General features: G+C 41.2%; 13 protein-coding genes across 24 annotated transcripts; 6 read left to right on the forward strand and 7 right to left on the reverse strand.

Moving 5' to 3' along the window:
- Positions 1–5002: 5002 nt before the first annotated feature.
- Positions 5003–18865, forward strand: mrtfbb (myocardin related transcription factor Bb). 5 transcript variants are annotated; one of them, XM_079366994.1, is made up of 13 exons: positions 5003–5252; positions 8725–8790; positions 11215–11270; positions 11365–11440; positions 11676–11834; positions 12679–12854; positions 13104–13235; positions 14121–14368; positions 15581–15719; positions 15820–16662; positions 17075–17206; positions 17300–17360; positions 17476–18865. In XM_079366994.1, the coding sequence occupies exons 1-13, from the start codon at positions 5153–5155 to the stop codon at positions 17910–17912; spliced, it is 2625 nt and encodes an 874-aa protein (XP_079223120.1). In that variant the 5' UTR covers positions 5003–5152; the 3' UTR covers positions 17913–18865. The 5 variants fall into 5 exon arrangements, with proteins under 5 accessions (XP_079223120.1, XP_079223118.1, XP_079223119.1 ...); XM_079366992.1 differs by having other exon boundaries at positions 5004–5252; positions 13101–13235; XM_079366993.1 differs by having other exon boundaries at positions 5004–5252; positions 13101–13235; positions 15584–15719.
- Positions 18866–20838: 1973 nt separating this feature from the next.
- LOC306837753 (uncharacterized protein) lies at positions 20839–24438 on the reverse strand. Of its 2 annotated transcripts, XM_079365512.1 has the most exons (7): positions 24104–24438; positions 23842–23888; positions 22509–22668; positions 22163–22297; positions 21993–22085; positions 21547–21694; positions 20839–21414 (listed from the first exon to the last, which is right to left on the reverse strand). In XM_079365512.1, the coding sequence occupies exons 3-7, from the start codon at positions 22648–22650 to the stop codon at positions 21306–21308; spliced, it is 627 nt and encodes a 208-aa protein (XP_079221638.1). In that variant the 5' UTR covers positions 22651–22668; positions 23842–23888; positions 24104–24438; the 3' UTR covers positions 20839–21305. The 2 variants fall into 2 exon arrangements, with proteins under 2 accessions (XP_079221638.1, XP_079221637.1); XM_079365511.1 differs by having other exon boundaries at positions 23842–24438.
- Positions 24439–24571: 133 nt separating this feature from the next.
- snrnp25 (small nuclear ribonucleoprotein 25) lies at positions 24572–26270 on the reverse strand. The gene is made up of 5 exons (XM_079365515.1): positions 25709–26270; positions 25277–25367; positions 24980–25085; positions 24808–24882; positions 24572–24707 (listed from the first exon to the last, which is right to left on the reverse strand). The coding sequence occupies exons 1-5, from the start codon at positions 25934–25936 to the stop codon at positions 24650–24652; spliced, it is 558 nt and encodes a 185-aa protein (XP_079221641.1). The 5' UTR covers positions 25937–26270; the 3' UTR covers positions 24572–24649.
- A 108-nt stretch (positions 26271–26378) lies between these two features.
- Positions 26379–28688, forward strand: polr3k (polymerase (RNA) III (DNA directed) polypeptide K). Its single transcript, XM_079365516.1, has 3 exons — positions 26379–26584; positions 26710–26797; positions 27185–28688. The coding sequence occupies exons 1-3, from the start codon at positions 26474–26476 to the stop codon at positions 27310–27312; spliced, it is 327 nt and encodes a 108-aa protein (XP_079221642.1). The 5' UTR covers positions 26379–26473; the 3' UTR covers positions 27313–28688.
- Positions 27550–33823, reverse strand: cdip1 (cell death-inducing p53 target 1). Of its 2 annotated transcripts, none has more exons than XM_079365513.1 (5): positions 33710–33823; positions 31628–31772; positions 31253–31399; positions 30756–31032; positions 27550–29483 (listed from the first exon to the last, which is right to left on the reverse strand). In XM_079365513.1, the coding sequence occupies exons 2-5, from the start codon at positions 31701–31703 to the stop codon at positions 29372–29374; spliced, it is 612 nt and encodes a 203-aa protein (XP_079221639.1). In that variant the 5' UTR covers positions 31704–31772; positions 33710–33823; the 3' UTR covers positions 27550–29371. The 2 variants fall into 2 exon arrangements, with proteins under 2 accessions (XP_079221639.1, XP_079221640.1); XM_079365514.1 differs by lacking the exon at positions 33710–33823 and adding an exon at positions 31955–31977.
- Positions 33824–35230: 1407 nt separating this feature from the next.
- On the forward strand, positions 35231–43206 carry mgrn1b (mahogunin, ring finger 1b). Of its 3 annotated transcripts, XM_079366218.1 has the most exons (17): positions 35231–35596; positions 36471–36589; positions 37228–37316; positions 37411–37557; positions 37950–38067; positions 38186–38252; positions 38371–38414; positions 38507–38554; positions 38761–38829; positions 38952–39111; positions 39223–39332; positions 39475–39689; positions 40344–40455; positions 40567–40612; positions 40698–40802; positions 41069–41114; positions 41314–43206. In XM_079366218.1, the coding sequence occupies exons 1-16, from the start codon at positions 35509–35511 to the stop codon at positions 41107–41109; spliced, it is 1578 nt and encodes a 525-aa protein (XP_079222344.1). In that variant the 5' UTR covers positions 35231–35508; the 3' UTR covers positions 41110–41114; positions 41314–43206. The 3 variants fall into 3 exon arrangements, with proteins under 3 accessions (XP_079222344.1, XP_079222343.1, XP_079222345.1); XM_079366217.1 differs by lacking the exon at positions 41069–41114; XM_079366219.1 differs by lacking the exon at positions 41314–43206 and having other exon boundaries at positions 41069–41290.
- Positions 43207–45357: 2151 nt separating this feature from the next.
- On the forward strand, positions 45358–47508 carry aanat2 (arylalkylamine N-acetyltransferase 2). The gene is made up of 3 exons (XM_079365873.1): positions 45358–46000; positions 46258–46412; positions 46536–47508. Exons 1-3 carry the CDS (start codon positions 45835–45837, stop codon positions 46839–46841), a joined length of 627 nt encoding a protein of 208 aa, XP_079221999.1. The 5' UTR covers positions 45358–45834; the 3' UTR covers positions 46842–47508.
- Positions 47509–47668: 160 nt separating this feature from the next.
- On the reverse strand, positions 47669–77960 carry rhbdf1a (rhomboid 5 homolog 1a). Of its 3 annotated transcripts, none has more exons than XM_079365915.1 (19): positions 77372–77960; positions 57368–57512; positions 57109–57248; positions 56498–56602; positions 54434–54647; positions 53963–54169; positions 53676–53798; positions 53399–53562; positions 53022–53273; positions 52681–52792; positions 52518–52592; positions 51818–51979; positions 51617–51717; positions 51472–51535; positions 51088–51182; positions 50869–50944; positions 50568–50668; positions 49051–49204; positions 47669–48789 (listed from the first exon to the last, which is right to left on the reverse strand). In XM_079365915.1, exons 2-19 carry the CDS (start codon positions 57482–57484, stop codon positions 48370–48372), a joined length of 2682 nt encoding a protein of 893 aa, XP_079222041.1. In that variant the 5' UTR covers positions 57485–57512; positions 77372–77960; the 3' UTR covers positions 47669–48369. The 3 variants fall into 3 exon arrangements, with proteins under 3 accessions (XP_079222041.1, XP_079222040.1, XP_079222042.1); XM_079365914.1 differs by having other exon boundaries at positions 56498–56605; positions 77372–77959; XM_079365916.1 differs by lacking the exon at positions 56498–56602 and having other exon boundaries at positions 77372–77959.
- Positions 77961–83468: 5508 nt separating this feature from the next.
- mpg (N-methylpurine DNA glycosylase) lies at positions 83469–86004 on the forward strand. Its single transcript, XM_079367171.1, has 4 exons — positions 83469–83489; positions 83796–84053; positions 84406–84610; positions 84799–86004. The coding sequence occupies exons 2-4, from the start codon at positions 83817–83819 to the stop codon at positions 85245–85247; spliced, it is 891 nt and encodes a 296-aa protein (XP_079223297.1). The 5' UTR covers positions 83469–83489; positions 83796–83816; the 3' UTR covers positions 85248–86004.
- Positions 86005–86036: 32 nt separating this feature from the next.
- On the reverse strand, positions 86037–97716 carry nprl3 (NPR3-like, GATOR1 complex subunit). Of its 2 annotated transcripts, XM_079367169.1 has the most exons (14): positions 97272–97716; positions 96591–96660; positions 93744–93782; positions 92815–92947; positions 91692–91766; positions 90374–90527; positions 90135–90213; positions 89907–90044; positions 89046–89202; positions 88650–88756; positions 88192–88321; positions 87381–87570; positions 87099–87291; positions 86037–86232 (listed from the first exon to the last, which is right to left on the reverse strand). In XM_079367169.1, exons 1-14 carry the CDS (start codon positions 97465–97467, stop codon positions 86067–86069), a joined length of 1827 nt encoding a protein of 608 aa, XP_079223295.1. In that variant the 5' UTR covers positions 97468–97716; the 3' UTR covers positions 86037–86066. The 2 variants fall into 2 exon arrangements, with proteins under 2 accessions (XP_079223295.1, XP_079223296.1); XM_079367170.1 differs by lacking the exon at positions 93744–93782.
- A 2682-nt stretch (positions 97717–100398) lies between these two features.
- Positions 100399–101123, forward strand: LOC306838531 (hemoglobin subunit beta-like). The gene is made up of 3 exons (XM_079366739.1): positions 100399–100499; positions 100604–100826; positions 100898–101123. The coding sequence occupies exons 1-3, from the start codon at positions 100408–100410 to the stop codon at positions 101024–101026; spliced, it is 444 nt and encodes a 147-aa protein (XP_079222865.1). The 5' UTR covers positions 100399–100407; the 3' UTR covers positions 101027–101123.
- Positions 101124–102391: 1268 nt separating this feature from the next.
- On the reverse strand, positions 102392–112653 carry LOC306838054 (hemoglobin subunit alpha-1). Its single transcript, XM_079365998.1, has 4 exons — positions 112498–112653; positions 103016–103254; positions 102734–102941; positions 102392–102614 (listed from the first exon to the last, which is right to left on the reverse strand). The coding sequence occupies exons 2-4, from the start codon at positions 103111–103113 to the stop codon at positions 102486–102488; spliced, it is 435 nt and encodes a 144-aa protein (XP_079222124.1). The 5' UTR covers positions 103114–103254; positions 112498–112653; the 3' UTR covers positions 102392–102485.
- Positions 112654–115100: 2447 nt separating this feature from the next.
- Positions 115101–135209, reverse strand: col1a1a (collagen, type I, alpha 1a). Its single transcript, XM_079367265.1, has 49 exons — positions 134689–135209; positions 132447–132638; positions 132007–132029; positions 131627–131662; positions 130250–130342; positions 128833–128901; positions 128687–128731; positions 128324–128377; positions 128181–128234; positions 128018–128071; positions 127861–127914; positions 127712–127765; positions 126767–126811; positions 126582–126635; positions 126439–126483; positions 126178–126231; positions 125416–125514; positions 125246–125290; positions 124961–125059; positions 124698–124751; positions 124499–124606; positions 124082–124135; positions 123846–123944; positions 123696–123749; positions 123520–123618; positions 123361–123414; positions 123200–123253; positions 122982–123089; positions 122846–122890; positions 122315–122413; positions 122115–122222; positions 121630–121791; positions 121460–121513; positions 121229–121336; positions 120690–120743; positions 120545–120598; positions 120293–120454; positions 119984–120091; positions 119776–119883; positions 119607–119660; positions 118965–119072; positions 118784–118837; positions 118572–118679; positions 118431–118484; positions 118207–118314; positions 117778–118057; positions 117456–117646; positions 117037–117279; positions 115101–116696 (listed from the first exon to the last, which is right to left on the reverse strand). The coding sequence occupies exons 1-49, from the start codon at positions 134768–134770 to the stop codon at positions 116550–116552; spliced, it is 4344 nt and encodes a 1447-aa protein (XP_079223391.1). The 5' UTR covers positions 134771–135209; the 3' UTR covers positions 115101–116549.
- Positions 135210–138172: the final 2963 nt, after the last annotated feature.

The following is a 138172-nucleotide window of genomic DNA, read 5'->3' on the forward strand; positions in this document are numbered from 1 at the left end:
ATAGTTATGGTAATGCAGGCCATTAAGGTTTCCTTGTTACTTGTATTTTAAGGAAATGAACATATTTCACAAGCCTCAGCTTCTCCATTAATTGTGGTAAATATTTACTGATTGCTTATCTTGGTGTTCTACTGTAGTTAGTAAAACTGGCAGTAACATTGTATTCCCATTTCAAAACGTGGGAAGGAATGGGTTTGATTACCCATGATCCGGTCTAAATTATCATAGTTTTAGCGTGCTGACGCTTTGTGCCTAAATGTAATTACAGTGTGCCTTTGCACTACTCGAAGCATGTTTGCTTTTTGGTAAGTGTGTGCAATTAGTTGTTTTTGGTGATGATGTAAATGTGGCCAGAGCTGCCACAAGGCCTGCCTTTTATAGCCTCTTGAGGCAGCTGCTTGTAGCATAGCTTCAAAGAGAACTGGAGGCCTACAGGGATTTCCTTCTGGCTTTCCCACCATCTGCACAGGCCCATGTGGGATGTGTGATGGTAGTGAGTGTTGTTGAGACTTTCCTGTGAAAATGAACGCACCATTTTTACTGCAACATCTTTCATCACATCCAATTTGTCTTACCACGTGATCTTAAATCATGTACGCGTTAAAGCTTTGTCCATGTACAAGCTGATGTTGAGGCTTCAGACAGCATAGGGAACTATTAGACTTACCTGCCATCACTTCAACACATTCCTCGTTTCATTGTTCTGGACTAAACTTTGATCAAGGTGTTATATGATACACCTCCATGTTATGAAGCTATGGCAGACACCCAGACTTCTCACTCTAACTTTACTCGAAAGCTTATTATGCAATGTCACCGTATAACAACCCTGCAATGAATCATCTACCAACACCTGATACGTGTTAGTATATGATCAGAACAGTGTGATTAAGATATTCATAGTTTGATCAAACTCAACAGCCTTCTTAAGTGTTCCAGCTCAGCAACGTGCTTGCTAAACTCAAATCAATCTTTTTCAGTCAGACTTCTTGGCTCTGAGTAAAAAATGAGTTGTGTTTTATGGAAAGAGCTTTGTGCTTTGCATACCTGCACTCAGGTTACATCTTACCCAGAATTTAGGATTTGACCTGGAACCACGCCACTGAGAAACCACAAGGATTTTTTTTTATTTATTTTTTTTTATCGGAAATGTCTACGTATGTGAGCTTAAAGGGGCTGCACCTTTATCAACGTGGACCTGGACCTAATTACAGCATGCCCATCAGCAGATTGGAATGAGCTCAAGCGTTGTTGAACAACAGTGTGTTTCTTCTTTTACAGTATGTGATGGAAGTAGAGTGCACTGAAAAAGTGGAATAACCAAAGTTTGACACTTTTCAGAGCTGCAAGTAAAATATGCAAGCATGATTTCGTAATTTTAAGTGATTGTACTAGTTTACTGCCCTCACTTGGGACTCATCCTTAATGAGTGCTTTGATGTCAGAAAAACAAAAAAAATGTAATCCTGGGAAAACGGCGTGTGGATTTTGTCCCTGAAGAATACTTGAGCTCTGCGGGTCAAAAGTGTAATGAGGTTGTAATGATCAGTGACATGTTTAGACTATGTTTCTCACCAGAACAACATAAAGACAGAACAGCAACATGTCGACTCGTGATGGGATTTAGTTTGTACCACAGAGATGGTCATTTTTATCCTCCAATGCACAAAGGAAATATACAAGAGTCAATTTCATTACCATTATTAAAAAAACAAATGTTTTGTTCATGATGCCTTTGATCGTAAAGCTCATAATATAGTGTAAAATGTAAGTTTTCTGCCGTAGACATTAGGTTTTTGTCACTCAGACAATCTGCAATTTGAAGTCAGTTTAAATCTGATATGACGTGGTCTTGTTATGTCGAGTACAAGTTGCTGTAAACATGTGCTGTATCATGTCTTTTATAGCTACTGTACACCGCTTGATTACTGCAGATCTCTGTGGGTGTGCATGCATATTCTAAATTCAATTCATCATTGTCAAGAAACCATGCAACAAAGCTTGTTTCTCACTGGAAAATCATTACATCACTATGTTAAAGATGAGGATGGCGTTGTCCACCCAAGAGGAAATCTTCATCTTCTAATTACAGAGATTGTCATCTCGAAAGGGAGGCCCAGACGGAAACTGTAATATTTGGCTCTGTGTCACAGAAACTACTCATCCCAATGACACTACGCCTAAGGTTCTCACATGTAAATATTATACAGAACATAGAATAGATCATAGGGTGTCATATACAGTAATAAGATAAATACACAATTTATATTCCCTTAAATCAAAACTACAAGATCTCTCAGATGAAACTGAACTAACATGAGAATCTGATATCTCTGTATTCCCATACATTATTTTATATAGAGTATTCACATCTATGTTTCGATCTTCAATAAACTCCTAGACACAAATTAAAGACAAACAATAAATGATGTTGTAATATCATTCTATATTTCTTCTCTCCCCAAAGAAGCTCAGGTCTGGTTTCACTGATGTCACTGAGGGCCCTAAAGATCCAGCCCTCGACAGCCCAGCTGCCTGAACAAGTGCAAGATCGGTGAGCGGAGCAAAAGTGGGGCCGAGCCAGTGACCAAAACATCAGAGTTTGGTAACTCTGTATGTTGACCATTTAAGAGCAAGTCTGCTCTGAGAAAACAAACTCTCTTTCAATGACTTCTTAGTGGAGTGAAGTCAGGAATTTGATCAGAATTGCTTTTGGAAGCCAACATAATCACAGTAACTGAAATCAAAGTTTCTGCTCGAGAACATCGTGTATTATCAGGAACACAATCTTTCCATATTACAACATTACAATGTTTTGCCCTTGAATCAATATTACAAGTATTTATAGATGTGAATTATTTTGGACTTGATAGCTTCATGATGCAGGATTTTACAGCTATAATTGTTTGGTTCTCAGTGAGTTAAGAATCCATTCTAAAAAATGGGTTAAAATAAATTAATATAAAATTACATAATGAGGATTAGGCCTACGTATTTACAGGCATTTAGAAATGGTATCCATTTAACATTTGTTTCTGTTTTAACATGTCACAAAATGAATATTGAAATAATTTCACTTATGAGCAGCTCAGTTTTGTGAACTGTTGGGTTACACTTTTCTTCTGAAGTAATAAGTGGCATTATTTATTAAGAATAGTTAGAAAAGTTTAGGGTGTAGGTGAAATTAGATGAGCGCCACAATGCTTGACAGTAGTGAGAAACTTCAGTTCAGGTCAAAGGAACTCAGGTGTGTTTGTGAATTTAATTTATTTTATTTTTTTTGAGCCTGATTATTAAGTTGTTATGTGTCATATGGATGTCATTGATGGTTGATGATCACACAAATCTAAGTCTTGCAATCGGATGCTAGTGCAAAATAAACAACTAAGACCATTTTGAAGAGGGTTTCGGTGTTGAGAAAGACAGATCAGCCACAGAAAGCTATGATAACAGTCAGATATGTCATATACATGAAAGCAGTGACCACAAAGCAGCTCATCTAACCACTAAATGATAGTAAAAGACATTTTTGACATTTTTTGTCTGTTTCTACCTTTTCTTAAACTCTCATCATTACCGTCATCACTTTGGTTGGGTTACATGAACAGTTGTGTGCTGGTTTCTTTTGTGTGCTGAACACAAAAGAAACCAGATACATATAAGCCAGCAGTGTAGTGAATCATTTTTGTCACAACATTGTGAACAGAACAACAGGCGTAAAATAAACTCTTGTCCTTGGTGAGACATTTCAGACGAAGTGGTTTGTTGTGAAATCATAGAACTTGGTGTCTTCTACAGCGCAAATATGCATCATGAATTAAACACTTGTGAATGTGAACGCGTATGTTTTCGCTTTCTTTTTAAGTGAGTAATCATGAAGTGAACAGAGAACGAGAAACAGCTGGCCAGGAAGCACATGAATGTAACACTATAATGAGGGTGATAATCACTAAGCTTAAACTGTTCATAATCACAGCCAATGCAGGGAATTTGATGTAGTGCTAAACAGTTGATGGATTTCAAATGTTAGTCGTTTAATTAAAGTCAAGAATTTTTTTTTTCAATATGTTATTTTCAGAATAAAACACATCTGGAAACCTTGTGGTTTAAGCCAGCCAATCAGACTTTTAAAACGATGAGAAACAGCTTATCCTGATTATAGGACCAAACAGGTGTATAAGACATTCATAAAATCTGTTGTTTGTATCTGTGTCCAACTCTTACAAAATGTGAAAAGAATTTAGATTTTTTTTCTTTCTTTCACAAACGCTGTGACATGGGGAAAGAGGTTTTTGTTTTTTTTCCTATCCACGCCAGCTACTCTCCTGTATTTTTACAGTCTGGCTCAACATTGTTCAATCCCAGCAGGGTGCTGTTGTAACACATTGTGCCTTATTTTACCAGTCTTATTTACTTTATCAGCATTATGTTTTTTTATGTCCCATGCTGTTCGACACAAGTATTTCTGAATCCTGCAAGTGATCAGTATTCCCCGAGAGCACAGCTTGTTGCCTCGTCTTGACTTGTCACTAACATCTTTTGATTACTGTGAGGTTTGCATTTTATATAAGTTGGTCTATAGAGCTGTGGTGAACCAAGATCAAACTGTCATTGGTTGCTAAAATGAATGTTTCTATAATGAAAAACAATATGAATCATTTAAAAAAAACATTTAAAAAAAACTTGGAACTATTCGTGAAAAAAATGTTTTTTCAAGATAAGCCTTTATGTCCCTAGGGACCCACTGTGTTTGTGCTTGTCTTTGTTATTTAGTGCTACAAAAATTCTGGAGAAAAAAAAAAAGACTGTTGGAAATGTTTCTCATGGAGAATTCCCCACAGCTTGTTTTGATCAACTTTATATTGTTAACCAGTCTAGGATTTGCTCCCTTGCTGAGAAAAATGTCAGCAGCTCCTGTGGGTTTTGAGCCATATAGCATGATGAGTCCCCTGACCTAGCGAGGGTTAAAATGAGCAGCGCTGTGTTCCCTCCTCCTGATATTGACTGAGCACACACACACACTTTCTCTGCTTAGGCAAGCACACAGCCAGAGAGAAGAGGAGGGACTGTTTGCAGCCACGAGAGCCAGCTGACGTTCGCTGGGTCTTTACTCACCCCCCGACTCCTCCGTTCTCCTCTGGCCTCATCACTCCATGGGACTCCAGACCTGGCTGCCCAGCAAACCGCCTCTGTCCTCTATGGCCTGCCTTGATGTGGAGACCCCTTCCATCTACAGGGGTAAATTCAAATCAGGTGCTTTAATTTTGTGTTGTCTCATGATTTATCGGTCGTTTGTTTATCCTTGTCTTGTTTGATTACCTTTGTAGAGTTTTGTCAAACTTTTCCTGATGCTGGCAGAAGTGGTGTGTGTGTGTGTGTGTGTGTGGGGGGGGGGGGGGGGGGGAGTGACGTAAATACAGCCATATTAAATGACAAGGCAGCAGTAAAGCTCATCACAATGACTCATGGCAAAGCATCCACATGACAGAAGAAACTATTGTTTTCTAATAGATCATAAATCAAACTTGCCTTAAAGAACATGACGAAAGTGTCTACAAGGGACAAATGATATTACTCATCCTTTTACAATACTTACAACGTTGTTCCTGTATAAGACTTTAGTATTATTTAGTAGTACAGGCTCTATCTGTTCCTAAATGATAAGTTATTAACACCATGCTGCTAGTTAAAGAATTACGCTAAAACATTACAGTAAAAGCTTGTTGTGTGAAGGCAGGTAAAACTTACTTACACGTTGACATTAAGGACGCATCCATATAACTTATTTGTTTTAAGAAGATGCAAAGAAACACTCAAAGGATAAACTTGTATTTCATTGGATATGTATTCTGTCCATTCATTTATTGTAGGGCCATCATGCAGAATGTGTAACACTGTCATGATCTAGTATGTCATTAAGTCAATATTTATAACCTGACTAAATATAACTTTTCAACCAGCCATGTTCATGTTTGCCAACACAGAGTGGGAGGACACACCCACTCTTGGGGAAGCTATACCTCATGCGTTTTCTCATCACTTGAAATCTGGATCGTCATCTGGAAGTCAGGCCCTATACTTGTCTTGTGGTTGGGGGGTGGTGGGGTGTTGCAAAAAACGTTGAACTTGAGAGTGATTGTGACCACCCATATGAGCTTTTTACCTTCAATTAGCCTCTATCGTCAGGGATTCGATGATTATCAACAAACTCATATATTTAGGGATATATATTTAGGTAACAGTGAGTAATAGTGTAGTCTTTTAGAGAATGTAATAAACTGTTTTATACTCACTTTGCCCCTCTGCCACACAATGACAACAGATGATTTTTCAGTTGTTTAATAAATAGTCAGTCTTTAAACCCTTTAATAATTAAATGTAATTAAAGTATTCTCAACTGAATTCAGTCAGACTTTTTTGATAGTCTTTAGGGAAAAGTCTCTGAATCTGATACTGTACATAGATACTTTTACAAATGAACCTATTGTGAAAGAATATAATCCTTTTTTTTGTCTCTATTTCGTTATAAGGGTCTCCTCTTTTGCAAAAATAAGATTCTGTTTGGAGTATATGATGTTTTAACAGTTAGGTCAACATCTCCAAGCCTCAATCTGTTCCTAAACTTATTTCAGATTTGTCTGGGCAACAAGAATCTGTAGCCACACCAAACATTTTTTTTTTTGGTAATGTTTCCAAAAAGAGAGAGAGGGAGAAAAGAGTCCAGTAAAAAAAAAAAAAAAATCTGATGGGAGACCTCCAGGGATGATTTGCTGAGAACAACATGGGTCTGAGATTAGAGATTACATCAGTGGGCAGGGATTTCAGCCAAACCCTCTCTCTCTTTTTCTCTCTCTCTTCATCTGCACAACCTCTGTTTACGCTCTGCTGGTGAGCAGGAGAGCAGAGCCAGTTTGCATCATGGGAAGGTTAGCCAGGGTTCAGGGTAAGCACTTGATGACACAAAGTGAGGAAGACCCCCAGACTTGAGGTTGACCCCCCTCCCCCCAAACTCTGGTGCTTAAAGTAAACAAGGGAAAGGCAGCTTTTGGAGATATTGATTTGCAGCAATTAACCACTGAATTATCTTCACTATTGCATTTTTTCCCAATTCACAGTGGATAGGAAAATTGAGGGAAGGTAATGCCCATTTTTTAACAATCTTCTGGTATGATCTCTCTCAGGCTGCCCACCCCTCCCTCCCACCTCTTGGCAAGGGTTTCTAATAGGAATCACAGCAGGCAGAGCAGGCACACTGTGTTCTGGCTGCTTTGAGAGTAGACACGGCCTCCCACCCTTTGCCTCGGCACTTGTCACTCTACATTCCCTTTACCAACCAGTGGAAGCCCATGAACGTCCCCTCGTCCCTTCATACAACTGAAGATCCCACCCCCTTAACTACCCCCCAAATTTCATGGTTCCCAGGCCTTGTTCTCACAGCTGCCCAGTTTATTTTTGCTAGGGTGAGTCACAGAGGCCTGTTCAGACGCAGTGCCTTTCCCAGGAGAGTCAAGCAGGTCTGCGTTTGAGTGTGTGTGTATCTAAGTGGGAGTAGCTGTTTCCCCTGAGCCATTTAGTAAGTCTAGCTGAGGCGACTTGTTTTACAACTGTACAGTGGTGACAATATGAGCCTAATGCGCCTCACACTACGACCTAATTTGTCAAAGTCAAGCATGACTGTCCTCTTAAGACTATTAATGTATTGGTGTAAAATAACATGTCCACCTTACTTGTTTATACAGACCTCTACATGTTTAAACCAAAATCTTCCTGCAGTTTATGATGATGGGAAACAAAAGACAAAAAACTCTCCACATATGAATGCATGTAAAACTTGCATAAAAGATTTAAAACGGGGAGTATTGTCATTTCTTGACATTTCTAAACACCAAGGAAGATTTAAAGCTGCAGAGGAGCTTACATTTTGTGTTGATTTTGGCACGCCCTATGAAAAAAGTGGTGCCAAATACCTTCGCTAATCGTCTTCTGTATCTATAAATAGTGCTTTCTGACAAAATGAATATCTTCCCGCTCACGTTTAACGGTCATATGTGATACTCTCCTGTGAATCCTTTGCTGTGAAAAGCCTCCAAATGTAGCTGTTTTTTTTAAGCGTTCTGTTGATTGCCTCATCTGTCACCCACCCTACAGCAGCATTTCAGGCATATAAAATAACTTGATTATAACTTGATTATAAATAATCAATTTTCTCAATGATGACCTTGTTTGTTTTTGTTGCTCTTAAAGAGGCACCAGTATTATGTTGAGTCTGTTTCATAACCATCTACAAACTCCTTAAAGGAACTTTAAACGTTTGAAAAAAAACGCTGTAGTAGAATCAGACACCAATTGCTTTTGCTACCTAAAAGTTTTGATCACTATCCTGCCTGAAATACCTCTATAATTATTTGTTTTTGAACTTTTTCCTTTGTAATTGCATCCCATGCAGAGACATTGACTCTTTTGGGAAGGCTTCCCAGCTCTGTTTATTATAAATGTTGTAAAACTTGTGGCACTGAGTAAGAACTGGACAGGAAGTAAATAGGATGTCTGTGGTGGTGGTCAGGGGTTTACTGTAGAGCCCTTGAGGTAGCGTATTGATTGTCGAATAATAAGTGCTCTGTTTTGTTTAAAGGCAGGCATGTTGGTTCACTGCTGACTCAGTGGACTTGGCTTCGATTGGCAGAAGCCTAACTCTGACCTCTGTGTCTCTTCTACACTCTCACAGTCCTCCAGCTCTGTCTGCAGCAGAGGAGGACCCGGGAGCAGCTTGTGGAGCAAGGCATCATGCCCCGTGAGTATTCATGTCCTACAGTAAAACTTCGTTCTTTTAGACAGTCAAAGAGTGGTCAGCACCCACATTAATAAGAAAGGTTAACAGGAAATAAACAAACGCATTTTGTCCCCCCTAAATTACTTTAAACTTTTCTTCGTCTTACACTCAATGACATGTAGCTTTAACCTAGTGTGTCATCTTCTTAATGGCTAAATGAGATGTCATTTAAAACATTTGACACAGACAAGAAACAGTTAAACACTGGTATTTTATATACCGTACTTTATGACTATACACTTAAGGGTTAAAGGGATATTTCACCCGTTAAAACATGACTCTGTACTGACATTGAGTCATACATGTGTATTAGAAATGTGAAATAATTTTTTGAAGTTGGTGTCTTCTTGACCGAAAAATGAGCAGAAACTGTCTTTTTGGTTCCAATGGATGAACGACAACAACACTCATAATGCACAGCACTGCAGGCTACTCCCACTGTACTGTAGCTGTGGTGCTCTACAGACATTTACTTCTGGAAATTTCTGGCAGAAAATGGACTCTATGTCTGTGTCCATAGGCAAACAGGGACAACACCGACACTATCTGGTTGCCACAGCTCGAGCCGGCTCGGGCTTCTCGTCCTCACAGCCGCTGACAGGCAGAGGCTACCTCGCCGCTATATTGCGGCTCGTAGAGATAGCCACAAACATCCGATTCAAGCACAAGAACTTAAAAATCCCCTTCAGTCTTATCAGTTTGAAGTTGAAACATACTTTTCTTGTCATTCTCTGTTCTTATCAGCTTTCTCCTTAGATCCTGTTAGCGTAGCTTCCTTTTCGAGGAGTGAGGTTACGCCCACTGATCTGTGATAAGTCTGCAGCTTTAATGGGTCAAAAACATGACAAACCATGTAGGTTAACCTTTGCTAACCAAAACAGCCTCTGGTGACTTAAAATGATGATTGGTACGTCATCGGAGGCTCCATATTAGAAAACAAATACGAAGCTCAGAAGAATTTGAAGACAGGATGCACGACCATTCAAAAGTACTACCAGTGTTATAAAGCCTAATGCAAATAATTAAAGATTTAAAGATTATAATTGGTATGATGTTAATGATATTTAAGAGGGGTAGTTTTATTTTATAGAATTATTTAATTGGCAAAATAACACAAAGCATGGTATTATAATGAAATCAGTAAATAAAAATAAAAAAAGATTGAACACAGATCAACCATCAAGCAGCTCCTCATTGAAACCATCCATCTATTTGATGTGACAAAAGTGGAACAAACTCAGCCTCCCTGCTACATTACATAAAAGATGGGCTTAATCTGAGACAGAATCACGCTGATATCTGGAAAGGGAGACAAAGAAAGCGACAGAGGTCTTTCTTCTTGTCCTGCACTTCCCTGAGACGCCCCCTACTGCTGCCACTCTTTCAGCTCCTCTCATGGCTTCACACCAGCCCATGAGTCAGTGACTGAGCCTTCACGGTAAGTCAGTCCTCCCCTTCTGTGGCCTGCTACTCCCACTCTTTCAGGCTTATGCGAGGTATGCAGTGAGGTTTAGGTGAGGAGCAGGAATGTTTTGTCACACCCCCGCCCACCCCCAAAAAGAAGAGAAAAAAAAGCCTGTGTGTCCTTAAACCAAACAGTGCTCGTCATAGCAGAGGTGACTGGTCGGTGAGCCAGACTCGTATAAAGCTGAGTGAGTTAATTCTGCAAGATCCAAGGAAATCTGCCCTGAACAATCTCTCTGCTTGAGTCAGTCAAGCTGCCACTTCCTGGCTGACTCCTGCTCAATAATGTTAAACTCACACAGAATAGCAAAGTCAAAAACATGAAGCATGATGTGAAAAATGGATAACACTGTACTCAAGAATAGCTTAGTTTGACATTTTATATTTCACTTTTCACTATCCTTTTATCCTCTAACTTCTTTTTTTTTTTTTTAAGATACAATTTTAGCCTTAATTGGATGGGACAACTGAAGAGAGACAGGAAATGCTGGGTAGAGAGAGTGGGGGGTGACATGTAGCGAAGAGTCAAGGTCGGATTCAAACCCAAGGTCGCACCGCAACGAGTCCTAAAGCAACATGGGGCACACAACATAAACACTATACTAGCACGCCTCTCCCCTGACCTGTTGAATAGTTCACTACATCTAATACTTAAGAATATAAGACATTTGCTTCTTCATGACAAAGAGATTGAAATTGTTTAAATACCAAGAGGACATGATGATGAAGTTCATCACACCGTATAAACATCCAGCTGCTAAATTATCTACAGGAATGTAGCCTTGTTCTTTTAAAGAAAGTATTTGTTAACTTCCAAAGGCTTCTCGAAAAATTACATCAGAAGCAGTGTTTACAGTAGAAAGTAGTTCACACATGATACCGTTTTTGACGCTTGGACTTTGTTGATTCCCCTTTTCACAGCTCTGAAATCTCCTGCTGTCTTTCATGAACAGATCCGTAGCCTGGAAAGAGCCAGGGTAAGATGTCAGATATCATTGTCATAATGCAGCCCACCCCCCCAAAAAAAAGAAAAAAAAAATGTACAGTAACTTTCATTGATTTATTTCTCAGACGGGGAATTTTCTAAAGCACAAACTCTGCAGCAGACCTGAGCGCTCTCAGCTGGTCCGAATGCACATCCTACAAGGTAATCATCCTCCTGTGTGTTCTCGCTACATTAGAGACATGAATAAAGAGCTAATTTATCTAATCATCCTTCCTGTTTAAATTTGTTTAACAAAGTCAGAGCCAGACAAATGTCTGAGGATGACATATCTATGTGAGGTTCAGCATAGGCGGCAGTGAGTCACTGTGACAAAGCCGTTCAGAGGCTGACTGACGCTGACTGGATCACAGATAATGATCCTCTGTGTGTTTATCAGAGACACAGGCTCAACCCTCCCTGCAGGCCACGCAGATGAAGCTGAAGAGGGTAAGACTAGCTGATGATCTCAATGAGAAGATCTCACAGCGGCCCGGGCCCATGGAGCTTGTGGAGAAGAACATCCTGCCTGTTGACCCTGCAGAAGAGGTCATCAATGGTATACATGCACGTCAACACGACTACATCCTCATAGTCAGGAGGAGACCCAAGCCATTCATCTTTTCTTTTTCTTTTTTTCAGCTCACAGTTCTCCACTTACCACTACAGTCAAAGCAACTCCAGTTAGCGTTGTAGCCTATCAGGAACATTGTCGAGTCCATATTAATGCAAATCCACTCACACGTGTTTAAAGAATCATGATGATCCATTTTTTTCTCTATATCTGTAGTTTTATGTGAAATATTAAAACATGTGATTATCCACCAGAGAACAAAAACAACATCTTATTACAAAATGCAAACAAGCTACATTACATTGAGAATTTGGTTAAAGGGATACTTCACCCATTTGCATGAAGCTGTGTATCATTAGAAACATGGTGAGGGTTGCATTCATGACCATTCAACACTACTACCATGTTTCTAATGACACACAGCTTCATGTAAATGGGTGAAGTATCCCTTTAACATTATTTGCTTAGCATTAGTTAGCATTGTCTTTATTAGCATGCAGACGTGTGCGTGTAGTTTAGAGACTCATTGTTTCTAAGCCCAGTTTAACAGAGCCAAGGGAGTGACAGTAGACTCTGAAGTCATGTTAATACAGTAGCTCACCGTGTATGTGTTTGTTTACAGTATGCCTTGTCGACATTGACTTTTGTAAAGGATCAGAAATTAAAAGCTACAGTTTGAATTTTAAAAAATCCATCAGGTTGCCGGGGGTAAAAAAACAACACACGTAAAATAATGTGAAACTGAACAGTGTTTACACTGTTTTTATTCCAACAGATTCAACAAATCACCAATTGTAATCTGGACTAAAGCGTTTCTTTTGTCCCGCAGGTGGTGAGACAAAAAAGCAGCCAGATATTTACAACTTTGATGAGGAAAGCAGTGATGCCTTATCACCCAAACAGCCCGACAGCCAGCTATCTCCCCGCTCCACCTGCACCTCACCAAGGGAGTCCGAGGCAACTGAGGCCACTTCTAGCTTATCTCAGTTAAACTCTTGTACGCAGGTAATAGCAATACCTTGAACCATTATAGCTACATTCATAAAATAATCTCAACGCAAAATCTCCACCTACGCCGAGCCAGTTAAACTCGGTTTCTTTAAATCCTTTTGGGTTTATGTACCTGATTTTGATTGTCAGTTTAGGTCCTTATCTGCTCTTACATGGGATGATGCTAAACAGGCAAAGCGGCTTCACTCTTCTCACTGACCCTGATCATGTGGATTCTTTCCTTTTCTCTGTTTTTGACAGCAGGCCGTACCATCTAACTCACCATCACGATCAGATGGAGTCAACCTTGTCTCCACCAATGAGCAACTAGTATCTACACCTCAGCCAATAAACTCTAGTTCCCCTTCGACCACACCAGGGTCAGTTCTTGTGAAGGTAAGCTGCAGATGGTTTTTTTTTTTTTTTTTCTAATGCTTCAAATTTGACATTTAATGTGAGCAGAAGCAATTTGTCATTTGAAAAAGTGAGATCATTTAACATTTAACATCATTTAAGTCTTTTTTTACCTTCTAGTTTATAACCAGGTAGGAAGCCATTAGTCTCAAGTGCTGCGCTCTTTGTCGATCTGATTTATAGACTGCCTTACTATGTTGCCTACCTTGGAAATGTGCACCCACATTTCTTTAAAGACAAATTGCATGTGTACAATTTCCCAAGTCAGACCCAACACAGCGAACAAAACCATTCACTGTCATTTCACTAGAACCTTTGATTTGAATCTGTGCCAGCCAGTTTTTGGGAAAAATAAAAGTTTTTTCTAATTAAGGCCGAGAACAATATGTCAAAAATTAACATAGTGGGTTAAAGAAATAACTGAGGCCGTTATTATATTTCACTGCTCCTCTGGGAATAAGATGAACCCTCCCTTCCTTGCAAAAGGAAAGACAAATGAGTTTGACAAATTGGAGGGTGTGTGTGCGCTTGCTTCACTGAACTTTGGTTTCTTGTTTCTTAGCTAGAACCCGCAGCTTTTATGCCAAGCTGTATTCATGTGCATCCTGTAACTGCAGGTGGTAGAACAATAAGGCTCCTATTTCCACTACCTGTTTCCTCATCCTGCAGTTATCATCAGGTGTCAGAACAGTGCTCCACCTTAATGCTTCTAGCTATCAAGACCTGTTCCAACTCAGATTTGTTGGTACTGGCGATGCTGACGTTACTTCTTGATACACTGGACTGTGATCAAACACAAGGCTCGAAACTCCCCCAGATGGTCCTCTCATGGTTTTATATTCTCCTTTTCTGTGTTGTGTTCTGCAGCAAAGCCTTCCAAAGCTGCCCAGTGAGAAAAGCCGCAGTAAGAGGAGCAAAGAGTCCAAACCACGGGTGAAAAAGTTAAAATACCATCAGTACATTCCCCCAGACCAGAAGCAGGAGCTCAGTGAAGCGCCGATGGATTCAGCTTATGCCCGCCTTTTGCAGCAGCAGCAGCAGTTTCTGCAGCTCCAGATCTTAAGCCAGCAACAGCAGCAGTACAACTATCAGACTGTCCCGTCTGCCACCCTTAAGTACGGCTCCATTTTGAAGCAAAGACACACCTTTCACACACACACACACACACACACACACACACACAGATAGGATGAGCTCACAACCACATATAGGTTGATGACTTGGTGTTGAGTTCAATAATAATAATAATAATTTGTGTAATAATTATATTAACGCTCTCAAATCATGCTAATTTTAAACTGGATTAAATGCTACAATTCAACATTTGATCACATGTTAATTAGATGTTCATAAAAAAAGCTAAAAGCCACTACAAAAAGAAAAACACTAAAAAAGATCAAATTATCCAAAAAAAATGTTAGGCTTTTATTTTGAAGCTTTACTTTACATGCTGTTGAACTCAACTCTGTTTTTATTTTGAAACGAAGTAAGGACTAAGTTTGAGAGAACGCTACAACATTAACAGAGCGACGGAAACAGGAACTCATTACAGAACTAAATGAAAAGCTAAAAGGTAAAAAAGTGAAACGTATGATGTCATGAGGCGGACATTACTCGTCAGCTGAGCTGCCTGACACTTTTTTTTAAAGTGAAATGAGACATTTAAAGATGCAGTAATGTTGTTCTTTAGCCTCTTTGACTACAGGGCCATGGTGCTCCTAAAGGGACAAAATAACAGGGGATTAGTGAACGCAGTCAATTCAGAACTTAATTCATCACGATTAACTACTTAATATATTACCAGTTTTACTGTTTTTTGGAGCTGCTGTTACACTCAAATTTTTCCCATTGGGGGCTCAGTAGAGTTTATCCTTATCCTTAATGCTGACAGCTATTACTTTAATATATCCTACTTCTGAAACATGCTCAACTGCTCTTCTGTTCATTATGTTTTACTTGTTAAGCTCTAATTTGTTTTTGTCTCTAAATATATGATTTATGTCCAAGTCTGTAAGAACATTAAGAGCTGTAGGAATCTTTGACATGGGCATTAAACAGACACTGATTTTGATTAGTTCTGAAAAGGACACTAGTTGCCTAATTTAATAGTAACAATATTTTATTTTTGGACATCAATATATAAAGTTCATACTTGGCTTTGGATAGAGTAATAACTTTTATACCGCAGCTGCTGTTTGTCTCGAATATTTAACAGTTCGCTGCCCACGGCTTCCTGCACAGAAGCTTTTGCCAATGAAAAATGAATAGTAGTCCCCTCTAGACTCCTCTTTTATCTGTACTCCCTTTTTCTTCCCATTTTGTTACAGCAGAGCAACAACTGAACTGCAAACCAGCTGTTCCTCGGTTGTCGTGAGCACAAACGCTGCATCGACCCCTGTGCAGCCTTGGAACACTCAGACAAACCGCAGGCCGGATTATTTACCATCTAATTTGGACGAGATGAAGGTGACCTGTTGCCGCCTCACAGAGTCACTATGTGCATGCGGCAGAGGAGAACACGCTCCACTTTGGAAAGTTTGTTTGTAATAGTGTCTTTTCTTTTCAGGTTGCTGAGCTGAAGATGGAATTAAAACTCAGGTCTTTGCCTGTTTCAGGCACCAAAACAGATCTGATAGAGAGGCTAAAGTCATTTCAGGAGAGCTCGAACATCCAGACTGCAGCTGCCACTGAGACAATCCCAGAAGCCACCCAGTTTGAAAAATTAACACCTCCTGTGTCCCCTATCACCTCCAAGGTGTCCAATCTGGGCATAGACGACTGTAGTAATGCAGACAGCCCTATAAAGCTTTCAGGGAGTCCGTCTCCAACTCACACTGCCTGTGTGAACTCCCCACAAAGAGCTCCACCAGATAAGAGTCCCATTGAGACCAGGTGCTTCAGTAGAGACTCTGAGAGGGACAAACGTCTTCACGAGAAGGAGCGTCAGATTGAGGAGCTGATGAGAAGGCTGGAGCAGGAGCAGAGGCTGGTGGAGGAGTTGAAGCTGCAGCTGGAGGTGGAGAAGAGGAGTCAGCAGGGAGATTCTCCACCTCAGCTCAGCCCTCTCTCTCCCATCCGGGTCAAAGAAGAAAACAGGAGCCCTTCAGGCTGCTGCAATTCTCCCCGTCTGCCAGTCGTGATCAAACAAGAGGAGGCTGCAGATCACAGCCACTTAGCTTCTCAGAAGCAGTTCATTGTCAACCACCAGACTGAGACCCTGCAGCCGGTCCAGACTGAAGCTCAGATCCTCCTGCCGGCATCGTTTCCTGCCAACAGCATCACATTACACACTACTGTCAGCAGCACAGCCACAGGCCTCATCCAGACCTCTGGACAGATGCCACAGAAAATAGAGGCCTCAGCAGTGTTACAACAGCAATGCAGGACTCAGACTGAGCTACTGACAAATGTGAGAAAATATGTGAAAATATATAAATCACTCATGTCATAATGGTCTTCTTTAAAACAGCAGTAGCAGTTTGTGATCATCCAAGTAAACATGCCTGAAATCATAAATTCTGTTGCATAGCCTTCATTTGATGCAGTGTTGCCGCTGCACTAAAAGGCCTCATTCACCACTAGCTAATAGCAGGCTTGTTCAAACTCAGGTTACAAGCGCAGGTGATGAGTGAGGCGCCCTTACTGCCCTCTGCTGTCCAGTCCCTAAACTGACAGCCAATCAGAATTAGCGACTGCCACAAGTCAAGGCTCTGCACACAGCATCAATGCTTTTAACGTGTTACATTTACAGTGCATTGGAAATGACAGTTCTGCTTTAAATGTGATCTTGTTGATTTTTTTTTTCTTTCTGTCTCTTAAAGTCTTCCTCTATCAGCCAGCCTACTTTGATCTTGCAACAGCCGAAATCAACAAACCATGTGTCAAAGTGTAAAGACCCGCCCCGCTATGAGGATGCAGTTAAACAGACACGCAGCATGCTAACAGCTATCCAGGTGCAGACTAAATGCACAATACATTGTATTGCTACAATACATCCTTTAAATTGTTTCTACTGACTGTTTTTTTTTTTTTTTTTTTTTCCACAGGGTCCCACAGCAGCAAGCCAGCAGATGGACGACCTGTTTGATGTGTTGATCGAGAGTGGTGGTGAGAAATAAAGCTACTTTTCTGTTGGAGGATGTTATTTTTTCTTTTTCTTTTTTTCTTATATTTTGTTCATCATTCGTCTCTCACACCTTATGTTCTGTACCTCTTGTTCCAGAGATCTCCCCCTTCATCAGACAGGATGCTCCCAGTCAGGACAAGCCTCTCCCTGTGACAGCCAGTGTAACCACCCTTCCCATCAACACGGTGTCATCCCGCCCTCCCCCCTTGGTTCAAGTGGCCCAGCTGCCTACATCACCTCTCAACCCGTCCGCCAGCTTGGCAGCCCTGGCCTCTAACACGAAGCTGGAGAGCCTTCTGGACAACTATCACACCGAGCCACGAACACTGGAGACAATGGAAGGGCTGCAGCCCCCTAATGTTGCCATGGAGGTGGACCTAATTGAAAGCACCAATTTGATCAATATGGATTGGCTGGACATCACAATGTCTGTGGCAGGAGGCGGGGTCAACTCATTGGATATGTCAGCGCCAGCGGGGGTCTTCTCTTCTGACTTCCTGAACTCAAATGAACTGCACTTGAACTGGGACTGAGTCACGTCAAGGTGGAATCAAGTACCTAACAGACCATTTCATGCCAGAAACACAATACACTTTTTTTTATATACCAGCTGGAGACTGATTTTGTTTCCTTTGTTGAGAAACAGAAGCTTTTGGAGGACAGTAAGACTCTGTTTTATCTGGCCCTGAGATCTCTGATTGTACAGGGAGCCTGACATGAAGAAGGAAGCAGCTTGAAACTTAAGATTAAAATATCCATCTGAAGTTGTGCGAGCTCTCCCATTGTTATTCGTCTTATGTTGTCATTTGATCTTAATGATTGTACAGCACTCTATGTCCCGTGTTGATAAGGAAGCATGACTGGGGAAACATCCAACCAATGGGCAATGTACCTGGGAGCTAGTTTTTTTTTTAGTTTAGCCTCTTTGAATAATCATCACTCTCAAAACAGATTACAACAAAATGAGTGCTTTATATTTCCTTTGGATGTACATTTTGAATTCAGGATTCTAACTGAATTGGGAGCATGAAAACTGACTTGAGGCCACAGCACCAAAGTGTCAACGGACCACAAACCGCGGCCGAGCAGCTCAGACCAAATGATGTTTATTTACTGAATGTTTCTCTGAAAAAACCATTGACTCATCTCTCAACGGCTTCTGACAGAACTTCTCTTGAGTTTGCAGATTAGACACATCTTTACTCATTGATCCATGTGCATCAATCTGTTCACTGTGCAAAATGTACTGCACATGTATTTGTAAAACAAATACCCTTATACGGTCAGGAGCAACAAGTTACAAGAGTCATTTGCTGTTCCTTGTTTCCTGATGAATCATGACGTTTTTCTTGGAACACCAGCAGATTGGTTCGAAATGGTTTAAAGGGATACTTCACCCATTTGCATGAAGCTGTGTATCATTGGAAACATGGTAGTAGTGTTGAATGGTCGTGAATCCAGCCCTCATTTTGCCCTGAGACGAGAAAAATGTGTTCTTTGAATAGAAGTTTTCAATATACAATATGACGCTTTTTGCATCACATGAAGAAAACTTTCAAGCAAAGAAAAACACATTTTTCTCGTCTCAGGGCAAAATGAGGGCTGGATTCACGACCATTCAACACTACTACCATGTTTCTAATGATACACAGCTTCATGTAAATGGGTGAAGTATCCCTTTAACAATTATTAAACCATATAAACCTAAATCATTGTGCAATGTCACCGCTCACATTAACAGAAAATGGCATTGATCATTATGAACCCCTTCTTTGTGTTCATCTCTTTATGAAGAATAACTGTAATGCTGTTTAGGTGATTTGTGTTACAGTGCCATCTGCAGTTAAATGAATGGTATAGGTTTCCTTTGCACTTATTACAATATTAAATACATCTCAAATTGATTTTTTTTGGTATCAGGACTATGGTCATTTTTTTTTATTATTTACAATCATTACCTTGATTAATTATTTAACCAACAAGCATATGTTGTCTCTTCAGATCTTTTTTCTATTTCTGGTGCCTGCAATCCTGAATATTTCTGACTCATCACTTATTTTTATCTCGCTACTTTCAACGGTTCAATGTTCAGACCTCAACTCAAGCTTGATTCAGGGAGTAAGCGTTAGTGAGTATGGAGGGCTTCTGTCTTTCCCAAAGATTAAGAAGAAAGATAAGTTTGACTCGGTCAGTGGCCTTTAAATACAAACTCTTAACTCGACCTTATATCTTAACTTCTAATTACTACTTATTCTTTGACTATTTCAGACCTTTTACTTGTTACTTTTGTTGCCAAATAAAAGCTATTTTTATTCTATTTCTTTCTTTATTCATCTCCTCTTTTACTTTTCCCCTTAAACTCAGGCTTATGTGTGCCCGGCCATTCCAACATTATAATGGGTATAATGAGCCCAACAGCAGGATAGGATACCCTCTATGGAGTCTAGACACTGATGGCGGTGATGGTGGTAGAAGAATGCAGGATGTGATGAGGAGTGGCTTTCTATCTAAACTCTGCTGAGCTGGATTGGAGGTGAATGGGTCGGAGGGTCACAGTGTTTGCACTGAAATGACAAACTGACTGTGGAAGAGAGAGAGAACAGGTTTTTAAAAAAAAAAAAAGAAAGAAAGGTCACCCCAAGTCAGCGGATCACCAGAGCAGGAAGACTGAGGTAGAGAGTAGGACACACGCCCTAATGCTCTGCCTCCTGCCACTACTAATAAAGTCAAAAGACATCCAAAACAAAAGTTATTAAGGAGCAATGACAATTCACTCACTTTGCAACCTCCAACATTCTCCTTTCTATTTCACTCTTATCATATTTCTTTTCAATCCTCTCTTGTTCTTCACAAAGTGGAGATTCAGTGACAGAGTAGTTGGATTATTATGGATTATTATTATGTGTAGATTATCTGTCAGGGCTCATACGTGAGTTTCAGTGCAGTTGAGCTCTCAGCCTACAGTGAAAGATGTGAAGTCTCGAGAACATGAATTACATTGTGGATTTTATTTTCATTTCCTATTTTACATGATACTGAAAGTATTTCATTCAATGCATTGAATGAATTCAACATTGTGTCTGCTGTTACTCAAAGAGATTTTACAAAGTCACAAAAAAATTCACCTTGAAGTTATGCAGAAAATATGTTAGATAAAATTGATCAGAATGCAGAAAAAAAATCATATTTCGTGGTTAAAATGAAAAAAATACCACGTCATGGTGTAAACTATTAAAAAGTAAATTAGGACTATTTCAACTTTAAATGGCATGAAGTTAACCGTCGCCTGTGCATTTAGCCTTTTGCCTTTCTTATATGGTATGCAGCGCTTTAGTATGGCAGGTACAACATCAATCAGGGCGTTTCAATGCAGTGATCTGTGTGTTGAAAAGTAAGAGAAGCTGGCCTATTTAAGAATGATGTGATGACACTGATTAGTTTCATTCATTCATTTCCAATTCAACCTTGCTCTCTATGTACAACCATTAAAGTGCGGCACCGTACAGTGCAAGTGTCGTAGCTATTGTTCACCTATAGCCGCTGTCGTTTTCACTTCCCCTCACACACGTTGTACAAATAGCAAATGAAATGTGCCCATTATGTGCACCTTTTCTGATGCCCACGCGAATATTCTAATACAAGCAGAAAAACACCTATGCAGACTAAAAAGTGCTAGATTTATCTTAAAGAATAAATAGCAACATCTCTGCCCAAAATCCTCCAAAAATAGGGTTTATGCACGTAAAACAACCAGTTCTTTCTTTCCATCATGGATGATGCAGTGACAAACATGGTGATATCAGTTTACCATTATCAAGTTGATTAATTCAAATACAAACACACAGGACACAACATAAATTCAGTTCCTGCTAATACACGTTTCCTGTCCCTCCGTAAGCTTCAAGAACTCGCCTGCTGCTTTCCTCTCAGAGTGGTTTTAGAGATTGTATTCTGGTTCGACACATAGGACATCTGTGTGTGATCGTTTTGAACCTTTTATTGAAGAAGGGAATGAGGCAACAACCGGCCACGCAGCTGCAAAAAGAGGGAACAAAAACATGGAATGACATATCAACAAACCTGTAAGCCGCAACATTAGCACACATAGAAGTCTGATTATGTGAACATGCAAATTATGTCACCAGGGTGGAGAGAACGCTTCCATACCCCATCATAGCTAACATGAAACAGACCAGCCAGGTCATACTGTTGAACGAGGTGAACGTCTCTGTCATGATAAACTGCCGACACTCTGGACACTGAGTCCTGCATGGAAACAGAGGCAGGTTTTCCAAGTCCAGATACACTGTAGGGGCTTTTGAAAGGGAGTTTTCGATTAGAATTCAAATAGTTCATCCATTGTATCAGTACAAAATAATAATAATAAAAAAAGGCAAATTGAAGCATACAAAGCTGGCTCTTTACAAAGGCATATAAAATATGTTCCCACAGACGTTACTCACTACAAGGTGTGATGTAATATTTACAGTCTATAGGTGTGCTTTTGTGATGGCCTAGTGTTTTTTTCTCTCTCCCTAGGGTTCAAACCTTGCTTGTTGAAGATGAAAGGTGAAACTGAAAAAGTCAAAAGAATATGTGCATCTCCGACTCACCTGGAATTTTAGGTGGAGCCTCAATGAAGAAAACATTTGAGGCAGAGGAAGGTACAACGGGAACAATATTTGGACTGGAGGGGGAACTGACCTCTAACAAAGAAGACAAGATGTGTTTAAAATCCCAAAGTGTGGGTGAGAATAATTTCGTGCAGTAAATCAGGACGCACCTTTCTTGTCGTCAGTCTTTTCTGCAGGGTTGTGGATGTTTTCCAGGATTTTTTGGAGTTCAGCCTTCCTTTGTGCCAGCTGGTTCAGTTTTTCATCAATGCTGTTGATTTCCTTCTGATTTGATGCTACCTCCTCTAAAAGAGAGCGAGCAAGCGAGAGAGAGAGAGAGAGAGAGAGAGAGAGAGAGAGAGAGAGAGAGAGAGAGAGAGAGAGACAGACAGACAGACAGACAGAGAGGACTTTATTTGAGGTGTGAAAGCTGTTAGCTACTCTTGAACAAGGGCCTTTTCATGTTGAAGATCTCTTATCTCAATTTTGGAAATTGTTTCGTGGTTGTTTTTGTACCTGTTTCTTCAAACTCAGCACGATTCCTCAACTCCAGAAATACACACAGCAGTTTTCTCCTTTCCAGGAGTTCAAGTGTCTGTAGATCATTATGGTTCAACTCGGTAGTAATCTCCTTCAGCTGACGGTCAGTAAAAGTCATCGTTGATGCTGAAGAGGCCTGGAAATGTGCCACACAACAAATTAAAAAAGCATAGCACTGCAACTTTACAAAAAAAAATCTTTCTAGGGTTTGCAGTGGGGATACTGAATGTTACAACCAAAACACATATCAAAGTTTAAGAGAAGACATTATTCTATAGATTATTAATATTTATGTCATGATAAGATTGTTAAACTAGAAAAGGAACTTTATTAGAAAATCATTTCAACATGCTTCACAAGACACTTTGTCCAAAAATCAGACTGTGATCTTCTAATGTTGCATACAGACAGTACATATACATATATATAGATTGAAAATCTGTTTTTCAAGAAAGTCCTGACCAAGATGGGTGGCAGCACTATTGGGCCTGTGATGTAACTGCTTGTCCACATGCCCTCCAACCTTTTAACTTCTTTTACATTACTATTACCAGACTTGATCTTGAGTTGTTTCTTCAACTTCAATGAGCAAAAAATATAGCCTACACTCTGTACAGTTCGGCACACTTTCTTTGACTACCTGTGGGGCTCCTAAGTACCTCAATATTCCCTTTATTAATTTAGATAAAACAAATACTTTTTTTGATTTGATCATTTAACGATCAGCTTTTTAATTAAATTCTTCCTTTTACATCCCCATTCCTGTAACGCTTCATAATGTCTGTTGTGAATCGCAGAAATATACATTTTATTAAAAAGTTGTATTTTGCTTGAGGGGGGAGGATACTAATGGTTTTATATCCAACATTAGTTTAATTAAAAAAAAGTGCATTCTTAGGGGGGACGCCAAAGAGGGGTAGGAGGTTTTGTCTAATAACCGAGATAAGAGTGCTCCTAGACCGAGACAAGGCGAGAACGAGACCATAAATATCAATGAAACATAATCATCTTGTGAGCAGCGATTTAGATGGTAACACAGTCGAAAGATCAAGGCTGTAACCTGTGGACAAAAATCAAAAGCCTGTCAGTGGTGGTCTTGACTGACAGAGTGAAAATCCTTCAGATTCTGAGACAAGACGAGACCTTCATTAAGTGGTCTTCAGACCATGGCCAACTTCAAGAACTACAACACTAGCTCTGAGGTTTTCAAAATTCGATTTGGACATACTGAATAAAATAACACAAACTGCACATACAGTACTATTGAAAGGTCTGTGGATAAACTGTTTCATAAATACGTTTCTCCTACCTCTAAAATGTCAGGAAACTTAGTCCGCCTCACTTGTAGGTCAGGTTCTAAATGAAACAGAACCGACAGTTTGAAGAAAACAAATCCAGAATGATGACTGCAGTTTGAGCATCAAAGCTATCAGTAAGACCTGCAAATAAAACTCCGGACTATTTCATGAAGCAACATTCAGAACACTAATCTCCATCACTAGTAAATGCAATGTACTCACTGGCACATTGAAATAAGTTAAAACCATGAGTTAAATATCCCAATCACTTACTTTTCTCTATAGTGGCATGAAAGGGTATTATTTTGTCAAAAACAATAAAAGTGTGTATTATTTCATTTCCTCAGCCGGCTCCAAGTATAATCCTGAACAGCTAACATTCAAAGTAGATCGACAAAAGTTTTTCATATTCACTTATACCAGGAAGTATTCAAATCATCTGGTTTACAACTGAGCTCTCTGGAAAACGTGGCATGATACTGCTGTTAGATGCTCAAGGTAAAAGTGAGCATACAAATACAATTTTTTTTTAAAGTTTTAATATTTGCAGGCAATTAAAAAAAAAAAAAAAAAAAAGACTGTACAGTGGCAGCCAAATAAACATCAACATATCGTTTTCAGGTAGCCTTTCTGTTAGACAGTTTGTAAAGAGAGGAGTTTGGTGATACATGTTTGGGGGGATGAACATTTGTTAAGAGATACAGTATATGTCCACAAATAGTTCAAATGATGCATCAGGAATACTTTCTGAAAGTCACTTTATGTCTGCAGGTCTTTTTTTTTTCTTCTTCTTGATGGACAAATGTCAGTTTTGAATTTTCACTTTTTCCTGAGTCTTTTCATGAACGTCACTTCGTCTCTGTTCCTGATGCCGTAGCTTCAAAACAGAAATAAACACAGGGCGGAGAATGTCAAACAGTTGCAGATCACTAAAAACTGCAAAACAATTCAAAGAGGTGATTATTTCATAGACGTACTCTTTCAGCCTCATCTTGTCATCTTCAAGCTTTTCTCCTTGAAATACCAAGTTAAACGTTCTCCAGACGTAGCGCCTGTAAAGAGAGAGAAGCGGCGAGAATGTGACCAACATGATGTCTTCCTTTTTAACCCCCCCCCCCTTAAAGATATTTCATTGTTGAGGGTGTTTACCAGCTGATGTGTTTTACTCCACCCTCACGTTGTTGTTTCAGCTCCATGAACCTGCGAATAGCTTTCTTCAGGTCCAGGACAGTGGCGTTCTGCACCACCACGATGGCTGTGGGGACAAACATTATTATTTGATGTCACAGTTTTTACATAACGGTCAGTAATCCAGGATAATGTAATAATAACAGATGAAATTAATTAGAACTAAGGTATACATTGGAGATGTGTACAAAAAAAACATTACACACTATATTTGGCTTTTTATGCCTCAAAATTAAACAACGAAACATCAGTACTCACGCATTATTTCTCCATCTGCTTTCAAAACCCTCACAGTCATAGCCTGACCGTACTCCAACGCAATCTGAGAATTGACCTCTTCCAGAGTCACCTGAAGAAAAAGACAAGACAAAAAAAGCTTTCACCCGCTCTATTTGCAAGTACAGACTTTGGCAGTAAATAATCTTTAGATTGCAAATAGTTCTAAATATGTTAAAGATATTTTTGAAATTCTTTTAAATGTTGACAATCATATGACATTTTATAGAGTTATTACTTCTGTTCAACTTATCAACGCGTTCAGACTTCAGTGAAGTTAAAGAAAACTCAAAAGGATGAAAACACTTGGGGATCTTGTGCTCTTCTTTACCTGCTGTGTGAACATATACCACATTTGTATCTTATGTTTCATGTGCACATTTCACTGACAGCCCACGCCACAGACTGACCCACCTGGATGGGCAGATCACAAAGTAAAGGGTCCTGCACAAGTCTTGCAAGTCCTTCCTCGAAAATGTCCAGGATCTCCGAGTGAGGAAGAGCCTCCTCATCCTCCTCTTCTTCTTCTTCTTCTTCTTGTTCTGCGTCAGGAGCTGCCTCTTCTGTCAGGCTGTCTTTGTTCACCTCTTCATCTTTTACAGACACTTCTCCTCTTACAGGCTCCTCACTCTGCTCCTCCATTATCACCTGAAGCTAAATCATTTAACATACACAAGTGCTTCACGGTTTCTCCGGCGGGAACATTTAAAACATTGTTGGGAGTTTTTTTTGTTTTTGTTTTTTTTACATGTGAATAACCGTACAACAGCTGGACTCAGATACAACACAACAACCAACGAACAACATCAGTTCATCTTTGAAGCAAGAAGCCATTTGTACGGTTAACATTTCGTACCGGAAGGAAACTGTTACTCAGTACAATGGTTCCTTTTGGTAAAACACAAGTCACGCGTGTCCGTTTTAGATTTTAAGTTAGTTTTCCCTGAAAAAAAAAAGATTACATTTAAACAATGCTTTATTTTGGGTATGCAGTTGTTTGTAATTAATGACACATTTTAAGACACGGTTTTCATTTTCTTTTACGTGTTTCCCGACGAGCATTAAAAAATAGCTGCACGTGCTTTCATCAGCTTCTTTGCCTCAGCTCCACATGCAACCTGTTTACAGACGCTCCAGTAACTGTTGGAAATATTACCATACTGTTGGCATCGCTTTGAAATGCTTCTTTTCTGTCCGACCTGTGGAAATGTTTTAATCGTAGAGGAAGGACAGAAGTGCATGAGGTTCGCCTGTAACACCTGTCCGTATGTCCACAACATTACCAGAAAGGTAAAGTAAGCTTGTAACAGGTCAAAACAAGAAGTACACATACTTGTATTCTTCTCATCATAACGTGCTTTAGTTTGTTTTGTCTATGGTTTTCTTTGAGTCGAATTGTCATTTCCTTTCCATAGGTAAACAACCGGAAGTATCCGAAGCTGAAGGAGGTGGATGATGTTCTTGGTGGCGCTGCTGCTTGGGAAAACGTGGACTCAACTCCAGGTAAGAGGATCAAATCAGCATGGCTTTAAAGAGGCCCCTTAAACATCATCATGGCTCTAGTTCAACACGGAGAGGTGGACTTTCTTAACTTCTGAAACACTTAATTCATCCCTGAGGGGAAATATTGATCCCAAGGGGGGAAAAAATCAATCCTAAACTGTTTAGATTCAGTCATAATATAAAAGCAAAAGGTACATTAAGCATCAATTTCCTGTTAATTGTGTACAACTTGTAGCAAAAAAAGGTAAATTCTTATTCAATATGTATAATTTAATAGCAAGAGAGCAGTTATTTAATTTGTTGTGATCTTTTTATGACTTGAAAATTTAACACGATTGCGCTGTGGCACATGACATTTAAATACAAATTGCTCGCATCTCTTCACAGAAACTTGTCCCAAGTGTGGACATCTGCGGGCCTACTTCATGCAGATTCAGACCAGATCAGCTGACGAGCCGATGACGACTTTCTACAAATGCTGCAATGCTCAGTGTGGACACCGATGGAGAGACTAACACTTTGGACCGCTTAGACCTGATACTTCTTCCCTTTGTTTCTGACATTATATTTATTCCAAACAGCATGATGGGAATTCCTCTGGTACATACCTGCTGCTTCTTCTTTTCAGTTTTATTGTGTGTAATGGCACAGTTGAAGATAACCCAGTTGTTGTTCTCTCACAGATGATTCTTGCACATGGCATCATTCACTTTGAAAGCATACGTCAGTAATAAATGAGTTTGGATGAAAGCTCTTGTTCTGATTTTTATTGATAAAATAGTAACTGTATACAACAGTCAAACAAATCTTTGACTTGTATAGTTATACATATCACAGACATTTAGAGAGCAATGCATACCAGCATTATCCACAACAATGGCATACAGTACCTTGTATTAAAAGTTCAACGCAATCCTTCAACTTCAAAGGAACTTTCTTGCACTGCTTAGCTAGTCTTAAGAAAAATCAAATCAAAATGCATAAAGAGTCAAGAAGCTCGCCATGTGAGAATGTTTTTTTTTTTTTTTTGTGGTGGTGGTCCATGCAGACAAGCTCTGCACTTGGTGAGTGAAGGAGGAGTGGCAGTCTTAGGCATGCTTCGCTGGAACAATGGTTGATTGGTTTGTTAGTTATCTCAATGGGATCATCACAATGTTGTTTATTTGTGAGATGTGTGATACAATCATTTATCTGAAGCTTATTCCTAATGGAGAGTTCCCTATTAAGTCTATTTAGACTATTTTTTTTTTTTCTTCAAATCATCTAACATGCATCCGAGCAATGCAGGTACTCTTTTAAGGGCTGAAGCCGTATTAGGAGGGTTAAAGGTAAAATGGTGACGTGAAGACGGTGCCACCACTGTTAGTTGTTTAGTAGTTAGCGTTGTGGTATTAAACTAACCCCTACCCTCACCCCTGTGTACTCCCACCAGTACCGATGAGAGAGGATGAACTGTTGTGGAGCCCTGCATTAGACTGACTGAGTGAGAGGACACTAGCTAACCAGTAACACACTACCCACAAGCTCCACTTGGATTCTAAAGATACTCTGAATGAGTGCATATATGGCTGGATTCAACTGGATCATCAACAAGCAAAAGAATAATAATAATAACTGCTTCAACTCGAGAGAAGTCTCTTTTCCCCCTCAAAAGCTAAAAGTTCTGAAGCACCTGTGTCAGCTGAGGTTGGTGGTTTTCAGAGGGGGGGGGGGAGGGGGACGTTTTAATTCTAACTTAAAGTGCAAATCTTGGCTTTATCACCTAAAGTAAAAGCTTTATGTTTCACGTGTTAACAGCTCAACAATAATCCACTAAGTTCTACGACTTCTGACTTGAAGCCCAGGAGAAGAATGCCTTACATTAAATATGGGTCGTTCCCGAACAAACAAACACATCAGATCATTGATGTGAAAAGAATGTGTTAGTCTGATAACATTCATGGGGGGGGGGGGGGGGCGCTAATGATAAAACAGAAAGGAGAAAAAAAACAAACTGGGTCTGTTAGAAGAAACATAATCAGACAGGGACAACACATGTTCACAGTTCTACTAAGTTAAAATAGTGGTTAAAATGTTTTCAATAAATAAGAAAAAGAACACTCGATTCTCTTTAAGATTCACAGATGAGTTTAAAAATAAAGTGACCGTTTTGTTTTTCACAGCTTTCTCTCGCCGAGGCCGTCGGTCTAACCTCAGCTTCGTTCCTTCATTGGCGTGTGTAACACTGCAAGCCTTCTCGTCAGCTTTCAAAACAAAGATGCGGCCCAGCGCCTGCCGCCTATCCATCTCAGCGGATGATTTAGTGCCCTACACAATCTGTTCAGTGACATTTTGTACACTTCAAATGCATATTTATACATAAGAGAATTCGATTTGAACGATATATACAGCAAATATTCCGTGAACTGATGAGAAAACTGCACGTACAATTTTAAGAGGGCGACAACACATTGCAAAAATGAAGGGGAGAAGCCTGTCACTACCAGCAGGAGGAGATGTGTATGTGTGTGTGTGTGTGTGTGTGTGTGTGTGTGTGTGTGTGTGCATGTCTCTGTAACATACAGCTGTCGGTGGTTAGCATATACGCTTGTATGTGTAAATGTAGCCCTTACAGTAAGGGCAGGTGTGTGTCACATCCTTGAGGTCGTCAATCAGACAGGGAATCAAGCAGCAGCCGAGATCACACCTGGAAAGGAGGAACACAAAAAGAGTGATGTTGTAAACACTCTGATGAGAAGAAGATGCTGGTCAAAAGGAGGAAGAAGAAGACGGGGAAAAAAAAAAAAAAAAAAAAAAAAAAAAGACTTGATGGGGAAACGTCTGTGGTTACCACGGCAGCGCAGAGAGCCTCGTTGCTTTCTACTTGTAGCCGGGAACAAAGGTCACAGTCAGCTCGGTTTGCAACACGAGTGTAACTAAATACAACATGTGGGATTTTTGTCAGTCCACAGAACCGTTTTCATTTGCATGTGTCACACCATAAACAGGTGCCATGTGCTTTGCATAGAAGCATTCTGATTATGACCTATCTGCTCGTGTGCAGACATGATCCTTTAAAGCAGACAGTTGTTTTTACACAAGTTAAAAAATTTTTTAAAAAAAATCATATTTTAAGCCCTGCTTTGAACACCTCACCTCTTCCATGCTGCGACGCCCTCTGTGTTTTATTACGGCGCTCGCTGTTGAGGTACCAAAATCGAACAGACGGATAAAATGATTTGCATGATGAAGACTCATTTCCATGTTATAAAACATCTGTATCCAAACTGCGCTGCGTTCATCTACACTCTCGATGAACAGGCGGCGGTGGGGTTCAGGACTCGCGGTGACATGATTCGCGGCATGTGGGGGGGACGTGCGACAGACGCAGTCGAGGCGACGCCGGACGCACTGTGGTGCGTGGTGTCGCACGCTGAGTCGGGGACGATCGCTGTGTCATCATCTCCTCTGTGAATCAGCTGTACGTCATTTTACAGTTAGAAAATAGAAAATGGTCGGGGGGGTGTGGGGGGGGGGGGGGCACAGTGTGACCCACACCATTTCACCCTGCCCCTTGGCCAATAGGGAGAAAAACAGACCTGTGGCTTTTTCACAAATCTGCTCAGTCTTGTTCATGTCAAAGTGTGTGGACTGATGATCTGCCTGTTTTACCTTGCATATGTTTACACTTTTGTTTAAGTTTTGTTTTTTTTTTCCAAAGAAGTTTCATTCAGAACTATTTGATGGCTGTAGTCTTTAATAACACTTTGCAATAATGCGTTGTGCTTCTTATTTCGTGGCAGTTCTGCTTTCTATTACACGACAACCACTGTCTGGCAGGAGGAGCGCATTTCAACGCGTCGCTGTCAAAAACGATCAATGTGCGTTTCCAAGGCGACATAATCAGTTTAACACTTCAAACCCATTTCAGGTAACCATCAGGTGAGATCAATCCCCCCCCCTCCTCTCTTCTACTCACCCTACGAAGAAGCAGAAGAGGCAGAAGAGTGTGTTCATGAGTCCGACATCGTGGGAGATGCGCGTGACGATGGCCTGCTGGCAGTGTGGACACACAGTCTGCACCGGTGATGTCTGGAACATTTCCCCTTGCAGCACTGTCACAGTGGTGGCTGCTCCCGGAGGAGCCAGGACAGTCGCTGTGTGGCCTCCCATGTGGACAAAGTGACCCGGACCAGGACCCATGTGTCCCGGCATCGGGTGGGGAAAGTGACCAGGCGGAAGTGGGTAGTGTTCCCCTGCAGAGAAGGAACATGTCTTTAATAAAGAGCACTGTGCATGATTTTAAACACGTTTGTTTGAGTCTTGGCTGGACAGGATCGAAAGGAATTCTGGAATTGATCGCCATTTGGTCCCAAAAACTTTTATACAACAACATGATGTGTCAGTGGCTTTCTTTTTGTGTGCTGGCTTTCTGTGGATTCTTTTTATTCTTTTTTTTTTTTTGGAGTGCAGCACCTTGTGGTGGTGGAGGCATTGGCATTGGCATGGGTCCTTCTCCGGGGACATGTGGAGGGAGGAAGCCTGGCCCTGGGCCCTCATAGGGTGGAGGACCATAGTCTGGAGGTAACGGCTGCCCCTGTATAGGAGCAGTTCTTACAGGAACTGTTTCAAAGGTCGAGCAAAAAAAGAAGACAGGTATATACATGTTGATTTAGCTGGTCATGAAGAAGAAATGCTGAATATATAATCATAAATACAGAAATTTTGCAGTCGTAACTGTGATTAAAAATGTCCGCCTCATGGATTTAGTGACATGAAAACAGAATCTAAATGAAGACTTTTAACACTGGTGACTGAAGCATCTGAAAAAGGAGGATTAAACAGACGTACCTGGTTGGCCATTTTTCTCCAGAATAAGCGGGGCGCTGGGACCTCCAGGGTACGGAGGAGGAGGATCACTGGACATACTGGCCGGATGTGTGTAGAGGGAACGGGGATGGACACGGAGCTCTCAGCTCTCCAGAGCGATTTGATTCTGTGAAAAAAAAAAGAAAAAGAGGAAAAAAAAAAGAAAGAAGAAGTCCCCTGGCTCATTACTCCAAGTCAGAAAGTGTTCCAACAGCAGTCCGAGAGGCTAATGAAGTGCTTTAGTGTGGTGTGCAAAAGGAGCAAGACTACATAACTGAGGAAGACACCGAGGAGGTTAAATCAACTTACTGATGCAAAAATAGTGTTTGAAGGTGTCTGTAGGAAACAAAGGTACAAGTTGTAAAGACATCTCTCTGGTTCAGGGTTCATGTTTCTGCAGGAAGCATGATTTCTCTCTCCAGCTAAATAATGCATGTTGCAGCTCAAAGTAGTGTTCAGTAAAGCTCTCAGAGAAACAACACTAACATTTGTGAAAGGTATAAATTTAACGGGGAAGTCTCCTCTTTCGATAGAAGCAAGAGGGGGGACTGTACAATAAACAACAGAAGCTTCAGACTGGAGTTTGAATCTGCACGTCTGTCATGAGTAACCGAGTGTTGCTCATCCGTTTCTGTCTGTAAAACCCCACACACTGTGGGTTTGTATGTGCATACATTATAAAAGCAGTTATTCTCGAACCATAGCTTGGGGGTCCGCAGAACAATTTAAAGAAAAAAAAGGAGAAAAAAAACTGTGAAACTGTGCTGTATCATTGAAAAAGCAGATCTACAAACTGGGACCTCTCGCTCCAATAAAATCTGCCTTTTTGTCCAATACTCACGCCCACTTTAATTTTGTGCCAATCGATCAACTCTGACATGACTGTGACATGTCTGTCACTTCATTTTCTCAAAGTTTATAAATTGAATTACTTGGGAAGTATAAATGCAACCTAATTCTATTGTTGCAAATACTCCATACTGCATTAACACATTGTATTAATACATGCTTATCAACGTTACAATAGTGAAAAGTTTGAGAACTCCAGTTATAAAGCATAGTATAACAAACTGGGCCTTACTGATAGTATGCTTCAGTACAATCTCATATTACAGATCTGAATTAGATATATTTGCATACTTCTGTTTAGTTGGATTGACAGCTGTCACTGAGGTGTCGCTTCCCCTCTGTGATTATTACAGTATAATGAAACTCACCACAAAAACCTCACGACACCTGCTACTGGAGTGTAGACTGACAATCAGGCAAATTTAATTCGATCTGAAATAAGAGCTAACGTGTATACAGTACTTGAAGGGCTTCAGGTGAGGTTCTATAATAGATTGTCAGTGCTACACGATTTCACTTGGAGGCGAACCTTTTTCAAAGCCTTAACAAACCCGCCAGCACAAAGGAATTAACACAGACGACTTTTGTAACAGAGCAGGTTTAACATCTCTGTCTTCTCGTGATGTTGTATAGAGCTCGACGCTCCCAGGCTAACCAACTGGCTAGCTCACTAGCTGATGTTTTTTTTTAATCCTTTCCCAGATAATCCAGCTCAAAGCCACTTGCACAACTAACCATGAACAACTTAGTTGCGTGATCGATGCTGGAACAAAAAACAGCATTGGTATTAACTTACGTTTGGTCGTATATATCTAGCACAAATGTTTCCTCTTTTTATTAACGTTAGTCAATCGTAGCTGACGTAAACGTCAATACGTGTTATGAGGCAGGTGGAAAACAAACGATCTCGTCTATTAAATGTCATAATAAAGAACACACGGAATGACTTACAGCAGTGTTTAGTTTCAGTTTAGTGTTTAGTGAAGAGAACTTGGAGCTCAAAGGTTTGTTTGTTTGGCTAACGTCAAAGCATGTTTGCTAGCTGTCGTCAGCTAGCTAGCGTCGCCATTATTTACACGCAAAGAAACGTTTGACTAAAGACAATACACGCAACTTGACATACGTATTTACACCACATCTGTGGAATTGTAAACATAGTAACTGGTTCCAGATGTTATTATGAAGCTGTCAATGAACAGAAAACCTTTAAATTACCTGACTTGGTGAGAGACGGTGTCAGCCCGCAGTGCACCTGAAGCGGCTCGACTAACAGTCAATATCCGCCCGTTAGTAGATCTACTAACAACTATTTTATTAAGAGCTACACACCCATTTAAAACAATGCAAAACAAATACATGTTTTTTTATTATCTTTATTTAAAGCTGCAAACATAGTATTTCCATTTAAATAGGCAATAAAACAAACCTAATGGAGGGTGTTTTATTTCGAAAGTATATAACGGAAGTGCTAGTCAGTAAATTGACGTGATATCTCTAATAAAATACAAATAAAAATCTTCTTCTCGTTGTACTATAATCTGTTATGTAGACATTTATAATCATTTGAAGTACGCAAATCCAAAATAGCCATGCGGAAGTGAAGGGTGAAAATAAAAGCCCAGAATATTAGAAATATTAGACAGAGAGAGGATCTATCGTAATGACACCAGAGGGTGGTCAATATCATATTAACCTATGATATTATGGCTAATCAAATCAGTTATGGAGAAAATTGACGGGATTGTTGATCTCTATAAAGCTACCACCAGGGGGAGACGGAGAACGCACTGGTGAGGTCAAATGTATGATCAAAAGCTGCCACCAGGGGGAGACACTTACATTTGCATCGCAACAACAACATAATCCAGGTTGGAAGAAAAGGCATTTCATGTGTATATTAACCTTAACTTCAGAGTTTGACCCCTTTCCCACCTGTCAGTAACAAATAACCTTTACCATACCTAAATAATGTAAATGTGTAAATTACGCAAAAAGATTGATATGAATATTGATGTTAATGAATGTTTTGTCATTTGTCTAAATCCAACTAATACTGATATACACACATATCAAGATGTAGGGTTTAGGGTTAGGCCTATTAAGTGGACACAACAAATTAAATGTTACAGTTTTCACTGTGACTGCTGGAGGCTGATAAATGTCCAGCTTTGATCCTCGAGTAAACAACCAACAAGAGCAATTTAATATAAACAGTTATTAAAACTGACAAGCAGATAAAACATATATATATTAGTGCGAGTTTGTTTATTTAATGGCTCAGTGTTTCACACCATCTGTTACCATTACGGATAGCCTCAAGGGAAATCTGAGCAAAAATTATTTAGTAATTTATTGGAAGAATATTTTTTTCTCTCACTTGTTTACATTTGATTAAAATAAGGATAATCTTTATTGATCCCCCAATGGGGGAAATTTGGGTGTTACAGCAGCTCCAAAAAAAAAAAGTAAAAAACTGGGAATATAAACAGCATCAATACCAAAAAAGAAAAAAAAAAGCTTACGTACTTGTTAAAATCCACACTTTTATGAACAAATTATATACAAAAAAGTGTTTGATGTTTTGATGCTTGCTTCAGTAATATTTGCTTATTCGGGATAGTAAAGTTGACTTTATTAACTGATGGCCCTGTCCTGACCCCGCCCCCCCGGCTCCTCCCTCCGGGAGTTTCCTTCGTCAAGATCAAACACCCTGAGTTCTGGAAACGTCTGGAGACAGCCAATCAGATTGTCTCCTTGCTACGTCAGCGCAGCTCTGGCACAACAACAGCTCTTATTGATGTTTCCTCTTTAGCATTAGCATCCGCTACATAGCCACCGATAAATTTGACGTCTGAAAAGTGAATCTGAGGTCCAATGTCATTTTGTGGTCTATGTCCTCTGTGTTTTGGCGTTACTGTCCGCTAAAGGCAGCAAGAACACATCTGCCGACGCGTTGTTAGCTGCCAGGCTGCTCGCTAGTTACAGCTAACATCGGCGATCTATAGCAGAAAAAGATGGGGTCCATCCTGAGCCGCAGAATCGCTGGTGTGGAAGATATCGATATCCAGGCTAACTCGGCCTACCGCTTTCCACCAAAATCTGGTAAATTATTGACAATGTTTGCTGGTTTAATTCAGATGAGAGACATACGCATGCCTCGTCTGAAACATCTTGGCAGTCAACGGACGATAGCTTTGAGTTGTGCTAACTAAATGTATGTGAAATATCTGTATTTATTATTGTAAAGAGATGAAGCTCTGAACTCGTTTGAGTGTTCTTTAAATGTCACGATGTTTACAGTATACGAACATAATGCCTCTGATGACTGTCTGCTGATTATTGTGAAGTAATTCTGCTTCACAATCTTACTGTAAGAACGACACTGAATGTAAAGACATGTACCACACGTGTTTATTAAATTCAGTAATAACGATGCATACAGCCATAGACAGCCAGTGTATTAAATTATTTCAGCTTCCTAAGAGGCACATATTTTTCCAGATTTAAAAAAAAAAAGTCAAGTCTATTCCAAACTAGAAATTCCTTTTGCTCTTTTATTTGAATTATTTCACCTTGGTGAAGGGATTCTTTTGAGATAGTTTAACCCTTGTCGAGGTGTGTCACTGTGAAATCAGGAAATCTGACTCAGCTTTAAACACAGTTTAAACCATAAAGACCAGCAGACATTTTATTGTCACCTGGCACTGAGATGTCATATAATAAACTAGACTCTGCAAGAATCAATGTGCTGACTTCCTGGAAAGAATACATTGTGTTTTTAAATTAACGTGAACACAAAACATTCAGAGTTAAACTTTACCTTGTTAGATTCAAGCTGCCAGCCATGCTGACATGCCTCCGTTAAGTCTATTATTTATTCTGATACTGTCTTGAAATGTGTCTCATCAGAATGTTATCACTATACTTATTACAGCACCGTTTTTTGTTTTAACGATGCTCCTCCTGTCATCCACAGGGAATTATTTTGCAAGCCACTTCTTCATGGGAGGAGAGAAATTTGACACGCCACATCCAGAGGGATACCTGTTTGGAGAAAACATGGACCTGAATTTTCTTGGAAATAGGCCAGTACAGGTAAGAATGGATAGAAAAGAAAAAAAAAGGTAGTAAAATTTGTTTAAGATTTGATCCCAGAAGAGACATTCAGTTTTATTTTTTTCCCACACTGTTTTTCGGACATGCGATGCACACACAGGCTGAAATACAAACACACACACATAGACGTGTATCGTATCGATGGAGGGCTGACACAGACCAGTGTCTGGAGTAGTTAGGGGTTTGGTTCCTTACTCAAAGGCACCTGGACAGGAAGTGAACTTGCACCTGGCAGCCTGATTTCAAGTCCTGAAAGAAGGCGGCTATGGCTGTAACTAAACCTAATCAATAACTTCCACATTGGATCCCCACACTGAAGAGCACCTTAGGGACAAATTATTTTCAACATTTTTTTTCATCCTTCTCCACACTCATGCTCTTAAGCCACATTTCAAGATTGGCCTGTACAGAGACTTGAACCGACAACCGTCTGGTTTCCCTACAGACTGAGCTGCTGAGGCCTTTTTTCCTCCCTGATCTTCTGAGATTTCTGAACTGTATTATTTCCACAGCTTTGAGGCCTTTTTTTTCTTTTCTTGTAAAGGGCTCGGTCAAACTGTGTGACTAATTTCCAATTAACTCTGATCCTGTATATATCACTCTCATCATTTCACCAGTTCCCATATGTGACACCCGCGCCCCACGAGCCGGTGAAAACTCTGAGGAGTCTCGTGAACATCAGAAAGGACTCTCTGCGCCTGGTCAGGTAACAACAGCAAAGCAACACGACGTTAAGAATCACAGGGGAAAGTCCAGTCAACGCCAGGGTTTCGACCAACCTGTCCGATCTCGATTCCTAGATACAAAGACGACTCGGACACGGGCGCTGAAGACGGTGGTAAACCGAAGGTTCAGTACGGCGTGGAGTTCACCTTTGACGCTGATGCACGGGTGGCCATCACGCTCTACTGCCAGGCATTTGAAGAGTTCTCCAATGGGATGGCAGTGTAAGGACTTCATCTTTAACCCCCCCCCCCCCCCCTCTCTCTCTCTGAGAAAACTGTTACCGTAGAAATAACTTTTAAGTGTTTGACACATGGCAGGATTCGGGCGTTAAAAGCCGAAGACATCTTAACTCTTGTTTCTTAGAGCACAGCGACCAGAATAGATATGCTGGGTCCCTAGCAACCACTGGTAACCATGGATACTGCAGATATGATTTTAGAAAAAGATGAAAGCAATAGTTGAAACTGAAGTGATTTTTTCTTCTTTTTTTTTTTTTTCCTTAATGAGAGTGAAAGGGGAGATATTCCTCCAGGATCGTCGAGATCAGACGCTGCTCTACCCGTCAGTCAAACCGGCGTTGTCTTTAACACACTGTGTAACGTGCTGTGTGCAGGTACAGCCCGAAGAATCCATCAATGGTCTCTGAGACCGTGCATTATAAGCGAGGGGTGAGCCAGCAGTTCTCCATGCCATCTTTCAAAATAGATTTCAGCGAGTGGAAAGAGGAGGATGTGAGTATCGGCAGCAGTAAAGTCTGTAAACAGAACAAACATGTCCAAATGTTTTTTGTTTTTTGGCTTCATGCTGAGTTAAAGCACATAATAAGACGTGTAACATTTCCCCTCCAAGCTGAACTTCGATCTGGACCGAGGAGTGTTTCCCATGGTGATCCAGGCCGTGGTCGATGAAGGCGACGGTGGGTTACCATAGCAACCTAACATTCAGATTGATTCATACTGACTGCACAACATATGAAGACTTTAAACAGCTCAACATTTGTACCAAACACGATTCTGTCTTTTCTTTTTCTTAAGATTGCCTCGGACACGCGCACGTGCTGTTGGCAGCCTTTGAAAGAGTATGTATGCATGATGATGAAGAGAAAGATGTTTTCAGACTTTGTGAAACGAGATCTGATCCGTGAAATCCGTTTGTTTTTCTCACCCTCAGCACGTTGACGGCAGTTTCTCGGTCAAGCCTCTGAAGCAGAAACAAATCGTACGTTTATGAACAACTTCTTTTTTTAGATTGCAAAAAAACTAATTTTGTCTTGAAAAATCAACTCATCACAGCGATTCTTTTTTTTTTTTTTTTTTTTTTTTTTTTTTTCAGAGATCAAAACATTCGAAACATGTGATTCAGAGCTTTGCGGAAAAAAAAAAAACATGAAACGTAACATTCTAGTTTCTGCACCTTTTCCCCAGGTGGACCGTGTGAGCTACCTCTTACAGGAGATCTACGGGATCGAGAACAAGAACAACCAAGAAACGAAGGTCTCCCATCAGAATATTTCCTCGCGCTCAAATCATGTTGCTGAAACAGCCCGTCAAAGTTGAATCTCGTTAAGAGTAACCGTAGTTTGATTTTTTTTTTTTTTTTTCATTTCTGTCTCCAGCCGTCAGACGACGAGAACAGTGACAACAGCAACGAGTGTGTCGTGTGTCTGTCCGACCTGCGAGACACGCTCATCCTGCCCTGCAGACACCTGTGTCTGTGCAACTCCTGCGCAGACACTCTCCGTTACCAGGCCAACAACTGTCCCATCTGCAGGCTGCGTAAGACCTCCTCCTCCTCTATTCGAACAAAGTTCTGCCTTCTGAAGCTTTCATTCATTGGCTAGCTATTAACGGTTCGTAGCTGTAACTTGTGCGCGTGTCTCGCCTCAGCTTTCAGAGCCCTGCTGCAGATCAGAGCGGTGAGGAAAAAGCCTGGCGCTCTCTCCCCCGTGTCTTTCAGCCCCGTCCTGGCTCAGACCATGGACCATGACGAACACTCAGTGAGTCTCGCGCACGTCTGCACAGAAATCAGTTGGAATCAAAGGGAGATGAGGAGATCATCTTGTGTTTTTTTTAAAGGCTTATTGTGACGTGATGTTCTGCAGTAAACATCGTTCATTTGCCGACTATGTTTCTCCACAGGGCACCGACTCGGTCCCTCCCGGCTTTGAGCCCATCTCACTGCTGGAGGCTCTGAACGGCCTGCGCTCGGTGTCTCCGGCCATCCCATCGGCGCCGCTCTATGACGACATCAACTTCTCGGGGGGCGTGGGAGGCGACGGCAGACAGCTGAGCTCGCCCGAGCATTTAAGTGACGGGAGTGTGCAGAAAGGCAAAGTCAGCAAGTCGCCTGACAGGTAACCATCTCAGCTTGACTGTGTTTACGGAAAAGGAGGAGGATAGGACGGGGAATTATGTAGAGGCCTCGTGTCCACCTCTGCAGCCAGAAAGGTGCTGTAGACGTCACCGGCTCTCTTTTCAAAATGTATGACATTCCCCCGTATTTTAGCCTCCTCTGAATTGTACATTGTACCCACATCCTCTTTGCGCCGATTCTACACGGGTAGAAAATAAATAAATAAGTAAATAAACAATCTTAATTATGAAACATGCAGTCAAAAGTGACGGAGCAGTGTCTGTCATACAGCCGCCGTTGTCATAGAGACAGGATGGACGTGCAGTGCTTTTCTTCTCGGCCAAAAAACGCTGAATACAAACACTCCCGTGCGTACAGCTGTCCGGAAAAAACCTCAAGGTGGACATCTCACATTATCAGGCTCTCTTAGTTCCTCTATTTTTTATTTTTTTTTTTAAATCAACTTGTCGATTTTTTTCAGTGGAGGATAATTTACTCATGACCTATGTTCTTCCTATTTCGGATTATTTTGTATCACATTGATTCTTAAAGCTACACTTTCTGCATGTCATTTGTTTTCAATGCCACAACATCCGTCCATGAAGGAAGCTGAGGTTTATTTAAAACCCCTTTCTGCCTTTCTTGTTGACTGCAGCACCCTGAGGTCTCCATCGTCTCCCATCCAGGAGGAAGATGAGGAGAAGTTGTCCGAGATGTCCGACGCTCAGCCACACACGCTGCTGTCCAGCAGCCCCGCCCCCACAGACGTAAGCTGCCACTTCCCCACCTGATCATTTAAACGTCGACTCTCCTGCTAACTTAAAAAAAACAAAAAACAACCTATTGTAATCTGAGGATTTGTCTCCTCCTCCCCTCAGGCCACAGCGACAGAGGACGCAGCGGAATCCCTTTCTCCAGACGATGGTGCGTTTTCTCCCATCGTGCACAAGCAGTGAACATCCCCTCAGTGACTTAGCTTGACTGACGTTTTCTCTCGTGTGTGCCTCAGAGGACAGACCCCCTTCGAGAGGAGACATCCTTCAGGACTGCAGCAGCGAGCACAGCAGCTTGACCAAAACGGAGAGCGACCCGGCGGGCGACTTGTCCCTGCCAGGTGAGAAAACTCCTTCACAAGGAAGTAAAAAGAAATATCCAAGAAGGAGGAGAAGAGTCTTGCACATCAGCTCAACAATTCACCGCAATGTAAACTTTAAAACGGCCTGTTTCTTGCTCATCGTTCACGTCTTTGAATGTCTCCACTTCTCAAGTTCTTCTGATTGTCTTTGCTTTATATTTAACCCTGAGCTCTTGTGCTCCTGTTTCCTAACCCACTTCTGTTTCCTGCCACCCTGTCCCTTCACACTGCCTCCCTTTGGGCAGCTCTAGGTCCTGATGCCTGCTCTATTGGTATGGAGGAGTAACTGTGGTATGTAGGCTTTCCTCTCCGCTCTGTTTCTCTCGTGTACGAGCTCAATCCTGCTCTCTCAGAACAGCCAGGGAAAATGATGGGTTACAATATTTCCATCCAGTTTTTTTTTTTCTTCCATCTAATCAAACAACGTTTCTTGATTCACGTGAACTCTGATTGGATAGTCGTCGTTTATCTGTTGCGTCTCTGTGTCCAGGCTCGTCCGAGTCAACGGAAAGCCTGAAGAGTCAGAGCACAAACTGCTCCAGCCAGCCTCTCCTGTGTCCCACGAGCAGCCTCCATCTGGAGGACGAGCACCTCGACCCCTGACTCCTAAAGAAACACTTCCTCTCTCTCTCTCTCGCTCTCTCTCTCTCTCCCTCTCTCCTTCTCTCTCTCTCGTCCATCAAGAACTGATTTGCGCTCAACAAAGATCGTTCACGCCCCACTTATTCCTTTTCCTCTCTCAAGTCTCTGTGTGGTCACAGTTGACAAAAAGCCCACCCCCCCACCTCCGAAAGGAAACCCACCAGGATCTGGCAGGACTCTTTTTCCATTCCTTCGATGTCATTGACTTAAGAAAAGAAATTTGACCTGCACAAAGATGTTTGTGTGTAAATGGTATAATGGTCCCGCCCCCCAGCTCTAAAACATTTCACTTCCTGTCAGATGGCGGTAAGTCAGTTGTGTGTTTAGGTCTGAGTAGCCGTGTAGTCATAACATGAATTCCAATGATATTTCACTACCGGTTACACTGACGACAAATGTGCTCTGTATCAGTTGTTGGACACTTAAGTTCAGAAGAGTTTGTAAACTAAGTTTAGTTGTTTAGATATTGTATTCATCAGTGACATACATGAATAACCATAAGTTGATTTTTTTTTTTACAGCAATTTCATTTGCTTTATGAGCAAAAATCTAAAAGAAAAACATATGAACTATGTCTGTGTCTATTTGAAGTGATTTTGCACTCCACAACAAAATCGTTTATAATCCATTCCTTATAACGAGTTTATAACGAGATTAGACGAAGTTGTACGCAGTCTCCAACATCTTCACGTCTGTTTCTTTTAATCCTTCTATGTGATATCTATGTATCATAACTACTAGAATCATGTATAGTAACTTCCAAATGGTATATTACTTACTAAAGGAAATCTGATCATGAAGTGACAGAGATGCATTCAATGACGATGCACATTATTTAAGCGTCAAAACATGCTATAGAGTTCCATCCTCACAGCTGAGCACAAAGAGAGCTAAAAACTGCAACAAGCATAGATACTGCAGCGACATACGTGCTGACACAGTATGGCACATTGTGCTTGTCGTAGATGTGGCAGATCTCTGTACAGTCTTATTGTGTCTGCTTATGTGGTATAGCTTAAAAAAGGGAAGGGGGGTGTCAGTTGCTTACATTTCTTACCTTGGTCCTGTATGTGTAGCGCCATGCATATAGATCTTTGTGCCTTGACTTGATATGGCTGCCTGCTTGTTGCATTGGACATTAGTGTTCTTATTAATGCTACAAACAATACATAGCTGTTTCCAGCCCTCAGACAGGAGTTTTGATGCTGATGTACAGTATAGAGCCGTTTCTTTTTCTTTCTTTTTTTTTTTCTTTTTTTTCAATCGCAAACCTCATGCTACTGGGAAAAGAAAATGTATCGCCTGATGGGTTTTTTTTGTTGTTGCAATACTAAGTTGAACAGTTTGTTGACTTTGTTATGACCATGTATCAAATATATGCATTTAAGGCTTTATTAAGGTTGTTTGATTGCAAGGAAATACATCCGATGCATTTAATGAAAATGTTGCATTTCAACACATTTGGGCTAGCATTTGCATGTGGATTTGTAAAGGTCTGAAACTTTCATTGTTTTTTTGTTTTTTTTGTGAGATGGTTACTTTGTCCTTTTCCCTTTTTCTTCTGTGCCATTTCAACTTGACACCGTGCCTTCCTCTTCCTGTTCTGACCACGGTTGACCTGGTATCCAGGATCACTCCACAGTAGGTGGTCTGTGGCTCTCTGTAAAAATCAGTTCCTGTCTCTCCTCGTGTGTATAACAAGCATGTGAATAACAATAAAGACCAATGATTCAGTACTTCAGCTGCCTGTTGTTTTCTGACCTTATACAATCTTAATTATTTAAATATGTTGCAATATCCACTGGGATATCAAGACTTAATTTAGACTACATTTGAACCTGGTATCCTGGTCTGGGATTATTTTTTTAAAATCTGGACAGAATGAGTTATTTATTAAGAGGTTAACCAAGAGGTGGGTTATTTTGCAAAACAGCCAATTTAACTTGTCTCAAGTCAAAGAATGAAAAGGTTCATGGTAGGAATAATAGTATTTATGATCAGTAACGTTTTGTTTGTTGTTTTCATTACACTCGACTTAAAGCAAATCTTTCATCTTCAATAGGGAAATTACAGGATGCATCGTGCTGTAAGTAGGAAGAACAGTAGAACTCAGTCCTCTATAAGGCACATCAGCACCCTCTGGTGACAGAGTGGCAAACTATTTTGAGCATGAAGTCAGGCTCGTCAGTTAATTAACTGATGAATAAACAAAGTCTGGTGACTGCAGGATGAAGGATAAAACACAACCTGCACTGCAAGATGCAGCCTCAGTTAAGTGGATGAATAATGAACTCTCTGTACACACACGCGCGCGCGCACACACACAAGCTTCTGAACAAGTGCCTTTGAGCAGGTAAAAATAGCAGCCACACTTCCTGTTGACTCTCTGTAGACCTATAAAATGCAATTGATCTGCCTGCAGCAGTTGGTATGCGCCTATGTGAGCTAGTCACAAATCATAATTTTATTTAATTTGTGAATGCTTTCTTGTACGGCTAATGATTGTTGTTAACTTTCTTTCTTGATGTAACAAAATTTCATAGCAAATACAGTTTTATCAAACAAAGGCCACAATGTCAGACTTCCTAAATAAATAAAAAAAACTTAACGTCTGTGTCTGACAGTTACACGCAGTATCTAATCACTGAAAGTTTCCTATGATGTTTCAAGTTACAAACAGAGTGCCATCCTTCAGCAGTATTGGCTGTCTGCAGTTTAGCAATAATCACAGGTGTACATAACTATAAAGTTTAATAAGTATTCTGGTTTCAGTGTTTTGCCTCAGGCTTGCCTGTAAAAACATAATACACTGAGAGAGTGTGTGTGCGAGCTTGAATACGTGTCGTTAATGTGAAAAGAATATTTGACACCATAAATTGCTTATAAGAGTCTCTATTTCTCTACTTCTGAATTCTTGGAATGTCCTTCCTGTCTGCAAATCTGAAACATGTTTCTGGGATTAAATAAGAACAATTTGTCGGTTGGTTGGTTAAAACAGGCGGTTTTAAAAGGCCATGAGGCCCACCTCCTTTTACAAGCTGCACAGATTGACAAAGCTACAGGTCAGAGAAGGTCACTTCATCCCCTGGACAGCTACGTATTTATTTCTGCGCTCTGATTATCACATGAGCAGAGATGATCTTATTTTCGATTGGCCAGATGTGCAGATGATGTGGCAGATTTACCGTTCGACACAGAAGTGAAGTTTAAAAAGAAGTCCCAAAAAGAAACGGTGATGACGCTGATACAGCTCTCTCAGGGCTACAGTCAACAATATGAGAGACGAGTCTGTGGTGTGAGCCTGGTTTTTCAGAATAAAACAGCGTACAATAGGCCTACCCTTTCCAAATATTTAGTGTGCACCCTATATCGCGTTTATAAGTCTTTGCTATACCATATCAAACTACTAACATATGACAGCAAAATATTTGGATTCAACAGAGAATGAACAGGGCTTCAGGATTATCCAAAAATATACTGTGATCTTTTAGAACTTGTTTGTGTGTTGACAGCCAAACAAAGGTCTGTGTAAACAGGTTTACCTCAAAGCAGTCAGAGCAAGTGCTCTCTCATTTAATTAGTCTGTGCTAAACCTCTTTGAGGCCTGAAATCATCCCTACGGCGATCCACACAAATCTCCCCCCTCACTCCGTTAGCCCACAAGCCCTTCATCTCTGAAAACGTGCGTCGCTGCATCCCATCACACCCAGGTCTCACTAATCCCGACCCTGAATAACACACACCTGACTTTATAGTTAGCGCATGTGCCAGTTGGGTCAACAACAACAGCGTTGCCCTCTTGAAACACTATAATTATTATCCATAAAAGGCCATCATGAAAAAGTAACACAACTTGAATAAAGTCTAAAAATATCCAACACAGAGTTCCATGAGCAAAAGTAGGGCACACTTGTGAATTATAAAAAGAATAATGAGAAGCTTAATTCACAGAACTGTCTGTCTCAAAATAGAAACGCAGAAAAAAATGTTGCAAGAGCAAACAGTGTGTCATCTGAAAGCAGGGGGATTTAGAGACTTTGGAGACACGTGCACAGACAGCTTTCCTGCTTTGAGACGACTACGGCATGAGATCTGAGACAAAGAAAAGGAGGTGGAGGAGTTAGCAGGAGAGACAGGGGGGTCAGCATCTTCACTACTCAACTGAGTGAACTTGTAGTCAGAGCTCTTGGACGAACAGAGAACGCAGACGTTGTTTGTTTTGTTTGGGGGGTTTTTTGGCAGGGTATGACTTTCATTTGGAGCATTGTTCACTACATCAGTATACGGCTGGAGTGACAGTAAACCAGCTAAGAGAATAGTCCTGCCCAGTCCTAACCAGAACATCATTTTCTTGTGTTATTGAAACGTCATGGCGCAGCAGGTTTGCGGCTCACCGTTCCTCAAGCCTTTTTTCCTGAAGACGCCTGTAAGAGTGGTAAACCCACTGCGACAGAGAAGACACACACTCCCAGCGAGTGAGTTCAGGAACCTGACGCCACAGGACGCCATCAGTGTGTTTGAGATTGAGAGAGAAGGTAAGCCAAGCGAAAACATCCTACTTCATCAAACTGCACTTGGCAAAGACATCACACAGAAGGCTTTTTTCAGTTTGTCATTGAGGACATTCTATCATATCTTAAATATTGCTTTTGGGTTTTCAAGATCCTTTCCACCAGTTTAAACTTTTTTTCGGGAAGATATTTATTTCATCCTCTCTTTTCTTGTACTTTATCCTAATTACTTACAGAGCTTGACCCACAGTCTCACCTGTTTTTTTTCTCTCTCTCTGCAGCATTTGTCTCAGTGTCTGGAGAGTGTCCTCTTACCCTGGACGAAGTGCTTAACTTCCTCGGTCAGTGCCCTGAGCTGTCACTGGGCTGGTTTGAAGAGGGACGGCTGGTGGCTTTCATCATCGGCTCTGGCTGGGACAAGGAGAGACTATCACAGGTAGGACTGAACATGGGCTATATAAAGATGTCAGACAATCTGGTTTTACCCATTAATGGTTAGTGATAGATTTGTGTGTTGGCTCATGATTTAAAATCGTTACTGTATCCCCCACCCACCCAGGAAGCGATGACTCAACATGTCCCGGACACCCCCACTGTGCACATCCATGTGCTATCCGTACATCGTCACTGTCGCCAGCAAGGCAAGGGCTCCATCCTCCTGTGGCGCTACCTGCAGTACCTACGCTGTGTGCCGGGTCTCCGGAGAGCTCTGCTGATCTGCGAGGACTTCCTTGTGCCCTTCTACCAAAAGGCTGGTTTCAAGGAGAAAGGGCCGTCCGCCATCTCCGTATCAAACATGCAATTCCAAGAGATGGAGTACATGGTCGGCGGGCAGGCATACACAAGACGGAACAGCGGCTGCTAGTCTCTCAGGTCCTACCCCCCCCCCTCCCCACACACACTTACTCACCTCTAACCTGAACTCACGGGCGAAAAGATTAACACAACCAAGCTGACAGATGGACGGATAGTGGCAAAGGGCCAGTGTAACAAGGTCTGTCTGTCTCTCTGATTGTGAGCACCTCACATAACCTTACTGGACTGAAGGATGGCTGTTGAAGGACCGGGGGAACCAGGAAGGGTTCCTGCGCAGAACTGTAAACGATTGCTTTACATTGGCTGTGTCACAGACATCAAATCATTTCCCCTCTGTTACCAGTATCATATTAGTTTATTCAGTTTTCTTTTGTTTATTGTGATGAAACGCTCGATCGAGTGTTTGCAATGTGGTTTAGGGGGAAAAAAAGATTTATAGTATACATTTGGTATGGTGAATAGTGTCATATCTTAGTAAACTATAGAAAAGGAAAGCTGTGATGAATCCTTCCTGTAATTACTGAAAAAGTAACCAACCTAATTGATTATGTGGCCATAATAAATGTGATCTGTAAATCTGTGAGCAATTTGGTGTTTCGATTTAAAAAGAAATCTGAAGATGTTCAAAAAGCATTTTTGAGAACCTAATTGAACTTTTTCTTGATTTTTTTTTTGTACAGTAGTCTTTTAGTTCATAGCGTAATGGTTAGTTCGCCTAACCCATGTATTGAGCCTGTTGTCCTCCAAGTGGCTTTTTTTCCCAGGTCATTCCCCTCACTTTCTCTCTCTCTGATTTCTTTGATTTCCATCCACCGTCCTTCTTCTAAACAAAGGCATAATAATCAGCCCAAAAAAAAAGCATTTTTAAGCCATAAATAGAAATCAAAGACCATTTTATTTTGAAGATTTTTTTTTTTTTTTTACTGTTTTCTGTTTCAGTTACACGTGAGTAGACAGGTAGCTAAAACACTACCACGTTCAGAACAAACATCACTTCTTGAGAAGCAATACACCGATAAAAGAAAACATTCGAGTGCTCAGCGTAACGTAACAAAAATATGGCAGTAGTTGGTACATTTTTCAACAAGGCACCAAAGGTATCAATATAAGATGTTTGTCCCTGCTTTTGTATGAAGTTGCCTGAATAATAATACAACCATTGTTTGTTTTTTTGTTTCTTTTTTTTTGAGTGTGACTGTAAAATAATAATAATAATAATAAAAAAAAAAAAAAGATATTCCTTGTCTCTGTACCAGCGGGGGTTTCTCTTATTCCTGCCTTACATGTGTAGGGCAGCTGGGAGCTTTGACGAAGTTCAGAAGTGTGGTACCTTTGTCCCACTAGACAGTGAAGGCAGGACAAAGACTGCACAGGAACAAGGACGTGATTAAAGGATGTCCTTAAGAGGAGTGGCATAGGTATTGATACTGACAGAGTAAAAAAACACAAGTATAATGTCACAGTCACAGGGAGTGGGGAACAGGGGCAGAGTAGAGACATAGACGACTTTGAAACATCTTTTAAGTCTGCATCCTTTGACCTGATGCCTTCCTGCTTGCGCTCACGCCGTCCACAGCTCAGTGGAGGTGAGCGTTGAGGTCGTACTTCTCGCAGAATTTGTCCGTGAAGGGGATGCAGGTGAGCAACTCGCACCAGTCGCATTTGATCGGGTAGACATAGAAGAGCACCACGAGGCCTGAGAAGAGCCCAACAAACACCAGCAGGAAGACAATGATCTGACAGCGTTTGCGGTAAAGGTCCATGCGGCCAAAACTAATGTAGGGTAAGAAGGCGAAGGACAGGAAGAAGCCAGAGATGAAGCCACTAATGTGGGCAAAATTGTCAATCCAGGGCAAGAGCCCAAAGGCAAAGAGGAAGAGCACCACGCACAGCAGCTTGGTGAAGGCTCTCCAGGGCTGCGCCAGGATCTGCCAGCTCTGAAACAACTCGACAAACAGGCAGGCCAGGATCCCGAACTGAGAGCCGGCTGGCCCCACCTGAGACAACGAAAGCAGGGAGAGAGAGAGAGAGAGAGAGAGAGAGAGACGTAAACCCATGAAGATAACACTTTTTTTTTTTTTCAATGTTTTTTTGAATGTTATGTGAATTTTGAGATGTGCAAAGATAGTTTGTAATAAATATATCTAACAGTATAAGACAGTTAATAAATGTAATGGTTGTAATGGGTTTTAATATATAACAAAGCAGTCATTCAATAGTAATAGGTCTGTAAGTTTGCAAGTATTGTTGCTGATCACCTCTGCTCTGTAGGGCAGGAAGATGGCAGAGGCTAAGTTGCCAGTGATGCCACTGATGATGTAAATGATTGAGATACGCAGCCAGCCAGCCAGCTTCTCCAGGTCTCTCAGGATGGTCATCTGGAATGCCACTGACACCAGGCAGTGAAGGATCCTGGGAGGGAAGAAGAAAAAAAAAAAAAAATTGGGAACAGCGCTCACGTGTGTGCGCAACGTGCCCTACTGTATGTGTGGCTGTTAAGTGGCTGAAAAGCCTGATGTGTCAGGAGGATGACTCCTCCGTGTACAAGAGGAGAGAACCCCCTCAACAGCCCATCAACAAAATCGGCCTCAATCTCTGTGAAGCTTAATGAGTTCGTGTAGTGAGGGCACTTTGTTTAATTATCCAGAGGACAGATAACAGACAGCTCCAAGATGAAGCACTGCTCCTCTTCACACTGAGGTCTGAGTAACTGTATTAGTATATCACAGGAAAATACATTTCCAGGTACCTCTCTATAATCAGTTGTGTAGATAGAGCTAGTGATGGAAGTTGTGCCTCTTTTTAGAGAGTAGGATCATTTGTCTCAGCTTGGTAATACTGGTGCTACATTGGTCCCATTTGAGCTTCATCAGCCAAACATTTTAATGACAGCATTCATTGTTTTTGTAATTACACTAAATAGAGTATTTTTCAGAATAACATTATTTAGTATTATTTAAACTCATGGAATGCCCTCCAGCAAACCCTAAGGATCCGAGTTCTTCCCTCTCTTCCAGAGTTTAGCAAAGTGATTTTGAACCACTGCGTCTCCGATTGTAACTGTTTTTAATACATCACAGTGGTTTTTCATTGTATTTTTTTTTGCGTAATTTTAATGCACTTTGTAATCTCGACAACGTTGGAAATACGGAAAACCTCAGTGTACTTTTGAGAACAAATAGAAGTTTGAATTTTATGTGATGTTTGGAATAAGCATTAGTGTGATACCATGTGGAAATGAAAGAGCATCCCTTCATTCGGTTGTGTTTTCAATAACAACAAAAAAGGGTTGACAAGAAGCCAGCTCTCAAACAGGAGCGGGTTCCCGTTGTTTGCAGTGTTTTTGTCTTCCGTCCACTATCTGTCTGTTTAGGTTTACTGAATGTGTCTTTATCTTTCAGTACACAACTTTTGTTGTGACTTTGAGAAGGAGCTCCTGACAATTTCCTTGTTTGTGACAGACATGACCGATTGGGATCTTTTAATAATCCTGCACCTCACTGCTGTGTACAAGCACAATAATACAGTACATCCGTATCAGACTTGTCGGCCCCTTTTCAAATAGTGCTTTTACCGATTCATAATATGACCTAATGAGATATTATTGTGCTTCAATAAGATCAGTAAATAAAACTCTCTCTAAAAAAAGTTAGTAGTTACAATGTGAAACTGTTTTCTTTTTTTTTCTTTTTTTTCTTTTTTTTTGCCCAACTGTTCTGCAAATTTCAGAACAAGTCAAACTACTTCCAATAATCTGAACAGACTTCTGACTCACCCAGCATGAAGGAAAAGTGACAGCCAGAGTCTGTAAAACTGATCAGGGATCTCAGGGTTGAGGAATGGCAACAGTCCACAGACATCATCCATGCAGTGCACCTGGAGAGAGTTTCAATGTGAGATTAAAAGACGAGTTGAAGAAAGACTGTACACATTTTTATTAAGGGGAATGTTGGGCGATTGCTCTTTTAATCCGTGTTGGTATTCAGGAAGTAGACTAATGTAAAACCAGACTTAAAATAGCAGCACATGCAGGCAAATAGAAGTTTTTAAGTTTGTGAAAAAGGTTAGAAGCTTACTTGAGAGCAGAGTGTTGCCTCCTCATGAAAGTAGCCGTTCATGAAGTCGCAATACTCCCGAGATGTGATTTCACACCTTGAATTTAAAAAAAAAAAGAAAAACACGCATTTACTAAATCTGTACATTCTAAGTCACACAAGTCACAAAAAGAATACTTGTCAAAGGTTCACTAGCTCTCTCTCTCTCTCTCTCTCTCTCTCTCTCTCTCTCTCTCTCACCTCCCTTTGGTTCCAATGCAGCAGGGTCGGCCTGTGATGGTACAGTCTATATGAGGCAGGTTGGTGTGGTTTCCCGTGTTGTACCTGGTACAAATCTGAAAGCCAAAGCAGTTTTATGTTGTTGTTGTTTTAACACAGGGATTTCAATTTGTATCACTGTACCGTCTACGTTTACTTCACTATATTATATGATCTTCTTGTTTTATTCTCACTTTTGCTCCTTATTGCACCCTAGACCTCTCTGATGATTATATCCAGCTCTTTTCTCTTGATGATTTAAAAGTACAAAATGACAATGATGATGAAGATATAAGAGTAATCCCCTGGGATAAGAGTCCCTTGCTCCATGCCTTTACACCAGACAGAGTTTGCTTTTCTACTCACTGGCCACTTGGTGATGTCGTCTGGCCATTCATGAGGTGATACTGAGGCAGGCTCTAAACATATCCTGTTGAGAAGATTGACATGTCACATTTACCGACCACCATCAGGACATTTCACTTTTAATCTGCTAGGAAATGTCTCTCACCTTGGATCCTGGTGGCACACAGAGCCATGTTGTCTGTCTTGGCCATTTAACTTGGGAGTGCTGGAATGCTTGGGCCACTTCACCCACACAGCTAGAGTACTCTAAAAATAAAACCACACACAGAATGGGTTAGAAGTGACCACCGCTTTATTTTGTTGCAATAACAAAGGAACATAATGAGAATTTGGGGCGTTCACAGACCGAGCATTCCTCCTCTGAGGTTTGGAGACAGCCAGAGCGATCGTTCCGCACGCAGCAGGCGGAGTTACGTTCGACGGCCCTCTTTTCCCTGATAAGATCGTGCACCTGCTTGTCCTGCCGCATGCATGGAGAGAATTTGGCCCCCAAGTGGATCAGAGATTCCTAACAAAGGAGAGATGGAGGAAAATCTGAGTCAAGTGGATACTAAATGTCCCATATTATGCCCTTTTTGTGGTTCATGTATTTAATTCATGCGTCTATTAAAGGGAGTTTACAATCGCTCATGTTTGGAAAAAAAACTGTCTGTTTTCATGTACTGCCGCTCCACGCAGGCTCTCTCTCATCTGCCTGTTTCTAACGCTCAGAATCCCACACAAAGAAAAAGGAGCAGGGTCCCCACTTGTGCCATGTCTGATCTGATTAGTCGGCCAATCTGCACAGTAATAAGTGACGTCTTTGTCTTGTGGATGTCACGACATACATTTTCAACGAGGGGAGCTGGGGACCAAGCGTTTCATGCGGCTACTGTTACTGCTAACAAGAGGAGGTAGAAGAAGCCGCGTTGCTGCAGACTTTGAATTTTTGCGCATAAAATGTGCCTAGCGTGCACAAGACACCTGGAAAACACACTAAAAAAAGCATAATATGGGACCTTTAACCGGCAAGTGGTTACTGTTCGTGTGTTACTTTGAGTGCTTACCGAGCTCGGCCCGATCCAAAAGTTCTCCTGCTGTACAAACTTGACATTTTCATACACACCTTTGTTTCTTAAAACCTGAATTAAAAAAACAAAAGAAAAAGTGAAGTCAATATAGGAAAGATGTGATAAAAATAAAGTTCATTCCGACAGAGCCGACACTCACAGAATCAACCGTCTCATGCTGGGAGAAGCCCACTGGTGCAATACCATAGATACAGACAGCAAGGATGGTGATGAGCAAATGGACAACTGTAATCCAGTATGTAAAGAAAGGCCTGGAGGAGAGAGAGAGAGAGCGAGCGAGAGAGAGAGAGAGAGAGAGAGAGAGAGAGAGAGAGAGAGAGAGAGAGAGAGAGAGAGAGAGAGAGAGAGAGAGAGAGAGAGAGAGAGAGAGAGAGAGAGAGAGAGAGAGAGAGTTATTTCAAATAACATAAAAGCCGTGGTCATTATGAATCATTGGGATATAAGGGAGGAAAACTGTTATTATGCCGAGAGGTGAAGTACCTGTGGTCATCCATGTCCTCGATCTGCCTCTTCACGTAGCTGTCAATGCGCTTGCGGTAGGTGCGGTTAGTGAGCTTCCCCACCATGCCCAAACCGTACGGCCTCTTTTCTCGGGCAAAAAGCTTCTTGACAGGTAAAACAATTCGCTGGCCACGCCGCTGTCCGGTTACACTCACCACCTCCTGCCGTAAGGGCACCTTTGGTGGCCCTGGAGTTCCTTCTTTGGCTTTCCGCCACCCTCGCTCCAGAGGTCTGAAAGAGTACACAGCAGAGGAAGAGGAGCCTTCAGCTTTACTAAATGCCATCTCCTATCTCGTGTTATCATATGGATTTACAGCTTGAACGGGTAGTCATGTGGCCATGGTTTAATAACTCACAGCATGAGATGACTTCTCTCCAACTCTGTCTTATCCAGGGCACTGCCCGTCAACTCCGTCTCATCCTTCTTGCCACTGGGCTCCACCTCTTTCATGGCGGCCTCAGACGGAGACTCAAATACCTCATCCGTGAAAGTGGACATCTCCTCGTGCATCAGAATATCCTGCAGAGAGCAATCGTCATCGCCGTGGTTTGAAAAATGCTAATTATTGCTTAAACTATAAATGAACATGGTTACACTCCCTCCAAAACATCACCGTTGCTCCCTTGACTTACTCTGGCGAAGAAGGAAGTGTCCAGCTCATCAGGAAAGTCGACCATGTCCTCGTCCATGAAGCTGGCAGGGGTGAAGCTGCGTCTTTGGGCGCGTCTTAGAGTGCTCTCCCGCAATGAGCGCCCCTGAGATTCAAAGTAATACAGTATTAATGAAGCCCTAACAAACTACTTCAAGGAACCCTGTTTTTTTTTTTTCTTTTTTAAACATTTGTTGTCCTGTTAATATATCACATTCATCATTTTTTGCAAATGTTGTACATATTTTTAATCTTATCCCTCATGCTCACCTTCACCAGCGCTGCTGCAGCCCTGAAGCTCATCTTTGCCACGGACTCCCTCTTCCGTCGACGAGGCAGTCGGTTGAGACCTGAGCGGGAGCTGGTGAAGGAGCAAAGGGAGGCAGCTCCGGGGGTTATGGGCGTCTGAGGCACGCTGTAGCCATCCACCTCCTCCACCATGCGAAAGGCCCGTCCTCGCGCCAGTGGGTCCACAATCTGGAGGACAAAGACGTCAAAACATCGTAGTTATAAAGTGTAAAATATATTGAATTATTATGTGGTAAAATTGAACTTTGAAAATTCAGTCCTTGTCTTAAATATTATTAAACACAGGCTCAGATTCCTCAAAGAATAGAAATTCTGGTCCAGGCAGATTTTTTTTATTTATTTATTTTTTACTTTTTTTTCCCAAAATCTGTATGACACATTCTAAGAAAATTAAAGAGGAAAAAAACGATGCAAAATAAGCTACTTCTTTACCTTTTGCATGCCATGCTGAGAGGAGGGGACATAGAGAGGAGGCGGGGTCTCCGTGCTGGTTAAGGAGATGTTATCCTGGCTGGGCAGATCCATCTCTCGGATCACCTGCGGTTTCAGCTTTCCATAGCGCAGGCTGCAGTGGCGCAGGCTTTTCCTCTGCCATTTCTGAGATGCATCGCCGTCTTTACTGACTCCGAACCAGTCAGCGGTTCCCCTAACACCACAAACACCGGCATCTCAGAGGTGAGGAGGGATCACAAAGCTAACAAACGTACTTCACTTCTAACAGACAGGTTAAACGCTGTCTGGTCAAATGTGCCAAAGAAGTAATAAGACTTGGGACTAATGCAACCACAATTCAAAGGTCAAAGAGAAGTGCTCTAGATAGTACAAGTTATAGACACAGTAGACAGTAGACAAGTCCAGGCATGTTTACTTCCAGACACAAGGGAAACATAGGTAGCAAGTAGCAAAGGGAGATTTGGGTCTTTTGGGTGAGCCAGATCATTTGACCACGCCTCTTTAGGCTCTCCATTCAGCACTTCCTCTGGCCTTTTATGAATCTGCAACATTGAACCTTTTTTTGGATCTGTAACTGGATACATGTGCACATGTACTTCTGAAATCATTTTATGTTTTTATACGACCTCAACTTCCAAAAAGTTGGGACTGAAATCCATTATGTGATTGAAAGAAGAACAGAGACGACATTGTTAAAAGGCTGAAACCGAGGAGTTTCATTGTTTTCAGATAATGATATGCCCGTTGAATATGAGGCCAGTAATACATCTAACCACTCTGTTACACCACTTTTTCTTTTAACATTTTGTCAGCGATTTGGGAACTGAGGAGACCGATTTCGTTCATTTTGAAAGTGGAATGTTTTATTTTATTTATTTATTTATTTATTTTTATTTTTTTTTACCATGTTTGTCTAATTTAATACACGTATACGTATAACAAAGAGTAAAGTCCAGACCTGCTCTTTTTTTTTCTCTTCATAATATTTGTGATGAATTGGCGCCATACAAATAAATAGCGATTCATTTAATTACAGAGAATATAAAAACAAATCAAAATCTGCTCTTAGGTTTTTCAGCATTTACTTCAAGGTACCAGCTTGTGTCAGTCCGACACATCAGTAGACGCCCGGTACACACACTGCTACGCCTACTAAGTGTCAGTGAACATAAACCTAAAGTCTAGAAGTTCAAAGACGGGGGAAATATTTGAGTTTTGATGCTGAGAATACATTTATTCAGATGTTACCTATCTACACTGCCACAAACAGACTGCAGATTCACACAGGAAGGAAGCACATTTTTCTCCTCCTAACTCCCCTTCCATCCCATGTGGGCCCAACCACGATGAAAATGTACACAATCGCGTTGTTGAAGTTGAGGCCTAATGAGAACCAGAACAAACAATATTACTACACCCTGAGGGCGGGAAGTGGAAGTGGAAACATTCTTCAAAGGAGAGTTGAGGCGAGCTGGCTGTTAATTACCAGGTGCAGAGTCAGTCTTGAGCAAAGTTTGGCTATTTCTCACTAGTTAAAGAAGCTCTTTAAAAAAAAAAAAAAAAAAAGAAGAAAATAACGGACCTGTTTTGTTCGTCCTGTTCCTTCAAAATACGAGTTGGAAACTTGATTGTAGAGCCCATACTTTGGTCTCTTTTTGCAACAGTGGGCATGACCTCACTTACAATTAGTCTGACTGAACAGAAGACTGTTATATCCTCATTTATCCTGATTCTAACAAGACATCTTCTTACGGCGTTTGCTATTTGACAGATTTGAGCAGAATCGGCTGTTCTCTCTTTGCCCACTTGGTCATTACTATACGTCTTAATTAAGAGATATTTGCTAACAGAGAAATTACAACTTTTTTGGGTTTGAGGTTGTCCTGTGACTAATTTATTCAAAAGCATGTTTACACGCTACAGCAGGACTCATGAATGCAAGAAACCTTAGTTCTTGGGAATACGTCTTAAATACACATCACTATCTGTATCAGTAAATGAATGTGTCATGTCAGCATCAGCACTGTATTTCTCCTGCTGTACCTGAGCAGAGTTCTGGAGAGTGAGTGGTGCTTCCTGGTGCTGCGACGAGCAGCCCGCTGCCCCTTAATAGGCACCGTGTTAATCCGCTCAAAGTGCACCCTTCTGCTGCTGTGACCAGGCAGAGCAGGGGCAGGAGGGAAGGTTGCAAAGGGACAGACAGAGGGAGAAAGAGAAAAGAAGAGACAACAAGAGGCAGTGAGAAGGACAGGGGGGGAGAAAAGTGCAGCTGGACAGTGCTGTAGCCACCATGCACACAGAGCAAAGCAGATTGTTAGGTTGTCTCTTATTTAAGCATACAATGTTAGGAGAGTTATTATTATTACAATGAACCCAAGAGTTTTGATCAGATAGAGCCATGCAATTTAGAAAAAGGAAAAGGACTGAAGAAGGACACAGGCTGCCAACTTCCTTCATTTAACTCTATTGGGTATTGTTTAAGCATTTCAAATGAGCAAAATACAATGGCAATTCAAATGTGAAAAAATCAAACAAAAGTTGCATGTTTTCTGCAAATATTGTTGCGCATTTTAAAATTCAAGTATGCTGAACTCCCTTCAAATAAAAAAAGAAAAAAATCAATGCATAAATCCATTGCATGAATATGCCTTTACCTCTTTATGGTCTGAGTGATGGATGACTGGCGTTGTAAGACAGGTCGCCGGGTGTCAAAGAAGTCCCGGGGTGGGGACTGGAGGTGAGAGGTCTCCACTGGCATGCTGATGCTGCGCAGGAACCCCTGCCTCTTCATCGGCTACACAGGAAAGGACGAGGAGGAAAAAAAGTGTGAACGCAAGCTATGGACAAATGAACAAAGACTTGATGACATGGGGACAATGTCAAGAAGTGGATTTCCAGTAATAGGGAGAGCACCTGAACAAATGTGGGAGGCTCGTCCAGTGACATCTGAGCTGTGGGAATGTCCAATCTGAGCCAGGGAGGTTTCTTCCTCTGCAGGCTGCTGGTGCTCTCCCGCCGTGGTTCAGCCATGTTCTCTGTCCCACCCCAGGCCTGCCAGCTAGACACAGAAAAAGAAGATGAAATAATGACCAAAAAAAAAGTCTCAAACAGTCACGTCACCTCTAGTTACTCTCAAGAAAATGTCCAATCAAACTGTAAGCCCATTGTTTGCAGCTAGCCGCAGTTTCACAAGAGGGTGCTAAGGCCCCTTGTTTGAATCAAGCATGGGTGTTTTTGTGTGTCCTGTTCAATGAAACTCCTCTACAGCTGGACTCCTTTCCCTTGTTTAGTTCACAGTGCCATTGAAGAGAAAAACTATAAATGTTAGTGAGTGAGGAAGTGTCTGGTATTAATACGATCCCCTTTAGTACTGCAGTTCGACTCGAACTTAGCCCATTTGTATTGTGAAAAAAAAAAAAGTCCTCTTCCAGGAGACATCTACGAGAAGCTAACTAACTTCATCTTGCTTCCCAAGATGAGGCCTGTGGCTGCACGAGAAACCGCATCAGCAGCAACCTTGTAATCACACCACTCGAGTTTTATTGTCCCACCACCCTGACCTCACTTCTCCGAGCCCGGTGTTTCATTTCCCGTCATTTTTCTTGATTCCCATCATTCCCACAGAAACCTGAACAGCTTTAAACAGTACGCGGCGCCTTCCAATGATTCTGCTTTTTCTTTATTTTCTTCTTTTTTTTTTTGAACTTGTGAACGAATGATGTGTCCACTATTTATTAAAAGGAAAAGAGGAATGCATAAAATAACAACAATCTGCCGGGAACAATTGTGTTGATCTGCGAAAAAAATGGGCGTCTCCTAGACTGCGGAGCTGTTGCTAAACCAAATGAATCTGAAACATGCCTTCCCGTTAGTAAGTTATATCCGCCTCAGAATCCCGTCGACTTTAAATGCCTCACAACACATCACGCACCAATTCTTCGAGGTCAAATCGGGCACTTTTGAGCAGTCACAGTAGGCCGCGTCCTGACGTCTCCTGTTACAAATCCAGCTCTTTGGAAGAGAAGTCACCAGTTTTCTAATGACCACATCTGCTCCACATTGCAGTTTGAACGCACCGCAAGCTTCTGTTTCAGACCAAGTGATGACAGGAAGTGTTGCTCAAGTGGATCTCAGCAGAGACCGGAGTAAAAACATTAGTCTGTGGGCAGCAAAGGTCATCACCAGTGGTAATCTTTAAAACACACGGGTGGACACAAGTGTTGTTACTATTTCCCAGTGCTGGTACTGATGTCACTAAGTTTGTGAAAGGAGAACGACGAAGTGGGTTGATGATGAATCAGCAGTGTTGTTTCGGTGCTAGTATTCACCCTTCATTCACAGTCTCACTGGATGCTTTTGCAGCGATTACCACGATTTGATATTGAATGCTGTTTGACCTTATGCGACATTGTCTAGACTGTACCAAAGCCTGCTGCTGCTGCAGAGCCAGAGAGCGGTGGTCAGACGAGGACAAGCAAACAAAGTGCAAAGAGCGGCTAAACTCTCCTTTACTCTCAGGCCATGTCAGCGTGAGTTCACTCGTTTCCTTTTCAGTCCCTCTCTCTATAAAAAAAAAAAAAAAAAAGACTGCAAAAGTTATTTTGCCTCCACATTCACTGGGAAGCATCATCACAGTGTTTATCTAGCTCATGCACTTGCTGCTAATATCAGAGAAATGCAAATCTGTCACCAGTATCTCTGCACAGCAGCCACCTCTCCTGCCCCGGGCCACAACACCCAACATTTAATTACTTTCGCCATCAGTTCAAACAGCAGGACTCCTGATATGGAGCAGATCAGTGACGGGAGGGGGCACGAGCTTCCTCGTTGTGGATTGGGACACACTGGGACTGAAGGGAAAGTAGACGGCGGGGGCAGAATTTTCCCTCCATGCTAAACATTGTTTGATTGCTTTAACTTTAGCTCCAACTGCTTTAAGGCTGATTTCCCCTGAATGCAGCGTCGATGCCGCTCCGCCTGCAGATACTGAGCGAAGGACGGCGGAAGCAGACGAAACAACACTCATTGTTCCTGCACGGCACTTCCTTCTCCAGCTTTAGCCTCTTTTCCTGTCTACTATCTCCCGCTACTTTTCGTCATTGCCGGCGTGCAGAATCCGCGTGAGCGTTTTCATACTGAAACAAACGCCTGCGTTGTTGTCTTGTTGCGAGCCAGATTAAACCGCCTCACGGGAAGAATTTCAAATGAAAGGACGGTATGCCTACAATATGTGAAAGCTTTCAATGACGGCGAGCAAATAACCATTACTAACCGTCGTTGTCTCACACATCTCTAGAACACATTTCCTGGCATGAGCGCAGGGAAGCAGTCGTCTTGAAGAAGACGCCAGCGAATCTTAAAACAGATATGAAACCATGTAGCTATTGTTGTGGTTGTCTGTTCGCCCTCAACCAGTTGGGTCACTGCCCAAGACAAACAGTCAACATACAGCAGAGCTGAAGGCCTCAGTCTCCCTCGCTCTCTCGTATCTGCTTCCAAAGTCAACATGGCTGCTGAGCTGGCACAGGCCTGCAACTCGTGTCTCAGGAGGAGTTTATACCGAACAGTTGGCACGGTCGCTGCTCAGATGCGAGAATCGTGGCTACAGCTGACTCAAGGCTGGAAATCATCGCTGCTCAGAGAAGGCAGGATCCAAGGCTGGTTGCTGTCTGAGAATGACGATTCTTCATTTGCAGAGTGTCCTTCTGAAGGACAGATATCCTTGGAAGAAGGAGGGTTGATTGAATTTTGTGTTTGGCATTTATCCATGCTGGAGGATTAGCTCTCCGATGACAGTGCATGTAATCTGTTCATGGTCAAGTTCAACAGTAAAGCAATCGCTTATGAGCCAACACTGCAATACTGTATGCATTAAGCCTGAACAACTTGCAATAGCTGCAACTGCATCAACTCTTATCTGACTTTCAAGGCGATTGTGTTGGTTTCTGATTGAGATCTCACACGGCAACATTTCAAAGCGGGTAATAGTTTCGCCACAGTGTTTACATTTCCAGCACTGATTCAGCGCTCACATTCTTTGGAGCACTGTGATTTTATCCAGTTGATCAAAAATCATTTGTTTTGACTTCAGGATTCACGTCTAAAGAGGGAGCAACACACACACACCCATAACATCGCACAAGACATGGCTTCCTGCCGTCTTCACTCGAATCCAACGCTTCCTACTCAATCACGAGAAGTTTGTAATGTGGGGGCTGACATCGTCTCTGCAGGCCACTTCTTCTCTCTATTAAGCAGGGGAAGACGGACAGGCGGACAAAACACAAAGGACAAGCTCTCCAGGTGCAGGGGCGTTCAGCGGGCTATAATGACTGGAGCTGACAGGCATAACCAGCACTCTCATTCTCTGTCTGCGAAGCCGCAATCCATTGTAATACGCGGTGCATACAAACTCCCAGCTCAGAGAGGTTTTCCATGCCGTCACTGAATGTAATCACTTTGTAATGGTCTCCAGTCAGGCAAAGCGAGGCACTGGCTGATCACAAGAGAGGCCCAGCTGTCACAGGTGAGGCTTTAAGTCAAACAGAAGACGCACTCAGTGGTTTGAGCTTTAAAAAAGGTACTCTTGAAAACACTCAATTCAGAGTATGAAAAAGGATTAGTGAGGTTCAGGGCTGTGCTACTGCTTGATATGTTGACTCTTACGCCCGGTTTCCACCCAGCGGTTCAGTATGGTTCATCAGTACAGTTTGGTTTGGTAAAGCCTGATCCCGTTTGCATTTCCACAGTCAACCGTGCCTTATTTGGTTAGCGGCATTTAAGCCGGATGCCGATAGCAATGACGTAATAGCGCCACATCATAGCAGCTAATAGCTAACAGCGACCCCGCTAATAAATAAAAGGAGAAAAAAGCGACACAGTAAACAAAACCCAACAATGTAAGACATCCAGCAACTCATCTACTTTGTCATGATGTGTCTCTTATTTACAAAAACACAATCAAGCTTGAATTCAGAGAAGGCTGTGTGCCACGTGGAGAAACACAATATCAACTGTATATTTAAACGTTTGTCTTTTAATGATGCTGTAGTAAGGGACCAATCAACGGACTGCAGTGTTTAGCTCCACCTTTTAGGGTCAGAGCGATATACTTGGCACCAAAATGTAGGACCCTACGGATCGGTAATTTGGGAATCTTTCCCGGCTTTAGTCTATGGAAACACCCCAAAATGCCTCCCGTACTGAGATGAACTGAACCGCTTGGTGGAAACGGGGCCTTATGTTTTAAAATGTAATGTGGCTTGCATAGCATTGTCCTCCTTTTTCACATTCATCATATATCAAACAGTAATCTGGCCATAGGCCTGTTTAAAGAAAAATAAATAAAAAAATCATAAATCCCTCGCTTCATTACTGCTCATAAAGAGAAATTATGAACATTTGGAATATTTTACTTCAAACATGAATCCACAAGGTACACAGCTCTACCATTTCACATAGTTTGGAGAAATAGTTATTGAATATTAGATTTCTGGGAAGGTCTTGTGTAATACTTGCACATTCTTGGAATCTACATGCATTTTTTAATCCAAGCCCATGCCATACCCACATTCCTTTTGCTCCTCTGGCTGAAACCAAACCAGGCTGGCAGAGAAGTAAACCGCATGAAGCCTAACCATAATGGACAGGAGCTGGCTTGATTCTGGGTACTTTGTGTGCTCGACTGCTGTGTGCTCCTCTGCAGGAGGCAGCCTGGTTTGTGGCCATTCTGAGGGAGGCTGACAGAGGCATTGGGGTTAGTGAGGCCTCGGACTGTTGGCCATGTAGGACCCTGCTTACACTCGACAGGGATTACAGAGTCAGGGTGGACAGTATGCGAGAGGAATTATTGCATAGCATGCAGGGGCAGGCGCCATGATGGATGACCTCATTATTGAAGGAGTAAGAAGTCCGGATACCTCATTCTTAAGAGCTGCGGCACTTCCTGCCCTCAAGCATTCGTTCTTCCTTTACTCATCCTCTCTCTCTTCCTGCATGCCGCTTCTGCTCATTGTCTACTTTTTTTTTAACACTCTGGCCCTAATGCCTATTTAAAGTGTTCAAGCAATAGTTTTCTATTTAGGTTTGTTATTAAACCCAAATAGGAATTTAACAAAATTAAACATAATGGTGGCATGATTCAGATACAGTAGATAAACATTTTACTCCCTTCACTGAAAACCAAATGGCACCAACAGGTTATGTTGGTTTTCCTCATTCTCTAGCTGTTAGTCATTTACTATAAATGCTCCTACTCTCCATTGTTTCTTGTTTCACTCCATGCTAGAGGCAACGCTTGAAACTGGAAACAATGGAGGGAACTCTTTTCTATTCAGGGAGTCACTCTCCCCAACTAATAATACAAGAATCTTTTTTGAGAGACACAGAAGACGCAAAAAGTGAATCAAATGAGACGCTGAATGCTGTGAAATACACCTCAATGTACCGAGGCTGTAGTTCCCCTGTAGAAACAGGATTTTGTAACGATGAGCAGAAACTCGTGACCTCATAGTCATTCCAGTGAATGGGTGGAGGAAAAGCAACAGCCACGTTTAACATTAATGTTTGACTTTTATTAACCCTGCAGGCGTGTGTGTGTGTGTGTGTGTGTGTGTGTGTGTGTGTGTGTGTGTGTGTGTGTGTGTGTGTGTGTGTGTGTGTGTGTGTGTGTGTGTGTGTGTGTGTGTGTGTGTGTGTGTGTGTGTGTGTGTGCTTCCTGAAGGAATCTGAGGCACATCTGTGCATTAATTGCAGATTGAGGCTTTTGATCTTTATATAGCACATGATGGCGCTTCGGAGCAGAATGAATTAAAAAGCTGACAAACGACAAAAGCCACTGTTTTTTTTTTGTTCGGTTATAAACAAAGCAAAGAAATAGGCACTGAAATAAAGCCATTGTGATAGTGAAAGTTATGTTACATCTAGAATATAAGCAAGGGAATGTTCATCTCTGGAATGTGTTTTTGCATTTATAGCTGCCCTCTTGAATGTCATTGTCATCATTGTGAGAGTAATGGTTTTTTTCACCTAATGTGAAAGTAACTTGGGACTTTTAAGCTCCTTTATCCCTTTAATAAAAGGTCAAATTGAGCTGCTGACAACAATCAGAGCTCTCCCTATCTCTAACTGCCCATCTTCCTCCATAGAAACAGCCCCCGGCCACTGAGTGAAGTGTAACTGAGCACCAGTAAAGCCGCAGTCATCTGAAATGACCCTGCTGACATGTGACAGGCTGTCACGTCAAAGCAGCCCCGTACGACATTAAAAAACACACACAGCAGAAATATCCGTCGCAGCTGACCCTGAGATCAAGTGTCGGAGCGAGCTGAGGGGCAGGAGTGGAGGCCCGTCGGGGCTGCTGCGACTGCTAGTGTGGGTGGTTGAGGGTGGGTGCAGGCTGGCAGACCCAGCCAAGAAGGGTGGAGCCGCTTCGTGCCTATTCACATGTTTTCCAAGACCTTTAGCTCGAGGCTGTCAGCGCTCGGCGGGGTTTTAACAATTGAAACTTAACCTATTCGTCTCAGTGGTTTCTGTCTGGAGTGACAGATTTGTCTTGAATCCAATGTCAGGCTCCCCCCACTGTCATAACAGTGTTTACTAAATGACAGGATCCAGTGCCAGAGATATGAATAGCTCATGAAAGTATAAATGGCCTCCTAACGGCAGCCTCTGAGCATGAGGGGTATTTATAGTGAGCGCTTCCAAATGTACGTCTGGATGAAACTGTAGACCAACATAAAAAACATCCTGCCCCAGATCTCTGCTCAGTGGGCTTTCTTTTTCAGTCAAAAGCAAACGTGGCGACACCCTTCAAAAAGCTCTGCACATCACACACTCGTTTAATGGACCTTGATGCGTCCTATTATCTCTGCGAAAGAAGAAGCGATATCTGTCAACACCGTCACTCCTTTCTCCCCTTACAAAGCCTGTTATATATTACATGCAGAAAATAGTGCTTGGATTTTTTTTTTATCAGCACAGGACAGAGCCTTTGTACGTGCAGCAATATCCTGCACAGGAAATCAATATGACGAAGAGGTGAGGACGCGACACAGAAAGCAAAATATACAATTACTTTGCACGTCGTGTGTCTAAAGAAGGAATATTACCTCTGCTTAGCACAAAGTTGTTTTCCATTTTTGCAACTCAGGTGAAACACTGCTGCATGTGTTGCTAATTCTGCCCCTGAATTATTTAGTCAGTCCGCACAGGTGAATTATTTACTGCATCCACCCTACTGGAGCTTGCTGTGAACACGACTGAGGCCTCTTAAGTTTTCATTTTCTCAGGCTTGTTAGCACGTCTGTTTTAGCTCACAGCAGATCGTAACATCCTGTCTCCACTACAGTGGAAAAAATAAGGCTCACTAAGCAAATCTGTGTCGTGTCTCTGTCCAGTGTGCACGTCTCCTATCTTGAAATGCATTGACGGTTAAAAACTCCCTCATCATGGGCTATATATACCTCACAGGCAACTAGATATGGCTCTATACAATAACAACAGAGTTGTGTGTACACTGCACGAGTGCTTGAGTTAGCTCAGGTAACACCCTGTTGAATTGGCTCACAGTGAAAAAGCCTCCACCACTTTGGGAGAAAAAAAAAGCAGTTGATAAGCAGCTAGCTTTCTAGCTGCCAGACCTCTTTGTTTGCCTTCGAAGCTTATCTTCCCCTTACTGTATCTCCAGCTGTACCCTGCGAGGAAGCTCATGCCCAACCCCAGAGAGGGAAAATCCAAAAAGCTTCTGAAACCTGCCGTACAACTCTACTAAAGAAAGAGCGAGAGCATGTGCACGCTGAACCGGGCCAGTTAATGAAATTCAACAGGAGTGTGACACTCTAGGCGATCTGGCTAATGTCAGATGCTAACAGAGAACCGTGCTGGATGTTTAAACGTACAGCTAAAAATAATAAATGTGGTTACAGTTGCATGTCTGGCTTTGTCTTTTGTTAATACCTCGGTTTATTCCGCTCACGGGGTTTGAGGGATGTTGAAACATTGGATTGCAGTAAGAATTTTGTCATAATGTAAGTGGTGAATGATGAAATTAGATTTAAATAACTAGCTAAACATCTTTGTCTTCAGCTGGTTATTTATTATCTTCCAGGGTAAAACAAAAGACACATGAATCTAAATGTCCCTTATGAAGAATGGAATTCTTGGATTTGTGTTTTAAATGTCCAAAATAAGTCAAGAATCGAACGGTACAGACCAAAGTAATAAACAGTTTGGGGTTGTGTGACATGCATCTTGTCAGACTTAATCAGAAGATTGATTACACTGATCAGTAACAGACATGCTTGCAGTGTATTTCTCATCCTTTCACTTGCCTTGGTTTTAAGCAACATTGCAAATATTTTTGCTTTGCGCTCCATGTAAAGATGCTACAGTCTTCATCCTGATGGTTCAACTCCCCATTCTGACGCTGTTTGGTGCATGACATCCTCCACTCTCTCAAGCAACATTTCCTGTCTATCCAAAGCTGATCCACCAAATGGCAGTAAAATCAACCCAAAAAATTTATTTTAGGGTAAAAAAAAAACCCGAAGAGAGTAACAAAGGGAAGTAAGTAAAGTTTTCTCCAGTTCACCAAAATGTGTCCCGAGACTACAACAACAACAACCACATTGTCTCCAACAAGAAGTTTGACATTCTCTCATTAAGTGAGTAACAGGAGAATCTCAGAAAAGAGTGCGCCCCATCAACATGTGATCCCCATCGGAATAGTTTCCAGCATGATATCAGCCTGAATCAGGCTAACAAAAGGCTCCATTGTGTGTCCAAGTGTGGACCGTGCTAAACAATGGTCACTGTGCAGCCTGATTGAGTCAAGAAAAGCAAAAACAGACGTTCTCATTTCTCCATCAATGGAAATGGCACACTAAGCAAATTCCCAACTTTAGTGATTACATGAAGTCAAGTTTATCAGGTATATTATATAAGGGTGTATAATTCACGGACAAAATGTGTATCCAAGGTAATCTTATCAAGTCATAAAAACAAGTGGGGGTGTTACAAAGACAACTGTTTATGTTTGTCATTTATCAACCAGCAGGATTAAAATACTCTACAGTAGAGATCAATCAGCTCTGTCACCTCACATCCTCTCCCTGCAGGAGACCACCAGCACAGAGAGAGATTGGTTTACTGCTTATTTTACTGAGGAACTCCAGAAGGAAGGAAGTGCAGAGAAAAAGAAGAAGAAGAAAAAGAAGGGGGCGACGTGCAAATCAAGACAGGAAACAAACTACAGACCAGGCGCATTCTCCATGTCCGGTCTACAGAGCCAAGGAAACAACATGCACAGGAACACATCCACACTGTACACATAACACATCCCCTTCCAAGGTCGTGATATCGCAAACGTCACTGTACGTGCATAATGAAGGGACTTGTCCGGCCCCCCCGCCCACTCCAACCAGAGAGTGAGATGTAGGTGTAGGGTGACACTGGAGCTGACGCGTCTGTTGAAGAGAATAGAAGAAGTGTGGCCTGTCGAGATGGGATGTTGGGATTTAACCAAATTACATTGGGTTCATTCAGAGAATGGAGGATGTTTGGATCGGAGAATGGTCTTTTATGACAGACATTTCCAAAAGCCAACGAATGATTGGTTAAACCAACTGTTTTATGAAAAGGCAAAAAATAAACATAATCAAGACAACAAAATGATTCATGCTTACAGTAAATATATTCTCCAACTTCGAAATCAAAGACCAAAGAAATAATAAAAGTTAACTATAGCCTGAAGTTTTTTTTTGTTTTTTGTTTTTTTCTCTGAGAGTTAGCCAAAGATGACTGAGCGAGTTTGGCTGTTTTCTTTATCTTGTTGAACGCAGCTGTTGCCCTTAAATGCCTCGAACCCCTTCAGGATATCTGTAAAGTGTAAATAACAGAGGAGGAACAACTGGCATGGAAAGAAAAAAACAACGATTACAAATTGTAGAAACTTGAAGCACATCAAACTTTCCATGCACACTATATAACATGCCATGAACAACAAATGTTTGATTCACAGCTGCTATCATTTTTCACAGGTATACTGAACCTTCATATCAAGGTCTAATTGGGGCTTTTACTCCTCGTCAATCACTCAGACATTTCACCTCATTCCATTTCTGAAATTCCTTAAATGCCTCTGACGGATGTAACCTTCACATTCATTTTCAGAAAATACCTCTCCGACAGATTAATAGGGCTGTGGCAGCCCTGACTACAGATTATTGAGTGCATTGATTTTTACCACTGCAGGGTGTGAATATGTGTACACATGCACACGCGTGTGGGCGGGTGAGTGTGTGTATCTGAGTGTGTCTGTGTAGGTGTTCACAGCATCAGTTGAGAGTCAAGTGAAGGACAGAATAGCAATTAATGCTAAAGCCACGCTTCTGCACAAACACATGCAGTTTCACACTTTATAAACTGGATTGTCTTACAGGTAGGAGGACTTTCATTTATTTTTCGCTGAGTCAACACTTGCAGAGACCTAATTATTTGAACAGATTACATATTCATCACATGGAGCAGCATACACAACAACTAGCTTATTTAACAGATCCTGTGCGTGAATCTGTTTCATCTTTTACAACAGCACATATATGGATGAGAAAATAAAGAACAGGAGGCAGCTGCAAGTGTCCTCCCTGCATTAACTCTATCTGGTAGGGCATGACATATGGAAGACAAATGGTTGCTTCCTCACAGCTATACGCCCTAGTTCCCACCGCTGCATGTGGTGCAAAGTGCACACACATTAATTCCCTGAGCATCTACCACAACATCCTCTCTGTTCAGACTTTTGTGCATTAACGGAATAAAATAAAACACAACAAACACCGTCTCTGATTGCAGCCCACTGGATAAATCTGAGGGTCCGAGCATTACTCCATCAGTGCTGGAGCAAAAATGTGAGTCATGATACATCTTGGCAGAGGGTGTGAAATACTCTGTGTCAAATGTGGGAATCTCATCATGTAAGCCTCCCCCCCTTTTTTTTTCTTCTTTTGTTTTAAATAAATCAGATGAGGACCATTTTCCTTCCTGATACTGATTCCAATAACTAGACAGTCATGTAAATTTAAAATCCCTGAAGCGATTAAAACTTAAAATATGTTCAAGTCAAAATAATTCAAATGCAATAACTTAAAGTAGGACTAAGAAAAGTATCAAAAGCTTCTGTGCAGAGTAAAGGATTAAAATCTTTATGACAATTCATTAGTTAAAGGCAGCTGTAAACAGGTGTGTCTTTAACCTGGATTTAAAAGAGCTGAAAGAGTACTGCAGTTTTCTGGGAGTTTGTTCCAGATATACGGAGCATAGAAACTGAACGCTGCTTCTCCATGTTTGGTTCTGACTCTGGGGACAGACAGTGGACCTGTACCAGACGACGTGAGCGGTCTGGACGGTTTGTAGTTGATCAGGAGGTCACTCATGTATTTTGGCCATAAGCTATTAAACACTATATAAAACAGCAACAGGATTTTAAAACCTATTCTCTGACAGACTGGCTGCCAGTGTAAAGACCTCAGAGCTGGATTGATGTGATCCATGTTCTTGGGTTTGGTAAAGACTCTAGCAGCAGCATTCTGGAGCAGCTGCAGTTGTCTGACTGATGTTTTAGGCAGACCTGTAAAGACACTGTTACAGTAATCAAGACGACTGAAGATAAAAGCATGGACAAGTTTTTTCCAGGTCCTGCTGGGACATAAGTCCTCTAATTCTTGATATGTTTTTCAGGTGATGGTAGGTTGATTTTGTAATCGTCTTGATGTGGCTTTGAAAATTTAGGTCTAAGTCCTTCACTACACTCAGATTTATTTTGGCCAGGTTTTACTGACTCAAACTGCGTGCTGAATCTTCGTTGCTCCTCCTTTGCTCCAAAAACAACAACCTGGTTTTGTCTTTGTTCAGCTGGAGAAAATGTTAGCACATCCACTCATTGATTTGCTCTATGCACTTTCATAGGATCATGATCTCCTCGTGACATTGTATTATGTATCGTCTGTGTAGTTATAATGATAGCTTTTTTTTTTTTTTTTTAAATCTGAGCTAGTGCGGGCATGTAGACAAAAAAAGAGGCCCCAGAATGGAACCTTGGGGAACTCCACAAGAAATGTTTGTTTGCTAAGATTTGAAGTTACCTACGCGAATAAGTCCCTGGAGCTGTGGCAGAAACTCCAACCAAGTTTCCAGCCGGTCAAGTACTATACTGTGGTCAGCTGGGTCGAACGCAACACTGAGACACAGTAAAACCAAGACTGAGTTTCTGCCACTGTCTGTGTTGTCAATGATTTGATTTTGTCTAAAACTGAATGATATCAAAACAGTCACTCATTGTCAAAAAGTTATTTAACTGATGAAACACACCTTTTTTCGATATTTTACTTAAAAAAGGAAAATTTGATATCGGCCTGTAATTGAACTATAGCGAGCCTCTGCCACCAGTTAGTGCATGTAATGTGAAAGGGGGAATGTTATGTGTACTGTAATTAAAAAAAAGCACTTTGAGTAGTCAGAAGACTAGAAAAGTGCTAAAGTCCAAAAAAGCTACTTGTTTATATTTGGGTTCAGAGCAAAACTATATCATACATGAAAAAAGTATGTAGTTAAAATAACTATTATCTAACAGCTGTATACCTAATAAGGATTTAATATGGTGGCTATCATTGTTTTATTGGCTGACTGAGTTCAGCGAGAACTTCAGAACAAGCCGTAAACTCCAAAACAAGCTAGGCTAACATCAGCAGCAGCTAACTTAATGCTGCATGAAAACATTTAGCTAAATTTGAAGTTATGTGGCGACAGTAACCCAGACTGTAGGGACTGGGGTTCGGAACCCACGGATTACAGAGTCCTAGTAGAGACCAAATTATGGAAATTGGGACGCTAATGAGGTGCCAGAGGCACAACCAAGGTGTACTGTAGCAAAGTTCTGAACTGACTGTGCCAGTTCGTGTGCAGCCCCTCATTCTCACACCTCTCGATTGAGTGTAGTTTGTGCATGTGTGTATTACAGGCCTATGTGTGTAGCACACTTCATTTATAACAGAGAGATAAATCTTACCTCTGACACCTTAAAAAATCTTCTTACACTGCCTGCTTGCACTTTTTTCTGTTGGAGGAAAAACTGTATAGGTGTTACTAAATTAAGGTACTGAAAGTTGAAATACTTGTTGCTACCTGAAAGAAATAAAGATATGTCAAAGGGTATCTGAAAGTTTTGCAGCTTTCAAAGACAGTTCTCAGAGAGAAAAAACTTTACAATACTAAGAAACAGTCAGATCCATATGTTGTAGTGAATCAATCAATGAACCCAGGACTAACTACACTCATTCACATTACATGGCCTAATTAACTATAACATGAAAACTATTTGAACTTGTTCAACCTGCAAACTCATGCAAGTGTTAACTTTCCCCCAACACCAGCCTCCTCCTGAGATTCTTCTGCAATGTGCTACCAACATGTAGAGGACAAAAAAAAAGCAACATCTGTGAATGATAGAATTCAGGCTTTATTTGCAGTTTGTACAAAACTGCAGCAATGACCAAATACGAAAAGACTGGTGATTATGCAAATGACACTGATGTCTAAAGTTTTTGTTTCTGTCCATCCAAGAAATGAAAATCTTACTGCAATAATCACTTAAAACAACAAACACTGACAGAAAGTAAGAGAGCACCGAGGGAAACACCCAGAGGTGAAGCCAAGGTCTCCAACTTGGGACAAATTAAAGCGAGGGTGACTGGGAGGAAGGATGATGAATGAAGCCATGCAGCTGGGCCACTAGATCTGTGGAAAACTCCTGACAAAGGCACAGGAAGAACTGAGAAGACTGGGGCACGTCCTCTGGGACTGTCACAAGCCCAGTGAGGGGGAGGCCTCCTCATTTGCTCTGTCAATGGAAATATGGTCAGTTTTCCTCCACAAGTCCCACACTACTCATGGAGGGACACAGTCTTAATCAGCTGGTTTGAGAGCAAGAAATACTGTCCTGCAGCTTGCAGAAAAACACAATGAGGAAATGTAACGCGACTGAGGCGACAGATGGTCTAATTCAGGCCAAATGAGAGAAGTGAAACTAACAGCATGGGCGTAGAAACCCCGGCAATCTGCAGGAAAAAAAATTCCTTAAGATTTGCACAACAGTTGATGTGTTTTTATGAGCGAGTATGTTTCACCACACATTCAAAGTCATGAGCTATGCCTTCACTATAACTGGGCGTGATCAACTAGGCACTATAAATGAAAGGCTTTACATCATTTCTCCTGGCATGCAGCTTTACCAGTGCTGTCAGATGGCAAATTGGAAGGGAAAGTTGGCACAGGAGTGATAGTAAGAGACGGAGTGGAATAAGGAAAGCTGAAGGTTACAGTAATCAGGTACTTGTTCAAACAGTGCTTGACTTGATGCCACATCAATGTGTCCGACTGACATATATCAAGCAGTCTAACCGGTTGACAAATAATAGATTTGGATAAAGCTTCATATATAGGAGTCAAGATGCTGCCCCTTGTCCAGCTCCGGTTTTTTAGTTGAAGGGGTTCAAGTTCAGTAAAGACAGAAGATCATTAAGATACGATATGATGTCTATCTTCTGGGGAAAAAAAATAAAATAGAGTGAGAGCCAAAATCAGAAGAGAGGAGTTTAAAACACATACCAGGAATCTCCTGCAGTGAGTTTGTTCCATTGTGCGTTACGTTTGTGAGACCACCCCAAAATCTCTGGCACTGTCAGCCGTCATATATAAATATATACAGTACATATTGGTGTGTGTGTGTGTGTGTGTGTGTGTGTGTGTGTGTGCGTTCACATTCAGGGAACTTGCAGTCTGGTGATACACAATGAGGATTCACAGCCTCTGGGTATGGCGGCTGACTGTGCCAGAGACATTGGGGCGGGAGGAAGAGTGGAAAGGGGTGATGGTGGGGGGAGGGGGGGGGGGGTATCCTATTTAAAACTGCACTCTCATAGCTGCTGTAACACTGCGGGGATACTGTATCAGTCAGGCTGTTCTTGGATGTATTCCTCTGGCCTGACAATGATCTGAGAAAGAGTAAACAGACGCGACACAGTGTTGTTACGGCATGCATTGGAACACACCAATCGCACAACAAGCACGACTATAACACATCAAACGAAGAAAGTTTTACAGAACGTGCCTAATGGCTACAATTCTTGTCAATATGAACAACTTTTGGGTAGCCATGCAGAATGTGAAAAATGCTGTACACATGTGTGCACATCTCAGAATATAACTTCTGCAACTTAATCAGTCACCTGTAGAGAACATACTTTTTTTATAGGCTGATATTGCTGTTCTGCTATTATGCAATTATGGAAGCTTTCAAACAAAAAAAAAACCTTCTATCATGGGATTTCCCCCTCGCAAGACAACTCAACTGCACCATATATTTCTCTCTCGAGGCCCCCTGTCAACACAGATATTTATTGAGTTACCTCCAAACACGCCCTCTGAGAGCTCTTCAGACTCCAAGCGGAAGATCAAAGTTCAAAGAGGCATTACTTGCCTTCTGAGGAAAAGAAAAAAAAAAACCCACAACATTCCCACAGGCCTGGAAAATGAGCTTTGTCCTGAGGTTAACCAGCCAGTCAATGAGGGGAAAAAAAAGAAGCTACGTGAGCAACGACACCCTGTAACTATACCAACCCTAAATTAGATGTTTTCATCCCTGCTAAAGCCTAATGTTGGCCTAAACCAGATAATTGTGAAAACAATTCATAGTAACCTGTATTTTCAATGTCACCACACCTCTGATTTTCTTCCAAACCTGTGTATCAAAAGGTTTCTAGTAAATTCTGTGAATGGCCAGATCAAGAATCTGTCAGGCTCATGACAGATGAGGTGCTGAATGAGAGAAGGGCCAGGGTGGGCTGCTGGCAGACAGAGGCCTTGGAGGCTCAGGGGTGGACCTGAAATAGCCCCGCTGCTGCATTATGGCATTACATCACAGCTGACTTCAACATCATGGCGGCCGCTGTATCATGCCAGCGTTGAAGTGTCATGGGATGCGAATCAACTGAATGCAACGGCTGTCACACAACCGAGCTGTGAGAGGGGAGAGCACTCCAAGATGGAGCATCGTACCTTTAAAAAGGATAATGATATCATCTAGTAAAATGTAACCTATTCAAATTAATGAACAACAAATGCACATGTTAGTTCTTCTTTTTTCCCCTCTGGTGTTATGGTAGATTTGTTTTTCATTCCGTCTTGCATTCATTTGCTCTGCACTTCCCCCCCTTACGCACACACACACACACACACACACACACACACACACACACACACACACACACACACACACACACACACACACACACACACACACACACACACACACACACACACACACACACACACACACACACACACACACACACACACACACACACACACACACACACACAGTTTCCTGTCCTGACAACTCTGTCAAATCCGTAACAACATCAAAGACAAAAAAAAGAAGTGAAGTGATCGAGCACCAGTATGGTTAAGATCAAACACTGCCTCTGGGCTTTCTCACCATCAGTCCCTGACAAACCACACCTGACATGCGTTTCAAGCTACAACCTCGGTTTGAGTTCAGTTGTGAGAACCGTTTCAAGCATTATTTTCTGCAGGGAGCCGTGCATATTGTCTTTAAAAGTAGCAGAACAAGTCGGTTAAGATGTTTGACATCTCTGCCTGCTGCTGCCGTGCCCCATATTCACAAATCAGCGCAGACAGGAGACAGCTAACTAGAACACTTTTCACACAGAGCCGACACTTTGCTGACAGATAAATAACAGTCTGAAGAAACATTTTATCCTCCGCTTCATCAATGAATCTCGTAATGCTTTTACAAACAGACTCTTTCGAAGGCGATCAATCGTTATAAACTAATCGTAAAACCACATCATTTGATTTGAAATTCAAGAAAATACATCAAAGTGATTCAAACCTGAAACATATCTTGAGTTGTAGGCTACTCTTGTCAAATGAGTAGAAAAAAAAAAGACGGGTAAGACATGTATTACGTTTCCCTGTGGTGTAATAGTGCAACATCTGAAAACAAGGCTTCTTAAGTCAAGATCCGATATATTTGAAAACGCATCCTTATCAGATATAAACGGGGAGATGAATCAGTGAGCTGAGGAGTGACAGGAACTGCTGGGAGGAGACAGTGGATGCAGCAAAGGGTCGAGGTTGGATTCAAACTAACAGCCGGGTTGGGGGCCTGGCAAAACAGCTAGGCTATCTGGCAGCCTGTACTTTATTTATTTTTAATCTATTTTATGCTAAAGTATCCAGACAGAGTTCAACTAAATGTCAACAAGTAAAAAACGCTAAACAACGGACAAGTATGCAGCACAGAAAATGATATTGATAAAGTAGTCTCATTCAAGACATTTATTGCCATTAAATATTACAGTGTGTTGTACCACCTCAGGGCTGGATATTTCCCACAACCCCATGATACCATATGTATGGCGATAAAGAGGCCATATCATGATTTACAATGGCTTCGAATAATGACCGTTTCTTACATAGAATTGACTACAACAGCTGTCTTTATTGTTGAGAATAAAATCTAAAACAGTTCCAGTGCAGAGATCCTAGAAATACATGGCTACGGTGTTCTAGTGAACTGCACCCTTTCAAAAGTGTCGTCACAGCTTTGCAGCCACATCGATTCTGTAACATCTGCATCGATGCGCGTCTTCGCAAGGAGCACATGATGAGCACAGCCTTTCCACCTATGGTGTTATTTCTGAAATGTACTGTATGTTCAGAGCAGATCTGACGACGTGCAACGTTTAGGTCAACTGATAAACAAGATTCCCAAGTGAACAAACGCTCAGGCCCTCGTGATGCAGATGTGTTTGCTGGTGGAACAGCCCTAAGTTATTTGGAAAAGCATGTGCTCAGCGCGCACACACACACGGGACTGTTCAGCCCAGTGACGCTCATTTGTAGAGCGCACTCAGTCCACACTGGGCTGAAGGCAATGACTAACAATCACAAAGAGTACACCCATGCTTGGGAAAAAAAGGCTGATTTCAGGGGGGGGGGGGTTCTTTCAGTAAATATGTAGCTCCTATGTAATCCAATTGAAGACTGCAATCTGGACATCAGATACTGTGTCCTGCCTTTAGGTTCATCATCTTGAAGTGATTAGGCCGCACATGAAAAACATCACAGTGCCAGTGTTGAGAAGTGATGCATGCTTTGGGAGATATGGAAAGAAAGTCTCTTAAAAGAATAAATAAAGTTGTTGCATAAGCGCCGAGCGTAAAATCCTTTTCCTGGCTGGAGCTCTTTTGAAGTCAACGCCATGAAGCAGTCATACAAGATTGTGCGCTTGGCCAGACTGACAGATAGACAGACACCGCGCCATGAGTCACACAGGCATGACTACAGTGTGGCCCCCTTCAGAACCCCCCCCCCCCTGGAAAACTCACATACCAGCCGGTCAACACGGGCCTGCCGAGATAGTCCACCGGCCTCAGCAGAACTACACCCAGCTCACTCCAAGTATCACATATACCCACATGCACCCACATAAACACACATTGGGAATATTGGAGATACAGTGGATGAGCATGCCTGTCACTATCACACATAAAGGCCTTGCTTTATCGGTGGGATTACATCATCCAGAGCATGATAACCCCTCCCTCCATGTGATACAGTTTCAGGAACACTGGGCACACTAACCAGGCCATGTGGTCCTGTGTCCTGTCTGCCAAAATAACTCAGCAGTTTCTATTACAGTATGTCCACAGTTTCGCTTCAGTCTGGCCAGGTATTGCAGGACATTGGAGCGCGTAACCTTCCGCATGACAACACGTTTGCACTTTTTGTTGCTGTCCATGATGCTTTCATCCTCAGATGAGTCAAATCCAGACATTCAGGTGGCCCCATGCATATGATTTAGTGGAATTAGTTTCCTTTGTGCCTGTCTGCCATGACTCACTTGGAGTCACTGTGTGTTACTGCCTCATGAAAACCACATTTCAGAAGAAAATAAAAGATCTGAGGAAGAAAGAATACTTTGGGGTTCAGAGGTGAATGGGGTAAATTCAGTTTGATGCTCCTTTTGTCCACGCTCTCGTTCTCGATGTAACGCCTGCGAGATGCTAGAATGTAGTGATAGTGAATCAAGCGTTTCGAGCGAAATGATGCCGATACTGCTGATGACTGTAGGAGAAGGAGGCAGAGTGGGGAGGAGGAAGTGGATGACAAAGATGAGTGAGGTCATGGTGTGACTTTATGCGTGATGTGTTGCAAAATTGTTCTGTTGTTCAAAAACACCGTCATGTCAATGAGCCCACATGTAGGTTCCATTGCATTCTAAATTGCAATGAGGCCTTGATGACCTCCATCTGTCTCCAGAATGGCCAAAAGATGATGTAATGTTGCCAAATGTTATACCTCTTAAAGTAATATTTTGTTTTCTAATGCTGGTTCTGACACAAGTCTACTTCTGAATTGGATGTTTGAGTTAAAAAAATATTCTTATTGAGCTTCTCAGACTCCCTTTTTTGTAAATGGGGCTAATTTCGCAGTTTATTGATTCCACTTCAGCCTCTCTTAAGTGAGTACACACGTTTATAAAAGGTGATTAGGCCTGTAGGTAGACCCAATAATGGGTCTACATGAGCACTTTAAATTGTGCACTTTTCAGTGAAAAACTTCACCAAAAGAAGCACAAATGAGCTGCGCCTGCTCACTATGCTTAACCTGCCTGTGAAGGATTTCCATTAGTCTTTAAACATTTGAGCAAAACATCCAATCGACTCGTGAGCTCGCGTCTCCTCCACGATCACGACGCGCGAGCGCTTCCTGCGGCTCGCTGCCTTCCGTATGGCAGCCCGCAGGAGACATTCATGAAATAATGACACAACTTACCCTTAGAACAACCGGCTCAGATGATCTCCAGCAGTTAAAAAAAAAAATCCGATTCCACAGATTTTCTTTTTTTCCCCGAGCAGCCAATGAATGATTCGTCACATCATCCTAATGTCAACAGGAATAAACGCGCTTCTTTGGCCAACCCACAGATGTTTTTTAAACCAAGCCCGGTGCCTTGGTGTTAAATCTGGTCACTCCTGATCACAGCAGCAGCAGAGGCAGTCCACGCTGATGTATGACACCGAAATGTGGCTGCTGTCCGGTTCTCTGCTCCCCACCTACGGATATAGCATTCCCACACTGCTCCATGGATCGACCCGGGCTAAGTTTTCTTCTGCCGGTTGTAGGCTAATTCAGTTTGACGGAGAGTCAGCCCCGCCCTTGACTGGAGACGGTTCTGTGGAGACGGGAAAAGGCGAGCCCGTCAAGATCTCCAACCAATCGGTGTGTACACAGGGAGGCGCTGCTTCTCCCGGTGAACCGAAGTGACTAAGCGTTACTCCGCCAGAGCTGCGGGGGCTGGGAGACTCAACCCGGGGTTAAACTCTCTCTCTCTCCAGCTGCCCTGACTCCACCTACAACCTGCGTGATCCTCCAGGTGTTATCACAGCAACCTGTGGACTACACAGACCTGTTTTTAAACATGATGGGCTTGATATGCAGGCTATAACTTATATAGGAAATCAGCAGAACAGCCTCCCCCCCCCACACACACACACACACACAAAAAGTCAAGCCCCGATTACAGAGTAGAGGTGCATTAACATTGTTTTAATTAAAATAACACTTACACACTGTATAGTTCTATTGTTATAATGATGTATTTTCACTGTCTGACCAAGTTGGTTCACATATAGGCTACAGTGACAAATGAAAGAGTCAAAGCTTTGATGAAGAGTCTGAAAAGTAAGCATTACATTGACCATAAAGACAGTAAAGCACGTGATCTGGTACAAAGGTGAATATGTTTTCTCTGATTTATAACCTCAATGATGACATACTTGAACGACGTTTAGCTGAGAATAACAAATGCAAACACATAAATGATGTTATCGGCCTATACCTTGTTTTCTTAAAGTGTGTAACCTTCATGCAGCAAAACTTTAAATTTGACCCTTTTTGTTTACAAAGCCCCTGGTGTAATGATTAAGAATAAAGGGGGAACGGTGTGTTCAAAATCATGAGCATCCTCCACAAATCATTGAGCCACCACATACAACATAACACCAGAGTCATACCGTCCTGGGGAAGGGTCTGTTTGTGATGGGTTGAGCTTCAAACCTCATGGTATATTAAATAAAAGAGACAATTTACAGAGCTCAAGGCATTTCACATAATCCTCCTCTGTGGAGAAGCCTAAACGTCAGTGTTCTCAATCATGATATTTTTAATACAATAGATATTAAAACATTTATAAAATTGCAGCTTCAAAATTATTTTTGCATTCAGGTAAAAAAAAAAGAAAATATTTGACATAAAGCCACTTTACTGTATTAGGTAGCCTTTGACAAGCTCCTGCTCTAATGAGAAGACCATTTTCGTGCATTCCATCATAGTTTCAGTGAAGGCTCTGAGTCACCTGGGAACATTCTCCAGGAGAGAGATGGATGTGAGGAGGCAGAGAGTTTCTGAGGTGCTGACAGGGGGCACCAAGTAAGCACTTCTCCTCAGATAAGGTTTCGAGGCACAAGCGGTTCGGGGGGAAACATCTCTTTCATGACCGCTTTCATGTTCTTCTCAATTAAGACCAAATCCCACACTAAACGTGGCTGCCAGGGCAGGTCTGCTATAACAATAAAGGAAGACATAAGTATGACCCCACTTTTCTGCTGACAGGGAACACTATTTGTTTGCGTGAACACTCACTAAAGTGCAGCTTGAGTTTTTTCAGTTGATATTGTTGCAGAAGGAGCAAACTGATGATTGAATTGTTTGGACTTTTGAAATTTGTAAAAGACTACAACAAGTCCTGCATTTCAGATTTTAGTCAAGTAAAAAAGAGGAAAATATGATTAGCAAAACTAGATAGTCATGACAGAAGAAGGCTCCTTCCAGAGAGTTGTGATGGACCCTATTTAAATTAGAATGTATTTAATATGCCATAACAATGCCATTTTCAATACAGAGCACAAGAGCACAAGTGTTATTATTTGACCTGGCGCCCAAATGAGTTACAACAATTGTACATAGGCTTAATCTTCAGTTAAAATCCATAACAATAATGCATGTAATGTAAAGGTGCTATACCAAATAAACATTATTATTAATAAAATTAAGTTTTTCCTTATAAATAGTAGTATAATGTAGTTTAAAAAAGTAGATTATAAGTAAATGAAAAGGACTGTGTTGTATAAAGTGTGGGTTTGATTTCATTTAACACCTCCTCTGCAGCTCTTCCACAAATAAACACTATCAGCAACTCCCCTCCCTCGTGGTAGTGATTCAAATCTGTAGCAAGACACGCGTGTTTTCTTTTATTTTGTTGTTTTCAATAGCTTCAACAAGGAAGAAATCTGTCAATTTAAATATGATTGTAGACAAACAAATGTGCATCAAGCACACACCAGGCTGCACATGTAGTTCACTGCATGAAACAGAAAAATCTTTTCTCTAATCTCGAGCCTCCTCTCAGTCCAGCACCCATGGGTCTCGTCCCTGTCAGCATGATAGATAGGAACGCTGCAAACAGAGCTAAATCAGACACTTGCAACTGAATGTGCCAAAAGGCGGTATTTCCACCACAGGAGTGACTTTATCGGATATCATTGAGTTTACAAGTACTCTGCAGGGCTGTTTGCAGGCCTACTGGGACTATCTGATTGATATACCATGAAGTTGTGGTAATTAATGGCAAACTTTTCCCCCTGGAAGACTGAAGACGGGGCAAAGGCAGCAATTAGGAAGCGGCACAGGACATGTAGGAGCACTTAAGGCCCCCTGAAGACCCATCAATCAGCCAAGGATAAAGAGTTGAGTGCAAGGGTAATGTTTAACCAAGAGGACATCGTCAAACCGTTTCCTCCTTCTTCAACCAGGAGAAATGACGGGGAGACCATCATTGCTGTGTAAGGAACACAGAGAGGCACTCGGTTGTATGGGTGAAAGGGTTTACTATAGGTCAAATAGTGTTAACAAGCATGTGAACTTCTGAAGGATGCTTTCGTGGTTCAAGCGAGTATGTCATGGTAAGAAACATTGGTCTTTTTTTTTATGAATTAACGCATGTCAGGATTTTGAATTATAGTAAAAACAATAATAATTTAATAAAAAAAAACGTTTTCACATTCAGGCTTACTTGGCAAGAAGAGCGCTGATCACAGTAAAGTAAGTCTGAAGTCATTGACTAAGTGCCTGCTGATTTTTATTCCATGAGACCACATACTGTGGGCTATGCGTGCAAAACTCAACGGACACTGCAAAACAATCCAGCAGAGGGAGGCTGTTATAGAAATCAAACAGGGTGGGAACACGTTTGCTGTGTGGTCGCGTTAGGAAGAGTTAGACCTCCCTTGTTTTAGTGATAAGAGCAGTACGATGCCTCCCTCCATGCCTGCCTCCCTCCCTCATTGCTTGCTCCCTCTGAGAGCCACAGGTGTGAGATGAGACAAGGAAGCTGTTATCAGAGCAGACCGGGAAAGGTCAGGGGGCTGGAGATTGCGCGCAGGCTCAATCAACAAACCAAACAGCTGGTAGGCTGAGTTTTTTCTTTTTTAGTCTTCAGCTCAAACTGCTTTTGGCGCTCACATTTAGGCTTTGAAACAGTTAATTAAAAACCATTGATGTGTAAACCACACCTTGTACTTTAAAAGATATTCTGCAGTGTAATTTCTGTTTTACAATTGAGACTTTACGAATTTACCATATTGCAGAAACAACTAAATTATATCTGTGGAAAGCAAGTCCAAAAGATACATTATGGCTACATAAATAATATTCATATATAAGTTATTCTATTAAAATCTTTTTGGGGCATGAGATCCTAGATTTTCTCCATAAACCTCTGTTTTCCTAGTGTGTTAATCAGCTCTCACAGGGGCTAATCCCCCTGTTTCCTCCTCCCAGTGAGAACTCAGCCACCTGCAATGAAAAGAAAAAGAGACTGATCATGAATCATTAATTTTCATCTGGGGGGGGGGGGGGTCATGAGGCATCATTTTAGTTTATTTTTTTCAGCCATGTTCTTGACCTCAAATCAATAGCAGCCTTTTGTTCTAGACTACAAACAAATACTTAGAGATCGGTGTATATTTTTTGAACAAAATGTACTATTTAATTGGGTTTTTATTTTACCAAAACTTCAACATTTGAAAATGAATAATAGCATAACAAATACATACAGCAACCATCCTCTTAAAACTGCAATGAGGAGAAAACGTTACACCCAGCAGATCTACTTTGATTCTTCCTAGGATTCTCTGACTCATCGTGTAGTAAGAAACTGCACTCTGCTCGTCCATCTGCACACACAGACGAGTCTCCGGTCCCTGCCCAGCTTCACTATCACTGCCTGCGGACTGCTGGGGTTGAAAGTGATCCAGAATGCAAAACCTCAGCCAAGCTGTGGCTGCTAAGATTATCAGAGCAGCAACAAAGAAAGCTGCCCGGCTCATGCCACCCCATCACTGCTGACATTCAGTGGAAGCACAGTCAAAGCAAACAATGGTCTTCACTGGTTCACCAGCCATGACAAAGTCAACAGCCAACGCCAGTACTGTTCAACTGAACATGATCAGCAGATTTCTGTCTGGATAAAATCCTGCAATAAGTCAGCTGAGGTCTGTATAAAACCGGTTACATTAGAAATTCATCTATACTATTCGACAGAGACATCATGTTTAACACCCTCTGTGAATAAACAATGTATCTACTGTTTGAGAAAAGATCAAAATCAAAGAGACGGACATGATTTGAACAGGGACATTTCTCATTGTTGAAGTATATGAACCCGTCTTTCATTAAATGAAGTGTGCACTTGCAATGCGGACACAACAAGGCCGCCACTTCACAAACATTCTGCACTTGACACCTCTACATACATGAGTGAGCCAAGAGAGGGCTCTCTAGGTGAAGTTTTTATCAAAAGGAAAAATAAAATCACAAGAATGTATTCACTGAATGAACAGCTATATGCAAAACATAACACTTTAAGAGAAAACAATGACTAAAACAGGAAATTGGACAACAGTTTCTTTTTTATTTAAAAAAATGTTGATACAAATTTACTTAAAAAAAGATCAGATTGAACAACTGCTCCCTATATATTCACTAATAAATTTTAAGTCAGTATTACATTTCAATAAATACAAATGTATCACAAATTAACAGTCATTTAAATTTCAAATGTTTTTTTCAATAACTGCATATTCTTTTTAACGTGTATTCATCCAGAAGGATCTTAAAAATTACAAAATTAAATAAATAAATAAAAATTAGAGCTGACCTGGCAAACAGCATACCATGAAAAAGTTACTAAATGATGTGCAAATAAATAAAAAAAATGGACAAAAAAATAAAATAAAATTTCTGCATCTGAAAAAAACATATTTGGACATAAGTACCCGATAAGGTCCAGGCTGTTAAGGAGGACGTTGTAAATGAACCCTAAAGCTAAAGTGACAAACTAACAGGAAAAAAGAAGGCCAAATCATTATTATTGTCCCAGCAATGTGGGGAAGACAATCTGTCTCCAATGCAGAAAAATTGCAGGATTGAGAAGGTCAATCTTTGGTAGGATGCAAGGATGCTCTTTAATCTGTCATGTGTCTATGCTTGATCTTAAGCATCCTCTGTGCATTCATTTTGCAAATATGTCCTTTTTGGTTTTTGAATTCATTATCTTATTAATCAATTTTTTTAAATCCCACATAACAACAGCAAACTTGTAAACTACTCTTCTGATAAAGTTGTTGTCATCATGGCACCGTGTCACACACTGTTCGTCTTCCAGCCAGAAAGCCAAGTGGACCCACAGTTCATGCCTGGGGCCAAACTGGCGCCATCCACTTCCTGGGCACAGGCACGAGCCATACATCTCTATTTATAACTTCTTATAAGAGCAGACCTGTTTTTTTTTTTTTTAAAGGAGGCTGAAGTGATAAGACAGCAGCAGGAAAAGGTCAGTGTTTGGGTGGTTTAGAGTAAGGCTGTTGTGTTTGGCAGGAGGAAACCTTACACTGCAAAGTCGTGTATTTCAATAGGAAGTATAGCCTGTGACATGGAAATGCAGTATGATTAATCATTAAAATAACACGTTAATTTACGTCACGCAAACATGCTGCGCGGTCCCTTTAAGAGATACAAAACAACATCCTACTTCCTGTATGATAGTATAGCATTGAACTACTTCACGAAATGATTCATTTATGAATGTAATTATATTTAAATAAATGTAAACATTGTTGTGTTTTTTTTTTGTTTTCAGACCTGGGTGTTTCGCGGTATTATGTCTGGAAGAAAAAGAAAGAAAGTAGCAGGGATAGATGCAGAAGTCTCACCTGAACACGTTTTAGACCAACAAGCAAACCAGGAGGGTTTGACGCCAAAGATGCAAACTATGCATGAAAGTTCTGGGGTAACGCGAAGCCATTATTTTACCACCAACAATGATCTGCAGTCAAGACTCGGGGAGGATTTTTTCAACCAACCGTGCATCAGTTTGGCTAAAGCATGCCTCGGCAAGGTACGATCACAAACCCAATGTGTAAGGATTCTGTAGGGGACATTTATAACAACAACAGAAGAGACAAGCAAACTGTTCAGCTTCTTAAACCCTTGATTGAAATACCTCACGAAGTGCAATTTTATACAGAAAACACTGTGGGGGTCTTAAAAATGACAGCAAAGGTGCTACCTGCAGGTTTTGAGAGCCTACGATCTTTAATTAGGTTTTATTTAAATCAACAATCAGCAGAACAAACCGAATGGTATAAGGTTTGTCTCATAGAAAAGGTTTTTAAATGTATTCTTTATAACTTTTGCCGTTATTGGCCAATGAACTGAAACCAAATCTGTCCTGTCCCTTGTCCCTGCAGGTGTTAGTCCGATTGTGTGCAGATGGTTCTGAGCTGCGAGGCAGGATAGTGGAAACTGAGGCGTACCTTGGGGGAGAGGACAAAGCCTCCCACTCTGCAGGAGGCAAACGCACTGAGAGGAACACAGCCATGTTCATGAAGCCCGGCACCATCTATGTGTATCCAATCTATGGCATCTACCTCTGTATGAACGTGTCCAGTGAAGGTAGAGCCACAGGTGTTCCTTATGATAAGCTTTTTTTCTGCTGCATGGACACTCATAACTTAAAGGTCCTTTGAGCCGTCTATGTGAATTCTTACACGTGTGTATTATGAAACACTGGGGAGTTTTTAAAGAGACAGATCGGAGCCTCGCTGACTGATGCATACTGTGTGGGGTTTTTTTTTCCTCAGGAGAGGGTGCCGCCGTGCTGCTGCGCTCCCTCGAGCCCCTGCATGGTCATCCAGTCATGAGGCAACTGAGGGCAGCCAGACGCAAAGAGGGAGCCAGACAACTGAAGGACAAAGAGCTCTGCAACGGGCCTTCTAAGCTGTGCCAGGCTCTCGACATACGCCGCTGTTTTGACCGTCGAGACCTCGCCACGGACCCAGAGGTGTGGCTGGAGAGGGACCCAAACACTGATCCAATCCACGATATAGTATCAGCACCACGTGTTGGAATCGAGTCCCACGGGGAATGGGCCAAGAAGCCATGGCGCTTTTATCTTCGTGGCCATCCCTGTGTTAGTGTCACGAACAAAGAGGCAGAAAGACTAAAGTCTCCGTCTGGAAAAGTGATGAACAATTTGGGGCCCTCAGATTTGCAGTCTGACACAGGAGAGCACAACGTCAAGAGGACTTGACAGGAACATTCCTCAAACAGTTCAGCCATCGGTTCCCTTTTAAGCCAGTATGAAAACGTATCCTGCATGCGACATGAATACGTTTTAAAAAGCATCCGTTATATTGTATTATATATTTATTTTAATTACTTAAAATATAAGTATAATCCCGATAACTTGTTTAAAGTCTGCATAAATTAATCACATTTGTCAGCCATCCTGTAAACTCAACTATTTTGAAGCCTTGCAATGACTCTTACGTTTAATGAAATGTTATGGGTAAAACTTAATTTATAAGGTTTAATAATTTTTAAAAAAAGTTCTGAAATGTACTATTAGTCACTCATGAGTCTTTTTTTGGTTCATGTCTTCATCTGAATTTCTCTTCTCAGTTGTTTCACAGATGTTTGGAAACATCTCTCGTTCTCTCAGAGGAACAGCAGCCTGTCTGATGTTTAGAGTCTTGCCTTTCTTGCCGTCTTTCTCCCCCACCTTTGGGATTCCCGAGGAGAGGCAGTTTGAGATCTGGAATAGTCATTACTCAAAGTGTGCCCCTCTGGTCAGTACACATGATCACACACATCTGGGACAGGAAGTTGGAAATGAAAACACATTTTTGAAGTTTAATAAACAACTGAGGCGTGTTTTTTTTTTTTTTTTTTTGGTATGTACAAAATAATTTAATATTGTAAACAAAAAAAGCTGATAAAAGAAAACAGATTTCTTCGTTGTGTAAATCTGCACACAGTCATGTAATTATTGTGTCACTTGATTTTAAAAGAGCGCTGTTGGCAAACGGCGCTTAGCTGGGAGAACCGTCATCATTCCTGTGGGTGGGCACTACTCCATGGGTGACTGAAAGATTGAAATAATGGGATCCTCGTGGTTGGTCACCACAAGGACACTGCGGAACTTGTCAAACAGTGTCTTGAGCTGAGAGCGCCTCATGTTCTCATTGTACATAATCTCCTCCAGGTGGTGATGACCTCGGAAATAGTGAAGCAGCCTGGAAAAAGTCAACATAACAGAGACATAACAACCAGGTTAGTTTGACTCAACCATGAGACAGCACTGGAACATCTGCAGATAGTTTCCTTTTTTTTGTGTGCAGCAGGTAGCGCAGCAGCGAGTCCTGCATTGGTGAGCTTTCTAAACAATTTTCAGTACAGCTTCCTAACATTCAATAAATCCAATTTTAATAAGGCCACTCTCCAAATGAATGCAGATTAATTTCCTGAGAGACAAGGCATTCAAAGTGATCTGTAACATCGTTAGTCACCGAAATTCAACCTTGCTGTGAAGGCGCCTTCAGGCCGCGTGACATCAGCAACCATGAGTGTTTATTTGGAATGACTGTGAGAGACTGCTCTCATAAAAAAATCTTGTTTTCAATTTTGCGGCAGATTGCACAATATCAACCTATCAATATGAGGTTTGTTCAAAAAGTGGAATGAATTTGTGGTGGATTATGAAAGTCTGAAGCAAACAAACGACTGCAGAGTAAAGTCAGCGAACTTCAATCTCCATGGTCCGCGATGAACACGCAGCGAAGCAGTGACACGTTTTTTGGTCCTCAAAGTATAAAGAACATTTTCTCCTTTTTTTTTTTAGTTTGGGGGGTTTTCCCCTCCTATCATTTCATACAAAAATGACCTTTAAGAAACAATGCAGCAGTGATTGTATCGTGTGTCTTTTTTTGTTTGCTGGGTAGCTGTCGGTCAGAGTGAGAGTCTCATTGGCTCAGTCTGCAGCGACTTGGGTTGGGAACCGGAGGCTTGCCGGTTCAAGTTTCGATGCGGGCGATTAAATGAAATGACAAAAAGAAAAAAAAGTTAATGCACAAGACGTGTGTAATAGGTTTGATTTGATTACCTGGCAAACATTCGCAGATCCTCTTGATTTTGTGCAGCAGGAATGTTCAGGATAACTTGCCTCTCGTGCTCTGACAGACTCGCGAGCAGCGTTTCTGTCATCCTCTTGTTTAGTGGCGAGTCCCCACCGGGCAGTAACTCTGCGCTGGAGTTGTCCATGCTTGGACTGGTGAGGGTCATGTCATCACTGCTGGCTGTACACAGGAAGCAGACAGAGTTCTCATAGGCTGCCCTGACCCTGTTTCACCTCTAAAAGCATGGCGAGCGCGAGAGAGCGACTTACTCGGGGAACCGAAGCTGAGGGCGCTCGGCGTGCTGAGACTGCGGCCTCCGACTCTGGTGGCAAGTGGTGGCTCTTCATCCCTCGACCCGGGCTCGTCCTCGCTGGGCGGTACCAATAAGCAGACGTACGTGTGCAGCTGGATCAGCAGGCGCCGCTGGAGCATCCACACCACCATCTGAATCAGCTGGGCCTGGTCAGGAGCACAGCAGCAAACTGCATCTCAGCTGAGCACAGGACAAACGAGTCATATACGCATACAGGCTTGAAAATGGGCTGCGGGTACCAGTCAGAAAGTCAACAGAGCAGCCTTGGCGCTGATCTTGTTCTCATTAAAAATGGAGGCTGCAGGAGCTGGAGCCATTTATAATTCATCAGCATCACTCCCGAAACAAGATGGGTCATAGAAGAACACCAGATGGTTCTGCTCTCACCAGACACTATCTACGTTTCCATTAGTCGTCGGGTGTATGCTCGGGATACAGCAGGAAAAATCTTTTTTTAATACTGTATGCTTTTTCCTAACTCTAGTTTGAAAGTCACTTCAACTTTAAGATAAAGGATTTAAGAGTAAACATCTCATTGATGGGGATCTTTTTTTATTTTCTGTGAGCATAAAACCAACTCGGGGAGGAAGGCGTCATGAAAACACTGTGCCCTTTTTTTGTTTTGTTTCCTAAGGTTATCTTATCGACACACACTTTGGGAGGTGATGCTCATTCCCGGCTGGTTTCAGGTTCTTTGATGTGTAGTGTTGTCTGTGTGTTCGAGTGCGGTTATATTTTGTGTTTTTGCACTTTTAAAATAAACCTACCTCCTGTGCGGGAGCTTCCAGAGGGTTTCTGAACTCGGCCAGAGAGACGGGCAGAGAGAACTTGGCCAACATGGAGGGCAGATCATGGCCAGGAAACTGAAGGGAAAACTGCTCGGCCAACGGTGAGTATCTGTCCATAAAGAGATGCCACTATGACTCTCACACAGACTTTTTTTTTTTTTTTTTGACTTTGACAGCTTTAATTAAATTATTATCCAACGTGTTGGCAAAACAACAATTTCCTAGCTTAGGTCTTTTCTAACTGATTTGAGCTCAATTTAAAAAATCCACCAGCTTTGGAAATCTTCATCTAAAACTATTAAGATGTGTTTTTAAGACTTTAGTTTAGAAGGCAATTGTACCAAAAAAAAAAGAATTGGGGCCCAGCATTTTTAGTCCTTAGCGTCACAGATATCAGTCTAGCCAAAATGGCTTCCATCACATCGTTGAAGACTCACAGGCAGATGTTGGCGTGAGGAGACAGCATGTAAACGTTGTTCTCACACAGAGGGTAGATGATGATCGCTTTGCCCCAGTAAACCAAGTGAGCAGCAATTTGAAAGATCTAGGAGTGAAACGGTCTGTAATCAGTATAAATAATGTAAAAGAGAAATCACAGCACAAAGAGCGCTGCAGTTCAATGGCAAAACTACAAGTCAGAGTTGTACCATCTCCGATCGACTTTGAATTACCATGTTCCCCCACTAGATGGCAGTAAGACACAATCAAGACAGTAACATCCTTGTAGTTTTTTTTTTTTGAGAATGCAACTCTTACTTTTTTCCCCCCTTTAAAATCAAGCGTGTGGTGCTTTTCAAAGCAGTGAGGATGCAGGCCGTGTGACAGCTCTGTACCTGCAGTAAGGCCAGGTCGGCATCCTGAGCGAGCTGCTGCAGGTTTTTCACCGCTGAGCACGTTTTGATGAGGCGCACCAGCGCGGGCGAGCAGTCCACGGGAAGCTGGCTCAGCAGCGCTTTCTCACTTTCCAGCAGCAGCAGGGCATGATAAGGTCTGAGGGTGATGAAACAGACAATATAAAACTGTTTGCACCGGAGAGATCAAGAGTGCCTTTCCTCAAAGAAGAAGAGCTGCAGATTTAGTGCCAGTCTCTAAAAGAAAACAACCCATGTACAATTAAAGTTGTTGAATCAAACCCTTAGAGGTAGAAATGTGGTAAATGTTGCTCTGATGTCAGTACTCTGGAGTGTCTCTAGGTGGCAGTATGGCCCACAAAAACACCCATGTTAACTTGAGACGCTTTAAATAGCCAGTCAGCATTGAACCTTAAAATATTCAGGCCCTAATCAGCTGTTGAAGACATGCCTCATTTAAGATAAAACAAACCAAAAAAAGCTGTTGGAGGGGAAATCTTAAGACTTCTTGTCAAGCTTGTCGACCTGCTGATTCAACAGTGCAGCTAAATAACCCTGACTAATGTGACCGCGTGTGGGACTAAGCACCGCAGTGTGGCCAGTGGAGTGTAAGATACTCTAAATCTAGCCAGCGTAAAAAAAAACGAGCCAATTAGGAAGTAACATCAGTAAACCTGTTGAAATACAGCATTAGAGAAAATGCCATCAGTAATATCACTCTAGTCTGTATTTGGGCTCGTGCCTTTTAGAAACGTGCCAGCCGAGTATCCGTGATAAGCTACAAAGAGGCCTTTTACATTATCACAGTCAGCAGGTGCTGATTGGGGCGTTGCCAGGACCCACCTTATCGCCTTAAGGCTGTGCTCTAAAGCCTCCGGGGGGATGTACGTGCCACCTATCACGTGGATCTTGTGTGGTAAACAGAAGCTCACCTCCAGCCAGTTGTTTATGTGCAGTCGCACCACGCCAGTTGTACAAAGGCTGCAGAACGACAAATCATTACGTGTGAACGATGTCAATTCTGCATGGTGACAAAAAGAAGGAGAGCTTCAATATGTGCTCAACACACACCTGTCATAAGCCTCTTTCAGGTCTCGGGCCAGCTTACATTTGGGAAGGATTTGTCTAAATGGGGATTGGGGGCTTCCATCTGCGCAGGTCAGAAAACAGAGGCGACATAAACATTGGAATTTAATCGCAAAAATTCAAACACAACAGCGATGTCGGGATTACAAACCAAACTGTTCTATTATAGATTTGTCCCCGTTTATAGACTCATCATCATCATCAACGATGTGTGTGTGTCTCACTCTCTGTCATGGTGGTGATTTCATCCTGGACTGCCAGCATCAGTTTGGCTTCTCTGGTCAGGTACTGGCAGCGCCGCTCCTCGTGCTGCAGAGCTATCGCGATGCGCCGGGACAAATTGTGCATGCAGTTGATGACGGATGGATCAGCATTTTCCTGTAAAGAAATACACTATATATTTATTTCTTTATATTTTTATTTATTTATTTTTGGGGGGGGGGGGGGGGGGGCACTTGTAAAAAACTTGACATTAAAATCAGTACAAGTGACATCAGTAAAAGTCTGGTGATGTATGGAAAAAACACAATAATAGTAAAAAAACAACAAACATGGCACATTTACAACCCTGCTTTCACTTTCAGCTCAGTCAACTTCTTTCCGATCAAACATTACCGTCCTGTTTACTGTTTCCTGTCAAACATACAGTATGTTCGTTTAGTATTTAAGACTCTTGTTTGTAGTGCTCAGAATCGGTCTGGGTCTCGAGTCCGATCTCAAGCACAGTGGTCTTCACTACAGCTCTATTGGAGACACTTTGGAGTTCACTTGTATGGGGTTAAGATCCTTACTACATTATCATGGGAAATCCTTTTTTCATCAAAATGTCTTTTCTTTTTTTGGTTTCTTAAATATTAAGTCGAGGTCCATCGACTGAGTGAACACATAATGACAGATAGTCTATCTTTACTGATGTTTGTTTCTGTCACTCAGGAAGGTAAATGAAGCTGGACAAGTTACTTGAAAGGATTTGATAATGGTAAAACATCATCTCTTACAATTGTTACATTCATTGGTTTGTAATTATTCTTCCCAAATGTGAAACTTTTGAGTGTATGTACACAAAGAGAAAACATCTCAAATTGATCATTGAACTCGTGAGCTACAATTAAGAATATAAAGACGTGACTCCCAGATAACCAATAATGACACAGCACTCTTTATTCTGATTGAGAGATTCAGCTGCTGGGCCGATAGCCCAAACAAGACCGAGATCAGCTCACTGGGTACAGTGACTCAGCATGGGCAGGGCCATGCTCGCCTGGCTGGGCAGCATGATTAAGCAGTTTAGAGTGGCTCCTCCCTCCGAGGATGCCATGCTATCACAGATAGAGTATACTAAAATATTATCGCTCACAAACACCCCGCCCCCCCTCCCCCAACTTCTCCATTAGAGGAAGACAGAGAGACATAGAAGCCCCGCCCCACAGGCAGCGGACTCAATTGTGCCATTATTTCGAATAAAGGGTGTCCAAGTGATCCTACGGATTCAAACGTTCGTATTCAAATGGAACGAGAAAAAGAAAAAAGAAAAAAGCTTACCCTCAGAGCAAACACCACATTGAACAAGATCATGGTTGGCATTTCTCTCTTGGGTGAAGGATCTGTCTTTGAAGCCTGCACAAAAACAAAAACAAAAACAATATTTCTCTTTAGATGCATTAGAAACAAAAAAACCCCACATTTAATAAGTAATTACACAGTATGAGCACAGATTGCGATTACTCAACACTCAACATAACAAACGCTGATTTCCTTGATTTACATCATGCAGAATCGTTTCTTCTTTTTTTTTTGTCTTCACATTGTTATGGAAAATTTTACTTCACGGGTACTATGTGCGCTATTTTACTTTGCGCTGTACAAAATTCCACAACAACTAGATAAGTCAGCTGAAGAGAGAGGAAGAGACTGGAAATGCTGGGAGGAGAGGGGGGGGGGGTTGACCTGCAGCAAAAGGTCCGAGGTAGGATTCAAACCAGCAGCTTCTGCGCGCGCCATAACCACTCAGCGCACGTTGGATTGACACTTAAAGCCAAAAGTTTTAAGCTTTAAAAATGTTTCATTGTTAAGGTCTCTATCTGATCCAGAGGCTGAGACTTCAGAAGGGTTTCAGGAAACTGTGACATTCTGAGCAGTTATTTTCTGAAAAGCCTCAGATTTTGGGAGATTGATTTCAGGTATTAGCGGGTTTTTTTTGTTGTTGTTTTTTTTGATTCAAGGCGTCCTTGTGTCTAAAAGGGTTAAACCTGAAAATAAATAAATAAAATAAATCAGTCTTTGTTCAGACTGAGTCACAAATATGTTCATGTGTGAGAATTTGGAAACAGGTGCCTGGATGGTCAGCCTGGGAAGAGCTTTGGTTTCTGTTTGTAGTCCGAGCTATATCGACCAATGACGTATCAGCAAGCTTTGGTGAGTGCAGGAGAAACTGTCCTTGTGAGTAGGGGGGTGTTAATGAAGAAAACACCAGGTCATGTTGAAACACTATCACTACTAATACTACGAACAATAACAATCATACAAATGTTCACATGTGGAATAATGTTTAAAACTTGAGGAACTGAATGTCTGTAGCTGTGGGATGAATCTCAAGTCTTTTCTCTGATTCAAAACAACCTTTATTTAAGTTAGGAGAGCTTTCTCTCGTGTTGGTGGACTGCACCTGAGTGATGGGAGGATGCTGAAGAAGAGTCGGGTGACCCACGAATCGAACGTTGTCTATCTTCAGTTCAAACTTCTTTCCGCAGATATCCGATTTGGTGGCCAGGATGGTGGCCAGGATGATGTCAGAGAACCTTTAGGGGAAGGAGGAGCGGACTCGGTAAAAAAAAATAAAAAAAAATGAAGAAGAACAAAAGAAAGAAAGAGGTGTGCAGGGTGAGGACATTTAGGAAAGTTCAAATTAGCCGTGTGTGTTTTGATTGGTCAAATTCCTGTCTATGAGAGGGGGTTTGCGTTAATTAGATGCATCTGCCTGGAATATAATTCCAACGCTGAGAGGATAAAATACAAGTGCTTTGTGTGGCTACTGGAGAGGAGGAAAGAGGAAGAGGCCTCTTTGCAGAAGCAGTGAAGTCGCCGTATGAATGAAGAGTGAGAAAGACTCATGCTGGTTCGTCTTAAGTAACTCATGCTGCAATCAGAAGGGATCAAAAATCAAGACGTTAAATTCCAGAAGAGAATTAAACACACTTTAGACTTACCCACCAACACAGTGTGAACAGAAGGTGTTGCTGCTTGACTTTCTTGTCATTTCAAATTGGTTTCCGATGCTACGACTAAGTGCTAATGCTAATCAAATCAGACGTGATTCAACTTTGATTTCAGTTGTCAACTAATGGATTTTCTTTTTAAAAAAAAGGCAAACAGTGCAGAAGGAGAGAAAAATAACTGAGATCAGGAATTAACCAAGGCACCGGTTTACTAAATCTAGAACTGCTCATTTACAAGGATTGGATTGAGATCAGGGTTTGGGGAATGAAGGGGATCCATAGAGGACACAAAAACAAAGGAGAGCAGGGAGTAAAAAAAATAAAAAGACAGGGGTGATCTAAGCGAAGGAAAGGTGGTTGAAGATGATTTTGGTCTTACCCTGCTACCAACTGTTCGTCAGTTAGTGGAGATTGTTCTCTGAAATGGGAATGGGGCCATCAAAAAGAAGAAGGAAAAAAAAAAAAAGCAAACAAAAGGGAAAATGCAACACACATTTGGGCTGAATGCATAACATGGACATTTAAAAAAACAAAAACAAACATGTGATACTGTGATATGAAAGAGCCGCTCTGCATGTTCATTCAAGCACATCCATCACCCGCTCCACCATCATTTTAGCATGCAGAAAAATGTACCATCTTAGACGAGTTCACGTGGATACATTACCCACAATGCATCTGAAATGATGACGTTAGATACTCAGGAACTGCTCTAGTTTATACATCACGATTTGAATAGAACTCGTACTGTATTACTTACTCAAAACGAAAGAATTAAAAGTTCTTTGCCGGTAGAAAACCTCGTCTGCCGTGAAAGTCAGACTTTGTGACGATACGTTACGCTCTCTGTTAGAGCCGGGCGAATAATCCAGTTTCAATTTCAAGTTCGGTTTGGTTTCCAATGACATGGTAACCGAGGTTAAACCATTAACGCACTGCATGCTGGGACGCGCTCCTTTTGTCTTGTGTGGTTGATGGTGGTTGTTATATTTTTGGCCACAAGATTTCGTCAATTATTCGTATGAATTCATAATTTTTTCATATATATATATATATATATATGTACACACATGAATGTATTAGACCACCAAATGTCCCTCAGCTAATTATCAAACTGTTTATGATTCTGTAATGGTGAATACATCTGTCTGTAGAGGCTCTTTAACAGATGTTTTTAGTGCTAAAATGTCATTATTATTGTTACCTATAAATGTACTGTTTGAAAAAATAATAAACTAAAATAGTCGAGCACATTCTTATTTCTTGGTTAACATGTCCATTTATCGTGATTCACAGTCTTTCCTGAACAGAAACCTGTGTTTTAGTGGTTCAACGATACGCCTGATTCCTTTCTGACTTCTCAGAGGAGTGCAGTGAGCCGGCTCACATTCGGGGATAAAAAAAAAAGGGGGAATTGAGTTTATAATTGGGTTTATACACCAACAAGACGAGGAGGGGAGCGAGCATATTTCAAAGCTGTGCAGAGACTATGTGACTAAAAAAACGAATCTGGAGGACTGGAACTGATGGGACAGGCCGAGTCAGAGTCCAGATTTGAATCCAACAAATTTAGGATTTAGTCGACTCAAAAGATGAATCGAACAAAAGTTTCTTCGAAAGCAAGTCTGCGGGAACGGCTCGAAACTATTTGGAATTCATGAGAACAAAAGAGACTGACGAAGAGTTCATCAAAACAATGCCAATGTTTTTACTACAGGTGGTCTAATAAATGTGTTAAGCGCTGTAAATATCATCTTTTTATATATTGGCATTTGTGTTGACTAGTTTATTTTCATTCCTTGTGTGCTTCAGTTTGATAAAAGCGTGTGAACATGTGATGCAGATGTTGGGCCTCCTTCACGCCTCCTTCAAGAAGATTCCTATCTGCGTTTCTTTCTCCTCGTGTTCATGAGTTGAAATCGTGTGTCGTGCCTGTTGTTTCTAAATCAGCATAGCTAACTGCCCACGAATGGACGAGTGCAGCTTCCTGTGCAGTCGCACAGAAACACATGCTGCTAGCATAAAGTAAGACTGAGGAGATGCCTAACGGATCACTAAAGACGGCGGCGGACTGATATCCATAATTTTGCGCTTTAGGAACTTCTTTATGCCTCGTGGTGTCTGTATGTGAAGAAGTGGATGGGCTGAGATAGTTCTGTTTGGGTGGCAGGGGCAGACACAGCGCACGGGCAAGGTGGCCTTGGTCTACCTTCTATTTAAATAAGACTCCCAAAGATCCTAAATCCAATATTTGGGCCGTGCTGCACGGCTGCTAGTAGCTTGCATTGTATTTCAATGTGGACTTTTCTTGGTGGGCGTAATTGTGATCAATCACAGTTTGAAGTGGAGAACAGTGTAGAATAATTTGGCTTGGATTACAAAGTAAAATAATCACTTGTTGCGGATTTTTATTTTATAGACCATGATCAAATCACTGACCACTATTACCATCAATACAGCTCCAGCATGATGAAAACAACATGCTATTCAACACAGGCAACAGCGGTGAAGGGCTCCCTTACAATATGTGAATGTGCGAACAGGCGATGTTCAGTGTTGCTGGTTTTTCATTCAATAAACTCAGTTCTGATGACTCGTGAAAAGCTTAGAGGGAAAAACTTGGAGAGAACCTCCTGAGCCGAAAAGGTTTTTGGCTTTTACATTTTTCCATGATTGTGTTTACTGGCTTCAATTTGTTGTCCTCTCAATGCTGTTCAGTCAGCACCAGCTTAGTTTTTGTTTTGTTTTTTATCTTGAACAACAGACGTTCTTTAGTGTAATCCTCTTATATGATCAACTTTTTCACATGGCGTAATGATTACGGATGAATTTCAAAATATTGTATTGTCTGTTGCGTCTCTTTACAGCACTGCGACTCTTTCTCCTAAACAATTTATCCTCTCTTTTCAGTCGGTTAGGCCGTTGTCAAATCATGAATTGTTTGGGATATTACAATGTTCTATTAGTGACAGCTTCTTATTCCAACACGTGAAATTGGCTTGAAAAAAAAAAAGTATGATATGGTACACATTGCATCAAATCACATGCAAAAAATACTAATAATAATAAAAAAAGGAAACGACCCCACAATGCCCCCTTTTCTATCTGGAACTCACAAGAAGAGAGACATTTTTCAATTGAGTTTTTTAGGCTTGTTTTAATAATAATGTTTTCTTTCCCTCTATATACCCAGATACATCAATGAAGGACAAAAAGGACAAAATACCTTGAATCACCATCCTGATCTTCAAGACCCTCCCCACTGGTGTTCAGGGCATAAGGACTCCGTTGTTTTGCTTGTGGACAGAAATGATCATTCAAGTTATTGACACCATAATAAAAGCATGTCAAAAGCAACAAGACAATGAATGAATACATGTTTCAATACCACTTTAAATGTAAAATACAACGTGTATTCCCTGGGTTTTTTCTGGATGATTTATGAAGCCATATAGTTTTGTTGTTGTTAAGGCTCTGCGTATCAGCGAGCTTCTGTCCACTATCTTTCTCTTAAGCATCCAGTTTTCATGTGTTATTTCATCTATGTTACAATAAACTATCATCTGTATAAAACCCTGACACACTGCTTTCTTGTGTTTTGCTGATGTGACTTTCTCGGAAAGTTGATGGCAACTTAATTTACATACGAGTCATCAACACACAGTGCTAAAATCACAACTTCAGGTCGTCTTCAACAAAGAGGAAAACTTTTTTTTTTTTTTTTTTTAAAAAGGAAAACTCGAAAAACAAAAAGAGGAATAGGGGCCAGAAGTAAATGCTGTCCAATACCAAAGGAAGCCTCAGTTACAGGTTTCAGAAACCATATGATAATGCAAGCCTGTGTATTAAATCGTACGTGTGATGATGAAGTTATAATCAGACGGTTTCTGTGTTTTGTTGTGCCTACCTGTCAGAGCTGACGGGCACTCAGCCACTCTTTGAAAAGGGTACCGGAATAGGAGTTTGTTCCCCCTGCTGCCGGAGCTCACCAGTATGACGCTAATGGGGCTGGTTTTATCACTGGTTTTGTACACACTTTGCTGTGTTTGGTTGTACATTGATTCTCGGTCGTCTGGTAGCCGGGCTGTTGGATTAAACATCATGTTAGCATTCTTAGCTAGCTTTGCATTAGCCGCGACGCAATCAAGCAAGTCGCACGCGACCAAACAATCAACGTCAGCTCTTGACACGTCAAAGTAGTGTCAATATGTGCCATATAAAACCCTCGCTGTGATCTCATGAAAGTCGTATTCGTCAATCGGAGGCCTGTCCATACACTTCTCTGTGCAACAACATTTACGTACTGGTAGGGCTTGTGTGTCACTTCGAGAAATGGTCGACAGGAACAAAGAAGTGGGGATATGGTTCCTCCTGGATCGACTTCTTTAATTAACATGAAATGATGGGTTAGAAGTGTAAACAGCCTAGGCCTATGTAAGAAACTAATGCTACAACTCTTACATTATTCTAAAGCAGTCTCTAAAACAAAATTATGTAATTAAAAAAAACGTGATTTGGGGGCAAATTGACCTTTTCAAGCACACTAGTCACTTGAGTGGACAGCTTGGAGCTTCTTCTTCTTTTTTTTTCTTTTTTTTTAATAAATGCACGGTTTTTGGTGGAATGATTTTAGCCTCTCCATTGGACTTTAACAACTCAGTCCACCTTGTCCTTCAGGAATGTCTTGCAACTCTTGATAGAAGAGCCTTTCATGTTATTGTGGGCATAGGCGGCTGCATATATGAAGAAGAAAAAAAAAACACCTACCCTTAAAAAATTCTAACAAAAGGTTTCTCAACTGTTTTTTGTAGTATTAGGTGTCCTTGATAACGTACAAAAAGTTTACCAAAGTTTTACCAATAGAAAGGTGTAATTTTTAAGATGGCGTCCAAGATGGGCAGGAAATCCTTAAAATATCCTAACTCCTTCATTATTTGACCTAGCCAAATAATCTTGGTGTCTAACCCCATGTTTTCTGGGTCTATGAATCCGTTGGACTTGTTTAAATTGCACTGACATGATTACAAACTTATCGAATACAGGATTTTGTGAGATTACTGTATGGTTTTATCTTGGGGTGAACCAGAGATGCGTACGATTTCACCTGTCATTCAACTTCTACTCAGTGGGCCTACGTGTTTTTGGACGATAAATTGGAGTTGTGTAACTTTGTTCATAAACGACTCTGAATTAGCCTAAACAGACTGAGGCCTATGTGTGAACCCTTTAAAATGGTCACTCATTTCCATTTGAATAAGCTAATACTTATGTAATGCATCCTTTGTAGATGTTACTGAGTATACAAGTGATCAACCAATCACCTGGTTGTGTCAGAGCTGCAGGAGGATAACTCATAGTTTGAGTCATTGGTGAACCAGCTGGAGAGATGTACTCATCCATGATAACTAAAGAAACAACTTTGGAGAGTACTGCAGCTTCAGATATAGCACTAGCACCATATATATATATATATATATATATATATCTTGGGGATCTTTCCCCTCTCACTCCCTGTGCTTCATTATTATTATGATATGATTATAATATGTACATTATTATTATGATGATAATCATAGTGAATGAGCTCAGCTCCTGTTTCAGGTGTGCATCCATGCATGAAGTGAGAAACACAGCTGTTGCTCCAGAAGGAAGGAAATCCTCCCAATTATAGTAGATGGTAAAAAGAGTGCACATTTAACTAACAAACTTCACTATGCATTTCAGACTTACTAGCTATCTTGTAGCAGAATTCTTTTAGAGGTGGAACGCAACGAACTGCGAAACAACGTGAGACGTGCATACTGTGCAAGCTCGGTTTTTGTTGGTCAAACAGGGAGCACTTGGTTCAAAATGAGACTTTCTGCTGTTAGCTGGGGGCCGGAGCTAACTAACTGTTACTACCAGCAGAGAAGAATACTTACTTTCTTGAAAAACGTTCTTATATCCATGCAGTCTGCATTCATGTCTAACGCTGTTCTAGTCGCTCTTTGTGGACTTCAACGTACAGACAATGGAAGGGATTGGATAACGACGCATTGAAGGGCCTCTCTACCTTACACGATGAAGTGAAGGAAATTCAGATTCATGATCATATTTAAGTGAATAATGACAGGTTATATGATTATCTATTTAAAATCATATTATGGCCACTTTATATTGAATTTGACAACACGTTTTGTAACGTGTTGTCAAATTTAAAAAACGTATAAAAAAACGCCAAATTATTTAGAGAGGCTTAAGAACACTTTAAGGAGGCTTCAGCCCTCTAAAATAGGCCTAATGACGTCACTGGATGCTGGTAATTACTCCGATTCTAAAAGAAGCGTAGAAAAGCGCAGGGAGCTGTCCAAGGTCCTTTAGAGACGAGCACGTTGCAGGTGTTCATAGCTGCCTATACTGTGAGCACCATACACTTAAAAAAGAATGTATGTTTTATACCAATATCCAGACTAAGCATCAACATTGTGCTTAGTCTGGATATTGGCATAAAACATACATTCTTTTTTCATTTTAAACATGCCATTGTGCCCGGATGCATTAATAATTTACGATTAGGGGGATTACCAATAAATCTATTGAAATGGTCGACTTCAGGTCAGATTCACAACGAACATAAACATGGTCACAGTCGTTATACTGATAAGCAGCCTTTTGGAAATAATTGGGATTTTTAGAGTATATGGTATAGGCCAATGTGGCCTATTTGAAATGTATATTATATATTTGTTTTTTCCTTTCCAATTGAGGTTTCCTTTTTTTTCTTTTGAAGCCTATAGCCTCAAACGATTATTGATAAACGATCACGGATTCTTGAGAAACGATAATGGAGACCAAAGTCAACTATTTCCCCACCTCTGTGCACAATCTTGGCTGTGCAGCTATGTCCTTTTCGTGTAATCTTTCTCAATCTGCAGAGCAATTCTTGGTCAACCCACTTACCCTTTCCGCCCAATTGAATGTCTTGGGTAGGAGGGGGAGATGTGATTTAAAAGTAGCATCGTGTACGCACCGACACCCAGACTTGTGTTGCCAAGCAGGCCATCATGGTTGAATGGACAGATTTTGAGCGCGCCACCATCCAGGACATCTTCTCCAAGTTGGACTATGAGTCCGTTGGACCTGCAGCTCTTTGCAGGTTTCCATGTGTTTTCTTTAACATTATTGGAAGTAGGCCTACTTTGTGCATATATTTTTTTTATTACAATGACCGTTTATACATCCTTTGACATGTTTCCTCAGGTGTCTAGTGGTCTATCCCTGGACTCAGAGGTATTTCGGCGGATTTGGAAACCTCTACAATGCCGCCGCTATCGCCGGAAATCCAATGGTTGCAGGGCATGGAAAAACTATCCTGCACGGTTTGGACAGGGCAATGCAGAACATGGACAACATCAAGGACACCTATGCAGAACTGAGCGTGCTGCACTCAGAGAAACTGCACGTTGATCCAGACAATTTCAAGGTAAAGCTACACTGCAAAAAATATGCTGGAATTTGACAAGTATCACTGGTTTTATGTTTCTTGTCTTGCAGCTTCTGTCTGACTGCCTGACTATTGTGGTAGCCAGTCAGATGGGTAATAACTTTACCGGTGAAGTACAGGCAGCTTTCCAGAAGTTCCTGGCCGTGGTGGTGTCTTCCCTGGGCAGACAGTACCACTAGAGAGTCCATAAATTTGGATAATTTAATTCATTCAAGCATTAAAGCTGTAGTGTTTTTATTGTGTCTCAAGATATAAATAAATTTAACTATTTGCTTAATTAAACAACGTTTGTTTTGCCTGTGTTTCTCTGATCAAAAAGACAAATGTGAAAACCCTTTACAGATTGGTGCCTTCTCATCCCAAATATGAGTCTCTGTTTAGTGCATTATCGTTCCATATCAGACACACCTTTCAGCGACAAAAAGCAGTAAGCTTCAAATATAAAATAATGCAAACCAATGAATCTAGCGCAATAATTAGTCTGCAGTTAAAAGTTGCTTACATTAAGGTCATTAAAAAATGCAAGAAAGTCTGATTTGGGTGACAGTCATTTGGGACGTCTCAAAGGTCAGTCAGGGTACACACACTACTGGGCTACAATCCATGAATCTGAAGTCGAGACATTTTTGGATCTCAAAGAATTTCTGTAACAACAGAGATTGCAGGCACCCTTGAAATATGATTGACCACCCCTAAATTCTGAGCTATGATTAGCTATTTGTCTTGTCCAAAAAGATTTCAGGCTGTGTTGTGCTGATTTAATGAGCCATTCGCAGTTTCACTGTACCGGCCGTGTGTACTTAGACTTGCATGGCTTAATCTTTGAGACAAGCATATGCTACTGGCAGGATCAACCAGGTAGCCCAGACTGGTAGGCTATGGATCCCCTTTCAATGTAGTGTTTTATAGTTCTTTACAATGTCAAATATATTATCTATTGTCAATAATATGGCATATCTTTTTTTTGTATAAGATAGGGTAAAGGCATGCTCCCCTGCGTTCTGTCAAACTCTCAATTAAGTAAATGTTTCAGTACCAGAACACTGGTGTGTCACTAAATGGTGAATAGAATGAGAAGATATGAAATTTTCTCATGAGTGTCTGCACACAAACTTTATGCCAAGCCTGCACAAGTCAATGCTCAAATCCAGCTAATCCTGTCAAAAAAGTCTGGACACGGTCCATGACTTGAGGTATCTATTTTTTTGGCACAACTTTGTGGAGGATGAAAGGCTTGACGATTGCAAAAAGCTGCAGCAACACTTGTGGTATGAGTATCAATTTGATTAATTTGGGTTTGGGTCTAAAGAAGTTATTATGATTGATCTTCATACTGCAAGTGTTGCTAGAGATTTCTGACATTTTAGGGTATATGTGCAACACGCAACTGGACAACCTTAAATCCGTCCAATGTATTAGCATAAGAGAAAGAGTTCCTTATTGGTTAATGCATGTAATATATATTATTGCTGTTTTAAAAAGTTGTTTGTGTAGCTTTCATTAACTTCCTTTAAAAGTTAAAAAAGAATAGACCAAACTCATCGTGTCATTGCATTTGATAATTTATTTAAATTTTCAGACTGACAGAGATTAGCCATGCTGCCCGTCCGTCTTCAGCTTCATGCGCACTGTTGCCGTTTATCGGTACTTCTCAGACAAGGCACGAGCCAGGGCGGCCAGGAACTTGTCCATGGACACGTGGACCTCGGGAGTGAAGTCGACGGGGAACATGATGGCCATGACCACAAGAATGTTGTGAGCGAGGATCTGAAAATAGAGGAAGAAAATACAATGAATATGAACATTTTTTGTCACCTGCAAAGTCAAATGAATAAGACAAATATCAAATAGTAATAAGTTTGAAAAGCAGCACTTATGGTATGTACCTTGAAGTTGGCAGGGTCCACACGCAGAGTGAAGGCGTGCAGCTCGCTGAGGTTCAAAAGACCACTTGTCAGATCATCAATTTTGGTCACAGCATCTGCAACTCCAGACATTATGGTAGCTCCGTGCTTCCTCACCGGGGCAGAGCCGGGGCTCAAGTCTTTCCAGTGGGAGAAGTAGGTCTTGGTTTGCGGGTAAACGATCAGCATCCTGTAGCCAAAATTGTTAGAGTAGATGAGTAAAAAGGAGATTGAAAAATAAGTTACATGAGTCTGTTTGGTTACCTAGACAGAGCATCAGTGCCGATGTCCGCTGCCTTGCCAGACGCTTTGGTCCAGAAGGCCTGCACTGCAGCCTTGTCCTTGGCGGAGAGACTAGTCATCTTGCTGATAGTTTGGTTGAGGTTGAAGGTGAATGCCGTAAAGAGCTCTCACTCTGGGTGCTTATATATCAAACAGGGCATGGGCACACCCGGCCCACCTCAAAGATAGCGTGGCATTTGGAACAGTTCCATATCTTGCAGCTTGAATGAGATAACGCCAAAAAGACTGTTCAATATGGCTCTGAAAAACAACGAAACCAAAAGTGGATATTAAATAATTCCAAAAGTTCAAGGAACTAAGATAAAAATAAATAAATAAAAAAAAAACTTTAATAAAATAAGCTTAATCACAATTTTAAGTGGCAGCATATGAACAACAAAAAGAGAAGACGGGGACATGAAAAGTGTGACAATGATAAGCAAAAGCCAAAATTAACTCATTTGTCAGGGATTAATACCTTCATTACAATTAATTTCAGTTATCCCTAATATGAGTGTCTTTGTATTATTATGGAAGATTTTAAATTATAAAACGTTTCAGTGTTAGATCACACAAAAAAGACAATACATTTAAAACTGTTCACTTAGAAATTAAATAATTGTTTAATTATGAGAATTTAAAAAATAATTTAAAATATGGATGAATGAAACGTGACGTTCCAGTGCATACAACCTCATGACTCACTTCAGGCCTTTTGATGTAGGCTGTGTATTTATTAAATAGGCTTTTTGTAATCTAATAGTAACATAAAGGGGGTCACATGCGGTGAACGTTCCTGCCAGTAAAGCCTTATCTACAGGGCAATGCAGACTTTAAGGGGAGGACCCGCTCAGAGGCGGGCACAGATAAAGTTTTAAAAGCATGAAGTTGTTGATTCACTTTCATTTATCCCTGTTTACTTTAATCATTTAGAAATCGTAGATGTCTCGTCCGTATAGGCAATTATTTGCCTTCTATAGCACAAGGTATAGTTTGAATGATGTGTGCTTACATTGGTTATCAAAACGCTTCCAAGCAATTCTCCAAGACGATCAGGGCAGAAGTATTAATAAGGCAACGGGCTTAAAATATCACATCTGTTCAAACTGGCTTCAGCTCAAGAAGGACGGACACATGAAAGTCAAGTATTGGACTGCTCACCTTTGAAAGGTAAAATATACCATCAATAAAACCAAAAGAAGCGTATCATGCTTCTTTTTATTTTATTATTATTATTTCAAGAGAAATGATATTTTCAGCGTAAACTCAGTGTTCCCTTAACTAAAGAAAAACCCGAGAGGCTCAATAGCCATACAAATTATTGTTTTCAACAAAATATTTCCTGTGATGGATTTTCATCATTTGAGATTTTGTCGTGTACAATCACGCACCCAAATATGCCAAATCAATGTTGCAAAAAAGGTCAGTAACAAACCTAAATGCAATAGCCTTGATAAAGTAAATCTCGTTTTCTACATGACGTCAATACTCTTGGCTGCAATTCAGGCAATCTGACCAAATGTTGTGATTCGTCTAGACCCACTCAATTTGTTAGAATTACAAATACTAGTAGCCTATCATGAATTGTATAGTTTCACTTATGATATCATGGCTTAATCCAATCTGTATTTTATCCCGATGCTGTTAAACGTTAACATTAGAAATTACTTTAAATATGCATGAAAAAAAACACGTTGCCTTTACTGCCTGTAGCCTTAAATGACTGAATGAAAGTGACCATTATTTTAAGGTGATATATGTCCCTCGAGACTCAAAAGAGATATTCTAAGAAAATGAGAAAAAAAACAAGTTTAAGTCATAAGGTGACTCAATTGTCCGCGAAACCGTTATCTGTTCTACACTCTTATTTTTAAACATAGACCGATAACAATCAGATTCATGCGCCATTATTTAGGACAATAAATGTGATAGAAAAAAAAGCTCGAATTAGTATGACCATTAGCCATAGTGTTGTTAGGAAAAGTCATAAGATGCGCAGCTTGGGAAGGAATCTTGCAGTTGTCCAAGTAACCATAGGGGGGCAGATATCACCCCCAAACTCACCGGCCTCAGTATTTTCGTAAAGCAACATTTTACAATTGTGATCCCTGTGTCGCTCACCTCTCGCTCTCACTTTACAGTGAGATGAAAAAAAAAACAACTCCCCAACGACATTTTTTCACACAACCACATTATGGGTGGATAGGGTTCGTCATATTGCCATACGAGACTGTCTTGTAAAAATAAGTGTACAAGTGTATATTTTATATAAGTATAAATGAATGAAAAAAGATTTATGGTGAAGAACAAGCTGCAAATGTATCTCATGTCAACAAGCAGTCAAACGACCTAGAGCAGATTATTTTACAGACAATTCTGTTTATTATTCATTTGCCATTTGTCCATTTCGTTTAAAAAAAAACCCCGTACATGTTTATGAGAGAAATAGCATATAAAGCTCCTCCCTTTGGTAACTGTATTGCTACTACGACTAACTAACTTTTTTTGTTTTGCTTTTATTTATGATATGCAGAGTTACTTGATGGAGCTGCAGTCTCCTTCTCTTTATCTCTGTTTCAGCGAACATTATAGCCATGACCACAAGGATGCAGAGGGAAAGAATCTGCTGGTAAAATACACCAGAAAGGTTGTTTTCTTAATATGTGTTCTACTAGCCTTCAATTTTATTCTTAGACCAGACTCATAATAACAATATTGACTTAATATGACTTTGTTTCTGCACCTTGAAGTCCACAGCGTGCAGTTCACTGAGGTTCAGAAGACCCGTTTTTAGATCCTCTATTTTGCTCACAACATCAGCACCTCCAGACATCACAGTAAGTCCGTGCTTTTCGGCCAAGGGAGATGTGGGGCTCTGGTCTTTCCAGTGCAAGAAGTAAGTATTGGTCTGCGGGTAAACTGTCAGTATCTTGTTAATTAGAGTTGAAGCAGGTTAACTCTTTCTGTCGGGCTCATATTAACCTGGCCAGAGAACGTTGTACCAGAAGGCTCTGACTATCGCTATGTCCTTTGCAATGAGACTGGTCATCTTGTCTGATAATTCAGAGTTGCTGAATCAAGTAATGCAGCCATGTCAATAAACACACAAAAAAATCACCTCTTTGTGAAGCAGAATTTTATTTGAAAAGGGTGTTTTGATGGACTATTATTCTTTCAACAATGTCAGTATTATTTCGAACTATATCTAAATGATATGATGACAAGCAGTTATTTATTTTACCTTAGAAGCAACAGGTCATTGGAAGAATAAAAACAAAATTGTTAAAATATAGGTTGCTTTAAGAAGTACATGGCCTATCAAAATATTGATTACACAAGATAAGAGGTTTCATTTAATATCAAAAATCAAACTACTAAATGGAATTTAATCAACAAAATTAAGGAGGATTAAACAACGATGATTTATTCCCCATCCATGGTTTTTTTGTGTTTTAACATTAGGCAATGTTGTAAAATCCAATCCCGGTCGCTGTCCAAGGTGCTGATACCGGCCATTTGCATTCCGCTGCATTGTTGAAGGGCACTTTGGGGTAACGAAAGGGTTTGAACTTTTCGACCAGATAAGAACATCTATTTCAGAGACAATCTATGCAGTGCAGGTGTGCTTTCATCTTATCGTAGCCTATCAGAAATACAACAAAAACAGATGTTGACGGATCCACCAATCATCCTTCGTGAGGGGAGAGGAGCTGACTTTAAAAGATGCATCTCGTGCAGGGACGCGCAGGATCTACTGATCAACACAGAAGACGTTAACTATGACATCATGGTTGAATGGACAGACTTTGAGCTGGCCTCCATTGAGTGTTCTCCAAGCTGGACTATGAGATCGTATTCCACAATGCTTTTCAGGTGAGATATGCATGTAAACGTTTGCAATAGAGTTAAAAACGCTGACATAGTCAGGGAAGCAAAGCCCTGAAGGAAACAACAAAAACATTATGCGTTTGAAGGTTCAGGATTTTGATTAAGCCTTGACAAATACGTACAACTGTAAAGGAGGTTTTGGGTTGCAAGGGGATTCTGATCCTTGTGGATTCATAGGGCAACAAAACATACACATCTACAAGGGTTCAGTTGAAAGAAAAAAGTAGAAAAGCTGATAATGAAAAGAATATCCCTGACTGAGTATACCAGTGTTTCTGATAGTAACACATAATCTTGGGGAAAACTGAATTTATGATGAGATGATCAAATAATTGAAACCATTAAACGCAAAGATTCATCCTCTATGATTAATTTTACCTGCAGAAGTCTTCATGCAAAATTCAATACCATCAGAGATTCATTATTGAGCATTACATTTTACATACTTGCTTTACCCAAAGCTTTACTAAATAACAGCTGTGTGGGAGCTTTCACATCGAAATTTTATCTCTTTTTCTTTAAGATGTTTTTGAATGGCAATCAGAAATTGACATGGAACATGGTCAGAATGTTTGAGTATGCAAAGAAATATTTATGGATGCACTCTTTGTTAGATAAACTGAACATCAATAATTCACTCATAATGTGTTGTGACTTAAACATAGATTAGATGAATTTCTTCAAAGGCAGAAGAATACATTTGGATTTTCTTTGATACCATTTTATTACTATTCTTCATTAAATAGCCCAGTCATATTCCAGACTCTATAGCTCAACTTCAATAGACAATATTTTCACACATTTACTTGTTAACTCTGTAAAGAGTGGATTATTCATCTTTGACTAACAACCTATTGTTTAAGTGTTATTATACCTTTCAACTTAAAAAACAAAACAAATCATATAACGCATACGAGGGTAAGACAGTGGTTCCTATGATCCTTTGGCTAGTGACTTTGACTTACAGCTTTTTGTAAAAAAGGAATTGGTTTTCAATCATATATGTTCCACTTCCCTTATTTGCATCGAGTGTCCTCCAAGTTGTCTCTTGCGTCTTAGTCCCGCCCACCAAAAATGCACGGAGAAAAATTAGCCGAAGAGAGAGGACAGAGGAAATCAGCTTTAAGAGACATGAGACATCCTTTCCTCGACAACATCACGTGAAGCGACATCAGCTGTCAGTCAGCTTTAACAGCTGGTTTATGTCTGCACAAATACACACTGTATTATTTCTAATCAAACACACACAGTTACAGTGTAGTCTCTTTACCTGATAACACCTGAAGAACAACCTGCAGTCTGCTTCAAACCGAAAGGACAATTTCTACTGACAAAAACACTTCATATTGTCTATTTATTATTATTATTATTATTATATAGTTTTGACTTCGCCTGGCCTATTTAGAACTCTGTATTTTATAAACATTTAAATCTCAGGAATACTGAAAAGGATTGATGATGTAAATGAAACTTTTTGAAGATAAGTATGAATGTAAAATGTTTGCGTTTGTGACTGACAGACTCCCTCTTCATCAAACTGTCATCCTCATCAGACATTCTGTCTGAGGGATCATGAACAGAAAATGAAGGAAGGCCTTCACTCTGATGTATTGATTTTATAGAAGTTATAGAGCTTCATATTTGTTTGTTACTCTTCATGTCAGACACTTTTTAATCCCAGCTCATCACAGACCGACTCTTTATAAACTCACAAATGTTTATTATCTTTCCCAAAGAATTGGACAACTAACATATTATATACCCTTGTATATTTCATTCACTATTTATTTCTCCTTAATTATTTCCTTTTTCTTCTCAGTTCAGACCTCATTTATTATTTCTTTAAGACTGTCATTTAATTTCTCTATTTTGAAATGAAGTGCTAAATATTGACCATTGTAAACTGCTTCATATTAACGTTGCAATTTCGTGTACTTGTTTTCTACGTTTGTACTAAAAGAAACGTTTAATAAAGTTTTGAAACCCCCCCAGCTTTGTAGGTAGTGGCATTTCCTGTAGTTTAAGTGTTTTGTTTGCACCGACTTCTTCACCTTGATGGCCCTGCCTTTGACATTACTCTGTGATCTTATGACAATGCCTTCACACATAAGTGGTGTTTTGTTGTGCGATATTTCCCATTGTACACGCAGTTGCCTTGTCTTTTCATGTAACTTTTTTTAAATATAATTTTCTGTTTGATTTGTGTGAATGTGTATATGTTTAAAAACCTAATTTCAGATCACAGATTATATTTCAAAAACACTTGTTACTAATGTTAATGTGGTAAATGATTATTCTAGCTGCAAATGTCTGGTTTTTAATGAAATATCTACATAGATGTATAGAGGCCCATTTCCAGCAATCATCACTCTAGTGATCTAATGGTGCATGGTGTTCGCTAATTGCGTTAGAAGGCTAATGGATTATTAGAAAACCCTTGTGCAATTATGTTAGCACAGCTGAAAACAGTTTAGCTGGTTAGAGAAGCTGTAAAACTGCCCTTCCTTTGAGCTAGTTGAGTAGCTGGAGCATCACATTTGTGAGTTTGATTAAACTCTCAAAATGGCCAGAAAATGAGAACTTTCATGTGAAACTCAACAGTCTATTGTTGTTCTTAGAAATGAAGGCTATTCCATGCGAGAAATCTGCAGAGAAACTGCAGATTTCCTACAACAGTGTGTACTACTCCCTTCAGAGAACAGCACAAACAGGCTCTAACCAGAGTAGAAGGGGGAGGCCCAACTGTACTGAGCAAGAAGACAAGCACATAAGAGTCTCTAGTTTGAGAAATAGACACCTCACAGGTCCTCAATTGGCAGCTTCATAATATGACCCGCAAAACGCCAGTGTCAATGTTTACAGTGACAAGGCGACTCCGGGATGCTGGCCTTCAGGGCAGAGTGGCAAAGAAAAAGCCATATCTGAGACTGGCCAGTGAAAGGAAATGATTAATATGGGCAAAAGCACACAGACATTGGATAGAGGAAGAGGAAGACAAATCTAAGTTTGAGGTGTTTGGATCACACAGAAGAACATTGAGATGCAGAACAACTGAAAAGATGCTGGAAGAGCACCTGACCCCATCTGTTAAGCATGGTGGAGGTAATGTGATGGTCTGGGGTTGCTTTGGGGCTGGTAAAGTGGGAGATTTGTACAAGGTAAAAAGGATTTTCAATAAGGAAGGCTATCACTCCATTTTACAACACCATGCCATACCCTGTGGACAGAGCTTGATTGGAGCCAATTTCATCCTACAACAGGACAATGACCCAAAGCACACCTTCAAATTATGCAAGAACAATTTAGGGAAGAAGCAGGCAGCTGACATTCTATCTATTATGGAGTGGCCAGCGCAGTCACCAGATCTCAACCCTATTGAGCTGTTGTAGGAGCTGCTTGACCGTAAATTACAATCCAATTTGTGGGAAGGGCTTCTGGAAACATGGGCTGAAATTTCTCCAGATTATCTCAGCATATTAACAGTCGGAATGCCAAGGGTCGGCAATGCTGTAATTCCTGCAAATGGAGCATTTTTTCGACAAAAGCAAAGTTTGAGGGAGAACATTTTTATTTCAAATAATAATCATTATTTCTAAAATTGTCAATGGCTTGACTAAATTTTCTATTCATTTTGCAACTCATTTGATAAAAAAAGTGTGACTTTTAATGGAAAACACAAAATTGTCTGGGTGACCCCAAACTTTTGAACGGTAGTGCAAGTGTGGACAAGAGGAACATCACGGGAACACAAGGCATCAGGGCATCCGGTTCTTTTGCAATATGAACATACATGCTTGTAAGAAGAGCTTTATTAATAAAACTTAGCGAGTGTACCTTTAAGAATGGCCTGTCAGATTTCGTATGGTGACAGTGATGAGTAAGGCATCTACAACCAAATCATAGACATCATGATACACAGTGTACATTGATTACTCAGTTTAGGCACCTATATGCAACGCATCTCCATAATCCAACAAAGAAACAATTTAGTTTCATTGCACTAAAATAAAATCCTGATTTAATAATTTAAAGGCTAATTTGGCTGTAATTTAAAACATTAATTTTCAAACACTTTAATGCTTTCTTGTGTATATTGCTGTGGACAAAGGAAGGCTCAAGGCTGGCTGGGATCATATTTCTGAACAATGGATGACAGAAAGTTTCAGTTGATTGGATTTAATTGAAACAACTTTAATTTAAAATGATCTTGTTTATTGTATAGACAAATACAATGAACAGCCTATTTTAAGTGTGCTGTCTTGTATGCACGTGGTTTATGTAAATAGAAATTTAGTTGATATCTTGGCCACGATACATTACTGTATTGTACCTTTTTATAAAGGACAGGTTTATAAGTTTTTTTTTCTCTTGTAACTTTTTGCAGTTACCACATACCTCTAATGCTCAAATGACATCCATAATTGCACTTCTTAATAACTTTGACACTACTAGCACACCACGTCTCACTTCGCAAATGCACAGACAACTTTCTCCAGTTGAAAGTTGCAAAAGCAATGAACATCAATAATGCTGGATCCTCACATACAGTTCATAACCCCACTTACATTAACAATGATACTGTTGAAATGGTCAATTCCTTCAAATATCTTGGTCTCACACCACTGACACTCATAGATGCTACCAGCTAAGACTTTCAGCCATATGATAACTGCTGCGTTAATGGTGTGAGTATATGCATGAAGCGATTAGTTAAAACTGATGGACACTTTGCAAATACAGCAGCATAGCATCTGCCTTAAGTGTGCGAATGTGGTGTAAATAGTATTAGTTTGAATACACATTGAAGGATTGCACTTGGCCAGCTACATACAACTCTCCAATACAGCCCAAGGACACGTGAAGATTTAACAGGTTGTGCATCTGATGCCTGGATCTACACTTGTGCTGCAGGTCAGGGACAAGAACAGTTTCCAACAGATCATCAACAGCAATACAGTGCTCTGTAAAAAAGCCTCCCTGCAGAAGACCTTAATAGGTCGGGCAGCCATGAGTTTCCTCAACAGGACAATTATTTAAATAGCAACCAATTCTTCTCAGTTTAAAATTAAAATTTACTTTCTGCTAAAGGCATCCTCTCTGATGAAAAAGACAAAGCTATTATAGAACAGGTCAACCCTGGAGGATAAGGGAGCCAGCCCATTTTCAAGCCCTTCTGGTACTCATTATGGATACCCTACAGGCTTAATGGAATAAAGACAAGCATAGACCATGAGAAAAGCGAGGGGAGAGAGAAAAAAATAAATAAATAAAAATAAAAATCAAGCTAATAAGGAAGTGCAAAAAACTGCAGATCCTTGAGTGTCCACTTGAGGCCGACTCTTAATAAAGTCACATACACATCATGTAACAGCTGGTGTAGGAACCCAAATGCTGCACACCATACAATGGACTCACATATATGCTCTTTAATTAGTTCTAGACTGATACAGCAAAATTTCAGTGCAGTTCTGCACAAAACTAAAGACATAAAAGTGTCTGTAAAAGTCCAGGAGCTTTTGCTGCCCAAAAGCAACATACCAATTTTCACACAAAAGTTCAGTAGAGTGAAGGGGTACCGTGGGGAAGCAAACTGAGGATGTGGTTGAGTAGGCAGCAGGTTTGGCAGCAGGAAAGCAGTCCCTAATAACAAATAATCCAACTGGAGACAGGTGGAGGACAGATCAGAGGCTGGCAAAGTTACGGGGTCACCAATCCAAGGGTGAATGCTGGAAGGTCTTGCATGAAGAGTCTGTGAGATCAGGAGAGTCTTTGATTCTGGCTTTATTAGAGATGAGAGGCACCTGTGTGCACAGGTGAGGAGAGTTGGCTGATTAAGTGGGCGTGGCTTACAGGCAGAGTGAGGCAGAGGCAGGGTGAGTGGAAAAGTACTGAGTGACTGAGTGAAGGTAGGTGAGCAGAAGTTTTTCCTGTTAGAATTCTGATCCACACTCCAGTTCAGCAGGTGGCAGTAATTTACCAATAAACTGGTTTTGCCATGGCCATGTAATCTAAAATAAGAGGAAGCTATGCAGAGGAACAAAATACATCTAATAAAACATTATTTTTTAAAGAAAATATAAACATCTTTTAAACCTGGAACAAAAAATAAATAAATAAATGAATATATATATATATTTGAATAATTGTTGTCTTTATTGGCACATTTTTTGTGGACATGCAGATTTAGGGGCAAAGGCTGAGAAGGGAGGATGAAAGGTTTGGGTTTTTCTGGTAAAAGTGTGATGTAAATGATTCATAGCAAGATTAGCGTCTCATTACTGGAAGAGTTTGGAGTGCAGGGAATGATTTAGCAAAAGACAGTAAAAGGGAGTTGTCAGTCGAAGCAGTTGAAAGCATAGATTTAGGTGAGGAGGAGTAATGCTATTTGGGCACTGAAATATAGGTTGAAAGAAAGAAAACCATGAATCCACTTTGTTCGTCTCTCCTCTCTTCACTTATGAATATGAGGGAGTATTGGAGAAGGTAGAGCAACACGTTAAAAAAAAAAAAAAGAATTAATTCAAGTAAGTAAGAATTCCTGATGCATATGTGATGATCTAAAGTAGAAAAAGTGAAAGGCCAAATGATAATATCTGGCTTCAATGGCAAATGCACTTGCATAGCACTTTTCACCCATTCACACACCGATGGCAGAGGTTGCTGTGTTTGTAAAGTGACCAACAGAAGTAACTAATCCCGTTCATATGTAATACGCATGCTGCCGACAAAGAAGTGGGAACAAATCGGGATTAAGTGTCTTGACCGAGGACACATCAGACATTCAGCTGCAGGAGCTGGGAATCGAACCCCCAACCATCTGAGAGACGACTGTCTCTACCAACTGAGCAAAAGAAAATAACATTTTAAATGTGTGCTACACTAAATAAAGTTACTCCGATAACAGTGTTGTGACAGTTTTATTACTCTTCGAAAAAAACCACTCTTGCTTTTCCTCTGAAATACTAATAGCTGATGTACTTTTCAATACATCTGCTGTGTTAAAATCAACAGCTACTAACAAAACTATCCTCATGACTTATCATCAATTGCAGTGTCTTTTATATATATATATATATATATATATATATATATATATATATATATATATATATATATATATATATATAAACTGACTTTTTGTCCTGCTTTCACCCAGCCTCTCCTCACCCACATCCCTTTGATATGTACCCTCAGTGTAAAGTCAGCTGCAGAGTCCCTCTCAGCAAACAGAGCGTCCTCTGTGTCTGCAACCAGAGAGGACGACATTCCTCTGCCTAGGCCCCAAATAAAGACCCAAATTCTTGCAAAAATAATTCAGATTCCCGCTGGGACTGCAAACCTATCCGCTGCTCCTGGGTATTGCTGCCTCACTCAAGGTGGACAATCAGTGTCTTTGTAAAGCCAGGCTAATGCCAACAGCTAAACCCAGAGCAGGTCACTCTGCTAGCAGTCAGTCTTGCTGCCTGAGCAGTGCAGATGCTCTGCCTTGCTGTGGAAACAGGATTATTGCTGGCAAACATCATTCTACTGACAAGTGGAATACGACACAAACATTTCTTTTGCTGTTGGATTATGGATTTTCAGGATACTTATTTTCCAAATGGATTTAACGCCTAAGCCTCAAGATCACTAGCACTAAGGAAGTGCTTGACAACAATGAGTCTCCATCAAGTGAGAGGTAGGCCACAGTAATTCTTGTTTTCTGACCCAGATATAAAACAAGCTGGCAAGTTAGTAAAGTTAGAAACTCCATTAAGCTGCTGATAGAAATGGGCTACAATTTTCAGGCTACAACATGCAAATGATTTAAGAAGAGGCCGACAATTTGGTTGATCGTCTATGGTGGCAATCATTCTTGAAATGTTTTAAATCATCAACAATCAAGAGGCTAAATGTCACAGTGACTCAAGGTGTTTACGTTCCATCACAAGCGCTCAAGAAAACAAGGATCTTTTTGAGCTCTAAAAAAAGGGAAGAACCTGCCACAGTAGCACAGACAATTTATACCATCCAAAGGCACACATTAAACAACAAACTAACAACAAAAACTTTTTTCTTTTAACTCCTGTCTCCTAAATCAGTCACTGTACAACTGCAATTTAGGTAAAAAAAGCTGCTTTAATTCAAGACACAAGGGGGTTATCAGCCAGTCACTCAGGGAAATAGGAAGGATTCAATGTTAGACCACTTAACATGCTTTATTTCAGCATTCAAAATAATTAAAAACATCTCAATTTATTATACATATACAAAATAGGTACAGATCCTTGTGGTGTTTTTCACTCATAGGTGTGTTTGTCTTCTCTCACAAACTCTTAACTGATGGCTGTTTCTTTTGCAATTAACAAAAAAGCTCTGTGTGATTGCCAAATAAGAAATCAAGAAACAAACTACAAACAGATCCGTGGATGAAGGAGAGGAGAAGAATTTGAACGACAGAGAGGTGTTGGGGAGTTTGAAAACATCAAAACCAAATTCAAAGCATATGCAGCTCCGAAAAAGAGCAAGTAAATGACCGCCAGCTCTACCAAGACCTCAAACAAGACAGTTTGTCTCATCCTAGACTCCAAGAGTAAAAGATGTGGTTTACTTTTAGCACCAAGAGGGCCCTGCTACTTCAGAGTGACCTCAAAGAAAGAATAGCACCTTAAGTTTTAGCTGTTCCTGCTTCTGTTAAAGTCAGTAAACGTTGACTACCCCACCAACTGCCACAACATCTGCAGGCATCACTTCAAAAACACTGGGCCCCCAACCCTCCCTCTTTTCTTTTTTTTTTACAACATGAAATCCTTGCTTTTCTGAGGTAGCCAGAGGATTTTTTTTTTCTTTTCAAAAAAGAGGTTTGAACCCATGTTTCTCTGCTGGTGGTTTTAATGTGACTTCTTTCAAAGAAAGAGGGTAAAACTGAATGGACAAAAAAAAACAGGAAAACAACCACAACACAATCACATCACAACAGCTACAACATCAGCGGATGAGGGAGTTGTCAGTGTTGTCTGAAGAAGGTGAAAGGGATGGGCAGAACAACAGAGACAAACATGGCTGTCAGTTTCACCGTTTATTCATCAACACCGGAAACGTGTTACAAAGCAATTGGGTTCTGTCTGTTGGGACTGTCCTTTCATTCCTCTCACTGCAGTGGTGTATAAAAAATACAAAAGTCACCTTTGTGTTTCTGTTGGTTTCTGTAAACTCCAGAAGGGCCTGGTTCGGCTGGTTGAAGAGGGGAAGTAAATTTTTACACTTTACAGAAGCATATATTATTTTCTTGTTGCCAGTGAAACAAAACGTCTTCTTTACAGGATCCTTGGTGTTGGTGATGATAAAAAAAACAAAAACAAAACAAGAGTCAGAAACAAAAAAAAAAAAAAGTAGTGGTCCCGAACACGACAATGCAGACTCTGCCACATTGCCGCCATCTTGTTGAAGTGCAGGTTTCAGGCAAAGTGGACCATTGGAACAACGGCCGAATGGAAACTCGTAGAATCACGAGTGGAGGGTCGATTTCAGAAAAATGGCATTAGAGAAACGTTTTTTTGGTGGGGCTTCTTTTAGAGAGAGATGACTGCTAGGAAAAATAAAACACACACACACACACAACAACAATTTCAAGTCCAGATTTCTCTTTTTACAAGAAACAGACGGGTCCAACTTCAAGGCCGAACTCTTGGTCTGGAGCACCAACATCCATAGGAGCGATATCAATGATGGGAAGGCGAGATGTTTTCGATGTCTTGTAGTCGATGACTGTCTTGCCCCATGTACCGGTGTGTGACTGAAGGGAGAAAAGAAGAAAGGCGTATAAGTAACATTCTGAATATGTGAATCCTAGGAAACAAATGGAAAAATCTCCAGTTTAGCTTTTACTTTTGACCAAACCAAAAACGGTAGCATGCATTTTTGTTTACGTCCACAGTGATTCTGAATTTGCTTCCTATCTGACTCACACATGATTGTGTACCACCCGGGAGGGAAAAAATCTGTTGATTTGTGATCTCTGACCGTTAACTTCCAAATAACTAGTTTGCAAGTTTTGAAGGTCTAGAATTACGCTTTCAGTAACCTTCAAGTTGCCAATCGGACTTGTGGGAGACGATCAACATTAGATTTCTCACCGTGCATCCATCCTCCAGGACGCTGTAGGTGAAACGGCTGTTGCCCTCTGCTCTGATCTCGATCTCGTTGGAGCCCTGGAGGAGCAGGGCCTTCTTGAGGTTGCCAGCGCTGGCGTCCATGTAGGCAACGCTGTTCTTGCAGTGGTAGGTGATATTCTGGGTTGCCTCAGTGGACATGAGACGCAGGAAGGTCATCTGGATGTTGACATCCTCGGGTTGAGAGCCCTCGCTACCGTACTCAAACTGTGGAGGAAAGAGGAGTGAGGAAATTTTACAGACTGGTAGAGATGGATTTAGATGCCAAAACTGATTGGGCCGTCAATGAATGGTTATGTAAAAAGGTAAAAGATGACAAGGAGACCAAGTCAGGGTAAGAAAAAGGAGAAATGAAGTGCTTCACTTGGGTTAAAATTATTCACCTGGAATCCGTCGGTCATGGCCTCTCCGAACCAGACGTGCTTCTTCTCCTTGATGTTCTTGCTGACGTACCAGTTCTTCATGGCAACCTCACGCTGAGTTGGTGCTACGCAAGTCTCTCCAGTCTCCATGTTGCAGTAGACCTTGATGGCATCCTGAGTGCAGCCCTGGTCAGGGTCAATCCAGTACTCTCCTGAGGAGGGCAGAGTCAAGAGAGGCAAAGATCAGACAAGTACGATTGGTATTTGCCTTCCAGTTTTCATCCGAAATGCTGTTATCTACTGTTATGGACATGTTCCACCTCCCCTAAATCCTTTTACTCACCGCTCTTCCAGTCAGGGTGGCACATCTTAAGGTCACGGCAGGTTCTTGCGGGGTTCTTGCGGGTTCCATCAGGGCTGCGGATCTGTTCGATCTGCTGGCTCAGGCTCTTAAGGGTGCTATCGACCTCCAGGTCGCGATCGCGGAGAACGTTGGCATCGTCAGCACGGAACATGCGGAAGGGATCAGGAGCCTTCTCCTGAGGCTGGGAGATGAAGCCAAGGTCGAATCCGCCACCAGGGGCGCCAGGAGCTCCGGCAGGTCCAGGAGGTCCAGGAGGACCCTGAAAAAGGAGGAAAAGAGGTTAATTTACCGATGTCCTGGGCTTTGTGGTTTTCTTTTTAAGAAAATTCACTCAAATTCCCTCAGTCAGGCCCTCAAAGTGATTTGGCAGATAAATGGACGTGTAGATAAACATTTAGTCAGACTCACAGCGGGTCCCATCTCTCCAGATCGACCACGAGGTCCAGGGGGTCCAGTAGGCCCAGGAAGGCCAGACATACCGTCCTTTCCAGGAGAACCAGCAGATCCAGAGGAGCCCTGCAGACATCATTAAGAAGAACTTTAAACTCTCTGAATGCCACTCACTCCAAACACTTCAACACCTTGATATTATATAAATGCAAAACATCACTGCTTAAGGTTAGTTAACTCACTCTTGGTCCAGCGGGTCCAGCAGCACCAGCGGGTCCTGGCTCTCCAGAAGATCCCTGTGTTTTTAAGAATAGATGTGAGGCTTTTAAATCTGTATATTAAATATGCTGTTTCATTTTCGGTATAACTTTAAAGTGACATACAGCCGGTCCAGGGGCTCCCTGCATTCCAGTGAATCCTCTGTGTCCCTTCATGCCTCTCTCTCCAGCTTCTCCAGTCTCTCCCTTGTCTCCACGGAGACCCATAGCTCCCTGTAAAGAGGATTAACTCGATTAAAGGTGTTGGATTTATTTCCTCTGCAAGCATGTTTCATTTATTTCAGTGACCTCTCAAAAGAGGTGATTTTGTGACTTACAGCTGGGCCACGAGGTCCAGCAGGTCCAGCAGGGCCGGCGGGTCCACCAGGTCCCTGAAAGAAAATTCCAAAAGTCAAATGTAAATGTGTTGATAGAGAGGCACGCTGCACTTTAACAATCTTTCACCGACATGGATCTAGTATCAGCTGCATTTTTAAAAAAAAAAGTCATGTCACTTACAGTGTCTCCACGGTCACCATTCTTTCCAGCGGGTCCGACAGGTCCTGGGGCACCAGAGGGTCCAGGGGCACCAGGGGCTCCAGATGAGCCAGACTCTCCACGGTCTCCCTGAAACGCAACATTTGACATTTCATTTTTACCAGTCCTATTTCAAAAAGATGTAAAGGGTTGCTATAGCTGAAAAAGCTGAGCAAAAAAAGCGTTCTCTAAACAAGGGACTAAAAGTGTTTGGTAATGTACTTTTTACAAAAGAAATTTGAAAAGGATTTCATGTTTCATGCCACTGTTATATTCACAAAACACCCATACTTGGTATAGCTGGCAGCTTGTCCATTTTTTCTTCTGTTTGATAACTTTCCAGCTATTACTGCATAACACTAAATATGCTCAGCATCCAGGTAAGTTACTTCAGGTATCATGCTGTTAGCTCAATTATCTAGCAGGCTGGTTCTCCTAACTCTTGTGTCAGATCCTTAAAAACTTGCTGACTTTTCAAACTCTTTTTCTGGAGCACAAGCAAGAGCTCCCACAATCTACTGTATCAAACCCTTAGGATTCCATATCTACTTTTACTGTAGTTGGTCATAACTTGTGAATGCCTTTGCTCTCCTGAAATGGTGAGTTGGTATCATGGGAACTCACCTTGGGTCCAGCAGGTCCATCACGACCAGCTGATCCCTCGTTACCAGGGCTTCCCTAAAAAAAAAAGGTTGACCGATTAGGAACCATCTTCAGGGTTAACTGATACAGGCTTTAGTGTTTACATTCAAAAAGAGAGCCTTAGTGTAAGGCTACAATTGTTTCTATATACCTCACGTCCAGCTTCGCCAGCGGGTCCGGCCAGTCCAGAGGGTCCCATGGGTCCAGGAGGTCCACGCTCACCACCGGGTCCAGGAGAACCTTGTTTTCCGACCTCACCCTGTGGATGACCCAGACACAGTCAGTCAATCGAAGGCTTTTAGATACTTCTTGAAAAGTCACAAGAAAGAACGCTTCAAAGAGGAACACGGAGAACTTACAGCAGGTCCGGGCATACCAGGGAAACCTCTCTCTCCTCTCTGTCCAGGCAGACCAACGATACCACGCTGTCCAGCAATACCTGCAGGTCCAGGCAGACCAGAGCTACCCTGTAGATGGCAACAAGGAGGGACAAAGAGAAAGTGGTTAGACATCAAGATGTAGGGTTACAGAAGTTGAAAAGGTCTGCGTGTAGTCATTAGTATTGTGAAGATTTTTTTTTCCTTTCATGATTTATAGGTAAATCTGGCAATTAAATATTTTGAAAACCCATAATTTAATGTGTTATATAATAAAACAGGAGCACTTACAGGAGAACCATCAGCACCAGGGCTTCCCTTCTCTCCAGATGATCCTGGGGGTCCAGAAGCGCCCATCTCACCAGTGCGACCAGCAGGTCCAGTCTCACCACGGTTTCCTTTTGGTCCCTCCTTGCCAGCAGGTCCAGAGGGTCCGGGAGGTCCAGCGTTGCCCTATGAGAGGAATAAAACATTGCTTGAAACTTTTCTGGATGTTTAGAGCTATCTCAGGAAGTGCTACTACAAAATTAGAGAAAGGCTTACAGAGGGGCCGGGAGGTCCAACTCTGCCAGCAGCACCAGGGAAGCCAGTTGCACCCTGGGGAGACAAACAGAGACCACTGAGTTGAAGGTGTCTGGGATTTGGCCGTATCAAATCAGTGTTAATTCAAAAGAGTTTGATGACTTACGGGAGGTCCAGCAGGTCCGCGTGCTCCCTTAGCGCCAGTGTTTCCAACAGGACCCTGAAAGGACATTATGTTGTGTGAGTCACATAGACTGAGTAAAACATGGCATAATCACCTATAGGGTTCTGAAGTGGACTTTTAGTAGGTCACCATATTGGAAATGCAAACTAAACTAAGCCTGAACTAGACACAAGGCAGGCTTTTAGCCTCCTGGCTAACAGCTTCAATGCACAATGTATTCAACATATAGAGTGTGCCAATTTAGACATTAGCAATTGTTTTGTACCAGGCACTAAACATGTTTATTTTGTCTTTCAAAATAGGCAATAAATATGAAATATAATGGAGCTTCATCAAGTGGCCTTTCAAGGACCTTGCAGGTTCTTTGCACTTTCACATTTACTTCATTTTTCAACAATGGATATTTTCCTACTTGGTCATTCAACATCTGAGAATCAGTGCCAGGTAATGTAGTGATGAAGAATGACAGATGATTTTCAACACTCTTACTGTACAAGGTGTGACTGTGTTACTTTACAAACCTGAGGTCCAGGGGCACCAGTAGGTCCAGAAGCTCCGGGTGGGCCAGCATCTCCCTTAGCACCATTATCTCCAGCCTCTCCCTTAGCTCCAGGCTGTCCATCAGCACCCTGTGGTGAAACACAATTGATAAAAAGAGAAAGAGAGAAAGAATTGTCAGTTTAAATATTTCTTGAAGCTATAAATAAAAGACACAGTTAGTGAAAGACGCTAGAACATTTCTGAATACTTACAGGAGGTCCAGCGAATCCAGCTGGTCCAGTTGGTCCGGACTCTCCACGCTCGCCCTGACAAAAGAGGAGTAGAAGGAAGAGTCAGCCATTGAAAAAAGTTCAGAGTCCCTGAGAACTTTAAATTGAGGCTTCATCCGCTGCTCCTTAAAGAACAAGAGGCAGGTTCTTACAGGGGCACCACGGGCTCCAGAAGGTCCAACAGGTCCTGGGGCGCCAGGCTCTCCTTTGTCTCCAGAAGCTCCAGCAGGTCCGGGAAGTCCAATAGGTCCAGTCAAACCACGGACACCATCCTTACCAGGAGCACCATCACCACCCTTGGTTCCTTGGTCACCCTGCGATATTAGATAAAGCGTGGAGATCATACATCAGTCCCTGTAATACTTTAAGATTCCTGTGGGTGTTGTTGTTTGTTGTTGGTAAATAAAATGAATTTGCAGTTGGTGTAATTATGATATTCTTTGTGCTAATTATACTTTCAAGCTACTTAAACTGATCATATTTCAATGATTTTTGTTGCATTATCGCATTTCAACTCACAATCGTGTAGGTGGTCTGAGAGTCATACTTTGTTAATGCACATCACTGCAACAAGATACACACCATTCTATGTGCTTCTAATGCTGGACGTTACAGGAATATTGTTGTAACAACTCACTCTGTCTCCTCTCAGTCCGGGAAGACCAGCAGCACCACGCTCACCAGGCATTCCCTGCAGTCCTGGAGGACCCTGAGCTCCAGGAGCACCAGGGGCACCAGCATCACCCTGAGGAAAAGGAGGAGGGGTAATAGAGCGAGAGGTTAAACATCAAATCAATGAGAACTTTACAGGAGATTGTTTCCCTTTATGGGATTTACCTTAGCACCATCATTTCCAGCAGATCCAGGGGATCCACGAGCACCAGCAGGTCCAGCAGCACCAGTGGCACCACGCTCACCAGGGAATCCTCTGTCACCCTGAGAAAAAGTAGCATCAGAAGGTTACAAATGTCAAACTGCAATGAAAGTAGTCATAAAGAATAATCATACTTAATTCCTCAAGATTATCTTTAAGGTGAATGGTTTCCCGAAAAAGATGTATTGATTTGAAATGCTATCTGCAAAGCTAACCAACATTAATCGCAGGGGGGCTATGGTTTGCTAGCTTTGGTTAGCTTTCGGTTAGCATTAATATAATTTCATTTCAGCCAAAGGTCAGTTCATTAGCTCCACTTTGCGGGGTCTTTTAAATAAAAACAAAGGCAATACTTGAGCCATTAAAGATACCCTATATATCCTTCACCATACTTTAGGGTTTTTACTCAACATGATAACATCTAAAACCTAAAAACGTTTCAACTGTTGTCTGATTGCCTGAAAACTTATTGACATAAACCGCAATTGACTTACTCTAGATCCAGCAGGTCCTGCGGCTCCAGCTTCACCGGGCACACCCTAAATAGACAGAGAGGAAATTAATAGGTTTTATTATAATGAAGTATGAAAATGATTTGGAAATAATAGATAATCATATCTTGGTCATTACCTGCTCTCCAGATTTTCCAGTCTCACCAACGGCACCTTGGGGTCCAGGAAGACCCTGGAATCCAGGACCTCCAGCAGCTCCCTGCTCTCCTCTCTCACCAGCGGGACCCTATGGATGAGCAAGAGCAGAGCGGTTAAAACTAACAGAAACTTACCAAAGGTAATGCATTTTGGGGGGTATGGCTATTAATGTGAGTTTTTTGTAGAAATTTTACTTACAGCAGGTCCAGAGGGACCTTGAGCACCAACATCACCGTCCTTTCCAGGGGCACCCTGGGTAGATAGATTGTGGGCTTTTAGACACACAGGCTCTCAGTGTTATGCATTCAATTTCAACTTGCAGTGCAGGGCAACAAGAGGGCAGAGTTTAAACTACTTACAGCAGAGCCAGTGGGTCCCATTACACCTCTCTCTCCGGGCTTTCCACCCTCACCCTACACACAGAAGTAAAAAAGCACTTTTAAAAAATACCAGGCGACAATTTCAGCCTATTTCTAATTTCCAAATGTATTGATCCTTTGTAGCAGTATGTTACTCACAGCAGCTCCTTTGGGTCCAGGGAATCCCATGACTCCAGGCTGGCCTCTAGCTCCAACAGGGCCAGGGGGTCCAGGGCGGCCATCTTGTCCAGCAGCTCCCTTTTTTAGATAAAAAGGTTGATGTTTAAAATAAGTTGTAGATAAAAAGGAAAATATAATAATGTAGATAAACTTACAGCAGGTCCCATCTTGCCATCAGGTCCAGGGCTGCCAGGGCTACCAGTCATACCCTGCAGGTGAAAGTCAGATATCAGAACAAGGCTCATACAGGAAACAACACAGAGTAAACAATGTTTCTGGCGATTATGTTCGGACAGGATGCTCACCTTAGCTCCAGGCAGACCAGCCTCACCAGTGCGGCCAGGCTCACCAGTGGAACCTTTAGGTCCAACAGCACCAGGGGCACCACGCTCACCAGTGGCACCCTATGATGTTGACAAAAAGGAGTCAAGTCAAAAAGTGATTAAAAGAAAGAAAATAATGACTTTGATCAGTAATTGATCTGAAGTATATCAAAGCTTGTAAGTGAAACAGAACAGAAATGTCTGTGCACTTGACTCACTTTGGCTCCAGCGGGGCCATCAGATCCAGGGAAACCACGACCACCAGGGGCACCCTGCAGAGAAAATCAACACATCTTGGTTAACTCTTTTAGCTATAGACAGCAATTTAACATCACAGCTTTGTTTTTTTTTTGTTATTCTAATGATAACACCCCAGTTCATTTAAACCTTTTCTGACCTACAGGGGGCACCAGATAATTTACTTACATGATTTAAAAGAGCCAGATGAGTATCTGCAACATTTATGGCCCTATGCTATGTATACTTCGGGAGATAATATTTGCACAAAAGTATAAATCGTTTTAAGTTGTCTCAAATAAAAGAGACATAGCTGCCTTATAAACATTCCTACACTTTTCCTGCTCATTCCTACTAGTACACCGTATAAAATTGTAAAAACCAGTTGAGTCACATACTCTCTCTCCAGGAGCTCCACGGCCTCCTGCAGCACCAGGCTCTCCTCTTGCTCCTCTCTTGCCCTCCTCACCGGAAGGTCCTGGGGGTCCTTGAACTCCGGGGGCACCCTTGAGAACACACACACAGGGGGCATTAGAAACTGAGTGTGTATTCCCACATGTGTGAATAAAAAGGAGTACTCTATGTGGTGCAACTTACACCCTCTCCCTTGGCACCAGCCTCTCCCTTTGCTCCTGGGGCACCAACTTCACCCTAAGGGGGAAAATGAGGATAAACAACAAAATAAACATAAAGAAACATCAGCAACACACAATTCACTAATCAAAGATAGAGATCTACAATAAACGGGCAAACTGAGATTTCACCAATAAAAGTTAAATAAACCCCCAAAATATATGAATCAAGTCTCTACAAACTGAGAGATGTCTTCAAATACTTGTTACTAAGAGAGCTTTACTCACATTGTTACCCTTGGCTCCGGGGGCACCAGCAGCACCCTGAGGTCCGGATGGTCCTCTTGGTCCGGGGAAACCAGGAGCTCCAGCAACTCCGGCAGCACCCTGCAGGGGGCAGCAGATAGCAACAAAACAGTTACATCACGCAGCGTAGCCATTACAGAATCATTGTGGGGAGAATGAGTATATCACAGCTTGTACACTGGGCTGATTTGTCAGTTTGTCTTCCTTTTGAGACAGACAGGGATTCAAACTCTAAACCTTGATAAACATGTTAAGAGAGATACTCACAGGCAGACCCTTAGCTCCAGCGGCTCCATCAGCACCTGGGTTTCCCTGAAAGAGGAGAAGGAAAGAGATAATTAACTCATTGCATTTTGTTGGTATCTCATCTAATCTTTTCTTGGTGTCTCAGCTCAGACTTGAGGAGTATTTTAGAGGAAATGATCATGTGTCCTTACAGAAGGTCCAGAGGGGCCAGCAGGTCCTGGGTTACCAGGCTCACCACGGGATCCAGCGGGACCCTCAGATCCACGACCACCCTGAGGTCCGGCGTCTCCCTATTGAGAGGGGAATTAAAGGACAGGATTCATTAAGTGTAACCAAATCTAATCGTGACTGAACTAAGATGCGAAGACATTGAATATTTATAGCAGGGTTGGACAAAGAGGAATGTATTTTCAAATAATAATGTAATATAAACCGGGGTTAAAAATGATTACAAATCCAGCTGATGGTGTTTAAAGAGAATAGGATAACTTTCAAAATGCTCTTGGATCAATTCAAGCTTACAAGTAACCAACATTACATTTAGATTAAAAACACACAGCAGCAGGTCCAGAGCAACATTATATCATAAAGTTAACTAATTTTCGAATACTTTTGAGCAATTGCAGATATTAAAGGAAAAATTAAATGTTAAAAAAAAAAAAAAAAAGTGTCCTGATGTGTGCAAACTTTCCTTTTTTGTACTACGTTGAAATGTCCATAAAAACCTAAAATAATTAAATATTCCTGACGTAGGTCATTTTGCAGCACCTAAGATCCTATGTGAGGTTACCGTATTTGGGTTCTAAACTAAAGAGCAGTTGTGTTTTTTCAGGAGAGTTGGATCCCAGATTTTACATGATTACTACAACAAGAGAGTAGCGAGGACAAGAAGAAATGGACATTGAAAAAGACGCGTGTGTTATTATTTTGGATGGTGTTACGTGTTGAATTACCTTGGATCCAGGGCCACCAGGGAATCCAGGGGGTCCAGCAGGGCCAGTGGGACCCTTAAGAGAAACAATAAGACAAAGAAACTCAAAACAATGTACCAGATCCACACAACCAGCATCATCACAGCTATATGAGAATGTATTTTAATATGATTAGAGTTATAGCAAAATGAGCCAAAACTGCCTCTTTTAAAACCATCACAGATATTCAAAATGTGTCTTCAAATTCAACTTTATTTAAGCTTCAGCAAATGAAAAACTTACAGGAGGTCCAGCAGCACCAGCAGCACCATCGTTACCACGAGCTCCCTGCAGCATAGAGACAAACAAGATTGGTTGTTCTGTTCATCTATTAAAGTAGTTGTGTTTGAGTGTGTTTTTGTGGGTTCGTTTGTGTGTGAACTCACAGCAGCTCCAGAAGCACCAGTGCGACCTCTCTCACCAGGCAGACCACGGGGTCCCTGAGACATAGAAATCAAGAGTTAGTTAGTCAAACAAATTATTTTAATTATTTTGGAAGGCAAAGTAAATCCAAAATGTCAAAGCCATGGTAAATAGGTAAATATGGAGAAGAAGACGCTTGATGACTCACCATAGCACCAGGGGTTCCGTTCTCACCAGAAGCTCCAGCCTCTCCCTAAACAAACGTGAAAATACAGACAGGTGTGAAGAATAACTTCTACAACATTTAAAATGATGAATTTCACTCATCAACATCAATGCTTCTTCTGGTGAATATGAGCAAATATGGCAGCTATTAGCCAATAACTAGCCCTCCTAACTCCTATTAGCCACTACCAGTCTGTATCCAATACAGATGACTTGAACCAAAATGTAGCCAACATGGCTGCTACTAGCCAGTGTGTCACCTTTGCTAGCCCATGTGTAGCCAACATGTATGTTTATAACATGTGTGTAGCCAATATAGTTGCTTTAGCGCATCGGAAGCCAATGTGGTTACTACTAGCCAACGTGCAGCATATATTCCTGCTGATACAACTTCGACAATGGCTGCTACCCTTGTTTTTTGTGACACTGCTATACTAGTCATGGGGAGTATTCACCAAGGTTGGGCTCAAAGTACATTTAAAACAGGAAGCTTGTATTACAAACTTGCTTTTAAAAAACATGGGCATTTATGAAGCAGTACAAATCAGAAGGGAAAAGGCTTTTGGATGTATTTTGTAAAATACAGAAGCCCAATTGAGCCAATTTGAGTGAAACAATCATGATACCTTCTACTGCTGCCAGTAATTACATTACAATTTTTTTGTGTATGAGCTTATTTGTGACTTCTGCTACAAACTCAACAAGCAATGCTACTACTATCAGCATTGTTATTCGTGCGGAAGCAACTACTTGAGTTACTGCTCCAGCTGTAAGTGCTGTAACCATTACTACTACTGAAACAATACTTACAGCTGTTTTATATCTGCTAATTTACTGTACTTGTTGTACATAAGGGCTTCAAAATGGATATTTCTTTTACACTGTGATTCAGTATGAAAGGATCTATTAAAAACTAAAAAACAGTCACCTTAGGACCAGCAGGGCCACTGTCTCCCTTAGCACCATCCAGACCGCTGAATCCCTACAGAGAAAGAGAAACACAAAGGAGTTAACTGAATTGTCAATATATGATTCATCTTTATTCATTCACATGAGGAGATGTCAGCTCTGACTCACTCTGTGTCCCTTGATGCCGGGAAGTCCAGGGGTTCCGGGGAAACCACGAGCTCCCTGGGGGAAAGATAGGAGATAGGAGACAGAATTCATTATCACAGCTCAATTGTTTTTTTGTTTTTTTTGAAAAACATAAAATCCTGAAGCTTTTGCAACTTACCTGAGGACCGGAAGGTCCACGCTCACCATTGCGCCCAGGTTTGCCAGACTCACCCTAGAAGAAGAAAAGAAAGGAATCATTAGAAGGACAAAGTCATCCTTTAATCTAAACTGGTATAATTTATAGATGGTGAATATGATTACATTCACGTGATCCTACTTACATCCTCTCCATTCTTTCCAGGGGGTCCAGCAGGGCCACGGGGACCCATGGCACCCTTTACGGAAAGACACACATAAAAGGTAAGAATGGCAGTAGACTCCTATGGTAGGAGTGTGTATTAGTTTCCATGTTGCTCGTACTCACAGCAGGTCCGGCCTCTCCAGACTCACCAGGGGGACCAGTGAATCCCTGAGGTCCCTGTAGAAACCAACATAAAAACAAGGGTCAGGTTATCGTAACACAAGAAGAAAAACTGTTGGTGAATCTTGAGGGTATCTTCGTTGATTTTTAAGGGTCCATCCCTTTTCAACCCAAACAGCAATTGTACTGTGAAGATGGAAGGTGAAATCTATCAAGCTAAAGAAACACACAATGTTTTACAGCATACATTTTTATTAGGAAGTGAACTCAAGTGCAGTGAACTCAATAAGTATGAGGTAGTTTGTAAGAGTCTTCACTCCAACTATCTGCACTTTGAGCTAAGCAAGGAGGAAGTGTTATACTTACACTAGCACCAGGAGCTCCGGGAGCTCCACGGGGTCCCATTGGGCCCTGTCAAACAAACATGGCAAGGTCAGATACTGCATCAGTGCGATTGCCTGGGGTATTAGTGTGGTTGTGTGACTGTGTGCGTTTATGTGTGTGTGTCTTACCATGGGTCCTGGAACAGGCATGGCAGGGGATTTGTCATCATAGCCACCAGACATCTGAGGGGAGAAGTTCTGGGGAAAAGCAAATAGCAATGTAAATACATGGATTCATTTCTTTGAATATTTGCTCAATATTTGATATATTTAAAACAAATCAGTCAAAAAAAAAGTTTTGGAATATCCCATGGCTGGGACAAAAGCTACTATGCCACAGGAATAACTCATATGGTAGATCTAGTTTTACTATTGGTGGTGAGGTAAATCAACTTAAACTGTTTTATGAGTCTCTGCAAGCAATGTTCGATACATTGTGACCGTAAACATTAACGTGCTAAACTTGGGTCAGAGGTAATATTGGAGTAATATTTGGGAAATGTGCAGATTTGGAGTTAAAATCATGAGCAAAGGAAGTCACACCATGTTCAATAGTCTGTGAAACAGTGTCATTGTTGGTGATCGGGTTGAGATTCTCTACACTGTGAGAATTTCATCATGCTGTTTTTGTAAGGTGTTCTAAAGCAGCAATTGTTTCCAGTTAGCACTAAATTGATTGCATTGATTGACTGAATTGCATTGATTGAGCTCAAATTCTCCAGATAATAAATGTGTTCTTATGTCGATTTTACCTTCGACTGACAAGCAAATTAACTAGGCAAGCTATCAGGACATATCAACATATCCTACTTAAATATGTTGATAACACATTTATTATCTGGAGAATTTGAGCTCTGAACTAAAGGAACCAGTATATTAACAAAGGATGGAAGTTGATGGTTAAGTGTAAAATTGAACTTAATGAGATGGTTCATTTTTCGAGGTTTTATCATTAAATAATAGTTAAGTGTTTGGAAATACCAGATAAAGTCTTTGCATTCTTTGCAAGCTGAATACATTCATTCTCCATCATATCCACTAATCATCTGACCAATAAGCTTCTGACCTACTGACCCAGACTGACAACCATTCAGAGCTTTGACTATTGATACAGATCTATCGTCTGTAAGACAGCACTGAAAAGATCTTAGCTCAAGTTGAAGGAAAGACAGTGGATTTCAGTTTCCAATTCCAGCACTTCTTTCTTCTTGATGCATATAAAGGATTTATTCATCCCTCCAAAAAAAGAAAACTTAGCCTGTTTTTGTGACAATACAATCAAACAAAATAAGAAACAAATGTATTTGTTAGTATCAGTGAGGAGGAAAATCTATTTTGGGACTGGTGGATGTTTGTGGCTGTCTTACCTTAAGGATTCTGACAAGCACAGAAGAAGACATCATAGTTACTGACTTAACAAAGCTCACAACTCAATCTCATTCATAAGCTTCATGTGTGTGTCTTCAGACTTTGGTTTCTTGCCCTGGTTGGCTTAGAACTGGACAATCTAAAAAAAATACATAACTATATTTTCCAAACAACTTACTCCACCAAGGCCAGGGGGTCCAGGGGGGCCAGGAGGTCCAGGCATACCAGGCTGGCCAGGGATACCATCGTTACCAGCAGGACCAGGAAGACCCTGTATATGGGAGAGACAGAGGAAGATGGACAGGGTCAGGCTTATGCGATAAAACAGATTCAGAACTCCAACGCAAAAACACAGGAAAAAAAGGGAAACACAACAACCGAGTTTTCACATGACTGCTTAAACCTGTGTTACATCATTAGTGCAGGTTCTTGGTTGTAATAGCTCTTTTCCTATGTGTCTTCACTTGTCCCTATAGTGACCATGTGGTGTCAGGATACAGGAAATTGGTTTAAAAAAAAAGAAAAGAAAAAAAAGATGCAAAACCTGAAAATAACACTTGGATTAAATCATGCACTGTAAAAAAAGGCTGTGGATATAATATCATAACTATTTTTAAATACATTATAAATGTGATTAATTTAAATGACCTTACATCAATTTGGCAGCTTCCTGAATTGAAAAACTAATTATGACAAAGATCAAATCAAAGTTATGACCAGTAAATAATTGAATGGTTGGCATTTGATTGGAGATGTTCTTAATTTGGACAAACGGGTCATCAATACTCAGGAGAAAAACCAAGGCCAAATCACATCTACTTTTAAAGTTGACTGAATGTATCAGCTTTCAGTTGACACACGGTTATATTACTCACTTTTTAAACTTTTAATTACAATACTACAACAGCTTAAGTTCAAATTAGAACTTTTCTCTCATTGTCTCCAACTTTTCTTCAACTACGCAAAATATCCATTTTCCTCCTCCAAACACGTTCACCCACAGGCTGCATGTTTCAACCTGACATCAGTCGGCTTTGAGCTAATAATGAACCCTGTTTAAGCAAGTGATGTGCTTTACTTCTCTCTGCTGCTTCATAAACACTTGAAAAAACAAGTTAAAGTGAACTTATACATCAGTGAAAGTGACAAAGGACAAAGAGAAGTTATTGAATCACTGTATGTATATAATTCAGTATTTCTCTTTCCTGAGACATAGTACACACATCTGTGCTTTATGATAAGTCTGGAGGAGAACATTCAGATGCAAAATATAGTGTTATAAATGGTGACAAAAGCCGAGTTTAAGGTGATCTTGTTGCCATTTTGACAGGCTGCTGTTCAAACACTATCACTGATTTAAGTGTTTCTGTGTATCTCCCACAGAGATTCTGAATATGTGACAGCCTAGTAAATCTTAATCATGTTGCCCTAATTTAGACATGTTAGTAAATCTGCTTGAACTCCAACTTAAAGACATAAACCTGCTCAAACTGTGAACACACCACCGGACTGAGATTTCTCTAAAATAACATAAAAGGTAATGGTATGACCTTACCCTGTCTCCCTTAGGTCCACGCTCTCCCTTGGGTCCCTGTTATTAAAAAAAAAGTTTGTTAGTGTTTGATAAAGTTTGACTATCCAAATGATGTATGAAAATATAAATGTCATGATAATTTATGCTGATGATCTGTTTAACAAATGTTAAACAAACAATTATCTGTTAGACAAATAACATATACTGATTAAAACAATATAATTAAACACCAGAGCATCATATTTCAAAATCTTTCCACTAATGTTGAATTATCATTAAACAGGTCAATATATTCATCTAATGGGGCTATGGATATGGAATAGGATATGCATACTATAATATCAATTCATAAAACAGTAAAGAACAATGATTTGAGGGGGGATGAAATGATCAATATTTACCGCAACCTGAGGCCCAGTCATGCCTGCAGAAAGAGAGAGGACACAGACAGGGATGGAAGTTTGAATTAAAGAGGCAACATACACAATAACCAGAATACAAAAAATATTTAATATGAAGTTTGGGGCAGAATATATGGGGGAATTCACCTTTAAGAAAAGACAGAGATCATGACTTTAGCAGGAGAGGTAGTTCTCATAAGGAGGGAAATCTTAAATAGATGCCATGGTTACAGTGAGTGTGATGCATCGAGTATTGTAACGTGTGACAGACCGGAAGTGAGAAACGTCAATTTTAGTTGTTTTTTTTAGAAAAAAAACAAGGAGGAAATGACAAAAGAAATAAATGCTGCATTTGCTTTCTGATAAAAACAAACAAACAAACAAACAAAGAAAATCAATGGAACAAAAAGAAGGAATACGAGATAGTTGAGGCATCATACCGTCGTCGGGGCAGATGGGGCAGCACTCGTCGTGGGGGATGACGGGGTTGGGGCAGTCAGTCGTGTCCTCGCAGATGACCTCATCGCACATCACCGTACCGCTGTCGCACACGCAGATTTGGCATGGCTCTGGTTTCCACACATCCCGGTCCGCAAACACCTGGCCGTCCAAGGTGCAGCTTCCGCCCGCATCTGAGGGGGAGGGGCAAAGGGAGAGACAGGTGAGAATCGGAGGCACAGAAGCCCAAACATACGCAAGTTCTTGAGATGAAATTTTCTTGAAAAAAGAAAAGAAAGAAAAAAAAGAAACAGACATAAATATAACAGAACACATTTCTAATAAAAAGTTATTATTGAACCGCATAACGCTTTAAATTAACATAAAGGTTAGACAGGTTTAATTTAAGTGAGGTTGAAAAATGTATATATGTAACCTGATCATTATTTATCCTCAAGGGAATATGAGATGGACTAAAATTTAAAATTGAAGTTAAAATAATCCAAATTAAGGACTCATTTTAGGCTATATAGTCTTTCAAGGAATTAATCTGAACAAATTTGTTTTGCTAGATATATCTATTTTTTGTTTCATAACAGAAGCATTAAACAGTTAAAAAGTGCGTCACTTTAGGAAACGATGTAAAGTTATTTAGTTATTACTGACAAAAAAAATGATAAGGAACTGTATGCGTTAATGCTGGAGACAAGAAGGACATGAAGTGACCTTCTAATGGCAACAGAATGTAGCTGAGGTGACAGAGAGGTCACCAATGGACTGAGTCCGGACGCGTGTCCCATCACTTTTACGCACAGTATTCGCGACTCCTGGTAGGCCTAATTTAAACCCTAAATCAGCTTTCCTATCTGCTCTAAGCCTAAAGTCACATTGTCCGACTGTGCGTCACAGCTGCGAGTTTCTCAGCAAACTCCAACGTGGGGCTCCTTTCAAAGGCTTATACATCTCCCAGCATGCCAGAGTGCTTAGCTCAGAGGGAAAAGCAGCAGCGCTGCAGACCATCGACTTGGCAGCTTCGGGTGGAAACAGTCCGCATATGTTTGTAATTAGAGGTAACCAAAACGAGTGGAAAAGAAGAAAAGGAGGAGGAGGAGAGAAAGGGAGGCGATGAAGGGGGACGTGGCGGCCAGACGTGGCTGCAGATGCGGAGAGGAGCCTCTGGGTGGCGCTGTGAGACCACCAATAGGGCCAAACAACATCTGCTTTAGATAGGCAATGAGGCAAGCAGACAGCTGAGTCCTTTCCAGACTAGAGGAACATCTGGAAAAACTGAATTTCAGTCTCTTGGTTCTTGTTTTCAGAGTTGAGCTGATTTTCTTTGTCTTCTTACAGGAAGAAAGTGTTTATGATTAAGTAACCACAGAGGCCTTTGTTCCATTTTGTATCATACACTGAGTTCTCTGTCTGTGCTACATACATTTGAACACATCTGCATTTAAAAGGGAAAAACAAGCTAAGTCAGTCTGAAGAGGTCAAATGTTTCCAGCAGACAAGACTATGCCTGCTGCCTCTACCTCCCCCTGTTTTTCTCCCAGTGTGACTCCCTCTCTCACCTGGCCAACTCCACACTTGGCTTGAGGCGCTGAATTACTCTGCCACATCAATCAGGCCTGTGAAGCACTTTCACTGTCTGCATCGAATTTAGCCGAAGAAACCAGAGATCTTCGCTAAAGCCCTTTCTTTTGTCCTTAATTTTTACATCCAAAAATCTGGAGTTTGCCTCCTTTTCAGGCCCATGTCAACCTTCTGAAGGATGGGGTTCAGGCAGTTCAGCTAAGTTTGTTAAACTGATAAAATGCCATGACAGGACCAGGTCACTGATTCTTTCTGAAAAGAATCAACTTTTGGTATTAAAGTTAGATTATTCATGCATTTCTGCTGGTCTAGACTTTAAACCTTTGCCTGGAGGAAAACTTGGAAAACCTGCAGCAACTCGCTCTGGGGAGGTGGGGGGGGGGAGAGAAACACTTACAAACCCAAGAGGAGAGGTGGAGAGAGAGGCCTTCTTTGGATGCCCAATGCATTAGGCACACACTGTACTGTCTAACTAAATGAGGCACAAGCATCACAGTTCTTATCTCAAGTTCAAACATTTTCCTTTCTTCTCTTCTCTTTCTAAGATCTCAGCAGTCGTCCACCCATGAAGAGAAAATCCACTTTCAAAAACCAGTGAGAAAAAAACAAAAAGGGGGTTGAGAAGCTCCAGTAAACAATGGTGAAACTTACTGTCGTCCTCGCCCTGCGCCCTGACCAGGAGGACCACTGCGCTGAGCAGCAGCGCCAGCCGCAAATCCACAAAGCTGAACATGATCTAGATGCCACTAGACATGTAGACTCTTTGAGGCAAGAGAGGAAAAAAGTTGGGGATGTTTTCTCTTTCTGCTACACTCCACTCATACACGGGTGTTTGGGGTAGGGTCCGCTTGTCTGTTCACAGTCCTCCTGACCCCAGCAGAAAACTCCCTACTGCCTACACGAACTTTCCACCAGGGTTTTTATATGGGAGCTGGAAGAACTGGGAGGTGCCGGGGACCGGACTGAGTGGGGACGCACCCTCATTATCCAGCTGCTGCCGCTCACGTTTAGGGAAGACAAGAATGGACCCCTCCTTCAAAGAGAGAAAAAAAAACAGAAAAGAAGAAGTAAAATCAGCAGGTCCCTCCTTCCATAATTCCACAGCAGAAGGGTTGGAGTTTGGATCAGAGCAGAGAGGGGGGCTGAAGAAACCTGATCTTGAGGAGCATCGAAGGGTCGGAGGAGGATCTCCTCCTACAGCAGCAGCCATGGGTTTTAAACTAGATTTTAACTCTGGTTCTGGTCTACTTCCTGACTCCTCTTGATTTCAGTAGATTATTAGAAAACATCAAGATGCCTTGTTTCTGTTAAATGTTTTCAAAAAACCTATCTAGATCTTGATTTAGTTTTGTTCACACACTTATGTCTAACAACATCTGTCCACTTTAATTTTTTTCCAGGATTTGTTGCGGCTAAATGCTTCTACGTCTTAAAAGTCAATTTCTGATTGCTGTTTTACGCTCCTTGGAGTTTTCCTTGGTTTAAGGTATCTGAGTGTTAATGTGCAGAACATTGCTGTAGGCTAAGAAGTTTGTTCTACTTTGTAGCTCAGCGTGTGTTTTTGTTTCTGTCGATGAATTACTCAGGATGATGTGGAAGTTTTTCCTTAGGGTTGGAAAGCCTTTTGGTTCCTTTGTTGATTTATCTGTTGCAGCAAATTGTTATATTGCCTTCTCAATATTTGTTTTTTTAGAAAAGATTATTTGAACAGTTTTATCTTGGAAAATGTCTTTTCCCTGAGCTACAAAAAGACATGACATTGACAAAACTAATGTGTTGGTTAAAACATCACACGTGTATTAGACATGATACAGACATGTTTAATGTAAACATAATGATGTGCATGGTCTTGTTCCCTGTTCTTTTGTAATGCTAACGGACAAACAGTAAGGTCCTTCACCTGTTTTTTGTAAAGTGTCTCAAGATAACACCTGTTATGAATTGACGCTATACAAATAAAGATTGACTGATTGATTGAGATTGATGTTTAAATATGCTAAAATAGAAATTTTGGCCAATGGGGACAGCAGAAACACTTACTTACATTCATCTTCTAAGTCAATATGGCTAATGCGCTAGCTAACGGAAGCTAATTTCAACATAACTCATGGAAAACATCAACATCAGTGAGGAGTAATGTGTGTTTTTTCCCATCTGATTAATGAATAATAAGTGTACCCTCTTTTGTTTTTTTTGTCTGTTTAAAAAAAAAAAAAAAAACACTACATTTATGGGCTGATGGTAAAATATTGAACTGAACTTGATGTAATGCCACATAGAGCCGAGTGGAGCCACTTCTCTGAGGGTTCATCAGCAATACTGACCCTTTGACACACAAGTATTCTTAAATTAACCTTTTTGTGTTGTATAAATTGTTCCACAGATTTGGTACTACCTGGTGAAAATTTTAGGATCCAGTAAAGAGGATTGAAATGGTTTCATTATATGATTTATCTTTTCGTATACTAATTCAGATATTCTTTAATGTCAAAATCTCAAACCTAGATTACCCACAGTGCAAGTGGACATTAAGCACATTAGTCTGTTTTGATTTTGTTTTTATACAACCTAACAATATCTGAGATGATGAAACAACAAACCAGAAAAAAAAGTCCTGCTAATTGCTCCAAATGTTCATAACATAGTAAATTCAATATTGGTAAATCAAGGACACACACAAACTGCACCAAATTTACAAGTTTAAAGTGTTAAACTCCAGGATCCGGAGGTCACATTTTGGATTTGAATATAATGTGAAACCAGGAGTTTTTTAGTTTTTTTTGTTGGAGCCGCATGTGTCCATAAGATGCTATTCAATTTAACAATATAATACTGTGCAATTGCTAACAGATAAAGCGTTTGTCCTAATTGTTTCCTTTGAGGGTTCTCATTTTACACGGTTTCAAACTTGATGAGAATAGATGCAATGACATAAAGCCAATTTTTTGTAAAGGTAAGAGTAAAATAACTAGGAGATCAAAACTCCTGTTAAAAAACACAGATAGATAGATAGATAGATAGATAGATAGATAGATAGATAGATAGATAGATAGATAGATAGATAGATAGATAGATAGATAGATAGATAGATAGATAGATAGATAGATAGATAGATAGATAGATAGATAGATAGATAGATAGATAGATAGATAGATAGAAAGATAGATAGATAGATAGATAGATAGATAGATAGATAGATAGATAGATAGATAGATGATACCTGGCTGAAGCAGGTGATTGTTAAAAAACCTTTACTGTTTCTTATGACCAAACCAGATGTTTCCATTTTTAACTGTCTGCTTCTGCCTGAAATACCTGCACAATTGTGGGGTTTGGAGACGTTATGATTGTTATTGGCTTTAAATAATAGAAGCCCTTTTTTCAAGCGGCTGCAGTTTCTACCCCCCTGGTACAAATAAAGGTTTATAAGTGGGATGCCTTGGTTCCACCCCTCTGCTGAAGGCTGTGTGCAGCGCCGGCCAGGCTGCAGGTGAGCTGTAATTAAGCAGAAAGCAGACATTATGTAGCAGAAGAGCTGCAGGGAGACCCAGAGCAGCAGTATTCTGCCATCTGATCCACCAGCAGCAGACACGTTGCACAGTCTAGAGCTGGCCAAGCAAGCCTCTAATTCACTCCTCCTCTATCTCGCTCTTTCTCTCTCTCTCTCTCTCTCTTTTTTTTTTTTTTTTTACAGGGAAGAGGTTGGAATGCAATCCGTCTTTCAGGAAGAAAGGGAGGCAAAAAATAAGAAGAAAGGGAGGAAAGCGCCACCTCATCATTCCCTGGTTCAACCTTCGATCAGATCTTCAACGTCACAAAGAGACCCCCCTCCCACACACACAGACATACTCCAATTTATTTACTTCATTTCAGAATCACATCAAAGAGACTCTACCCTATTGATGATGACTATTCTAATTTATTTTCGTTGTATTGTGTTAAAGCTGCTGGATTCTAACTCTGAGTCCTGATAGTCAAGCTTTTTATGTGCATCATACTGACCTTGGTTCAAATGTGAGGTCTTAAGGTGTACCTATAGGGAAGTTTTAACCTAACCAGAAAGATTTAAAACACACATATCTTATACAGTTAATTGTTACAGTACTTTCAAGAAATAATTTAGTCTCTGATGCTT

This window comes from Symphodus melops (assembly GCF_947650265.1).
Source record: "Symphodus melops genome assembly, chromosome: 17".
Classification (NCBI taxonomy): Eukaryota; Metazoa; Chordata; class Actinopteri; order Labriformes; family Labridae; genus Symphodus; species Symphodus melops.

Excerpts from the sequence above, each read along its gene's own strand:
- nprl3 (XM_079367169.1), bottom strand. The coding sequence starts at position 97,467 with ATGATGTTTAATCCAACAGCCCGGCTACCAGACGACCGAGAATCAATG. Across the intron at positions 92,948-93,743 it reads GACGAACAGTTGGTAGCAGG|GTTCTCTGACATCATCCTGG; the intron begins GTAAGACCAAAA and ends CTTCCCCTAAAG. Across the intron at positions 90,045-90,134 it reads CTGAAAGAGGCTTATGACAG|CCTTTGTACAACTGGCGTGG; the intron begins GTGTGTGTTGAG and ends GTCGTTCTGCAG.
- LOC306838054 (XM_079365998.1), bottom strand. The coding sequence starts at position 103,113 with ATGACTAGTCTCTCCGCCAAGGACAAGGCTGCAGTGCAGGCCTTCTGG. Across the intron at positions 102,942-103,015 it reads GGCACTGATGCTCTGTCTAG|GATGCTGATCGTTTACCCGC; the intron begins GTAACCAAACAG and ends TTTTGGCTACAG. Across the intron at positions 102,615-102,733 it reads TGGACCCTGCCAACTTCAAG|ATCCTCGCTCACAACATTCT; the intron begins GTACATACCATA and ends CTCTATTTTCAG.
- col1a1a (XM_079367265.1), bottom strand. The coding sequence starts at position 134,770 with ATGTTCAGCTTTGTGGATTTGCGGCTGGCGCTGCTGCTCAGCGCAGTG. Across the intron at positions 128,378-128,686 it reads CCGGAGCTCCTGGTGCTAGT|GGACCTCAGGGATTCACTGG; the intron begins GTAAGTATAACA and ends TGGTTTCTACAG. Across the intron at positions 128,072-128,180 it reads CTGGAAAGAATGGAGAGGAT|GGTGAGTCTGGCAAACCTGG; the intron begins GTAAGTAGGATC and ends TTCTTCTTCTAG.
- aanat2 (XM_079365873.1), top strand. The coding sequence starts at position 45,835 with ATGGCGCAGCAGGTTTGCGGCTCACCGTTCCTCAAGCCTTTTTTCCTG. Across the intron at positions 46,001-46,257 it reads GTTTGAGATTGAGAGAGAAG|CATTTGTCTCAGTGTCTGGA; the intron begins GTAAGCCAAGCG and ends CTCTCTCTGCAG. Across the intron at positions 46,413-46,535 it reads ACAAGGAGAGACTATCACAG|GAAGCGATGACTCAACATGT; the intron begins GTAGGACTGAAC and ends CCACCCACCCAG.
- LOC306838531 (XM_079366739.1), top strand. The coding sequence starts at position 100,408 with ATGGTTGAATGGACAGATTTTGAGCGCGCCACCATCCAGGACATCTTC. Across the intron at positions 100,500-100,603 it reads GGACCTGCAGCTCTTTGCAG|GTGTCTAGTGGTCTATCCCT; the intron begins GTTTCCATGTGT and ends ATGTTTCCTCAG. Across the intron at positions 100,827-100,897 it reads TTGATCCAGACAATTTCAAG|CTTCTGTCTGACTGCCTGAC; the intron begins GTAAAGCTACAC and ends CTTGTCTTGCAG.
- mgrn1b (XM_079366217.1), top strand. The coding sequence starts at position 35,509 with ATGGGGTCCATCCTGAGCCGCAGAATCGCTGGTGTGGAAGATATCGAT. Across the intron at positions 38,068-38,185 it reads GCGAGTGGAAAGAGGAGGAT|CTGAACTTCGATCTGGACCG; the intron begins GTGAGTATCGGC and ends TTCCCCTCCAAG. Across the intron at positions 38,830-38,951 it reads AGAACAACCAAGAAACGAAG|CCGTCAGACGACGAGAACAG; the intron begins GTCTCCCATCAG and ends TTCTGTCTCCAG.
- LOC306837753 (XM_079365512.1), bottom strand. The coding sequence starts at position 22,650 with ATGACTTTTACTGACCGTCAGCTGAAGGAGATTACTACCGAGTTGAAC. Across the intron at positions 21,695-21,992 it reads GGCTCCACCTAAAATTCCAG|CCCCTACAGTGTATCTGGAC; the intron begins GTGAGTCGGAGA and ends CCCTTTCAAAAG. Across the intron at positions 21,415-21,546 it reads TTCATGTTAGCTATGATGGG|CTGCGTGGCCGGTTGTTGCC; the intron begins GTATGGAAGCGT and ends CTCTTTTTGCAG.
- mpg (XM_079367171.1), top strand. The coding sequence starts at position 83,817 with ATGTCTGGAAGAAAAAGAAAGAAAGTAGCAGGGATAGATGCAGAAGTC. Across the intron at positions 84,054-84,405 it reads CTAAAGCATGCCTCGGCAAG|GTGTTAGTCCGATTGTGTGC; the intron begins GTACGATCACAA and ends TTGTCCCTGCAG. Across the intron at positions 84,611-84,798 it reads TATGAACGTGTCCAGTGAAG|GAGAGGGTGCCGCCGTGCTG; the intron begins GTAGAGCCACAG and ends TTTTTTCCTCAG.
- cdip1 (XM_079365513.1), bottom strand. The coding sequence starts at position 31,703 with ATGTCCAGTGATCCTCCTCCTCCGTACCCTGGAGGTCCCAGCGCCCCG. Across the intron at positions 31,400-31,627 it reads GGAGAAAAATGGCCAACCAG|TTCCTGTAAGAACTGCTCCT; the intron begins GTACGTCTGTTT and ends CCTTTGAAACAG. Across the intron at positions 31,033-31,252 it reads AATGCCTCCACCACCACAAG|GGGAACACTACCCACTTCCG; the intron begins GTGCTGCACTCC and ends CCTTCTCTGCAG.
- mrtfbb (XM_079366992.1), top strand. The coding sequence starts at position 5,153 with ATGGGACTCCAGACCTGGCTGCCCAGCAAACCGCCTCTGTCCTCTATG. Across the intron at positions 11,835-12,678 it reads TGCAGAAGAGGTCATCAATG|GTGGTGAGACAAAAAAGCAG; the intron begins GTATACATGCAC and ends TTTGTCCCGCAG. Across the intron at positions 13,236-14,120 it reads CAGGGTCAGTTCTTGTGAAG|CAAAGCCTTCCAAAGCTGCC; the intron begins GTAAGCTGCAGA and ends TGTGTTCTGCAG.
- snrnp25 (XM_079365515.1), bottom strand. The coding sequence starts at position 25,936 with ATGGAGGAGCAGAGTGAGGAGCCTGTAAGAGGAGAAGTGTCTGTAAAA. Across the intron at positions 25,368-25,708 it reads TTTGTGATCTGCCCATCCAG|GTGACTCTGGAAGAGGTCAA; the intron begins GTGGGTCAGTCT and ends CTTTTTCTTCAG. Across the intron at positions 24,708-24,807 it reads GACAAGATGAGGCTGAAAGA|CTACGGCATCAGGAACAGAG; the intron begins GTACGTCTATGA and ends TCTGTTTTGAAG.
- rhbdf1a (XM_079365914.1), bottom strand. The coding sequence starts at position 57,484 with ATGGCTGAACCACGGCGGGAGAGCACCAGCAGCCTGCAGAGGAAGAAA. Across the intron at positions 52,593-52,680 it reads AGCATGAGACGGTTGATTCT|GTTTTAAGAAACAAAGGTGT; the intron begins GTGAGTGTCGGC and ends TTTTTAATTCAG. Across the intron at positions 51,718-51,817 it reads CCTCAGAGGAGGAATGCTCG|AGTACTCTAGCTGTGTGGGT; the intron begins GTCTGTGAACGC and ends TTTTATTTTTAG.
- polr3k (XM_079365516.1), top strand. The coding sequence starts at position 26,474 with ATGCTTCTTTTCTGTCCGACCTGTGGAAATGTTTTAATCGTAGAGGAA. Across the intron at positions 26,585-26,709 it reads TCCACAACATTACCAGAAAG|GTAAACAACCGGAAGTATCC; the intron begins GTAAAGTAAGCT and ends TCCTTTCCATAG. Across the intron at positions 26,798-27,184 it reads AAACGTGGACTCAACTCCAG|AAACTTGTCCCAAGTGTGGA; the intron begins GTAAGAGGATCA and ends ATCTCTTCACAG.